At 43.1% G+C, this 121,896-nt stretch overlaps 1 protein-coding gene across 1 annotated transcript; it reads right to left on the bottom strand.

Moving 5' to 3' along the window:
- Positions 1-3,255: 3,255 nt before the first annotated feature.
- Positions 3,256-108,402, bottom strand: ADGRG2 (adhesion G protein-coupled receptor G2). The gene is made up of 33 exons (XM_019495079.2): positions 108,241-108,402; positions 88,992-89,110; positions 82,894-83,511; positions 68,060-68,113; positions 64,426-64,458; positions 57,192-57,224; positions 47,592-47,624; positions 45,863-45,907; positions 42,573-42,617; positions 42,436-42,468; positions 40,492-40,533; positions 38,615-38,686; positions 36,565-36,615; positions 33,375-33,442; positions 30,502-30,572; positions 28,482-28,521; positions 28,315-28,349; positions 27,135-27,232; positions 24,134-24,200; positions 23,141-23,643; positions 21,077-21,248; positions 20,579-20,735; positions 17,138-17,281; positions 16,785-16,907; positions 15,482-15,527; positions 15,272-15,375; positions 14,184-14,308; positions 12,326-12,594; positions 11,245-11,344; positions 9,486-9,769; positions 8,220-8,321; positions 7,371-7,523; positions 3,256-5,157 (listed from the first exon to the last, which is right to left on the bottom strand). The coding sequence occupies exons 2-33, from the start codon at positions 89,107-89,109 to the stop codon at positions 4,973-4,975; spliced, it is 4,023 nt and encodes a 1,340-aa protein (XP_019350624.1). The 5' UTR covers position 89,110; positions 108,241-108,402; the 3' UTR covers positions 3,256-4,972.
- Positions 108,403-121,896: the final 13,494 nt, after the last annotated feature.

The raw sequence follows: 121,896 nt of genomic DNA, 5'->3' as shown, positions 1-121,896 counted from the left end.
TTTGATTGGATTCACCATTTCAGTACTCTACTCTCATTTTAACAGGCATTTTTAACAGGTGTAGGTCTATTAAACCAGTGGTTTTACCTAGTATCGCCCAACGCTGCATCAATGTTAATGTGCTCAGTGCATGGAGGAAAAAGGGAAAATAACTCCAAGGGGAACTACCATTTCAAATAAGGGCATCTGAACTACACATGGACACGTGGAGCTGTGAAATCTTACAGTTTCTTCCCCTCTACATAGTGCCCTTGCTAAAACAAAAAGCAACTGTCAGCGTGGGTGGCTGTTTAAGCACACAAGGGAACTTGCAAAATGTTTGAAGGCACAACAACCACATCACTGAGGGATTAGTCTGTGGAATCTTAATAATACTGATAAGGCTTCATTTTATCATATTTTCTGACATGCTTATCATATGGACTGTGTGACTGACAGCAATTGCAGAAAAGAGAAAAATTCAGATCAGTAAATTCAACCTTTGTTCCATGAGAGCATTGCCATAGACAGTCCAGGATGGGAAACAGACAATAGCCAGAACCCTGAGGTAGAAATTTAGGTACCTATTCAGGGGATCATGTGGGGGACAGAGTCCAGCTCATTCCCAGGTATTAGAACGAACTCTGTAGTGCAGTGGTTCTCAACCTTTTGACTTAAGGCACCCCTCATTAGACTCAAGGCATACCTCTTGATTCAAGAGGTTGGCAGAATATGCCAACTCGTAGCTATCACTTGCTTTTTGAGCAAGGGAAAAGAGTAACTCTTCTGTTGCAAAGAACTCAGAAAGACCACAACAGGTCAGAATGGTTTCTTATTTGTATGGAGTAACTGGTTGGACTAACTGAAACCTGGTGGGGCCCTACTCATGATTGGGCAGTAGGCATTGAGGGTTACAGGTTGTACAGATGGGATAGAGTAGGGAGAAAGGTGGGGGGTGTTGCTCTCCATGTTAAGGAATGGTATACATCCTCTATAATCATGATGAGATCAGAGGAAGGCCAAACCGAGGTACTGTGGGTCAGGATACAAGGGGATTGGGGGAAAGGGACTTGGTAGTGGGGGTCTACTATAGACTATAGTCACAAAATGCTTAGATGCAGGAGTCGAGGTAGATGTCATCTACCTAGACTTTAAGAAGGTCTTCGATATAGTATCTCATTCTGTTCTCATAAATAAACTGACAGGCTGTGATGTTGATCATTACATAGTCAGGTGAGTGACAAATTGGGTTAGGGGGTCGCACCCCTTGATGTAGCAAAGACTTGGTCCATTGCTACACCATGCAAGGCAGCCCCATGTAGAAATGCCCTAACTAGCTCTTGAAGTAGCAAAGCTAGTTACCCTGGCCAGAGCATTCTACTTCAGACAGCTCTACAGCTTTCAGTTCTGGATGTAGCACATACAGAAACCTATGGCGTGTCTCACCACAGCACTCCTTGGAGCTGTAATGGAGCAGTATTGCGATTTTTAGAGGGAGCAGATCTGATGAGTGGGATGGTGCCAATTGGTCCCATTGTTTCCTAAACCTAATGATGACGTCTTGCATAGGTGTTTTTGAACTAGGTGTGACGCTGTGGTAGCTTAATACAGCCTGACCATCCAAGTACTTACAGGGTTTTGGAACTTTGTGCTGAACTCAATGCTGCTGTGTCTACCCGACAGGCAAGACCCACGTGACAGTGTCTTCACATGCTGTGTGCACATAAATGTCACTAGTAACTGTCATATACTTAACATAATGGAATGTTTTCACTGCAGACTCAGCTCCTGCTATGTTCCATGCTATCACACATGGACAGTTTCCAGTACCACAGCTAGATTATTTTAAAAACTAGCTTAGCTATCCCTGCATTATATGCCAGGCTGCTGTTCAGTTATGCTTTGAGACATAAGCTGGAAGGAGCATGGCATACTACTGCCCCTATTAGTTTTACATAACAAAAGAAGGGAGTTCCCTTTATTAACAACCAGACACTTTCTCTGATAAGGTCCCACCTTGGTAGGTTCAAGTACAGATCTGATGGCTTTGTTCCTACTGACCTACTACATTTATGTACAACAGCTGTTAAATGTTAACGTGTAACAGAATCGACCCATCTGAATGTTTTCATATATTGTTAAAATTACAAGGTTAAACGTGTAGTTGCAGAGTTTGTGCTCTGCTGTTTCTCAGTTCTTAATCCAGCACTATATTGGCTCAGTTGCAAGCATCTATACATTTTAAAGCATGCATCATAAGAATACCAGGACAGGACAATTAATAGCATTTTAGGAATTCCTGACTCAGGCATATGAATTCCTGACTCAAGGGGCATATTCAGCATTAGGCAAGGAGACCTGTCTTTTCATTTTTGAGCAATATAATATATCATGCAGCTGCAGTGGTACACTATAGATGCTAAATAATTTTGTGGCAGTCATCCATTTATTACTACAGAACTAACAACTCTCTTGCTTGTTTTCCACTGCAGGCCTTCTCTCCTGCTCAGGCAACTGCTGAGTTGCAGTATCTTCAGCTAGGCTTTCAAGCGGTTACCTTTCCCCTACTTTGTGCTGTGGCAGCAGAGGCAAATATTTTTACCTCCACCACATGACTTTTTTTTCCAAGAGAAAAAGTAGTTTAGCACAAAACAAGTAGGGTTATTTCTGGGCATTATAACACTAACCTGAATAAAAAGCAAGTTTTCTTTGGAATTGTGCAGACATAACTATCAAAGGGGAGAATTACTTTCATTCATTTTGGAAGAACTGCCAAGCAAGATGACCTTGGTGGACAGCTTTTCAAATCTATTCCAAGTCCTGATTACCAGAAGTTGTCAAGTAAACTACATTGTTACTGTTGGTGGAACTGGGGAGATCATCGTGGGCACCAATACACGTGCTGGACATCTGCTCCAATGTGTGTTAATTAGAAGATGGCATGATAGCATTTCCCTGCAAAGAATATTTATTTTAATCCCATTGTTTTAAGAATTGTGAGTGGATAGATAAATCTGCAATTAGAAGTTGTGAAAAAGTTCTACACCACATGCATATTACTTACTATAATTTTGTTTTATTTTTGACATTTGAAAACATAAATACTAGAAAATTAAATAAATGTATAAGAAACAGTGCAAAGGCAAGTACCCAAATGATTAAAGCATTCATGGAAACCCATCAAGGATTATTAGTGTTGCATTTTGGTATCTTCATCATTTACATGTGGCCAATATGCAGTTACAAACCTTGTGAATAAATTAAACAAACACTTCAAACAGTTGCTGCAAAAATTTATTTAGGTTAGTATCAGGGGCAGGATGACAAACAGAATGCATTTATTGCATAAAAAACACAGAAGGGCTGGACGCTTATGAGAATGGTAAGGTTCAATTGTGGCAGGGCAAACAGATCCCCAAATCTGGTGATGCCAGTGCTCAACAGCACTTACAGGATTGCTTCAGGACTGCTCACAGCGAGCTGCCTTCCAAGAATGTACAATATCTGCTGTTCCTTTAAAGAAAGCCAGAATGACCACAGGGTAATGCCATGTAGAGACAGTGTTCAGAGCCAGCTCTGAACAAGCCCACTAGGGTACTGAAGTAGTATAACTGCAATAGCATACTGCTCAGCCCAAGCTAATACATCTTGCTGAGACCTTTTTAGCGTTAGTGCAACTATCTCTGTGTGACACTATGTTGTGCTCTGTGGACATACTCAGTGATCCCTTTTAGAGGGACTACTATGGAAACTAATTGGTGGCAGTTCTTGCACTCCCTGACCAGAGGCCTCCCCAAATGCATCTATATCAGGCTGAAAGTTGAGGGAAGTTTGGCAAGATTTGGTTAATAAAACACAGATCAAAAATCAAGTAGAAATACTCATTATAGCGCAGGAATTGACCTTTTATGAAAATTAATTAATGAAACAGGCAATTGTCTTGGCTGCTCAAGAATAGGAGTTAGAATATTTTTCTTACCATTATTTTTTCTTTTAAAAAAATGACTATTCTACTTTTCTATTAAACATTGCAGCTGAAAAATGGCAGTGTATTTATCTCTGCAGCGCTCAGTAAGGGGGAAAACTTGACCCCATTGAAACCAATAGCAAAATTCCTATCAATTTCAATAAGACCAGGATTTTACTCTAGCTATACATCTAATAGCCTATTGCCTATTTTATAACATCACTCCTTGCAAAGTATTTTACTTTGAGAAGATCCCCACCCTCTGTATTCCTGCATCTCAGAAACAGGCAGCCAGTGGTTCAACTGTGACAGCATTCCTATTTATGGTTCTGTCTCATGAATGTCTTTAAGCTTTAACCACTGTAAAATATTTCACATACTGAACAAATTATCTCTAAAGATATAAGATAGGATAAAATAGGAAGTTAATTGAGCTAATTAACTTTACCAACATTATGAACTAGAACAAAGTTAAAACAAATATCAATTATTTTTCTAAACAAAAGGAATATTTCATTTTATATTCCAAGAAATAAATATTAAAAATAGCATTCAGACACTGAAAGGCAGATATTGTTCTGCTTATATACATTGTTATAAAGTTAGCAACTCTAACCTATAAAAAGGTTGAAGTAGTAATTAACATGTTGAGAGAAAACTTAAGAACTTCTTAAGTTTAGCTTGTGCTTACCTACATTTGTACAATATTACTATGTATTGTATTCATGTATATTATCTTAGTTATACTGACAAAGTCAGTCTAAAAATCAAACTTGTCTTTACATCTTTAAAAAACAAGAAAGAATTAAACGGGAAATTATGCCACTTAAAATGCAGCATCCGAAGTACCTTGTCAAAATGTAGCACTGATTTTTAAATAACTGTCCTTGTAAATCCAAGTTATGGTTGCCTTGAAGCTTCAGTACCATATATTAAATAAAATCAGTTTCTGATCTTCTCACATTATGTAAATCAGTTAAAGTTATCTGTACTTCACTCTGTAAAACAATGTGCTTTTGAAAATCATCACATTCTCTCAATAAAATGTAGGCTTCCCCTCTTTGAAGTCCTTCTGAGTGAGATACGGCTGTTTTTGTTGTCTGTTTCATCCTTCTCATAAAATGCAAGCTGTTTTCCTGAAAAGTCATGAAGACGCACATCACCATTCTGCACATTGAAAGAAACACCATTCTTCTCGCTGGGGAGATGGCCTGCAAAAATGAAAACAAGTCAAAGAGAACTCAGACTACAAAGTCCCAGGCGGTACTTAAAATTTTCAATCTGTATAGTGAGTGCATACATGTTTCACAGTTGTTGATTGTAGCTGTGTTGGTCTAAAATACATTTCACAATTCTTTTCTCCTTACCATGGTTTTTAAATAGGATTTTTTTTAATTAACTAGGGAATGCAAGTATCTAAGAACAGAATTTTGCCCAGGCTGTATAAAGGCCTTCTAGCTCAACTTACACAGTTAGCCCCTTTCTCTAATACCCCTTTCTCCTATTAGTCAAACAACAGTTGATGTACTTTAACATTGATATCTAAATCCAAAGCACAAACAAGCAAAAGTGAACCAAATGTTTTGCACCAAAATGAGCAATACTGTAATGTAACAGGACAAAGCAACTGCTTCAAAGCAGAGTTTTTGCATTTTTTTTATTTAGACTAACTTGAAATATCTAAGCAGCTCTCTGAGTAGGACCTCTTCAGTGAGAAGTCCTTTATTCTTACACTTTCCCTTCCTTGCTCTCCTCCTCCCCACATGAGAGGTTTACCTGTAAGCATCCTGTTAGTGATAGCTGGTGTTCTTTGGATATAGCCTTCACACATTAAGGGGAGAAAGAACTCCTATATGGTTTTCTAAACTGTTTTTATATTGGACATCATCACATTTCTTTCCTCTGCAACTATTATTTTCTTGAGTAAGTTATAACCAGGGATCCGGGTTTTCTGTTTGACATGGAAAAATGCAGTAAACCCCAGATTTTCTCATTTTAAGGAGAAAAACGTGGGAAATGGTGGGTTTCCCCTTGCAGGCTGGCAGTGTATCAGGCTGGGGAAAGTGGGAGGAGGGCAATCAGGCAGAGGGCACCATGTGCATGTGTGCACATACACACGCACATGGCAGCCAGGTAGCCTGGACAGCAGCTCCCCGCAGGAAGTTCTGGTGCTGGGGGGTGGATTGAGATCCCCATAGCAAGGGAAGGAGGGAGTTGAGCAGGGTGGGGGCTGCTGCCCAGCTGGGGCAGTGCACGGGGATTAGAGTGGGAAGCCTTCATCTGCCCCACACAATGGGCTCCGCTCCAGCTGTGCTGTCTGTGGAGGAGGGGGAGCCGTGCTCCACACTCCGCTCTGCCACAGCAGCCACCTCCCACATGTAGCAGTCGGAGCTTGAGCACTGCTGCAAGGAGTGGGCTGTGGACCCAGGTTCCTGGCCCCAGAGCCCTGGCAGCTAGGCGCCCCCTCAGGCAGGGCTGGGGGGGTGGGGAGTGAGGCCCAGGGGGCTGTGAATGGGAAGTGAGGCACGAGGGCAGGGCTGGGAGCCTGTGGGTGGGGAGTGAGAAGGACCAGCAGGGCTGGGGGGGCTGTGGCTTGGGAGTGAGGGGCAATGGCATGGGCAGGACACCAGCATATCAAGGCTGCTCAGTGCCACAAAGCAGTGGGGGGATGGGGGGGAGCCACACACACGCAGCTGGACTCATCTCATGGTGAGTGAAGGGAGCAAGGGGAGCTCTGATTTTCCATGATAAAAACCCCCAAATCCAACACCAAGAATTATAGGTATTTAGAATTTATTTTATTATACTGATTGAGGCACAGGTAGGCTTCCAAATTGCTTTTAAATTGTAAATATATCAATAAAACATTGTTCTCAATGGATACATACATACATATATATATAGTGGTGTTTCATTTTAATAAAGGGAAAACATGGATTTTGAGGGGTTTAATCAGAAAATTTGGATATTTTTTAATAGAGAAAACCCGGATCCCTGTTGATAACAGCTTTTACTATAGATAACCAATGATATAACAATATAATCAGCCAATGATATGACTAGATGTGGACAACTTAACATATAAAAACGTAAGTGTGTGTGTGTGTGTGTGTGTGTGTGTGTATTTAAGTTTTCCAAAACCAGTTATATCGTTGGCTGACAAGCATGGCCTGAACTGCTGTTGACCATCTAATTTAAACAATTAATTGATTTTGCATATACATCACCAATTCACATGTATTTTTATATTAATCTAAATTGGATACATTAAAGTATTTTATGTCAATAAGACTACATTAAAACATTTTGATCCTGTATTCACAAATAGCTGATTTACTATCCACTTTAAATAACCATAACAGAACATAAAGCTGTTTTAAAATAAGAGGATCCCGTTTGAGAAAGGAAATTTTGAAACACATACCATTGCCATTTGCATGTACTGAGTAATCATTATTCATTAGCAGTGTGGTAGAATTAGTGGAGTTACTGTTTGATTGCAAGGAATTTGAAGAGCTGGATACTCCCTGGTTTACAGTCTGCTTCTTCAAACCATTAGTGGCAGTTCTACTCCAGTCTATGGTAAAATAAATCATACAGAAAATATTGCAGTATATCTAGGCACAAATGCAAGAGTACAGTTAACAATACAATTTTAAGTTAAATTATTGCAAGGATCCTTTTCGTATTTCAGATAGAAAACTTCTAGGAAATGTCTTAGGAAATGTCTATATCTGTTTTTCTCCTTTGAAATACCTTAAGGTCATAAATCATACTTTTGTGACTGTAGGCTAGATTAATGGTTACCAGTAATTGCAATAAAGTATTTCACCCTCTAATTTTAAAATGTATAAAAGATGTATGTAATTATTAGAGGACAATAATGGCACAATTAAAGAACACAAAAAAAATGGAAGGCCTACTCCCTGCTCTGCTTCTACTAAAATTATTGGTAAAACTACCATTGACTTTGAGAGCAGAGGTAGATCTTAAGGTTTAATTTAAGTCACAGTCATATAAAAGGCTCTTTCCAGAGGGTTCACCGTTCCACTAATGCAGCATCTCATTAAAACTATGGATCTTATACAGCAGTGTAACAGAATTAAATTAACTGTAGTATCTGTGCATCAAGCAAACAATGCTTTAAGGGAACAATATGTTTTTGGAAATGTTGTTCTGCTATTTATTGCACAAAAATATTTACTAAGAAAAACAGAGACCTAATACTGACTCTAAGTATTTAGTGAATGGATTATATAGTATTTATATTTACCAGAATTTTCAGCCAGCCTGAATTTCCCACAACACAGATATCGTCTCCACTGTTTGCGGACATTTTCCTTTGCTACACAGTAGAATATAAAAATGAAGAAGCCTGCAAAAGCAACAAACATCAGGAGGAATATTTCAAAGATCTACATTTTTTGCTGAATCATCACTTTTTCAATTAATATATCTTTTTTCTCTTTCTTCAGATGTCAAGCTGGTTTTCAATAAACTATTTATCTTATTTGGCAGAAACATCCATAGTCTGAATACTGAATTTCAGCTAGTATCTGAAAAGTTTTTTTCAATGTAAGGTGGGAGGGGTAGGGTGATAGGCTAGTTTCTGAGAGGCCTGATTCATGAATGCCTACTGGACATGGCAACAGACAAGAAAGATCAAGGAATATCTAGTTTGTGAATCTGTCTGAGAATTAGGTACTAAGCCATACTGTGTCATCAGGACTTGGGTGTTTGCAAGAACATTCAGCATCAGAAGTTTAGGTGCCACGGGAATTTTATAGGTGGAAACTTAAGCCAACAGAGAATTAAGGCACCTCCAAACAGTGGTGATGTGTAGGGGATGCACATGCACCCCCTGAGAGCACTGGTGCGCCCCCTGACAGCCAGCATTCCCCGCTTAGGTGATGGGCAGGGGGGCAGGCAGGAGCACTGGTGTCCCCCCTGAGAGCACTGGCTGGGGAGTGGGGGTGCCAGGAGAAGCCCATGCCTCCAAAAAGAGGTAGCATTTATACAAGGGTTTTGAGGGTCTGTATTTTGCATTTAGAAACTTGGAGTGTCATTTAGGTCCTTAAATATCTTCAGAGACCTAGCCTTTAAGCCTTGCAATACATAGTGCTGAAATGTCTAATTATCTTTATAATCAGTCCTTAAGTATCTAAATCATCGTTAAACATGGTACTTGGCCTCCTCAGTCACTTATGCAATTTTGAAAATTTTATCCTCCACAACCAAATAAGTCTTTGTTTCTGTAGTACTTATGACTGAATGGATCTTCCATTCACATCCATCAATTTTCATCAGTGTGTTAACTAATCTTTAGTACTAATTAATCAGAAAGGTGGACTGTTACTTTTTAAAGTGTGTCTTTTACATACATTTGCTTTAAATGCAAAAATAGTAAACAATGTCAGCTGACAGGAAAGATGTAATTTTGGTATGTATGACTGTTAAGCACTGAAAAGGAAATACATCTTTAAAACACCAGATTCCCTATATTTTATATCAAAGGCTGTAAAATGAACGATAAACTTACCTTGCAAGGTGTTAAAGATGGCAAAGAGATACATAAATATAAGATTCACTGGCCCCCATGCAAAAAAGGCAAATCCCCAGGTAATTCCCAATAAGAATGTGAGGCCAGCAACACTCCTCAGATCTTGAATACTGGTTTTTCTTTGAGCGCCAAGTTGCTTTTTCTTTTTGATTCGACAAAGCTGGATCAGCACCACTATGAACATGCTGATGTTCAACAAGAATATCATGCAGAAGTACCCCACAACAGTAATGTAGAAGGCAATGGAACTGTTAATCCAGCAGCTAGAATATAGGAACCAGGGAGAAAAGACTGTTAGTCATTCATTACCAGCAATGGAAATCAGAAAATCATAGAAAATTAGGGTTGGAGGGGACCTCAGCAGGTCATCTAGTCCAACCCCCAACTCAGTGCAGAACCATCCTCAACCATATCATTGCAACCAATGCTTTGTCTACCCAGATCTTAAAAACCTCTATGGACAGAGATTCCATCACCTCTAGGTAGCCTGTTCCAGTGCTTTACTACCCCCCTAGGGAGAAAGCTTTTCTTCATATCTAACCTAAACTTTTCTTGCTGCAACTTGAGACCATTGTTCCTTGTCCTGTCATCTCCAACCACTGAGAACAGTTTAGGTCCATCCTCCTTCTGGCCACCCTTCAGGTACCTGAAATCTACTATTAAATCCCCTCATACTAAATAAGTCCAGTTCCCTCAGCCTCTCCTCATAAGTCATGTTCCCCACCCCTCTAAACATTTTCGTTGCCTCCAGTCAACTCTCTCCAATTTGTCCACATCCTTCCTGTATTTGGGAGGCACAAAACTGGACACAGTACTTTAGATGTGGCCTCTCCAGTGCTGAATAGAGGGGAATAATCACTTCCCTTGACCTGCTGGCAACACTCCTACTGATGCAGCCCAGTATGGTGCTAGCCTTCTTCACAACAAGAGCACACTATTAGCTCTTGTTCAGCTTTTTGTCCACTGTAACCTCCAGGTGCTTTTCTGCAAGGCTGCTGCTTAGCCAGGCAGTCCCCAGCCTGCACTAGTGCATGGGATTGTTCTTTTCTAAATGCAGGACTTCACACTTGTTCTTCATGAGACTTCTTTTGGTCCAATCCTCCAGTTTGTCTAGGTCTCTCTGAATCCTAGCCCTACTCTCCAGCGTATCTACTACTCCCCCCAGTCTAGTGTAATCTGCAAACTTCCTGGGGGTGCACTCCATCCCATCTTTCAGACTGTTGATGAATATATTAAACAAAACTGGCCCCCTGGTAAACAATGTCATTAGGCAAGACTATATTTTATTGAAAATAATTCATCATGAGATTTTCATATTCAAGAGTTCAACGTACCTACCTGGGTTTTAACAGTGGTCTTAACTATTATTTCAATTTTTAGAGATTTTACACATATGCAATTGACTAGTTTAGGCTTTCTTTCTACTTTTGGGTTGTGATTTTTAACCTCAGGTATGTTTTTTATATACATTCTTTCTCCATTTCCCCTTTTCTCTCTCCCTGTCTCCCTTATTTTCTTTACCACTCTAATTCCCTGGCTGTGTTTTGGGGTTTGGCTTTATTGTGACCCAGACAAGAACCTGACAAGCTCAAGATAGCATAACCTTAATCTATCTTGCAGAGATTTTGTTTTCCCCATAAGTACCCCTCCCAGGCTCACTCTTTTGCATACACACGTTTCCATTAGAGAAAAGCATTCCATTAATGATCACTTTTGAAATATTCCTTGCTTGACTTACAATTCATCTGGTGTGCCATTTGGAAATTTTCCATATGATCCAAGGCCATAGTTATCTGGTGTTATAGCCAATACAATGGCTACAATAACTGCTGGTACACCTAAAAGATTATGAATACCAAACACATATGAAAATAGTGAAAACAGTGTTTCATTCCAAATGAAAGTGGTATGAGGAGCTAGAGCTAATACATTGTCCTAAGAAACCTAGAGTTAGTTTTCAAAAGTTGTTATATCAGTTGACTTCAGTGCTACATTGCCAATTTTTTTTACAAATCAAAAGGAACCTGGGATTCAAAGAGAGAACTATACGATCACAGTAAACCTGAGAGCTTATTTTGTAAAATAAAATATACATACTTGCATGCACTTTCAGTTTAATCTTTCTAAACAAGACAACACATTCTATGTGACTTAATTTAATTATATTTTGTTATAACTGAAAGCAATTTAGCCACATGGATTTAACATCTTGTGCAGCATTACAGGTTTAAGATTGATTTTGCTTTCATTTAAATTTGTTTTGAACCAATGTATCTCTATTGATTTCAATGATTTCACTCATGGTATACTTTAAGGGAAAAGAGAAGTGATTCTGGCTCTAGGTTTTCATATCATTTAAGCAGTAAGGATTTTGTTGCCTTTTATTAGAGGTAGCCCAGAGGTGGAATATGAAGTCAACATTCTGTCACATTATTAATTACTTTCCCAGTAAAAATGGTGCCCTCTGCATTCAGGGTTGAATGGAAGAAAGCACATTCATAATGAAATGCTAAGCAGCTGTTAAAATTGTTTCATAGGAATAAGTATTATTCTTCTGAACTGCAATAGTACCCACAGTATACAGTACATATTCCAACAAGTTTACAGTTTGTAAAATGCTGTAACAAATTCAGCAACTGCAGGAGTAGGGAGGATTCAGCTGATAATTTACTTGACACCACGCATATAAGACTACCAGAGGGCAACAGATATCCTAAAGTTGCTTAACTGTTACTTTCAAATAGGCTTTCATTCACCTAAGTAATTTGGGAAAAGGACAATTTTATTTTAGATTCCCAAACCAGAAAAAATATACATACCCCAGCCAACAATGCAGAACTTAAGGATATATTTCCGTATGTATGTATTGAATACTTTCACGAGGGCCAAGTACATGTGGAAAGCTTCAAGACCCATCCAAGTGAAGGAAACCAAAAGAAAATAATGAAGGAACACAGCTACTGTGATGCACAGGCCTCGTACATTATATAGTGCAAGCCATGAATCAAGGAGGAAAACTAGATTCAGCAGAAGTAATGCAGCACAGAGCTGAATGAGGATTTTGGAAGGGTAGTCTCTCCGGAGTTTCCTGAAAAGCAAATAAATTAATGATATGATACCAGCTTTCATCCTTCTGTGGATAAGATTTTAGATCCCAGACTGACTCAGTTTTCCTTTGTCCTTAATGCAGACTATTACAAACTACATGTTTTTACACGTATGGTTACAAAGAATTTATGAATGAATGAATGAATAATGACCTGATATGCTTGTTACTTCCAGGTTCTAAATTTTTATACATATATTTACAGTCTCTTAACTTCCAGTTACCTTTGTTTGACATCTGTATTAATATTTTAATCCATACTTTTCTACTTTGTATGTTAAGTTTGGCATTACTGGAGAACTTACCTTGGCCATACATAAATAAATTATCTAGGATTAATGGGCTAGAATGGGTCTGAGTCTTTTCATTGGACTTATTAACAGGGGAAAATAATAACCTAACAATAGGCTTGTAGGAGAGTAGAATGATTCTCACAAATCATGCCTGGATATTCTGTCTCAAAATGTAAGGAGTAAATATCCAAGGCTAGAAACCTAATTAAATTTTCTGACAATGTATAGTGAAAACTATTAAACCGACAACTTTGAATTTAAGACAACCCTCCAATAGTTAGATTCTATACATGGGTAATTTATAAATTTGTTATACTTTTCCATGTATAGAATCTAATTATTGGAGGTTCATCTCTAATCTGTAACCCCCACTGCTGCAGCAGGGAAAGCAGTGGCAGGGAGGAATGTAGTAGGGGGGCAGGTGGTAAGCAGTGGTGGAGGCAGAGGCAGGGGCAGGTGTAGGAGGCAGAGGCTGCAGGAGGCAGGCAGCAGCTGCAGCTCTGACCCCAGCCCCAACCCTGGGTTGGGACTGGAGGAACAGCAGATGCCTTCTCCCCATCCCTCTGCCCCCGCAATCTTGTACTTGAATTCAAGATGAGGGACATTTCCCCTATGTTAAGTGAGGGGAGGGGGGGGAGGACTTTGTCTTGGATTCAAGTAAATAGGGTAACTGCACAAAAGCAATACATTTCAACAACATGGTGTTGGTTTGGATCTGTGTTTCTCTTTTTTAAAATAAGATAAAATATAAATGTCTTTGTACATTCTGCTGTTATGATGGAAGCCTACAGTAATGCTTTCCAGTTAATTATATCTTCGATTCCAGCTATCCACAGCTTCACTATAATTATTTTGTATATGAAAGTACTGTTCCTGTTCAAACCAAATCTTGACACTGTCCTCAAATGGGCCCTTTTTGTCTCATGCTAATATTGTTGAAATAGTGTCTACTGGAAAGACTCAGTGGGCACATCTACACATGCTGCTATGATGCCATTGTTACTGTGCCATCATTTAGTACTTCCTGCGCTGTGTGCGCTGCACATGGTTATTTTTAGGCACTACGTTGCCATAGCCATGCACTGTAAAGGGGGAGCACATTGCTTCGGTGATGTAGCTGCAGCGTCATGGTTTTTGCCCATGAATGCTATGTTGCCATAGGGCGTTGCTATGGTGAGGTAGCATCACATATAGACGTACCTAGTCATCCTTAGCCATGATGGTTACAAACAAACACGATCAAGTTTGTAATATAAATATAACTGAGAAGGTACTTACTCAAAGGCTACATAGGTCACAAGAGTAACAGACAGAAAAATTGCAGAAAGGCCACAACCTATGTAGCTAATAAAAGTCAGGACCAGTTCTTGTTTTGCAGATAAAGTAGTATTTCTAGACAGGTCCTAAAAAGAAAACAGAAATTATCTTTAAGCAATACTAATTCTACTGAAATATTTTTAAAACTCATTGAAACAAATCTGTTCATATTGGATTTTACAAAAACTGGGTGCATCTACATGTGCACTGTACTGCAAAGTTGACTAATTAGTTCCACAGTAAAGCATCACTGTCTACATGTGCGCCGGTATTAGCGTGCAGTAAATTAATTAACTCTGCCATAAGATAGTACTGTTGGGGATGGTACTATTTTACAGCAGAGCTATTTGCTGCAATATAACACATGTGTGGACAGTGACCAGGACAGCAGTACTGAGCCAGGGCAGAGTAGCCCCGCGCTGACAATAAGCTTGGGGAGTCATCCACATGGCTTTCCAGGTTTGGCACTCTTGTGCCTCAGCCAGCCCCACCACCACCACCCACTGCTGCCACCCAGAGCTTGGGGCTAACCCCCTGAGCCTGCTGCCAACCCAGGGTTGTTCCACCCCAGCAAAATGTGCTGCTGTCCCAGGCGCAAGTGTAGACACTACGTCCAGAAGCAATGTACTCTGGAGCAAATGCTCTGGAGTTTATCACGTTGCATTAACTGTATGTGTAGATGCAGCCACTGGATGTTAAAAAATACTAAACCTGGCAGCAAACCTGACCTCAAGGCATTGCTTTAAATATAGTATGTGATTAGTTTAATTCATCCCCACTTTCTTCCCTGCAGAGTAATGACTGCCTAAATTTCAGTAATGACTACAACTGCTTTTGATTTCAATGAAAATATTCACATCCTAGTCTAGCAAAATACTTACATGTACTCAACTTTAGGAGTGTAAGTAGTCTAACTAAAGAGAATGCAACTGCTCATATGAACTCTGCTAACTGGAAACTTATTTGCTTAAAGTTAAACACAGGATTGAGTGTTTTGCTGAAGCAGGATAAAAGTGCACTGTGTTGGAATGTAGTCTATAAATCATTACCAGCAATACTGCAAAGCTTGTAAGGTGGTTGCATGAACAGACTGTTTCATTTGGTGTCCTTTCTTTGACCATGCAGCCTTCCGATGCCCAACCTCCTTGACCACCTGTTTAAGACAACAGCAACTTATTACTGATGAAAGTATTTCTTAATATGTTAATAAAGAGTTAACACAAGTATGACACTTAGGAAAGGTATTATCAAATACTTACTATTTTTATTAAAGTCCCAAAATGCACATCTAACTGTTAAATTATCCTGTTTTGGAGGGAAAAATGAGATTTTAATAAACTACAAATTCATGAACAAGGCGGTTATGTTTATTTTAAAAATGGACACAAGAGTAAGTACAGCAATGCTACACAATTTAAGGGGAAAAAACCTTGTTTCATGTTAAAATATGCTGAGGAATATCCCCAAACCAATGCAGAAATACACAAACTCAAATTGAGCTAGATGGAAGGTAGAACTATTGCCTTCAGGTCATGTAGGTTGGTTATGCTAGTGGTAGCAAGAGGGGATTTTTCTAACTGGGTGCATCTACATGAGACATTTACTGCACAGTAGGTTAATCAGCTGTGCTGCAAATGTCTCAGCATCTACACCTCTGTCCCTATTAGGCTGGAGCAAACTAATTTACTCTGCAACAGAACAGTACTTATAAATACAAGTACTGTTGTACTGCAGAGTCTGGCAGGGTCATAAAGGTGATTCAATGCACGGGCTGCCTGCTGGATAGTTCTACACTAAAGCACCTTCATGTCCCAGCCAGCCCCTACTCAGTTTGTTGAGCTGGGGAGGAGCAACCCAAGGCTGGGAGGCTCACCCCTAGGCCCCTTGCCAGCCAGGACTACTCCAACCTGACTCAACATGCTGCGCTCCGGGCATATGTTCAAATGGCAATAAACTCTGTGGTTTATTGCTCTGGAGTTTATTGCTCCAAGGCACATGTTCAAACGGTGCGCCTGGGAGCAATAAACTCCAGAATTTATTGATTCATATTAATTGCACATGCAGAGGCACCACTGTGTACTGTTTTGTTGCCTTTATTGACTGCAGAAATTTGAGGTTTTATTATAATCTTTCCTATTTGCTCATAACCTAAGTATTATCTTACCCTCCTCTGTCCCCCTCTTTCAAATTTTACTCATGGCCTCCATGGGCTTACTTACTTAAGTAAAAGTTACTCAGGAGTATCTGTAGAATCAAATGTAGTTTAAAGAAAATGGAACTTTAGGATGAAAATACTGGCACTGCCTCAACCCCACTCTTGAAGGGAAACCACATAAAATGATGCTGACAGGATAGAAATTAGTTATGTTGGAAAAAGCACAGAGTGCTATTATTATTTTTGACTGTAGTCAGTAGTTAATGAGAAATAATATTAGTTATACAGATGATGTGAACATGAAAAGTGTCCAAAGTCTCAAAAAAGTAAAGCAAAAGGAGCAGAGTATTGAACAATTCTAGAATCAGTAAAATGTCATTTTTATACTGGCCAAATATATGCCATACCGGACAAGGCCTGGTGTTCTGTAGAGTGATAGTAACATTTGCCTTCAAGTTGTTAATTGTGAGGTTAGCCACACTGGATGATATGACCTTGCTGATTAGAGATAGATTCTCAAGTGAGGGATCCTGAGGCAACAAAAAGGTAACTGAAGTTAAAATTATTATAGGAGAACACATTGTAAATACAATAGTACATACACATATCTTCTGTTATCTAGTAAAAATTTTGAAATAATTTTTTTTCTGCAAAAAACTGCGCTAATTTACTCCAGCATTTTAAATCAGTGCTAACCACTGAGTTTAAGAACATGATGGACAATCTCCCATTTCCCATTGATAGTGTAATAGAAAGTTACCTGGAACACAGTTGTCTTTTCAAAAAAATTGAATATAATTCTAGAAGCCAGATCAGTCTCTTCAGAAGGTAAGTCCTTGATTAATGATGAAGGAAGCGTAATTGCTCCAACATTGTTTGTAGGTGCTTGAATCCCTAGAGCAATCTGAAAATTTAATACAAAAGGTACCATAACTTCTATTGTTTGGGAAAATCTAGATTGTGCTTTAGGCTTAACTCTATAGGGGCTACATATACAGTAGCATATACCAGTGCCACCCCAGGGATATCATTAGGAAGGAATCATAACTTAGTCTTAATTGTTGCCCTGCTCCCCTCTTGTTCCAGGATAGAAATACTGTATAGTAATTTACTGCAGTCCTGGAAAGAGTGCATCTTACCTAAAACCCTGAATTCAGCCAAGGGTCTGGATTCACATACAGTTCATGTGGTGATAGAGTCAGAGGATCAGAACTAGAATAATACTGCTTTGCAAACATTGTTTTTTGGAGCTACTACTTATCTCTACAGCCTTGTAGGAGTGTAGGATCTTACGTGGCTGTGTTTGAGCTAGCAACAGTATAGTACTTAAGGGGTCATTCAAAGTGGGAGGGAAAAGAAGGAAACCCATTTTAGAAGAAACAATATTGACATGGTTTGTACAAAGCCATAGCCTTTGTTCTTCAGTGAAATTTAGTGCTGTATCCTAGACAAAATGTAAGACACTTATCCCTGCCTGATGATTGTTTTCTGATAGAATAACATCATAGTCCAGAGATAGGGTCAAGCCCTTGCACTGAGGGGTTGCAGAGCCAAGATTTTGACTGGTCTGGTCTAAACCTCAAGGCTTTCTGTAAAGTGTGAATAAAAATATGTGTTCATGTTTTGAACTCCTCAAAAATTGTGAGTTTTCACAATTAGAACCCTGTTTTAAGCCCCTCTTTCATCAAAATTAATTTTTTTTAAATCTGAAAAAATTACTTCTTTTAAGTCTACACCTATTTTAATTCACTTCTTTATAGTACTGGTGACATCACCCACTTTGGCAAATAAACTAAGTATACACTAATCTTGATTTTTCAAGGTCTTACACCTGTAACATCATGCAAACAAGATTTTAAGTTTTAGCTAAACTTTAGTGGTGTATTTTAAAGTGACACAGGGCATGTATACATGTGCAATTAATGCCCAGGGCTGCTCCAACATTGCTCCACATGCTGTGAAGTGGCTGGCTGGGGCATGAGGGTGGTGCTTCAGAGTGGAGGCTGCCTGCCAGCTAGCCCCGCACTGAAGCACTCTCGTGCCCCAGCCAACTCTGTTACTCTCTACATGTACGTTTAAGAGCAGTAATTTCCTGCACCGTCAGATAGTACTTGTGTCTAACAAGACTATCTGATGGGTCAGTATATTAATCTAAACCAGTCTAATTGCCAAACTAAACCAGCCTAATCAGACTGCTGTACAGTAAAGTGCATGTGTAGACACATCCACATTTTACTTAAGTAAAAGTGATCTCCCCTGCATGGTCAGGTAACCATTGTAGCCAAGATTTTGTAGTTGTAAAACTTAAAAAGAAAAGCAATAGTTCAGAGTTTAGGAAATGTGTAAGAGACCACTCTGGAAATGAAATTTTTATATCCAGAGAACCAATACAGCCTGGCAGCAGTACTGCCAGACTCACCATGATGCCACAATAATATGCTTCAACCCTGATCACTTCTGAATATGGTAATAGTTTCCAGAATCATTGGCCACGTCCCCACAATCAGGGGCATGTGTTTGCTGTGGGGAATAAAGTGCTGGCACAAATTTATGCTGCTGCTTTTTGCCCCCATGCCTGCCCCTGCATGTGGGGTTAATGCAGGGAAAAATGCTCTGGGTGGGGTAGAGGACACTGGGGCCAACACCTGGGCTGGCTGGCCCCAGCAGCCTTACATAGGGTCCTGGGGCTCCAGAGGTGGTGATCCAAGCATGTAAAACCTGGCCAGCAGCTGGACTGTGGCTGTGGCTGGCTAGGCTCCAGTTTCAGGCAGCACACGCTGCCACCACATGTACCACATGCTTTTTACTGGAGCAGGGTTTTTTGACACTGGGATCTCCTGGTATCAAAAAAACCTGCCAGGGCTTCAAATTAGCAGTGTGGTGAATGCCTGCATGTGTGGCTCCTGCAGTTTGTGGCACTGCAGATGGGTCTGCAGAATTGCAAACTATCTGTGTGCCTGTCTGGATGCACCCATGGAGTCCATCACCTTTCTTGTTTTACTGCTATCAAGGAGGTGCCAATTAATTTCTAAAAGTCAATCTTGCCACTCTAATTTGGACTAGAAACCATTTGGTGAGACTTTCTATTTCATTAACAGCTCCCTAAGCTTCCAGCACATCATTACTTAGGACAGGGGTGGCCAACCTGCAGCATATGTGCCGCAAGTGGCATGGGCAGCCTCTGTGGCACACGACAGAGCAGGGATGAGACAGGCAGCACAGCAGCAGGCAGGCAGGGAGCACAAAGCAGAATGGCAGATGGGGCAGGGAACACAAGGAAGGAAGCAGAAAGCAGAGCAGTAAGTCAGGCAAAGGGCACAGAGCAGGGAGCAGAAAACAGAGCCGCAGAAGTGGAACATGCGGGGCTAATTTGTGACACACCTCCCAAAAAGGTTGGCCCCACTGACTTAGCAAACGTCAATTTATCCAGGACTTTCAAACCCTTCAAACCCGTTGCTTATAAGAGATGGAATTTTCTTGGACTTAGGGGCATTGGCAGGGACAGAGGTGGGAAAGAGGGGGTAAAATGTTTTGGAGTGAGACAATGTGTAATTAAAAGCTTTCCAAGCACATTCTTATCTTGGCAAGACCACCTGGCCATGAGTGACAAAAATATGAAAGCCATCAACCACAAAACATAATAGCTCTTTCCCAGCACCCACTAATGACTCACCAATACTACTTCTAAAAAAATGAGGCCGTCTGGTAAAACTCCTTGAAAACTTCACTACTCAGGGAGTGGGTAATTAAATGAATCATGGTTCTAAGATGCTAATGGGAAAATGTTTAGTCAAACCCTTCTGTGTTCTAGCTGTTCTCTTACTAACAGCTTGTTAGGGAAATAGTGGTTTCTGCTGGGACTGTAGCTTGGGCCAAACTCAACAGTACAGAATCTCTCACTCATACAGAACCATGGAAGAATGAAAGGAAAATATTTTTTTGTTAAAAAATCACTAATAAAGAACCTGTAATTATAATATAAATGCACAGCAAACATTATATTATATTTTTAAGAATATTTACATGCAATGAGCAAAATGCTATGCAACTCTTGAAAACATTCTTCCTTCCTCATGTTTGTCAGTACAGATCTAAATTTAAAACTCTTCTTGAAAAACTCTTGTTTCAAGATAACAAATTAAGTCCATCCTTCACATTCTGTCTTTAATTGCAGAAAGATTTAGATTATAGGTATTTTTACCTGAAGATCTGATGAATCTCGGACAGCAAAGGACATTTTGCTGAAGCTGCTGCTGTTGACTTTAATGACTGCCAGAGCCAAGGAAGGGGATGTAAAATTAATAGATTTTGTTGAAAAGTTCAGTTTTAAGCCAATAGTATCCACAAGTTGTATTATTCTGTTAAAAGACAAAATACATTTTATATTACAATGTCCATCTCTCTTAATTTTCAAGCAGCTTATGAAATGGCAAACTAAGTATGCTCTGAAAAACAATCAGGGGCCAATATCAGTTCTACTTATGTCAAAGAATTTAAAATTTTCACTGATTTCCAATAAGATACATCATTGCAGAACTAGTGATATCAGAATAATACCCTTTGCCTTTGATGTAAATTTTCAGTTTGCATGAGAAACTGATTTTTTGCAAACATTAAGCAAGCTATCACCTATAGCAACTATCATTTTATCATAATAATTAATACAACACATATTTATTCTGTTCAGAAAGAGACATACCTTTTAGACATTGAGGATAGTTTACACTTTGAAGAATTTAGGAGTTTACTAATATCGTTCACCATTTTTTCAGCAACTTTTGGCTCTAAATTTCCTACTGACAAAGCTTTTTCCATTTCAGATATTATGTCCTCAGGTGTGGAGGCATTAATTGTGGTATGTGTGGTATTTCCTGGGACAGAAAAAAATTGTGCATTAACTGATATATTGTGTAAACCAAAGAAAGCAAACACCAACAAGAAAAAAAAAAGCCAGTATGTGATGACTGTCATTTTGACCAAAACACCAAGCTAAACCCATGAGATGCAACAGCTTGAGCCAGAGCCAAAGCTCTGTAGTTACACTGTAACAGAGTGATGTCCTCTGCAGGTGGCACAGAGGTAGATTTGTATTACACAACAGAGGTTTCAAAATACATTATAAGTAAGGCCCCAATCCTGCAGGTCCTTATACTGTAAAAATATTACCCACATGCCTAAAAGACTGTAAAAATCAGAGCTTAAAAAGTTAGGTTTTTAAATACAGAAACATATGATCAAATGCATAATAAAACATGATTCCCAAAATAAAGACACTGCTTTTAATATGACTTAACATACACACACCAGACTTTACAATAGTAAAATACCACAAGTGTGCCATTTTTTTCTTTCAAAATCCCCAGGAGTGAAAGTGACATGATTTGTTCTTCTTCCAGGAAATTCCCTACACAGTAAATCAAATCCATAGAGCAAACAGTCATCCCTAGTTTGATCATAGCTTGGAATTCATTCTGTTCACACTGCAGCCTGGTAATTCTAAGAAAGCATCCTAAAAACTGAGAGTTGTTGTTAGCAAATCAAATATAAATCAACTATTGGGTATTTGTAATTTTCATATAATCCTCACCCCAAATCTATTCGGTCTTTATACCCACACTTTAATTTTTCTATATGTGGGATACACTTATCAGTTCTGAAAGCCATATGCCCATGACATACATTTCCAAGTTACAAGTGAATTACCACAGAAAAGATGTTATCACATTCTGTTACAATATCTGTAATGAATTACCCAGGTCATGTCTACGATGATGTATTCCAGACAGCTACTAAGTCCATGAAAGTTGTTTGACACCTGTCTGAATAGTGCCTGCATGGTTGAGGGAGAGGATGCAGATCAGGTTGGACAGAGCAAAAGGAGACTAATGGCATTTAGAATGGCCCTGATTTTTAGAGTCTTTTATGCACACCTAGGTTGGGGGTGACGGTGAGGGGGATGAGGAAGAAGAACTGTGTCTCAAAACTCTAGTGATTGTGAAGAGTAAAATGATTATAGCTAAGAAATTCCTGACTAAGCCTGAATTTCTTACCTCCCTGTTGTCCCCAAAAGGGCTAAATAGGAAGACCAGAGAACCCATAATGAGCCATGAATTTAGGGAAGCATTTTTAAGTGACTAGGGAATTCAGGCAGTCTTGAAGTGATGTTGTTACTGTGATCATCCAAAAAACACAGAAGAGGCAAGAATTGTTGTGGGTGATATCTTTTATTGGGCTGACACATGGGTGGGATAGACAGAGAGAAGCTTTCAGGTACCACAGTACCCTTCCTCCGGTCTCTGCCTGGAATTCCACAGTTCTGAGGCTCTGGTTCCATGGTCTGTGCTAAATGTACTGCAGAGTCCCACGTCTCAAGAAAGGTTTTAAAAGGGATTGGATCCTAGGAATATGCCTTGAAGGGAACAAGAACAGTGACTGGACTCAGACCAGACACTGCCGACTGAAGAGCAGGTAGGACTCTGCAGCCTGGTTTACTCACAAAAGACTTATCTATACACTGTGGTATTGGGCCAGGTGAATTTTGCAATGCCAGTCCTTGAACTATCCTAGGGTGAGTATCTTACTGTTTTATGTTTGCCTGAAGTATACAACAGTTAGCAGCTGTCTTATCTTACCTGCACAGGCCACTTACAGAACTGAGCTCGTACTTGTGAAATAAAGTTTTTAAAATAGATTTAACATACATAGTTCTAATAAAGAAAATGCCTTAGACAGAAGATGCCAGTCTCCCATTTGTCATATTTACCTGTGTTCCCATTGGTCAGGCTATCATGGCCATCAGCAGTCGGATGAGTACCAGAAGTAGTGGTGGTATTAGGTTTTGCCGAGGCAGCAATAGCAGGAACCAAAGTTGTTGATTTAGTGAAAGAAACAGGAGGAGAATATATGATGGCAGGTTTGTTGGGAGATATAGTGGTAGTATGGGTAGAGGGCATAACAGAAGGAATTCTAGTAATGGGTTTGGTGGGAGATGTGATGGTAGGTTTGGATGAAAGAGGAATTTTAGTTGTTGGATAGGTAGATGCTATAGAACTGCGAATGGTAGTGGTAAGCTTGTTGAAAGTTTTAGATGCAGGGTCAATCGCAAAAGTCATTTTAGTGGTTGGTTTTGTGGGAAGAGGAAGAGGGAAAACAGCTGTAGATTTGGAAGGAGGAGTACAGGGATGAAAGGTGACAACCGAATGTTTAGCAGAAGAAGCAGCTGGAGAAGTGGCAGGGCAAGCACACGCAGCTGGGTCTTGTACATTACTACAGAAAATAAGACAAAATTACAAGTAAGTGTATTAAGTTTAGTGTTGTTTATAGTTTAAGAAACACAAGTTAATAAAGCTCTAGTACAGGAAACTTCAGAATTACATGCACATCATTATAATATAATATTAAATTATCAGCGTAATGCATAAGTTCAGATGGCTTTGGTATTCTAGTAACAGACACTGTTCATTTTTGTCATATTTAGAGTGTACAGTCTCCAAATTCTATTTTTCAAGAGGAGTTCAACAGTAATTCAGGTACTGTAAAAGCAACACTTTCTCAGTTTACTTTGTAGATAATACTCTGACAGCCCTCTCCTGCAGGAGAAACTGAGAGAGACCTCTAAGATAAGAAATTTGTCAGATTTTTGCTCATGGAGATTTTCCCCCCACAAAATTTTGTTGGTAAAGTGTTTGCTACTGCTAAGGCAAAAGCAAAGTGGTCCTTAAATATGAAAAAGTTAGGTTTTTAAATTCATACTTACTGTTGCAATATTTGTAACTCTTCAGAAGTTGAGGGACAAGACTGCAGAGCTGAACAGCAGTACTGTTCTATGGTGACAAAGAAGCATTACCCTAATTTGTGCTGTAGGACAGAAATTTGCTCATACCTTTATGCACAATAGTTGAAAAACATGGTTTTAATTTCATAAGGCATTTCATAAGGTTTGTATGCAAGGCACTTTGAAAAATAAAACCTTGGCACAATTACACAAAACTTTAAAATAAATACCAGCACATCTTTGTTGGGTGGCCCAAGCTGTTACAGACAATGGAGATAGCTCATTTGGAGTGTTACAAACAAACTGTATGTGTAATATAAAAATTCATGTCTTGTAACTGAGAGAAAAACAGAATGAAGCACCCCTCCCCATAACTGCAATATCAGAATCAAGATTTGGCTATTTTTAGATATGTCCACTGAAGCCACTATTTCAAATATAGTAGTAGCTCATGTTCCATTAATTTGTTATACAAAACGAATCAGCATTTTTTTCTATTAAAAGGTTCCTCCCCACCAAAAAAACCCACAAAAAATCTGTCACTAAGTACATTTCAACATCTATCCAAAATAACAAACATGGCAGAGAAACAGTTCACGTACATTATATGCACAGTCAATTTTAATTAACCCTTTTATTTTAAAATAGATAAATTACTTACCAAGAACTGGAGCTTTTCAAGATGTTGTCCATCCACCCATCATCACTTGGGGCTGTCAAGGCACCCTAGCACTTGGGTTTGGAGACTTTTTGTCTTGGCAGTACTAGTAACATGCCTTGGCCCTAACTCTCCTCATTCTCTGCTCTGTGAGGATGCATACTTCCTGCTCTTCACTTTCATCTCAACCTATCAACTCTTAAATTGAATGCAAGTCCAAGAAAGGGGGAGAGAGGATTGGGGGATACAAGCATATGGACAACAAATCTCAAAAAAATTCAGCTAATAGTAAATTATTTTTCTTTCTTCTTCCAGTGATTTTCCTCTTCCATCCTCACTGTGGATGACTCCAAAGCAGTACTTAGAGCTATTCTTGGAATAACTGAATGATCACTTTGCCAAACACAGCATCTGCCCTGGAGGCTTCTGCAATTGCACAGCACTTGATATAAGTATCAATACAGGTCTAAGTGGCTATATCGCTTGCACAATGATAGAAGGCAGCTGAGGGTCCCATTACTAAAAAGTGCTGCCACAGGAAGGTCACATACAAATACCAGACCCCAGGAGGTCTCTGTGAGAGAGTTCTAGAGGACCTCCTTTAGTCTCTGGACTGTTGAAATGGATCTATGTATCAAGTGGACTGTGCCTGGAGTCAGAATCAGACACGTTTTCTATAAATGACGTGGTGAGAGCCAGGTTCAAAGTTAGGCCTGATGCAGGAAAAGAAGTTTGAAGTATCACTTCCAAAGGCAGGCTGAAGTTGTTCAGCACTACAAACAGACACAGGAGCTAAGCAGAGAGACACTGATGCTAAGTCATGCCTGGACTACAATTTTTTCACACCTATAGAAAGCCAATGGCAGGGATTTTTGGTGTCAGAATGGAAGTCAATACAGCAGCCACTAGAATAGACCTCTATTGAACAGTTCAAGGAATGCCTGGGCTGTTTATCCTTGGCTTTCTTTGGAGCAGGCTGAGGATGACCAACAGATTGGAGGATGGTGCCAAACCATTGATACCCAAGTGTGAAAGACTATAGATTTTATTGTAATATTCCTGTTTTAAATATGTTAATGTTGTAATAAAGTTTCATGCCTCAGTTTCCTTGACTACCTTGTACATTGGAAAAAAAGTGTTAATAGAGTCCCTGCTAAGTCCCAGAAATGCCTACCTGCTGGAAGAGACAAGACTAACCTCCAGCAACAAAGGAACTGAATAGACTTGTTGACACTTCAGCAGGGTAAGTGGCACATGTATACAGGAGGCATCAAGAAACACAGACTGAGATAAGCATCACAATGGATGAAGCAACCTGAAAAGCAGTGTTGGCTTCTGACCTGGAGATGATCTGAAGCATGAGAACAGCTTAGCTACTTTGGAAGTACTTGAGGGATGCATGGTTGGGCTAGCTTTAGGGAATATTCAGAGAAACTAGACAAGACTGGAAATCCCAAGCACACACTCCCTTCGGAGAACCCATGACATCAAGTTTCTATGACCTTTGGTGGTAGCCACATGAGGTCTCAGAGCTTCTTTGAGCTTCAACAGTATTCTCTTGAGGATGGGAAATAGCAATAAGCATGGCAAAAGTGAAGCAGGCTATCTCTTGGAGCTGGTGTCAGAGATGCAACCTATTAAAAGATTTAGAAGTGCCAAGGTCAAGGATGATCTTGCTAATGAACCAGCTGGAATGAGTTGCACTGAGCTGCATCTTAGTCCCAGAATCAGAGCTAAATCTGATGGATTTGCCCAGGAGATTAAATTGCAGGCTGGTCTCATCACATGATGGGCATATTTTAAAACTCACTGTTTAAGGAAAAACTATGACAGTAGTTCAGGCTTTTATTCTCTTGACCAAAAATGAGAGAGAGAAAGGCCAGAGTGATACAAGATAATGACACAAATAAAATTAAGTGTTTTTTAAACAAAAGGAAAACAGTACATTTAAAAGAAAATATAAAGAGAACAGCAACATAAATAAAAAGGATTAGAAGCTTCAAAGGAACTTCAACCATAGCTACAGGCCTCAGATTATGAATATGTCTGAAGATGATACCTGTTGAGAAGAGCCACCATTTGGCCCTGTGGCCCCCTGAGGAAGGATAGAGTTATAGCACACCCAGTGGAGAACTGCCAAGGCAAAAATTCTCTGTGCTTTATTGCTTTGGTGTATATGTACCACCAGTGATGATGTGCATGTGGACAATAAGTCAAAGGAGAGACATTTGCAAAGAGAAACATTTTCAAGTTACCTTTATGGTATTTGTTAGACTGAAGAGAGTGACTGTAATAGAACCATATTAAATATTTGAGACAACTTACCTATTTGACTTATTTCTATGCTATCTCTTAAATTTGCCATTACATTGCTTATATTCATTGTCCTAGCCACCTTTATTATGAAACTGCAGACTGGTATGCTGCAAGAAGAAGAAAAACCATTGAAAAGATCTGACTTTATATGCAATATATACAAATACTGCCAAATGTTGAATTAGTTAAAGTAGATTTGAAGCATTTTTCACAGGAGAAATTTTCAAATCTGGGGATAATGTTAATGTTAACAAACCACTATTTTCACTCTAGAAAGATAAAGACTGATAGCATGCTTGGTGATCATTTGCTTCCCATTTACTCCAAAGTGCTGTCCAAGAATTAGGTAGTTTTCTGATTCTTTTCTCCACAACCCACTCTGGTAAAGACTGAAGACAAACTGAGGGCTATCCTAAACTGTACTACACCTGTCAGTGATCCCTAAAGATGGCCTCTATCCAAAATCCCTACCTTCTCTGATATCTGCAGCAAATTTGTTAAAAGAAACAAGATGTTGTCCTCAGTGTGTGCAGCTACACGTGCAATTAGCATGACGCAATACACTCTGGTGCAGTTGGGCAATCTGAACATCTGCATGTGCACCCAAAACTTCAGCAGTTTGAGCTGAGGTGGAGCAGCCCCAGGTTGGCAGAGGGTCCAGGGGGTCAGCCCTGGGCTGTGAGTGGTGGCATTGGGCGGCAGAGGAGCATGCTGGGGCATGAGGGTGCTACAGTGTGGGGCTAGCCAGCAGACAGCCCCCCACACTGTAGCACCCTTGTGCCCCAGCCAGCCCTGGTCACAGTCTACACATGCATTTGAGTGCACATAATTACTCTGACATGAGATAGTACTTGCTCTCAACTGTACTAAGCTACATCAGAGTTAATTAATATACTGCACCTTAATATGAGCGCACATTCAGACTGTGACACTTTACTGAAGAACTCATTAATTGACTGCAATAAAGTGTACTTGTATATGCAGTGTGTATGTGTGTGTGTGTGCATGTGCGTGTGCATGTACCCATCTCTTATTTCCAATTATTTCACTTCAGGCAGGATGCGGCCCATATATGACTTCTGAACTAGTCTGAATCTGACTCATTTTGGCTGCATTCCTACTTCGTACAAATCACCATACAAGATCTTGGGGAATATAATGATTGCTTTTAAAATTTAACATGACAGACCTTTGGTTTTCTGCAGCACACTCCATAACTGAAGACTGTAAGAAAAAAAAAGATAAAATGAAATTATTCTGCCAACAGAAATTATGTTTGGCTATTATGATAACATGAGAAATAAATTGGAAATTTCACTTTCTCAAATATCTAAAACAATAAATAAAACTGCTTACCTGACTTATCTTTTGCAATGTTTTGTTGAATTCTGAAATTCTTTAAAATAAAAAGTTTACCATGAATGGTGTATAATATTTTTGTTTAACTATTTCATTTCATATCCAACAGTAAAACAAGTTAAATGATAGCAAATAAAGAATATTAAAATATCTATCATTGTTTTCAACAATGTTATTAATGTCTTCATAGCTCTAGCTCTTATTTTTTAAATGTTTACATATTTTAAAGGGAAAATAGTTTTACAGGAAGAAACATCCTTTTAAAGAAAATCACTGATATTTTGAATCAGGTTCTATAGCTCTGCTTTGCCACTTGATATATCACAGCATCGGCAGTTCACCCATCTGTCATCCCACACGAGTTTATTTTCTCATAAATTCAGTTCTTTTGAAGTTACTTAAAAGACAAAGGGTAGGGAGAGATGAAACAGTTATACCAATTTAAGGTGGGGCTGGGAAGGCAAGAGAAGAGGGATTTTCCATGCACCAAGCTGATCCACTGTGAGATTGTTTCTATCTTGCAGTAAGCAGAAGCTAAACCACAGAAATTTAGTAGCTCTTTCATTCATGGGTAAATATAACTACCACTTACTGCAGGACAGAGTGTACAGACAGCTGATACATTCTCACACATTAATTCAGTATTGTTGTTCTGTCTGTCCAAACCCAGCAGAAATACTGATGCTTTCCTAGCAAGTCTTTGTAACATAATTAGGGCTTATAAATAAAGCCATGGTACGAGACCAGAAGGGTTAAGTTGTCTATCATAAGTTTTCCACAAATGCTCACTGAAAACTAGGTAGCAATTAATGATTAATATCTTGGTAGCTCTGAAGGATTTATTAATATCTTGTTAGTTTTGCAAACTAGAAACATAACCCACCCACTTGTTCCCACTACAAATCCAGAAATAAGGCAATGTAGCTGCTGTAGGGAAGTATTAGGTATAGAGTAAAAGCTACTCTCAGGCCACTGGCGTGCATTAAAAGAATGGCAAGATCAGGATCTGAGGAAGCGCGCAGGCTCGTCTGCAAAAGGTGTTTTATAAATTCCCTTTGAGGATTAGAACTGAGAGAGTGGTTTTCTTGTGTGAAATATGCCCCCAGGTAACTGGGTATTCTTGTCTTTGATAGATTTTCAGTGTGTGTTCATTCTGGTAAGCAGCTGTTGTTTTGGTTTGGAGAAACCAAGCAACAGCGCACCAGAATAAACACACACTGAAAATCTATCGAAGACAAGAATACCCAGTTACCTGTGGGGGCACATTTCTCGCAAAACCACTCGCTCAGTTCTAATCCTCAAAGGGAATTTATAAAACACCTTTTGCAGACGAGCCTATGAACTTCACTTCATCAACCTACTGGATACAAAAAATCATGGACTAAATATAGACATTGGATTTATGACATATTATAACCTACCTAACATCTGATACCCCAGGTAACCTCACTACTATTTACTAGCTATATTATCACCATGTCTACATTCCTCTTTCCCCCACACCTGTCTCTCACCCATTGACTGCCTCAATTTGCATTTTCATTGACTGGCATTCTCACATGCATACTGGCATCTGGCTTCTATTCTATTCCATCCAAGAAGAGTGCAGAACAACTGCTTCCTCAGCCTGACAAAGGGTATTTGTATTCAAAAGCTTGCAAAGAAGATTTTTTCCAACTAATATTAGTTGGTCTAATAAAAGATACAGGATTTACCCAAAGAACCTTGTCTGCCTATGTCCTTAGACCAATACGGCTACAACCTATAACCCCAAAAACAAAATTACACATTTTCTATAAATGTCATTTCTATAAATGTCTATAAGTATTTTCAAATCACTATGAATTTTCCTAGGCTAGATAAGTATTCACGTCCCGGAAATAATTATTCACTCTGGAATAACTACAGGAATAATGAGACGTAGAGAGCCTGCTGACGACAGAACACCTCTCAAATACAAACACCATTCAATTGAAATTGAGGAGTCAATTTATATCCATAATTACACATTACTTACGTTGGGTCTTGTAGAGTATGAGTTGTAAGTGGAATTAATTTTGTAACTTGTTTGCTGCTGATATTATTAATCTGTCAGAAACACAAATATTACATTTCTAGATAAAAATATAATTCTTATATATTATTTAAAAAGCACCATGCTCAGCTTATTCAATCAAATTTTAATACCCAAAGCCCATGGCTGGCAAACTTTTCAAGCTATGTGCTGGAACAACCTGGCTCCAAGTGCTCCAAAGTCTGAATGGCTTATGTGGGGCTCCGCAGCAGGGGCAAGTTTTCCATTTTCCCCACACCGGGGCCAGGCCACTAGACACTGTACCCACCTGACTTCAGCTTCTCCCAATCCCCAGCTCCCCAGCTGTGGTTTGGGTGCAGCTTCCAGATGGCAGGGAGCTGTGCTGGAACCAGGTAGCTGGAAGCTGCATCCATTCTGCTGCTGCTTCTGCTCTGCAGCTCAGAGGTGGAGTGGGGGTATGAGGAGGGAGAAGTGGCAGAAGTGCAGCTTCCTACTGGCCGTAAACTATGCCCACACCCCAGTTGGGGGGAAGGTTAGGTGGCACAAGCAACACCAGCAAGGGCACAGCTGGAAGTTACCTGGCTGTGGCACAGTTCCTCAATATTTAGCCCCAGCATAGGCATGGCCACATGAGCAAGCATAGGCAAAATCCTTGGGCTATGCAGGCCAGATCCTGTGGGCTGGATCCAGCCTGCAGGCCCTATGTTGCCAACCTCTACCCAAAGGTTAAAACCACTGTTCAATGAGAAAACACTGAAATAGGATGATTATTGTCAGGAAAGGTTGAAGGAATTGGATTTGTTTAGCCTAGAAATAGGAAGAGTGAGGAGGGACATTATATCAGTCTTGTAATACATAAAAAGTTGTTATAAAGAGGAAAGTGATTTACTGTTCTCTATGTACACTGGGGATATAACAAGAATTAATTGGCTTAAGCTAAAACAGGTTAGATAGTGATTAGTTTAGATAGTGGTTGCAGGGAAACAATTTTAAGCATGGGAACAGGGTTCCTAAAAGATTGGAAAAGCTTCATTGGCAGATTTTAAGGACTGATTAGAGTGCTAATTCTCAGCTGGGGTCACACAGCACTTTGGGGTGCCATGGGATTCGCTTAAGGGTGTTGCACCGCTTGGCCCCTGTGTGAGGAAGTAAATCCTCTCCTGCCCTGTTTAGCACCCTGGGCCTGTCCGAGTTACCCAGTGGCACATGTGGCTGTCTCTCACTACTGCCTCCCCCTCCCCTGCCCAACTCCTATGTGGCCCATGTGCTCCTATGCTTCAGCAGTGCATTGTGCTGTAAGCAGATGGGTGGACAGAGTCACGCTTTGGAGCCTTGCTCATTCCCTCTACTCCTTCTGAGCTCCCAGGGCTGGTGAGAGAGGCCACAGGAACAGTTGCTAGCAGATGAGACCCTGAAGGATCAGTCTCAGCAGTGGGTTGCCATTGACCTCTTGGGTACAGACCGCAGTTGGGGGGTGGGAGGACAGAAAGGAGGCAAACAGTGGAAAGAACAGGGCATTGCAGGATCAGGTCCTGTATCTGTCCCCAGCTCTTACCTGCCACCAGCTAGATCAGTGGTTCTCAACTTTTTTAGCGTCAGGGCTCCCTCCATACCTTTTCTGAATTTAGATTCTAGTTCAGTGATTTTTGATTGAGGTGCCACAAGATTTGGAAAAGTTATAGAGGGGTGCTTAAGGCTAAAAAGTTTGACAAATTCTAGGCTAGAGGAATGGCCTTAGTAAATCGCTCCTGCTCCAGTGCAGGAGGATTGATTAGAGATTTCTACCTTCCCTATATACCTATGATTATTCCCAGCAGTTAAAGCATTTCTATGATTACTGCACCCAGGGGACATTTTGCTGAAAGTGGTATCTGGAATCTACACCCATGTGTACATGAAACAAGGGTCTTGTGTGCACAACACTTTAAAGAGGGTTAACTCCTTCTGCACCACTTTAATGGTGTTGGTGTTTGCACGTGTCAGCAGCTTATTGCGCAGTAATTCCAGCTGCTGTAACGAATTCGATGGCGTAATGCACCTTAAATGACTTGGGGCGCAGCAAACTAAAACTCCTCCAAGGAGTTTTAATTTGCTGCCCTACAGCTGCGGAGTGAAGCACTGGGCTCTGTGCAGCTCAGGGGCTCTGCAGGAAACCTGTGCAGGCAGCCTGGGAAGGCAGGCTCTGTCCAAGATCTTTTTTTTCCCCCCTAGAGCCTGCCTGCCTGCCTGAGCTACACGGGAGCCCGGTGCTTCCCAATGTGCCTGTGGTGCCCCCCGGGACCGCCTGAGTCGGGTGCCTGTGGGCGGGTGCCACGGAGGGAAGCATCAACCCCCACCACAGCCCAGGGACCACTCTGCCACCCTCCCCTCCCCACCACTGGACAGGCAGGTAAGTTTGTGTGTGTGCACAACATAGGGGTTAAAAGGGCCCTAAATTGAAGCAGCGTTTTTAAAAACCCACCACTTTTATAAATTTAGGGCCCCGTTCTGTCTACACAGCCTCTATAGCACTGATAAAGACGTGGCAACAACTGTGGTAAAAACTGCAAAGCAGCTTTAAAGATACTTAATGCTTGCTGAACCAATTGCACAAATTATACTGGTATAGTAGAATCCCCTCAACTGGAACATCAGCTTAAAAAGTAGACCAGCCTAAAGAAGATGCACATTTAAGACTGTCTTGCCCTATACTTCTCCATTAAATATTAATTCTTGTGTCACAAATTGCATGTAAGACAATACACAAAACATTTAAAAAGTATTATTAGGATATGATTATTTAAACAATATGGAAATAAATACATTTGTAATCATAAGATTACAACAAATTTTAAAGAAGTTCTTTTAACACTTACTATTTCAACATTTAATGAAGTATCGATTTCTTCACCGGACTGAAATTTTACCTTGCCCATGTAGAAAACTAAAACCGAAAGGCAAATAAAGTTAGTCATTAATATTTATCATGGTTACATTTCTAGAACTGTCTTGAGAACTAGACAGTCGATCTATTCAGAGCTCATGGACATGGAGCATCCAATGTTTGTTACTCATTTCTTGAAGGTATCTGTTTGTTAGAGACCCTCTTCTTTTGACGTCTCAATCTCTGAAAAAACTTCACTCATAAAAGTTATTTTCCCACTTCCCAGTACACTCTGTAGACCAGTGGTTCTCAATCTTTCTTGACTCAAGGCACCCCTTGTTGGACTTTAGACACCCTTCACTGGACTCAAGGCACTTTCCATAACTTTTATGAATTGAGTGGCATGCAATTTCAAAAACTAATTTACATATTACAGTGCTTACCACCTAGCAGAGAGGCTGGGCCATGAGGGCGAGCTATTGACCAGACAGGAACAAGCCTGAGTCTGCATTTATCTGCTTATTTCCTCACAGCAGCAGCAGCAGCAGGGGTGATGGGTGGGGTGGTAGTTTTACCCACCCTGCCCAGTCCCTAGGAGTAGACATGGGGAGGGAAATCCCCCTAACCATCGCTACTGGCATGGTCACTGTTTCCAACTGAGTCCAGCAGCAACTCTCCCAGGAAAAACTGAATGTCCCTATGTAGCCTGGGCCTGCCTCCCTCAGTTGGGACAGCAGCAGTCACTGTGATGGCGGCAACAGTCTTTGTCAGAGATCCTAGCCCTGCAGGCAGTACCTAATGGGGCAACCACAGGATTCCACTTTAATGGTTTTGTTTTTTTTTTAAATCTACCTTTGTGATCAGGTTAACTCTGGGACCTGCCTGGGAAGTGCCTGGGAAGTGCACATGTCCCTCATTGTTTTTGCAGCTAGTGGTGCAAAAGCAAATGGAGTTTGCTAGGCTCCTACTTTCTCCATCATGTGCCCTAGCACAGTGAGTCATTAGGCTTGTGCCCCGCTGTCTGACTGATGTGCATTCTTGTTTTCTCCCTGTCTTTAAGGCTAGAGACAAAAGTTACACATAAACTGGCTTAAGTGATCAAAAACCAGTTTAAACCTGTAACCGAACAGACGTTCACTGCACTTAAAATGCTTTCAAAATGGCTGAAACTGGTTTAAGATACAGCTGGTTGGATGCAGTATCAGACTTAACTGATTTAGGTCAAACTAGTTTATGGAACTTCTGTCCCAGCTCCCCTCCCGGTTCAAGTTAACTCACAGTCCCTCAGCATCCCATGATGCTTTGCAGCCTTGGGCTGTGTTGTCTTCTCCAACAAGCAGGGTTGTCTGCCCTGCCCCTCTGCTCCACAGCCAGAGCACTATCCCTCCAGGTGGCTGAGGAGGAGGTGGGGGGAAAAAAACTTGCCCCTCTGGACCAGCATCTGACCCAAAGCCAAGTGTTGTTGGTTGGAGTGGGAGGGAGGTGGAGAGGAGGACTCCCAGGCCAGGTGCTCTCAGCCTGGGGAAGGGAGGGGGAGTCTGCAGCGTGGGCTTGAGTCTGCTCCCCAAAGCCAGGAGCTAGGAGCCATGCTCCCTTCTCAGCCTCTGGGCTGGCTGGGAGGAAGGAGGAGCCTGTATCAGGGCTTGGCTCCACCCCCACAAGGCTGGGAGCAGGGATGGAGTCTCCTTGCCATGTCCCCTTCTCAGCCTCTGGGCCAGCTGAGAGGGGGCCGTGGCTCCCAGCTCTGGAGGGTGGAGCCAAACCCTGCTGCAGAGACTGAAAAGGGGACATGGCAGAAGACTCCAGCCCTGCTCCCGGATCTGGGGGGCACAGCCAAAATCCAGTACAGGTTTCTCTTAGCAAACTGGGAAGCTGAGAAGGGGGTGTGGCTCCTGGTTCTGGGCTCTGGGGGGCACAGCCAAGCCCAGGTGCAGGCTTCCCCTCCCCTGCTGCCTCAGCTAGCAGGGAGGCTGAGAAGGGGGCATGGTTAGGATATTCCAGCCCCACTCCCAGCTGGGGGGGGTGAGTAAAGCCCTCAAGTTCAGCTTCCCCTCCCCCTACTCCCGGCTGTTCTCAGCTGGAGATCTGGTGCCAGGCAGGATGGGCGGGTTCCCCCCCCCCCACCATCCTTTGCTCAGCGGGGCAATGAGGAGAGCATGTGGCTTGGGGAACCAAAGGGCTCCAGCTCTCTTGTGGAGTGCTCTAGTGCCCCCTGGCTATTAGTATGGGCCACTGCAGGGGTCTGGCAGGAGTCTGGCTGCCTTTCCTGTTTGAAAAGTGAACATTAGTTCACTTGCATATTGGTTCAATCTATGCAGTTTAAAAAAACTTGCAAAGATTGAATCAATTCAGCTCCAGGCTTTTGACTGTCTGTACTTAGTCTAAAGAGGCAGTGCAGCTGCTGAATCAACCTGCAGAGATGCATGTGCCCAGGTGATCTCAGTCACCCTGTGTGGGGTGGGCAAGAAGCAGGCTGGGTGGCTTGGTCAGCTCCCTGCTGCCCTTTTGGAATTTTCTCGCTCTTTGCACATTAGACTAGGAACAGACAGCACCAAATGGAGCAATTCAGCTATGTCACGATGTGTCACAGCACAACTGATTCCCTTCACTGGGAGAAACACTTTGCCTTTTGTCCAACCCTTAATAGTGTGGGACAAGAGGCAACATGATCTCCCTGCTTTCCTTGCTGCCTCAGACCTTTCCCTGCTGCCCCAAATACTTCCCCACCTCAGACCTGCAGCATGGAGTAATAGACATCCACCCCACATCTATTGCTACCTTTTTCGTGCCACTGAACAAACACATGACTGAATAAGTAAAAAGCCACTTCCCTTCCCTACAACAAAACAAAACTGCTCTCTCTGCCCTTGTCCTGCCACAGCTGCTTCCTGGTGTGGCCCTGCATGCACCTTCTCCTGGAGACAATTTCACCAATCTGCAGTGGTGGCAGCAGTGATGCTTGCATGATAGCACACTTGAAATGATCTTGCAACATCCTGTTGAGAACCACTGCCCTAGACTGACAAGCCAAATATAAGAATTTAAAACTTAAGATACTGTATAGGTATCTTTAGAGGTATTTTATAGGAACACTGCACCTGGCCTCAGTTTTTAAGAGAGAGAAATAAGTTGAGGTGATACATTCAAAAAGAAAAAAAAAAGAAACAAAGAAAAGCACTAACCTGAATCATTGCAGATGACTGATGAATTACACAAATGATTTGGTTCTGTTTCTGTGGGAGGGGAAAGTAATTCAGTTCATTTGAATATAATTCTGTTCAACAGGCTTGTTCAAAGTGAGATTTTTAAATGGGCATTTTTATAAAAAACTTAAAATATTTCTAAAATAGTATGCAAAATGTTTGAAAATCCATGTTTTCATCTGTTTTACACATTCCTAAGGCCCAGGCCAGTACTCAAAGGAATTAAATATATATCTGCCTAATCATTCTGTAACATTCACTACAGTGTACCTATACACATATATAACCATCTCTGTGTGGTAGGAAACATCATTCAGTGTTTAGTCTTCCATGTAAAAATAGAAAACAAGTAGCAATTATCCATATTATTACAAAGAAGTACCTGAGACCATGTGTCAGAATCCCCTGTATTTACTTGGATCTAAGACAACCCAGAATTGAAGACAACCCGCCAAGTAATTAGATTCTATATATGGAAAATGTATAACTTTGTTATAATTTTCTAGGTGTAGAGTCTAATTCGTAGAGGTTTGTTTTAAATCCATGCCCCCCTCCACTGCTACAACAAGGAAAGCAGTGGCTGGAGGGTGGGGGGAGGGGTCATGTGACCCTCCTGCCTCTGCCCTACCCCATCCACTTCTTCTCCCTGCAGCCTTCCTGCCCCACAGCCACTTGTACCACCCACTCCCAGTTTCCTACAGCCATTGCCCCTCTCCCCCACAATCCCTGCCCCTTCCCCCTTGCTCTCCACAGTCTCTGATTCTTCCCCACCACCTTAGTGTCAGATGTTGCTTGGGCTCAATCCTGTCCCAGGTCATGGCGCACAGCATGCAGACATGTGGTTCCTGGCGGGCCAATAGGCAGCATTGGTGCTGCTGACTGGCTGGGCAGAGGATGGAGTTTCCATGTGCTCTGCACCCAGGAGAAAATCCAGCCTGAGCTGGAGCCAAGCTGGGCCTTACAGGTAGGGGATCTACATGTACATTAATACACCATTGTTATGGCATATTAAGTTTAGTACCTCTAATATGAGGTACTACATAAATGTCCAATAGCTGGCACTAATGCACAGCAGCAACAATGCACAGTCTTTTCATGACTGACCAATTCTACTGTGCATTAGCACGGTTCTTGCTGTGATGCACTAATGCACAGTATAATTAGTCTACTGCACATTAAGCATCTCATGTAGATGTGCCCAGTAAGGAGGGGAGGGGAAAGAAGGCAGAGGGGGGCAGAAGATGCAGAGGGCAAGCAGAGAGAGGGGTAGGAGGCTGCTGTTGGTTCACCCCTGTGCCCCTCCTACCTTGCATGTGAATCTAAGATAAGGGTTACCTCCGCCCCCCATGTAATTAAGGGGGAAAAAACCTCATTTTAGATTTGAGTAAATGCAGTATATTAGGAAGTTAGTTTAGTATCTCAGATTCTGGCATTCAGTAAGAATATAAGAGGTTCTCCTTCTTAAACATTATCCATTTGACCATTTGTATAGCTATCATCATTAGAAGCATCTGTTTCTCTAATCCCCCTCACACATGCAAAAAAGGATACAAAAACCCTTCGTCTCCCAGATTCCAGAACTCTGCAGGTACAAGCAAACACTACAGAAATTAACCCTTTGTTTAAAGACAGTTTAGTCTTCGTTTCCCAACAATTCCTGGCTTCTCTGTTGAGGTTGTCATTTATTGCCAAACTTGATGACAGACTTATTTTTTTTACTTTTTGTGATATAGACATTTGCCCATTATGAAAAGGACTAATACCCCTAACTCATTCATTTTGAAATGGCAAAGAGACAGCAAAGGAATATAGATTGTTGCCATTTTGGCAACAATGATGATCCATTTTGGACATATTTTTGAGGAAATAAAAGGTTCTATGCGAGTCCTGTGAGACACTTTTTAAACACTGTTTGAGGCTTTAATTTATTTTATAAAAGGATTTATTCAGATGGTATCTCACACACACACACACACACACACACACACACACACAGATCAATTTTTAAATTAAAATAAGTTTGCCTTACCATTGATATTGATGGGAAGTGGTTGAACAGTATTGATAATTGTACCAATGCTTATATTTTCAGATAGTGTTCCTAAAATAAATTCAGTTTAAGAAAAAATGAATTAAAATAGTAAGACAAAAGGTGTAGCAGGCAGCTCTGCACCAGGGGCAGCTGTGACAAATGGGGCAGTGCTGGCTGCTTTGGTCCTGATGGACACAGTGTGGTCTGCTGGTGTGGTGGCAGTAGCTATTTTTGTGCCTTCCTCCACAACAAAGGCAGAACCCAGGCTGCTGTCTCTGTTGTCCCTCAGTTATTCTACTAAGACTATAAAAAACCAGCACAGAACATTTAGATAATGACACTAAGGTAAAAAGCAAGGTCTGACTCTTTTTCTGTGCACAACCTACCACGATGAAGTCCTGAAATTTATAAGTCTAATAAAATAAGTTTAGCAACTTTTCTAAAGTCTTGAACTCTCATTCTTCAAAGACTGGCCATCATGACTGATTTTCCTTTAACCCATATTCACATTGGGATTCAAACCTTATCAGCCAAAGTATTTTAAAGGCAACCCCTAACCGGTCAGACTAAAGTATTCTGAAGACTCTTTAGCTAACCCTGAAAACTATCCCTTTTAGTTGCTGAATGCTTAATGAGGGAGCTCCATAATATTAAAAAAAAACTTATAGGTATCTGAAATGGAATCATCTGAACATGTACACAGTTAGACTAATTGCCATTAGGAATGACAATAATAATAATAAAAATCCCATTACAATTTATTAATATAGTCCTCTAAAACTTACACATCATACTTTTACGCCACCACAACACAGTTCATCTGTGCTCTTGTGGAACATGTGACATCAAAGATATTACCAGAAAAAACGTTTTTGGATTAAATGTATGACCTGAGTAAGTCCATGAAATGTAGACGACTTCAATAAGCTGTCAGGTATCTAACTGCTTTCTGTTTAGACTTTCTATTGCCTGTTTTTTGTATATATAAGTACTAGACTTATTAAAGGTATGACTGAAAAACTTCACAATAACATTTCCGTAAGCAGAAGAATTAGGCACTCTCTCTACGAGCAGAAAATTAACACAATTTAAACCATGAACCATGTGTCCATAAACCAAAGTAATGGATATCATCTAAATATGTTTAATGAATACAGTGCATATTTAAAATATTGTATTCATTTTTAGCATTCTCACTAAAGTTACTTTTTAACAAAGAAGCATTATTCCTATATATTTTCTAAATAAAAAAGTATGAAGAATTACTACAAGAAAATAAGTACACTTCTGTCTTGTCTCAGAAATATGCTTAAAGTTCTGGCTAGAAATAAAGTTTTGGGTTGGGTAACAGAATAATGTGAATTTAATATTTTTTAAAACTATCTGTTATGAAGTAGCTAAACAGTCAGGGTAATAAACATTTTAAAAGACCAGGAATAGGAAAAAATTGGGCCAAATGTAGTCCTGGTTTAAGCATAACTTTTCTGCATATAATAGTATTTTTACCTAAGACAAGATCAGAACATGGCCCTCATTCTATATTTGTTATCATTAGAAAACTTTCACCTCTACTATGTATCATTTCTTTTGAAGTTGTACCTGAGAAAAAATACATGAACAGTAAAAATAATAAACATTACAAGTTAAAATATAAGCTCCATAACTCTATGCAGATTTATGAGAAATCTTAATAAAATCTTCCATAAACATTGCTGGGGTAAGTGATAAGTGCAAGTAAGTAAGAATGATATCTCATATGAAATAAAAGAGTGAAAGCAAAAACCTTTGTTTTGAATATTTAAATGTAGACTCTCCAAGTTTACAGTCATTTTACACCTGGCAGAATATTGCTCAGCAGTGATATAAATCCTTACCTGATGTTGTGGAAGAGTTCAAATCAAGGCCATTAATAGTTTCTGAAGAAAAATGGATATAAATAAATATTTATATATACATTATAATTTAAAATTCTATGAAATACTGATCATAAAATAAGCTCCCACATTTACATTCAATTTCTAGATCAAACTGTACATGTCTCTCTATCTGGGGTGCAGGGTACTAAACTCTCATCTGAAGGTAGGCACTTAATGTGATGGCAGTGCCACCCACTTGTTAGGTAATGAACTAGCAGTTAAAGCTAAGTACAGATGTTCAAAAAGCCCAAGGTGGAAGTGCTCTAAGTGTCACCCTTCACTCTAAGCACCCTAGATTAGGTTGGAAGCAGGCAGAACAGATGTTTGCCTGGGGGGGGGGGGGGCTCAGAGCCTGCCTGCACTGGCTGAGGCCAGCAGGCTGGGGGCACTCCTTCACACTTCCCAGGAGGCTGCCAGAGAATGCCAAGCCCAGTCAAGCAGCTGGCCAGACCTGATTAGCCATCCCGGTCCCTCTCCCCAGCCCTGCCTCCCTGGGAGCTGGAAACAGGGGGGGTGGGGGAACAGAGCCCCCCCAACACATAGTCCCAACCTGGACCCCCCTCCCTAAGACACGAGCCACGAGGAAACTGGGGAGCCCACACAGCAGGAGGACTCTGTCCCCCCCACCCCCCAACTCAGAGCCACATGCGGATTTTCACTGCGCCAGGAACTGGGGAGGGGAAGGAAACAGGGATCCTCCACCATATGGGCCCCTCCCAGCTTGCTGGCTTAGGTCTTTGGGAGGGCTGGGCTGGAGCACATAGTGGGGGAGGTTTACCCTGCCTGTTCCCAGTTCCCGGCACAGCAAAAAGCTACCGGGGGGAGAGGGGGTGACGAATGGAGCTCCCCTACTACATGGGCCTCACCTGTCCCACCCCGCAAACCCAAGACAACAAGCTGGGGGGCACACATAGCAGGGAGGACTCCATTCTGCCCCCACCCCCCCGCTCCCCTGCCCAGCCATGCCAGAAGAAGACAGCCTTTTTTTGTCTTTTCTCTGTGACAGTCTGGGGATGGAGCTGGGCTGGTGCAGAGCAGATGAGCACTGCCTCAGACTAGCATAATGCCCAGGGAGGGGCTCCTGGGATGCTGGGGGACTGTGACTTAACTTGAGTAGCAAGGGGATATGGTGCAGCCATCTGACAGAGTGCTCTAACCTAAAGCACTTTAGTCTGATATACTACATCCATCCAGGTCTCTCTCAGACTGGGATCCACCAGTTTTAAAGTGGTCTATGTGCAGTGAATGTCTGTTCAGTTACAGGTGTACAGCGCTTTCTGAGTGCTTATCGCATGATAAATGTAACATCTGTACCTGGCCTTAGAGTTCCAATCCTATTCCTTGGCCTGTTTAGGCTTTTTGCAGTTGGCAGTCATTGGATGTCTGGACCATAACTCAGAAACACCAACTTCTCAGTCATGATTCCTTTCTCTTGTTCGGTATCTGGCGCCATGATTCTTGCACTCTGACTGACCACTGGGTTAACTTCTTGAACAGGAAGGGTGCCCCTAACCATTTTTCCATAGTCTGATAGTGAGAAGACTCTGCTCGGAAATGGAACATGTGGGTTTGGTCTGTATTCCCTCAGTCTTCGGAAAGCCATGTCTGACTTCATAGGCAAAGACTCTAACCACTGAGCTATTTTATAAAAGTGATTTTAATTGAAAGTGACCATGGCTGCTGCACTACATGCTGAACTCTATGCTATTAGTATGTATCAGGCATATGTGGAGCACACCTAATGTAGCAGGTTTCCTCCAGAGGCTTAGACAGCTCTAGAGATAAATGTATTTCTGATATAAATCAGCACAACTTTACTGAATGCAACATAGTTCTGTCTTCTAATACCATTTCTGCCTGAAACCCTACTGCTACAGTTTTTATTTTTATAAAATTATTCACCTGAAGTATGTGTAATTTCTTCTGAAGCTGTATCTGAGAAAAAAAAAACAATTAGAGAAAAATATATAAATTACAGAATAAAAAAATCAAACTAAGCTAAATATATCTAAATATGAGAAATGTTAATCAAGTCTTGCCTGAAGCATTAATAGGGTAGGTGATAAAAGTAACAATAGATGATTCTGAAAAAAAAGAAAAGAAAAAGATAGGTGCAGCATACAATTAGCACTTCAATTTTTTTTAGGGTTTAAGGTAAGGTTTTCAAAAGTTCAACACCCACACTGTAGTATGATTTTTAAACACAAAACCTCCAGTTTAGGATCCTAAAAATAGTAAACAGATTTTCAAACTACCGTGTACACATTGAAAACAGTGGGCATAGAATATTTTTGAAAGATCTCCATTAGTGCTTGAATAGCTCTTGGTAACAGAGCTCTTTTGAACATTTTGCCCTTACTTTATTTTTTGTACTAATTAAAGATACCACTTAGGCCAGTGCAGTGCAGTGAGAAGCAATGAGCTCTCACATCAAACTTCTATTGCCAAGCAGACTTGAGCTGTGAGAGCCCCACCAGTTTAGTTCTATGAATGACTTGAGCAAAGATAAAATATACTGAATTAAGGCAAACTGTAAATAATGTGGAGATTATCATCTCTTGTGCCTTGCATTGCTCTGCTAAAAAGTGGAATGGATGCAGATAAATACAAGAAACAAAACAAAAATATGTATCTTAAGGCAAGCAGAAACAGAATAATGCAGATATTTTAAAAAGTATTCTTTTAAATCAGGGATGTATGAATTAATTGTGCAAATTCATTCATAGTTATTAAATAATTCACACATTTCTCATAGCACAACATAGAAGTAACTAGAGTGAGAGAGCAAAGTAGCTCAAATATACCCTCTGACACATCAAAAACTTTGAAGAGCCATACACAGCACTGCTTGTGAACATGCCAGAAGAGGTCAGTTCTGTTTTCTCCAGTATGTGCGCTAATTAGTCAACTGTCATTGTGGGAACTGGTATCATGAACATATTAAAAATAGTGGGTTATGGAACCATACAGAGTTGTACACCAAGACAAAAGCAACCTACTTCATGACACAAAGAAGGGGAACAACAGAACTCTTCTTTCAAAAATCATATTGTTTTGGAAATGTATTTATTTGTACAAAGCATTAAAATTCCTCAAACACCAAGACTGCAGAGACAGACTGCAATTCAATCTTTGCTACAGAATTTATTTGGTGTGATTGTTACAGATACTGAATTAATTGGATGGCAGGGAAGAATATCCATCCTCTACAGCAAGGAAGCCCTTTATTACCAAAAATCTATGCATGTTCAGTGTCCTGCCCTCAAATAAGTAAGATGACAAAAATGTTTCAATAAGTATTAAACAATAAACAACGAGCCATGGTGCATGGGCATGCATGTGTTAACTACTTTTGTCAAACACATTGTGCTATGAATAATATTGAAGTCCAACCCACATTCCTGAAAATCCTTAAAACCCCATTTGTTTCTTGGGACTTTTTTTCCTTATTGCATCTAATGTCAGAATTTGACAGATGAAGTGGGGTCTTCTGCCCCTGCCCTTTTCTTCTCCCTCCCCCACTATAAATTATGTTTATTAGAGGGCTGGTCCTCTATGAAATACCCTTCTATGATCCTGCTGTGAATTATCTGTTTGTTAGATGGTTATCTGCTTGTTAGAGGGTTGAAGGCAAGTAGAAGGCAAGTAAACTGCACCCATTATTCCAGTCCTGAGCATCAGCACTGGACTGGATCCACTGGGAATGACAGAATTTGTCTAGCGCAGGAGTGTCAAACTTCTTGGAGCTGGATCTGGACCTTAGAGCTTCCTGCAGGTCAGACAACCTGCAAGCAGCAGTAGTGGCATTAATTTCAATGTGGCTCCAGAACCCAGGGAATTAATGCTGATGTTACTCAAACCCCTTTTCCCTTGCCACTGATTGCAGTCACCAGAGCCAACTAAAAACCCTGATTTTTGGCAGCGGGTAAAAGGCAGGGGTGTGAGCAGTGTTAGCTCCCTGGGTTCTAGAGCCACACCAAAACAGCAGGGATGAAAGAGCTCTGGCATCTGCAGCAATGAGCCCTGAGGATTGAACCAAGTGCTCCAGCCCATGGGAAGCCCTAAAACCTATGTGTTTGACTCTGTGCATTACAATAGGATGCAAAGGATTTTATTCTGATGTAAACAGTAGAAGGCTCAAATATAGTAACTCATTTACACAGTACTGTTTCGTACACAACAAAGAGGACACCTATCTTACTGTGGCAGAAGGCCACTTCTATTTCTCCCCAAAAACTCTGCTCTGTGACAATTTGTTTAAGATGGGCCCTACAGAGGGTGTACACCTTACCCTATCTCTTTAGGCAACCTGAGCTGGATACATTCCTGAAGGAGTAGGGAAACCTGCTCCCTCTGCCTACGTGACTGGCATCACATACCTGGGTGAGGGGCTTGGGCTCCCTGGGGAGCTAGGAACTGCCAGTCTGCCCAGCAACTAGTGATGCATCTCAAATTGGTTGGCTCACAGCCAACAGGTGCTGGCCTCCATTGGACCAGGTAAATGAGGTCATAAGGGCTATATAAGTTAAGGACTGCCCAGGAGGAGGGGGCAGCAGCCATGAGGAAGACTCAGAGAGACAGAGAAGAGCTGAACCATCTGAAACTTGCTCTCTCTCTCAAAACTCATGATCAAGGAACTGCCTGCCTCCAGAGGGAATCTCCACCTGCCTCTGGGTGATACCTGTGAGTAAGCTACCTGAGATTTAACTAGATACATAGCTTGCAGTAACTCAGATGTGTGATCAAAGGCTACCCAGCCATGGGAGTTTGCTCTATGGGATTTCTCTGATATTGCTCTACCCTGTACCCTAGTCCAGCCCTACCCCTTGTAATCAGTAAAGTTCTCCTTTGTACCTAGCGTGGGAGACTTATTGGGAGTGGGTCTAGATTATGCCTGTGGGTCTCCTTGGTTCGGCTGACTAAGGGAGACCACTACTTGTGTTTCTGACTGAGGGAAGCATCCCAAGTTCTTGAAGGGAATCAAGTACCCTCAAGGGCTACTAGGCCTGTGTTTCCCAGGGTGCACAGAGCCAGAATCAAGCCCATCCCTGGGTTGTAGCAGTGTTACCCCCAGACTAGTGGGTGTGCTCCAGGAAGGGGGTTGGCCAGACGTGAGGTGCCCCCAGGGAGGCACTTGGAGCCTGGAAGGTGTTCGGGCGCAGTGAGGTTGGTGGCTCAATTCAGGAGCGCCCCCTACTGCCCTGCCACATGTAAACAATAGAAGGCTCAAATATAGTAACTCATTTACGCAGTACTGTTTCATACACACCAAAGAGGACACCTATCTTACAAGAACTAATATATATCATTGTACTAGAGATTTTCTTACCAGCAATGGTTGTTGCAACTGGTAAATTAGACTTTACAGCATCCACTGTAGAGAATAAAAATTGAACATAATTTGGTAGATGAAGTTAATTCTAGTCAGTTAAACATAAAATCACCCTCAACATTTTTTCCTAAGTCCATTGAGAGTTAACTGGGTATTCATCAGAACAAGGTAATCAATCCCAGCCTGTCCATGAACAAAGACCGCTTAAGCTTCAAAAGGAGAGAAAGTAGCATAATTTCTACTGCCATGCCAACAGAATCATTAGGAAATTGAAGGGAATTCAGTCTGAAATTACCCATACTCATAAAGTGGATCTCTCTTCCATAACTATTAGTCAATTTTCTTTATGAAATGTTGAAGTAACTCTGTTCACTTTTGTTGGATGGAATATGTTCCATGCAATACACTAGGCCCAAGACATAAAACAGTGCAGCTGGTAGATGTGGGTGCTATGGGGCTTTAGGAACTAAATCATTTAGGAAAGATTGTTTGTTGTAGGGAGGAGGTTGTGACTCGGTTAATTTCTGTTGCTTCCTGTGTTCAGTGTCCAGTTTCCAGCGTGTACGAAAGGCTAAAAGGGCCAGCTTCTAGAGCTAAATTAAATTTTATGCTTTATGCTGGAGGCCCTTATGCTTATAACAAGTAGCAGATGTGACCAGGGTCCCCTTAATTTCGTGGCCTCTACGACTCCACCCACATATTTGTGAGGAGTAGCAGGGAACACCCTGGAGCATGCTGAAGAGGCTCATCCCAGGTGATTTGCTTATGAGATGTGAGCTGCTTTAACCCAGACTGAAACCAATTAAATGCCCAGTATGGTCAAGAGTGAGTGAAGGTACACAGGGCTTTCTAAGTGTTTGAACAAATACATGATACCAAATATTGTAGTTTAAGAAGCCATCTTCAAAATATAAGGACACAGAATTCCAAAGCTTGCAAATTGATCATTTTGCACCATTCAAAATATAGCTTGGCTCTGGTATAAAGCCTTATCTGTGATTGTGAGGAATTTGAAGTCAGGGACAGTAGTAGCTTCTGCAGGAAAACAGTGTTTTCAGTTAGACACATAATTTCATTAAAAAAATCTGTTTTGATCACTAACTCTCTCTCAAGAGTTTATTTGTTTTCTATTTAAACTTTTTTCTTGTTTGCCTTTAAAATATGCTATAATTTATTTACATAGAGTTACTTCATATTAAATTCAAATTCATCTTTATGTCTGTGTGTTTAGATCACATTGGTAGGTCTCCAGTAGGTCTCCCTTTTCTGGGCAATTACTGAACCTATTTAAACCACGAAACCTGTGCCAATAAACCAAAGGGATGGACACAGTTTAAATATGTGTAATGACTTCTGGGCATTAAAAAACTGCTTCAGTGTTAGCCATCTCACTGAATTTGCTTTAAAAATATACAATATCTAAATATGAAAATAGTGAAAAAAATGCACAAAAATAGGCACTTTGCTGTAAGGTATAGGAGCATTGTCAACGCTCTGACTAAAAAAAGGAAAAGGAATTATTTTGTTAACTACATAATACATTTAATTTGTTTAAAAAAATTAACTGAGGAGTCACTAAGCAGCCAGTATAAACAACATTTTTAAGGATATGAAAATAATTAACTCGGGCCAAAGCAGCATTAGATACAGAACTATTTTCTCTGCTTGTACCAGGTCTGAATGTGGCCCTCATCTACATTTTAGACTTGTACGAAACAATTCTCACCTGCAGAGTCTGTAGTATCTTCTGAATTCATATCTGATTAAAAAAAAAGAAAAGAAAAAGATAATAGTAAAAAGAAAAAAAAAGAAAAATTACAAGGGAAAACATAAGCTACATAAAAAATATATCAACCATAACAAAAGAAAGGAAAAAAAATCCACCCACAAAAGAGAAACAACATTAATGCTTTCATTTCCCCCTCCCCCTCCCCCCTCCTCCTCCTCCCCCCCCCAAGAGTTTGGGGGCGTATTTTCCAACTCAAATCTCAATTCCAAGGAGAGAGAATTCCAACTTGGGAACCTAAAAGAAGTAGGCAGACTGTCATAGATGCACAGGAAGGAGGAATAGGTGCTGATTAACATTACTAGTTAATTAAGGAATACCACCCAGCAGCATTCATATAGTGTAGGTGACCATTGTTCTTCCATTGATCTTTCACATCTACTTTGGGGGAGGTCTGACAGCAGCTTTCCCACTTTCACAGCAAATCCCAGCCCATTGCCGTCACCTAATCACCATCTCCACTTGCAAGGACTAATGGGGGATCTATGGCCTTTTAGCCCTTCTTTCTCTATGGGAGCAACTTTAGGGAATCCGACCACACCTTCTCCCTCCTCCTTAGGGGCCTTCTCCATAAGTTGACCTCCAATTTCAGTATATTAGGGAACCAGCCCCCCTGCTCTGGGATAACTATCTGAACAGTCACCTGTTGTGTTGAAATCACTTGACTAGGACATGCTAACATATCTAACCTGGTCTCTGATCTGCTGTAGGCTAGCTGAAAAAACCTACCCTGCTTCAGCAGACCCAGTGGTAAAGGGAAATTTATTTCTAGCTCTAAGAAGAAGAATATGATTGGTACAATGTTTATAACAGGGCACATCCAGACATGCACTTTCATGAGCATAAGTCTATTTTAATGTGCAATAAAGCGTCACAAAAACATGCTCTTTAGCTAATGTGCATCAAAATAGATGAATGCACCTTTTTCTAGTACCTCAAAATGGAAAGCATTTTATAGTATATTTATAGTGTTCTGAGAAATGTGGAGTGGTGCTTTAATTAGCCAGCGCTTTCAACTAAAAGTGCCCAAGCATCATGTGTATCAACATCCCCCATGCTGAGAAATGGTGGCGGGGTGCTTTGAACTCAAGTTCATTGAACGAGCTTTAGTTCAAAGTGCCCTGCCACCATTTTTCAGTGTGGGGACACTAATATACATTATGCCAGATTCTGCTGGAATGTGTTTATTTCTGTGCTCCAGCAGACTTGATTAATTGAGTCTGCTCAGATGCAGTAGATTTCCAGTGAGTTGGAGCCAGCTCCCTGCACATGTATAGGAGCCCAGAGGTACTAAATTTAATGCACATTACCTAAAGCACATTAATGCATGTGTAGACGTACTCACAGATTACAAAGCTTGGTCCTAATCTTAGTCCCCTGTGGGTTAGGGGTAGCAGCTATTGGCTGGAAGTGACAGACAATTGTGACTGGAGAAAACAAGAGAAAAAATACAACCCGCAATCAGGGTAAGGAGGTGTGCTTCCCTCCACCCGTAGTGATACTTTCAGGCAACCTCTTGGTCATGGATGCCCTATACTATTGATTCTCAACCAAAGTGCTACAGCACCCAGAAGTGCCATGAGATCCTTTTAAGGGTGCCATGGGGTGTCACAGAATAAGCAGTGTCAGGTGTGCAAACACCTACATATGATTCACATCCTGAACCCAAGCATTTCAAACAGGAATCCACAGGGTCCAAAACATTCTGACCTGTTGTGGTTTTTCTGCGTTCTTTGCAACAGAAGAATTGTTCTATATATTTTTTTCTGTACTCAAAAAATGAGAGGAAATGAAGAGCTAGTATTTTCCAAGGGGTGCCTTGCCATGATTCTAAAGAAGTAGAGAACCATTGTCCTATACCCATCCCATGACAGAACATGGTGCTTTGGGGGCGGGGGGGAGGGGTTAAATGTGTTTGTTACAATAATGTTGCATGCCTCAGTTTCCCTGACTTGCTTATACATTAGGAAAGAATGGGTTAATTGTGTTTTAAGGCAGACCTGTGAGAATCTGCCTGGCTGCTTTAGAATCTAGAGAGAGAACAGCTGGGGCTGTTGACACGACAGACCACCTGCAAGTTAACTACGATTTGGTACCCAAAAGACTTTATCCGCTGTATTTCCATGCACTAATAGATGTTGTTTTGTTTAAAAGCTGCCTGCTTTTCTGCATGTGACTAACTTTGTGACTCCATCCCTCCTCAGGGGTTAACATCCCTCCCCAGGGGCTAAGTTATAAGGCAGTTCTCTGAGAGGATAACCAGCGGGTCAAGAACCAAATGCCCGGGCCTCAGGGTCCAAGGAACTGGGGCCTCACACTCTCTAGAAGCTACACCTGGGCTGTATAAAACTAGGGATTCCAAGCAAGTACTCCTTTGGTGAATCTGTGACACACCTATATCACCTTTTTCTTCCTTCCAGCAAGATAAAGAACTTCACCCTGTTTATATACACTAAGAACAATGAGAGATGACTACTGAAAATCTAAACCAACTACCTGAATAGGAGCTCTTAGTAACCAATCAACATTTTCAAAAAGTGTTCTTGATTTATATTTTGTACTCCTTGAAAACAAAGATTAATGTGTCACAGAGTAGTATGGTCAGTAGCAATAACTTTTTCCTTCATTCTTCTATTGCCAGTCAACTATGAACCATATTAGTGCTTCCATATCTATATGATGACTCTCTTGAGCAAAGATGCCACAATCCCATACAAACAATCAAACTGCAAATAAGATAAAAAAAGATTGTCCAGTGTGATATGAGCAGCTTTTTTTTGCTAAGACAAGTAAAAAAGGAGGCAAATAAATGCACATTTAACAGTATTTTCTCGCAGTGTAGGAGAGAGAGAAGCACACCACATGCCACATGACAATGGTGACAACTTTGAAGAGACAAATACAACTGGTTGTTAACATGTCAGAAGAGACGGAAGAACATACTCTGCAGAACACAGTGATGAGTTGATTACCTTCATGTTATTGGTTTCATTGATACTGGTTTGTTTTTTTTTTTAAAAAGGATTTGGTTACAATAATGTAGAGAAAGTTGCACACCACGGCACAAGAAACCTCTTTCACGACAAAAAGGGAAACAGATGATGGGAAGAATCCCCTGGGAGGCCTATCTAAGGAGGAAAGGAGTCCAGGAGACCTGGTTGTATTTTAAAGAAACATTACTGAGGGTGCAGGAATGAACCATCCTGATCTGCAGAAAAATTGGCAAATATGGCAGAAGACCAGCTTCACTTAGCAGGGAACTATTCAGTGAACTAAAACACAAAAAGGAAGCTTACAAGAAGTGGAAACTTGGATAAACAACTGGGGAGGAGTATAAGAATATTGCTCAGGCATGTAGGGATGAAATCAGGAAGGCCAAAGCACAATTAAAGTTGTAGCTAGCAAGGGACATGGAGGATAACAAGAAGGATTTCTACAAGTATATCAGCAACAAGAGGAAGATCAGGGAAAGTACAGGTCGCTTACTGAATGGGGAAGACAACCTACTGGCAGATGATGTGGAAAAGGCTGAAGTACTCAATGCCTTTTCACCTCAGTCTTCACAGGAAAGGTCAGCTCCCAGTCTACTGCACCTGGCAGCACAGTTTGGGGAGAAGATGAGCAGCCAACAGTGGTGAAAGAACAGATTAGGGACTGTTTAGAAAAGCTGGATGTGTACAAGTCCATGGGGCTGGACACATTACTCCCAGGGGTGCTGAAGGAGTTAACAGATGTGATTGCAGCACGACTGGTCATTATCTTTGAAACTCATGGAGATAGGGAGAGGTCCCTGATGATTGGAAAAGAGCAAAATATAGTGCCCATCTTTAAGAAAGGGAAGAAGGCGGATTCAGGGAGCTACACACCAGTCAGCCTCACCTCTGTCCCCAGAAAAATCACGCAGCAGGTCCTCAAAGAAACTTTTTTTAAGCACTTGGAGAAGAAGTTGGATTAGAAATAGTCAGCACAGATCCACCAAGGGCAAATCATGCCTTACCAACCTGATTGCCTTCTATGATGAGATGACTGGCTCCATGGATGCGGGGAAAGTAGTGGACATCATATACCTTGACTTTAGCAAAGCAGGTTCTTTGGGTAGATATGATATCTTTTATTAGACCACTTTTCTCTCCCTTCCCCCCTACTCGTATCTCTACCCTTCACTCATTTGCATCTTCACAGACTTCTTGTTTACTTTAGCTTCTTTCCTACCTTGGAGAACTCATAACAGTAGTGGAGTCTCCCAATGCCTGAGGAAGGGTGTTTGTGCCCAAAAGATAGCAAAGAACTTTTTTCAAACTATTTAGTTGGTCTAATAAAAGATATCACATCTACCCAAAAAACCTTGCCTGCCTATGTTCTTAGGCTAGCATGGCTACAACTAACACCCCTTGACTTTAGCAAGGGTTTTGATATGGTCTCCTACAACATTCTTTCAAGCAACCAGTGTGATGCTGCAGCTAGTAAAGCGACCAAAACGCTGGCTTGCATCCATAGATGCTTCTCAAGCAAATCCCGGGACGTCATTCTCCCCTTGTACTCGGCCTTAGTGAGGCCGCAGCTGGAGTACTGCATCCAGTTTTGGGCTCCACAATTCAAAAAGGATGTGGAGAAGCTTGAGATGGTCCAGAGAAGAGCCACGCGCATGATCAGAGGTCAGGGAAGCAGACCCTACGATGACAGGCTGAGAGCCTTGGGGCTGTTTAGCCTGGAAAAGCGCAGGCTCAGGGGTGATCTGATGGCCACCTATAAATTTATCAGGGGTGACCACCAGTATCTGTGGGAACGTTTATTCACCAGAGCGCCCCAAGGGATGACGACTAGGTCGAATGGTCATAAACTACTACAAAACCATTTCAGGCTGGACATAAGGAAGAATTTCTTTACTGTCCGAGCCCCCAAGGTCTGGAACAGCCTGCCACCAGAGGTGGTTCAAGCTCCTACACTGAACACCTTCAAGAGCAAACTGGATGCTTATCTTGCTGGGATCCTCTGAACCCAGCTGACTTCCTGCCCTTTGGGCAGGGGGCTGGACTCGATGATCTTCCAAGGTCCCTTCCAGCCCTAATGTCTATGAAATCTATGAAACCTAAGGAAGTACGAGTTGCATGAATGGACTAAATGGCGGATAAGAAGTTGGCTGGATTCTCAGGCTCAAAGGCAGGTAATCAATGGCTCAATGTCTAATTAGCAGCTAGTATCAAGTGGAGTGCCCAGTGGCTGGTTCTGGGGCAGGTTTTGTTCAATATCTTCATCAACAACCTGAAACACAGGATGGAGTGCACCCTCAACAGGTTTGCAGATGACACCACACTGGGAAAAGTAGTAGATACGCTGGAGAGTAGGGCTAGGATTCCAAGAGACCATGAGAAATTGGAGGACTGGACCAAAAGAAATATAATGAAGTTCAATAAGGACAAGTGCAAAGTCTTACACTTAGGACCGAACAATCCCACGCACCAGTACAGGATAGGGACCAACTGGCTAAACAGCAGTTCTGTGAAAAAGGACCTGGGGGTTACAGTAGAAATAAGCTGAATATGAGTCAGCAGTGCGCTTGTTGCCAAGAAGGCTAACAGCATATTTAATTGCATAATAGGAGCACTACCAGCAGAATGAGGGAAGTGATTCTTTTCAGATGACCCCAGCCTGATGCCTATCCAGCCTTCTCTTAAAGACCCCCCAAGGTAGGGGAGAGCACCACCTCCCTTGGAAGCCCATTCCAAATTTTGGCCACCCTCACCATGAAGACTTTTTCCTGATATCTAGTCTAAATCTGCTCTCTGTCAGTTTGTGACCATTGTTCCTTGTTACCCCAAGAGGCGTCCTGGTAAACAGAGAATCTCCGATCCCTTGCTGTGTCCCCCTAATGAAATTGTAGGTGGCCACAAGATCACCTCTCAGCCTTCTCTTGCAGAGGCTGAAGAGGTCCAGGTCCCTCAGTTTCTCCTCAAAGGGCTTGTCCTGTAAGCCCCTAACCATACGAGTGGCCCTCCTCTGGACCCTCTCAAGTATATCAACTTCCTTCTTGAAGTGTGGCACCCAAAACTGATTGGGGATGATATAATTGGGGATGTCCTGCTTTGAGCAAGGGGTTGGACTAGAGGTCCCTTCCAAACCTAATTTTCTATGATTCTGAGGCAGAAATTCTCTTTCAAAACTTACATTATTTTGGAAATGTATTTACTTGCATTATCCATTAAAATCTTTCAAATAGTACTGTATTCGCCTGAATCCAAGATGACTTAGAATTTAAGACAACCCCTAACAAATAGATTCTGTACATGGAAAATTTTGTTCTATTTTTCATGTATAGAATCTAATTATTGGAGGGTTTATTTACATTCCCCTACCAGTGCAGCTGGAAAAACAGTGGCAGGGAGGGAGGCAGTGGCAGGACAGCAGATTAGGGAGTGGGGGAGCACACAGCCATTATTGCTACCACGCCCAGGCCAGAGTGGAGCTAATATGGCAACTGGAAGTAGGTGGGAGTAAGGGGACAGGGGGCAGGGGCAGTGTGGGGAAGAGGGGTGGAGGAAGAGGAATGGGGGAAGCAGGCAGCAAAAGGCCAGAGGCAGCGGGGGATGCAGAACCAAGTCTGAACCAGGGTCAGAGCCAGAGCTGCAGCAGCTGCCTGTACCCTCCCTTCCCTTACTCAAATCCAAGATGAAGCCATTTTCCCCCTCCAGGCTGAATTTGAATAGATACAGTATATATCCTACTACTTTGTATTCATTTGAATAAGAGCTAGACATATCTGTCCCTTCCATAATAACAATCCTTATGGATTGTTAGGACTACTTATGGTTTCCTTTAACAATTATAAGTAATCAAAATATGGGACACTAAATGGAAAGTACTTTTTGGTCTTCACTACAGCATTTTGTTTGATGTGAATAGTTACAGATACTGAATTGACTTGGGGACAGAAAAAAAATCCATTTTCTATAATGTATTTATATAATCAAAATACAGACATTTATGGAGTTGGGCTTATTGGTGTATTTTAGAATTTGATATAGAGAAAAGATTGACATAAGTATTAACATGTTTGGCTATGTTTTTATCTAAATAAATGCAACTATATAAAAGTCAAGTCACTCTTACCAATCAATACTGGTAGGTGAGAGCATTTGCCAGAAGAGGGCAATATCTGCCCACTAGAAATATTTTATCAGAACTCCAGCTCCACGTAAGAAAGATATACAAAATCTTTACTCTAATAGCACCTGAATACCCAGACAATCCTTAGCGTTATAAAAAGAATTCAGATTGTGTTGCCCGCATTTTTTTTATGAATATTCAACCATCTGTTCCTTCAAATTCCATTACTGTTAGATACTATATTATAACTAAAAAGCAGCAATTATAAAATACAGCTAAGATGGAAAATTTCCTCACAGAAGAAACCCGCCTAGCAGATAATCTTTCCAAACAAAGTTAAGAAATTTAGAGATAAAACTTAAATATATTAGTTATTCCTACAAATAGTCAAGGGAAAAATACAACAAACAAAAATACCTATATAAACAACTATATTAGTCTGTTTTGCCTTACCTAAATATTTTAACATTCTGGCTCAACCTGAAGTCTGTTTTTTTGGAGATGAACAAAGAAAACTTTGTAATATTCTTAAATTTCCAGCAATGAAACCTTGACTATGGAGTAAATGAATAACTAAGATAATGAAGATTTTTATGGAAAAGTAGTGTACTGAGAAAATTCAGCTCTGGTTGAAAAACTGCACAGTTCTACTGAATATAAAGAGGTTTGACTTTTTTATATCAGTCTGAACTTGTATCTAATACTAGTGTGTGTTTGTATGCATGTAAAACAATTGTCTCCTGAAGTATTTTTAGTTTCTAGTGAAGCTGTAACATTGAAAAAAATAAAGTTTAAAAAATAAAAAGTTGAAACATAAGCTAAATAAATCAGAATATTAGAACTGTGATTAAACCCTTGCTTGTGGAACTACTGAGGTACTTGATTACATTTTTTTTCCCCCAGCAAATAAACAAGGAAAGCACTGCTAAAATTTTTTCTAAGAATTTTGGAGCCAGATTTTCAAGTGTTCCAATACCCACAGCTGGAAATATTGAAAAACTAAAAGGAAAAAAAAATGTAGGGGCCTAAAAAAGTGACCAACTTTTTAAAAAGATTAAGCATCCACTGACAGAGTTGAGTACTTAAAAAATCTGAACAAGTATCTGGATGGGAGTTGTTGGCAATCTCATTCTTTCGAAAAAATTAGCCTTAGTGTACTTTTATACTTAGAAATGACACAGATTAGACTGAGATAGTGTGGTCAATAATAATAAGCCTACCCACCACTCTTCTATTGCCAATAAATCTTAAATTGTGACAGCTCCCCCAGTGACTTCCTTAAGCAAAGGTGACCACTGAATCTTCAAAAACTGATGCATGACTGTCTATAATGCCTCCAAATACCCCTTTTAGCTAAAATGTGAAAAATGCACAATATACTTTCACCACACATGGAAAACAAAAGAAAATTATACAGAAATGTGAAGAGCTGTCAACAAACAGGTTTAAAATGTCTTTCCTTATAGTGGAATACAGATGGCAGTGTAGCTCAGATGTGACACCACATGATATCAAGGACAGCTTTGAAGCAGTCTATACAACTAAGTCAATGCTGTAAAGGTATTATCATCAAGGGAACAAACATTGTTTTCATCCATCAAATCTGATACCACTTATTGGGAACATCGTGATATTACTAAAAGAACTTTTGACACATTCAACCTAATAGCATTGTAAAAGATGTCATGGGCTGGAAAGAACTTTTTTTTGTATAAAAAAGATATATTCATATGCCAAGAGTCTTGAATATTTTTTTCTTCTGTGTTCACGTTAAATAGAGTCAATGAACTTGGCAGGTCAAGTTCTATGGCTTATTACATTAATATACATTTTAGTTGTCTTTAACTTCTGTTTTAATTACATTTATACCTTTGTTTAATTAAAATACATTTGTGGCAGTTTCCCATAAACTACAGATTAAACCAGTTAGTCAGATTTCTACTTGAATTATATCCAAAACAGTTCTAACTCTAGTTCTTTGTGGCTTTTAATTAAATACACAAGTGCATGACAGATCCTTTGGCACTAAAACCTAAAATTGAGAGCAACAAAGAAATCCACCCCTCAAAGCTTTCAATGAAACACATATACTCCTACTCCATCATGCACCACATCTGAAAGTCTTTAGATCACAGAGAATGTTTGCTTTGCCCTGTAGTTGTCCTTGGCTCACTCTAGAGGAGTCATGTTGCTGGAGAGATTTTCTATTGTTGTCTATTTTTCATTATTATAAATCTGTGGCTTGATTTCCCTTTCATACCAGTATAAAGCTACATTGAAGACAATAAAGTTCAAACTGATTTAAGAAAGAGGAGGGGCAATCTCAACATTTTTTATATATAAGAATTATGACAAATAAGAAAAATATTCTATATGTTTTCCAGGATATATCTAAAGAACGTGCACGTACACACGTAGGCAAAGATAAGCACATACCTGTTTGGTTTGCCTTGGATCTTAAAGTTCTGGCTGAAAGGAAAGTTAACAACATAATCTTAATTTGAGATTCAGAGAAATGATAGGTTCCTTTAGCTAACCATTTCATGTGACACTTCAAGTTGGATAGCATTTTTTGTTAGCATTTTTTCTCCTTTGGATGGTAATAGGATGTTACTGTGCACTCTTCTATAAAATACAAAGGAGTATGCAAAAAGAAATGGCTTCTACCATCAACTAGAGAGGCTTCAGTTTTTACTTATACATTGAACTGTTATTACAGATGGGTAAAATATTCTTTTAAACCGTATATCCTGTGAAATCTGAAATCAAGGCCTATCCTAAAATCAGCAAACACTTGAGCTGTGTTAACTTAATACATAGTGGGCATGGCTACAGAAGACGCTGACTGTGCAGCATGTCACAGCACAGACAGTGCTAACATGCTACTGTGCAGTATTAGTAGTGTCACCTAAAAGACATTTGCTGGGGCTACTGCACAGTAACTCCAGTTACTGCACATTTATATAGTACTTGCTAATACTGTACAAGAACTAAATGAATGTGCAGTAATGACTGCACAGTACCGTCTTGTGTAGAATGGCTCATAAGGTATTCCCAAGTTCTCTCTCATTTGTGTACTAATGAGGATCGGTTCCTATCCACAACAGATGCAAAAATGGTGAGTTCTTCTTTTACATTCATTTGATACTTGAGCCAACCGTGATAAATGAGGACCTCCATTTGTTCTCAGAACAGATGCTGTGCCATGTTTGTTTGGAGTATGTCAGAACTTGTTCAGTCTCCTTTCCAGTTCAGTATTTGGCCTCTGAGGCTCACAAACAGGTTGTCAATCACAGTTGTTTGAAGAAACTTGAGGTATTTAATTATCCAGGATTAAGTTCATAGCAGAACACAGCAGTTACATGTCAGTGACACAACTGAATCACATGGGAACCAGGGATCTGGAGGTAAAGGACTCTTCAGTAAATTTTTCCTTTAATCCTGATCCATCCATATAACCTGCCCTGCTAAATAGTTTCTACACAGTGGGGTCCTTGACCTTTTAGGGATATTAGGCACTGTGAGCATGACTGAGTTTGACCTTAGGGCCTATTTACACAAAACATACGTGGCATTTAGACACATAAGTAATAGACTTGTGTGAATAGGGAAGTATTCGATTTGGATTTGGCCAATTGGGAGGACAGTGATTTGATTCGGTAACTCGAATCACTGTCCCCATTAGATTTGGTTGATTCAGCGGTGACTCGGAGATTCGGATCAGCTGAGGAGAGGCACAGGAGAAGCCCCCCATGGCTCCTCTGCCTGGCCCCATCTCCTGCCCGGCCCCAGCCTCCCAGCACTTAAAAAAAAAAAAAAAAAAAGCCCCGCACTCACTGGATGCAGTACCAACGATCAGGGCCTCTGGGGGCTCATGGCACAGCCCCCACCATGTTACACAGGGCAGTGGGGATTGCCCCCTGCCCTGCCTGGCACCCACGCAGCAGCTGCCACATGGAGCAGGTGCCGTGCGGCTCGGCAGGGCACTGTGTGCTGTCTGGGAGGTGGGGCTGCAAGGGCTGAGTGCTGCCGGGCTCTAGCTGATAGGTGGAGCCGCCCCAGCTCCCAGACAGTGCATGGTGCCCTGACAAGCTGTGCTGCACCCGCACAATGTGACAGCTGCCATGCAGGTGCCAAGCAGAGGAGCAATTCCTACTGCCCTCCGCTGCACAGGGGGCTCTTCCACAAGCCCCCAGAGGCCCTGATTGCCACTACTACAGCCTATGAATGAGAACCATTTTTTTAATTTTTTTTTAAGTGCCAGGAGGCTGGGGCTGGGCAGCCATAGGGTCTACTCCCATGGCGCCCCCCTCTGACTGTGCCTGCCTCTGCCCCAGTGGGGGGAGCTGCAGGATAAGCCCCCATGGCTGTCCTGCCCAGCCCCATGCCCCACTCAGCCCCAGCCTCCTGGCACTTAAAAAAATAAATAAATAAAAGCCCTGCACTCACTGGCTGTAGCAACGGTTATCAGGGCCTCTGGGGGCTCATGGCAAAGCCCCCCCACGCAGCACGGGTCAGTGGGGAGCAGCAGGGATTCCCCCGCCCTGCTTGGCCCCTGCACAGCAGCTTTCACATTGCGTGGGTGTAGCGTGGCTCAGCAGGATGCTGCGCACTGTCCCGGAGCTAGGTTGGATCCAGCAGTCACCTGGAGCCTGGCACCACTCAGCCCTGGTGGCCTCACTCAGCCCCAGTGGCCCCAGCTCCCAGACAGCACGCAGCACCCTGCCGAGCCACACCACAGCCATGCCATAGGGCAGCTGCTGCATGAGTGCCAGCAGGGGGGTGATCCCCACTGCCCTGCGTTATGCGGGTGAGCTCTGCCACAAGCCCTCAGAGGCCCTGATCACAGCTGTTACAGCTGGTGAGTGTGGGGACTTTTTTTTTTTTTTTTTTTTAAGTGCTGGGAGGCTGGGGCTGGGTGGGGGATGGGGCCGGGCAGTACAGCCATGGGGGCTTGTCCTGTGGCTCCCCAGCCCACGGAGAGGCAGGTACAGCCAGAGGAGTCGCTGGAGAACCTGCAGCTGTCTGTCCATGCCTACCTCTCCCCAGCTGATCTGAATCTCTTTGAATCTTTTCTGAATCAATTCAGAGTCTTCAGATTCGATTCGGACTTTTTAATGGGTCTCCCGATTCAATTTGGATTCAGAGATTCAGCCGCTGAATTGGGCCAAATTTCTTCTGAATCGAATCAGTGACTGAAGCTTCGCGCTAATAAGTAACAAAGAACAATCTCACCCTGCCTAAGTTTGTTAGTGCCTCCATTTTGCACTTCAGCATCACTTAGGCACCAAAAACTCTGGCCTTGAAGCGTGCATGTAACCCAGGATCTCCCTTCTCCTGGGGGAGTTCTATAACAAATAGGCTACAAGGGCATGTTCTTTCTGGCTCCTTCCCAAGATCCTTTACTCATTTTACATTAGACAGTCATTCATTAAAAGAAAACCAAAACAAAACAGGCACAAAAACAGGCATAACCCAGGTGGTAGGGGCCAAAACTAGCTACTTTTTGGGGAGCTATACTGGGGCTGCCCAATGCTAGAGCTGTCCAACTGGCAGCCTGCAGGTCACATGAAACCCACGATGGGTTAAGACTCTGGAGGCCAGAGTCTCCAGGCTCCCCCCTTCCTCTGTCTTTTGCTTTATGCATTCCATGGACAGACTTAAGAAGTGGGCGGATGGTAATAGGATGGGGTTCAACGTAGATAAATGCAGGGTACTGCACCTGGGGAGAAGGAATCCACAGCATACATACAAGCTGGGGAACTCCCCCCTTGTGAGAACAGAGGTGGAAAGGGATCTTGAGGTCATTATTGACTCCAAGATGAACATGAGCTGCCAATGCCAGACTGCAGCCAGCAAAGCCAACCACACATTGTCGTGCATCCAAAGATGCATCTCAAGCCAGTCCAGAGAGGTGGTACTCCCCCTTTACATGACATTGGTCTGGCCTCAACTGGAGTACTGCGTCCAGTTCTGGCCACCACACTTTAAGAAGGATGTGGCCTGCCTTGAGAGGGTTCAGAGGAGGGCCACTCACTTGGTTGGAGGGCAAAAGGGTAGGCCCTAAGAGGAGAGGCTGAAGGACCTAAACCTGTTCAGCCTCAGCAAGCGGAGGCTGAGGGGGGATTTGGTGGCTGCCTACAAACTCGTTAGGGGAGATCAGCAGCAAATAGGAAGGGTCCTATTCCCCGCAGCAGCACCTGGGGGGATGAGGAACAATGGCCAGAAGCTGCTAGAGAATAGAGTCAGGTTAGAGATTAGGAGGCACTATTTCACTGTCAGGGTAGCTAGGATCTAGAACCAACTTCCTAGGGAAGTGGTCCTTGCTCCTACCTTGGGTAAATTAAAAAAGAGGTTGGATGAACACCTGTCTGGGTTCATGTGATCCCAGCGTGTGCTCCAACCAGTGGCAGGGGGTTAGACTAGATGATCTATTCAGATCCCTTCTGACCCTTAACTACTATGAAACTATGAAACTATGGGGAAGAGGCAGAGTAGCACAGTGCAGAGGACTGAGGGTGAACCTGAGGCCATCCATGAGTCTCCCCGGAGCTTACTAAGAACTTTTTTCCAACTACTCCAGTTAACTCACAGTCCTTCAGTATCCCAGGATACTTTGCACCCCCAACAAGCTCCCCATCAAAGGGAGGGCAGGCTAGTCTTGGCCCAAGCTGTCTGGTCCAGCTAAGCAAGAAGGCATGTTCTAGCGCCCCCTGGCCTGAGCCACTCTAGGCATGTGACTGCATTTCCGGAATTAAAAGTGAATGTCTGTTCACTTGCTTATCAGTTCAATCGATGCATCTTAGAATAACCTGCAAAGACTGAACTGATTCAGCCTCAGGCTTTTTTTGGTGTCTGTATTTAGCCAGGGTGTTCTGTCCCTGACCACTGAGAAGGTGAACAGCCCTGCTCTAGGCTATGTCAGGCTCTCTCTTACTCATTCTTCTCTTGGCCTCCTGACTCTTTTACTTTTGGCTACCCAGTAGAGCACCTACCTCTCCCAATTCTCTGTATAGATCACTTACATACCTAAACTCAGTTCAACCCCCAATCAAGGAACCTATATTTTAAACTAAAGACCAAACCGCCTTTGTTTCTACACCAGTAATTATATCAGGGATAGGCAACCCCTGGCACGCGTGTCAATTAGTGGCATGCAGAGACATTTTTCTTGGCATGCCAGGAGGTGTGCAAGAAAATTGTTTAAAAACATTTTTTTTTTAAGTTGCTGCTCTGGGCTCTGCAGAGTAGCCACAGGTCCCAGTGCCATGGCAAGCACCAGGGCAGAGTCAGGAGAACACAGGCAGGGACTCTCTGCATTCTGCTGACCCTGCTCCCTGTTCCTGGGCTGCGCCTTCCAGCGCAGCCCAGACCAAACCCTGCAGGGGAGCCATGAGTGGGTGAGGTCAGAGCCTGGGCAGGTGCTGTGGAGGCCTGGTGCACTAGAGGCTCTCAAACGGCTCAACCTGGGTGCTCCACACGGTGGCTGTTTCCAGAGCCCAGGGGGCGCCTGCAGCCAGGCCCTTGCACCGGGGATGGCTTTGCCCCGCTTGCACTATACCCAGCATACAGGGAGGCTGAGCCTAGAGCTGGGAGCCCCATGAGCCCAGAGCCCCCTGAGCTCAGCATCCCACCCTGGCCAGGCAGCATCCCCTTGCAGGCCAGGCCCCACGTTGGGTGTCACTGGGCACCCCTGTCTACTCGCCTGCCGTGGCTCAAACCTGAAGAACCCCGGGGCAACCCTCATTTCCCACCTAGCCCCTGCTCTCCTCCAGCTACTGCCTTCCCAAGGGCCCTCCCAGGCCACCCCGCCCCCAACACCTCTCCCCGTGCCTGCTTCTCCTCATGCTGCCCAGTTGCTGCCTCAAGTGCCTGGCCCTGGTGCTCAGCGCCACCCTGTGTCACCCCTGCCCAGGTGGGACAGGGTGTCTGTCTGCCCAAACTCTGACTTGGTCCAAGGCTTGCCCTCCCACTGGAAACCTCCAGCATAGTGGCCTTCTGCAGTTCCTGTCCAGGCCCTGGCCTCACCCACCTGCAGCTCCCCTCCAGGGGCCAGGGGCTGGTAGATGCTGCATTGGGCCACATGAGTGCTGCTCACTACAGCTGTTCCCAAGGCCTGGGAGGCTCCTGCAGCTGAGCCCTTGCACAAGGTGTGGGTCCACCCCACTCACACTGTGCCTGGTGCTCAAGGAAGCCAAGCGCAGAGCTGGGAGGCCCCTGAGCCCAGTGTTCTGCCCTGGCCAGGAAGCATCCCCTTGTGGGCAGGGTGGCTGCCTGAAGCCCATCCCTGCGGAATGGTGCAGGCCAGGCCAGGCCAGGCTGGGTCCCACCTTGGGTGGTGCTGGGCACCCTCGCCTGCCCACTGTGGCCCAAGTCTGTGGAGCCCCGGGGCAACCCCCACTTCCCGCCCAGCCCCCACCCTCCTCCAGCTGCCACTTTCCCAAGGGTCCAGTTAGGCCAACCTGCCCATGGCACCTCCCCCCCATGCCTGCTTCTCCCCACACTGCCCAGACTCTGCCCTGGGTGCCTGGCCCCAGCATTCGGCACCCCAGCACTGCCCCCATTCCAGCCAGGCCCTCCCTCCCAGCCCTGGGCCCAGGCTCCCCTCACTCCAGGACTGTTGAGGAGACCTGAGCGCCCCAGCCCTGGCAGCTACTGCTGGGGTGTCACTGCCTCCCTCCACTGGACACTGCACTGAACCAGTGGACCCATGCATGGCCACAGCTAGTAGTGGAAGACATGGGGAGTGAGGAACACACCCTTATTTTTCCTTTCTCCCCCCTTCTCTTTCTTTCTCTGTCTCTCATTTTCCTTTTCTTCTCTTCTCTCTTCTCTTTTTTCTCTCCTACTCTTTCTCTTTGCTTTTTCTCTTTTCTCTCTTTTTCTCTCTTCTCTTTTTCTTCTGTTTTTCTTTTTTCTTTCCCTCTTTCTCTCTCTCTCCTTTTTTTCTTTTTCTCTTTCCCTTTCTCTTACTTTTTTCTCTTTTTCTCTGTCCTTTTTTTCTATTTCTCCTCTTTTCTCTCTCCTTTCTCTTCTTTTTCTCTTGCCTTTCTTCTTTTTTTCTTTCTCTTTTCTTTCTTTACCTTTCTCTCTTTCTTTTTTCTCTCTTCTCTCCTTTTTCTCTTTTCTCTTTATCTTCTCTCCTTTTTCTCTCTCTCCTGTCTTTTCACTTTTTTGTTTCTCTTCTCTTATTCTTTTTCTCTCTCCCTCCTCATTTTCTCTTCTTTCTCCTCTCTCATATCACAACATGCTTAACAAAAAAGTATACACAAGAACAAAGGTAGTATATGAAGTTTTATTTATTGTCACCAGGTTTAGGATTTTTAGAAAACCTGGTATTTACTGTAAGAAAGCAACATTTATTATTATTAACTATATTAATATGTGGTGCATTCTGCCATATACCCGCCTCCCCAGTTTTGTTTTTCTGGCATGCCGGCACTCCAGCACCTTACAGGGTAGACATTGCAATTTTTTCAGCAGTCCAGCCAAAAAATGTTGCCTACCCCTGAAATATATGTTTATAGGGGTTGAAAAGGGAAACGTTAGATAAATTCAGCCTTTAATACTTTAAGCCCACAGAACACAGTGGAAGTCTGCTAATACCAAGTATGGGTTTTACGTTTTACGTTAATTACGTTAGTTTGCATAGATATAAAATAATTCTCACCTTCTGTGCTTGTATTTTGTAATGAAGCTGCATCTGAGAAAGAAACATATATAACAATAATGGAACAAATTAAAATTACAAAATAAAAAGTTAAAGTATTATGTAAATAAAATTAAACAGAGGAAATGTTAATAAAATCCTGCTTGCAGCATTATTGGTATAGGTGACAAAAGTAATAGGAGATTCTGCTGCAACAAATATATAAACAAACAGACACATAATATGAGTGCTTTAACTTTTTATGAGGTTTTGAGACTGGATTTTCAAGCACTCCACACTCACAAATGGGGACAGAACTACAAAAACTCATAAAAAGCCATTAACAAATGAAAAAGATGCAAATATATGCTTTGGGGTTATATGAGAAATGATGAAAAATTACATCAATACAAGCAAGAACACAGAAATTCAGAGAAAAGCTTTATAATTTTTTTTTTTTTTAATCAGGGATTTATGTAGCAACTTATTCAAAACATTCTTGCCCATCACAAAGTGTATGGTGTTCAGAGGGCAGTGCAAAACCATAAAACTGGAGGGGCTGCCAAAGGTCAGCTAGTTGTTCCACCTGATCAGAAGCAAGTTCAAGCATACCTAGACCATCACATGCAGATGTTTTTCTAACCCAGGGACACTCAACCTCTGGCCCGTGGGCAAAGTGCAACTCACGGAGCCATGGTATCTGGCCTACAGGGCTCCTAATGTGTCAGTAAATTTGGGAATGAGGGAGTGGTGGCAATTAATGCCTCCATTCTTCCCAACTACCAAATTCCCAACCCCAACTCTAAGCCCCTCATAGCTGGGTTAGGGCTGGGCCATAACCCTGCTCCCCCCATCAGTGATATTGGGGCCGGGTCACATGCTCTCCTCCTCCCACTGCTGTGTCAGGGATGGACCATGCCCCTTCCTCTCCTGCTGTGGCTGGATTGGGACTGGGCCAAACCTCTTCCTCTTCCCCTTCCCCCTTCCCCCACCTCCTCTGTGGCTGGATCAGAGCTTGTCCATACCCCTTCCCCTACATGGGATTGGATCAAGCCCCTACCACTGCTCCTCTGTAGGGTCATGTTGGAGCTGAGTCAAGCCCCCTTTCCCTCCATGAGGCTGGGCTGCCCCCCACCCCAGACCTCACAGCTCCTTCCACATGACCACATGGGGTTCACCTGTGACCCCCCGCCCCAGCACCAGATTAGGACCACCAGCCAGATCCAGTCCATGGACAGACCAGGCACTACCCATCACAGGTCACAGGTCAAAAGGTTGAGCACCACTGTTCTAAACTGCTCTTAAAAACCTCCAGTGACACAAATTCCATGGGCTTCTTAGGTAACCTGCTTAATGATCTTTTTCTATGAGGAAAAGCTGTCCATCATCTAACCTAAAACTTGCCTGCTGTAAAATTCTTACTCTGATTTCAGTGGATGTGGTTAATTATCTTTAGGACAACCTTTTACATGTTTGAAGACTTCCATTTCATCCTTCAGTCTTATGCTTTTCTAGACTAAACAAATTCTGTTCTTTGAGGTCTTGTTTTTAAACACTTTATCACCTTTGCTGCTTTCCTTTAGATTTCCTGCCATATGTTTATATCTTTCTCAAAGTATGGGATCAAAAATTGGACACAGTTCTTCAGCAGTGCCTTACCAATGCTTCTGTGTCTTACATATGACTCACCACAATTAATACAACACAAAATGTCATTTGCCTTTTCTGCCATAGCATCACGTTATACACTCAATCAGCTTAGGGTCCCTACTCTCCAAATCCTCTCTCTACTATTGCTGCCTAGCTATCAATTTTGTATTTGTTTATATGATTTTTTTTCTAAAGCTTTTATTTGAACTTTTATTTACTTAGTTATATTTTATTGAATGAAGATTACTTAATCAGTCTATTAAGATAATTCTGAATTCTGTTCCAATCCTTGAAGACATTTGTAATGACTCATATACAAATCCAATGTGCATATTTTCTCTTTAATTATCCAAGTTGTTAATGAAAATACCCTATGGTATCAGATCAAGGACAAGCCCCCATATGACTCCATTCTATATATCCTCCGTGTGATAGTGAACAAGGTGAGTTTAGTATTTCAATCAGTTGCACATCCCCTCTATCATATTTTCACTTACATCATATTTCCCTATTTTGCATGCAAGTATGTCATATGGGACTATGCTAAAAGCCTTACTAAAGATGTATCACTTCTACTGCTTCCCCTTTATCCTCTAGGTCCGTTGCTCTATCAAAGTTGGAAATTAGATTAGTGTAACTTGTAACATGGATATTTCAACCAATACTTTCTTGTAACCTTAGTAATTTTCTAAGGGCTTATACATTCATTACGTTGTACCAGTATCTTCCCAGGAATCAAGGCCAACTTTCTGACAAATGAACCCTGTACCCTCCCAGAGTGCTGCACTGATCTCTTTCCCCGGCCCCATCTGCTGCTCTGGTTTCTGCTTCTTCCTCAAATCTCCCATGTGTCACACACACAGGTTGCCCATGCCACTTGTAGCACAAATGCTGAAGATTGGCCACCCTGATCTAACTGCTCTATAATTCTTTAGTCCCTTCTTTTCCTTCTTTAAAAAGATAAGATATGACTGCCATTCTTCTATCTTTTATGTCTTCAACTATATTCCATGAGTTCTCTAAAATGAGCACTTATGGTCTGAAGATTGCTTCAATCACTTCCTTTAGTAGCCTAAGTGGATTTTTTCAGTTTAGAAAACACAATGCATTAGGTAATAATTTAACAACATTTTAAGAAATCCTACACAAATGTATGTTAACATGTTAAAAAGTGCAGATTATTCTAAAGTGTTTGCTAACATAGTATTTGTTACCAAGAAATTTGATAATTGGACTAAAACTATACTTAGTTAAAACAAACAAGGAAAGACTGCTGTCCAAGACACAAACAGCCTATTTCATATTATAAACAAGGGCAAAAGAATTAGTATTTTAAATATTCCACTATTTTGAAAATAAATATATTTGGACTACCCTCATACAATCTCTTATTTAATACTTCTTTACTTTTTGCCCATGAGATTTTAAGAGCCAGATACAGGTAATAATGATTCTATAATCAATAATAATGATTCTGTAATCAATCTTCAGTTTATTTTTATCATCAACCCAATAATTAGGAGCAACTGAAATGCAACCTAGTCTATTTGGTGGCAAAAAAGGGGCACCTGTTTAGTAACACACACACACACACACACATACATACAAACATGCATTTGTCTATATATTATACGTTATATGTGTGTATGTGTGCATGTATGAGTGATATTCTTCTATGGTTCCTTTAACATACAACTGAAGAAGCAATTCCTTTGTGTTTGAAATGCAGCACACCTTTTTCAATGAGATGGGAAAGTCTTCCACTTTTTTTTTCCAATTCCCTACAATGCTTGAGTGACCTCATTAGGGATAGCAGAATTTGCTTCATCTGATTAGAAGATGATACAAAGGATTTTAATCTTATGGAGGTGAAAAAAACACAACCCTAGACTAATTAGACCATTTACACAGCAGTTTCAAGATTTACATGAAATACCAAAGAGTAGACAATTATCTAATAAGATAGAAAAATAAATCAGTGGTTTACAGGAAGTAATTTTCTTACCAGTTATGGTTACAGGCCGTGATAGAATTGATAACCGGGAATGTACAGTGTTTGCTACAGGGGAAAAAACACATACAGAACATTAGATAAACTTGTTTGTTAATGTTGTCACTCTATTACCCATTTCATTCAACAATAACTGGAATAATTCACCAGCAGAGGGCAATACCTGCCTGTTAAAAGAACCCATGCAGAACACCTGTGATGCAAATCTCTGTTGGAATACCTACCCAGCATTTAGACCCCTAACAGACATTACACTTAAGATGTGATTAAGCTGTTAATTACATCTTAAATGGTAAAATGGCCATATATTCAGGCTATTAATTGCATGACAAAATGGGAAACCAGCCACAAAATTATTCTACAAAACAGGGGTAATATTTTTGTGGCTAGTTTCCATCATGCTTTAAATTAAACATGTGCCTGATGCTAGCTGCATGGTGGCATTTGGATGACAGCTCCCCTGTGTTGGGAGGCTGACAGTCATGTGGTGCAGCCCTTCACGGGCTGTTTTCAAGATCACGGGGAGTGACCTGGTAGGTTGACTGCTTTGCCCTGCAGCTCCCAGAGACTTCCAGACCAATGCACTTGACACTTCACAGCCATAGGGACCCTGGGGTCAGGGTCCCATGCACCGTGACCTTTAAAAACAGTGCATGCAGCCCAGTTTACATGTGGTTTTCTGACATCCCTGGAACTTTGGGACCCTGGGATCAGGGAACCTCTCCTGGATCCTGGGACCTAAAAAAAGAAACTACTGCATACAAGGTTTTCTGACATCCTGCTGAACAGTGTGGACTGGGACTTGCAATCAGACCCAGGACCCCACTAGAGTCTCAAAGCAGCTTCAGTACAGTCCTGGGGCTGTGACTGACCATGACCTAACTGTTGGTCCAGGCCCCAGGACCACAACAATTCATGCTGGGTTGTGGGCATCTGGATTTCAACTTGCTGATGCAGGGTGAGCCTGGATTCATAAACCAGGCAGGTAGTAATAGTATGATCAAGAATAATGGTATGACTGGGATTTGATCCTTAATCCCAAGACCACATGTCCATCAAAGAATGTGATAGGATTACAAGGATTAGATTCCATTGTATCATTAAATGAACATCTGTCAGGGGCCTTAAGAATATAAATGGAATTCAATCTGAGATTTGCATATGCTCCAAAAGAATTTATTTTACATGAAAATTAGATAGATTAGCATTCTGAAATGTAAATGTAAAGTAACCTCAACCTAAGTAACCTCAATTCATTGGATTTGATATGTTCTTAAATAGTAAGTGTGAAAAATGCCTAGAAGGAAAATACCTTCAGAGAATGAAGCCCTCACTGTACATTTTACCTAGTTTCCCCAGAAACCATTTGCTAATTTTATTTGAATTTATGTCCTATTTATACATACAAGGATTTTCTTTGAAACAAACAAAAACCCAACAACGCTATGGCCACCACACATATACACACACAAAATATACTAAGCACTATATCCTGCTCACTTTATATATACAACCATAGAGTAGTCTCATTTAACTTCAGTGGAGCCACTGATTAAAGTGAAATTTTAACAGGAATCACTTACTTCAAAGAGTATTTGCAACTAATCTGGCACCAGGGAGAAAGTACAAATGAATTATTTTAAAGTTTAACATGGCACAAATTTAACTGGAAACTGGAGGGGTGAAAACTGCCTTAGATGTCCAATTTGTACAAGTCAACAATTAATAGGAAGATCTGCTATTTATTTACACTAAAAGATTAATCAACAATAATAGTTCAATGTGCAAAAACACAGATATTCATTCAAAATTGTGTAGATGGTAGGTCGAGTTAAAATACCGGCTCACATAAAAAGTTCTAGAGTTGTTATACAGAAATGCCTGGGTTTTGATTTGTTTCATGTTGTTAATAGTGACTGCTTAGGCATTATGCCATCTATAAAACTCTTGTTAAAACCACATTAGGTTTTATGGAGGTTTCTTCAGGTAAAACAGTATTAAGAAATATACAGAAATAACTTAGTGGAACAGGAATGGTGGGGTTCTTGCCAAGACTGCATATTGAACTGTATAAATTCATGTACAGTAGATTGAACAGGTGGAACAAGAATTATTGGAACCAATCCAGCATGAAGTTAAGTGGGGTGGAAGTGAATGTGAAAGAGAATTATGCTCCAGTGCATGTGCAAGCTGGGTTATCTAATACAGGAAGTGGATTCCACCTTCTGCACAGGTTTGCTCAGCACAGACCCTCACATACTAAATGCTGAGCACCCCTTGCAGAGATCCTTAATTTCTACTAATGGGCACCGGAGTACTTAAGTTTCTTAAAGTATCCCACACCTTGATGTGCTTGACATCTTGCAGGAACATGCCCCATGAACTTCACTCCTCTTTTTGTTCCCTACAAGAGTTTTGCTACCATGAAAACAAGTAGGCAAAAAAGAGTATGCAGGATACGCAGGCAAATGTCCTTTTTATTTAGAAACAAAACTCACACATGCTACTTCATCATATTTTCTAGGTATGAGCACAAAACCAGGTTGTACTACACAGGGAAATAGGTGATCATGTCTGAGCATCCCAGTATGACTTGGGAATGAAATAGGCACTGGGCTCTGAGAAGATAGAGATATTTACAAAAGCAAAACTTTAGTCTCAGAGTCAAACTTTCAGATAATCATTTAGGTGCCTATGGACTTTGGCTGACAATGGGCCTAGGCCAGGGGTCTCAAACTCATCCAGCCCCATGGACCAGATGGGTGATGTGGTGCCGGTCCACAGAGTAGATTGGGCCCATGGACCCCCTCTCCTCCCCTCTCCTCCATCATACTGGATCTGGCATCTGTTCCTGGTCAGACTGTACCACACACGGCACCTACTCTGAGAATGACACCATACATGGTGCCTGTTCCAGCTGGTCCAGGACCCATACTGCACTGCGGCACTCCAACTGGGTGAAGCAGATGCTACAGGCCTCTGGCCAGCCTGGGATTGATGCTACACGTCCCCAACCAGACTGCACTATACATAGCACCTATTCCAGTCAATCCCAGATCTGTGTCACACGCATCAGCCTGTGCAGCACAGTCCGGAAGTGGCTGGAGTGGGCACTACGGACAATGAGCATCCTGGGCTGTTGCCACAGAGCTGGTCTGGTATGCACTGCGCTCCATGTGAGCCTGCTTAAACCTAGAGGCAGCATCAGGGGCTGGATAACAGGTCTCTGCAGACCAGATCTGGTCTTTGGGACATATGTTTCACGCCCCTAAGCTAAGCCTCTAAGTTCAACCTAAGGCTCACTTCAGTTGGTAAGTATTTTTTGGATCTGCCCCTTGGTACCTAGAAAGATTAAGAATATTGGCATCTCATTGTACTTCCTATTCATTGCAACTGGAGAAACTGAAACCATTTTCAGAACTCCAGAAGTCAAAATTTTTCATAACTCCACAACAAAGAGAAACCATATAAACCTCTACTGAATGAAACAGTCCACAATAGGGTGCAAACCAGAGCACCATGTCCCCTGTTTATGTGAGGGCAGCATTTAGACAGGAGTCTTCCAAGAGACACCTTAAGAACTAAGTGGGGCAGGGGTCAGCAACCTATGACCCATGGGCCAGATCCAACCAATTAAGCAATTGCATCTGGCCCATGGCACAGTAGCATAAGACAGGTGGGCAATGGGGGTACCAGTGCCATCCCTAGAGGGGATGTCCCAGGTCCCCTCTGCTTATGCACCTTCCTTCACTGCTCTGCTCCACTTTTTATATACTGTCACCTACTGCCACCTTGCTCTACCTCTCTCTCCAGCACACCCCTTTACTGCAGCTGCCACATCTCTTGCTGCTGAATTCATCATTTGCAGTAGTTGTTGGAAATGGGAATCCATAATTAGGGGCAGCAGCAGGGGCAGCTATAGTAAGGGGAGCACAAAAGTGAGAGAACATCTCTTGGCACAGAGCAGAGAGGGTTGGGACAGCAAAAGGCAACTTGCATTGGCAGCTGAGGCAGTGGGTTGGAAGTGCTATCCCACCTTCCAACCCAGCTTATTTCAGCAGTAAGGGTTGCTGGCTGCTGAAACAGGGAACACATTCTTCTTTGACTCAGAATTTGGCTAAAGTCACAGAGTGACACCAGTGGTGCTTGAGACCCTACATTTTTGAGGAGGATAAAAAGTGACAGAAAGCTGTTCTGATTCACTAATATATTTGAGGAAAACAAATCTAGATGAGATTCGCAGAGTGTGATTAAAACTTTTTGTGCTGAAATTTTCCTACTGAAAATACTATTTAATCAAAAGTGATTTTTCAGGGGCAGGGGAATATTAATTTTGACCAAAAAACTTTGCTTTTCCATTAATAAATGTAAAAATGAAAGTTTTCATTTCAAATAGACATAAAATAGTTTTGGCTTTAAGTGATATAAATGAAATGCCATTTCATTTTGAAATGTCCATTCCAGATGGCATTTTTTATTTTAGTCCAAATCGTCTCCTAAAATTATTGCAAGGAAATAGTTATCAGGACATATTGCATTAGTCACCACCCAACACACTGCAGCAGTCATGTTCCATTTCTGTATAGTGTTATGGCACTGACATGGTAGTGGATACCCCTATCATGATTGAACTGCAAAGCCCTATTCATGAACATTTTTTATAAGCTCTAACAGAGAAAGGCTGCATATCCAGTCATAGACCAGTATAAAAAATAAAAATGGATTAAGAGTTATTAAATGCCTAGATTCCAGTTTCATCTATTTTTTTTACAGCAAAAGACAAGGTACTATAACAATGAACCAACTCCCCCATTTAAAAAAATAAAAAAGAAGAAGAATCCTATCATGCAAGGCTATTGATATGGTAAAATGTAAAAGCACAACACTTAAATTCTTATGCAAACATCAATTTCTATGCACTTTTCATAGAAGTTATATGTCTCAGGCACATATACTAGGTTTACAGCAATTTCAGTTTTACATCTTAGTGCTTTCAGAAAGTTCCAAGGTCCATGCTGACTCATGCTAGAAATAGATGTTGCCAAGCAAAACAGATCAACTGTTGTGTTCTCCCAGAGTTTGAGTGTTCTCTCCTTGGCATGCCCCAAGGATTCCCACACAGGATTGGGCCCTTCAAGCCCTGAAAGTGCCTGCCTGGCTTCCCCTGCTTATTAGAGATGTGCCCCTGGGATCTCTGCAGTACATCTCCGTAAGCAGGAAACAATAGTTTCCCCCTTAGAGAGATGTGCCTCTGGGATATCTTCTAAGCAAGGAAATCTGAGCTGACCTCCCAAGGCTGGAGGAACCCAATCCTGTGCAGGAATTCCCAGGGTGCACAGGATTCAGCCCCTCAAACACCTGCCGGGGTGGCTGGAGAGTGTGGGCAGTTCAAGGCTGACCACGCTCTCCCACCACAAAGCAAATAGACATCTGCCTCAGTAAAACAGAACAAATTAATATCATCTTCGTCAAAATTTGTCTCTGCATGAATTTGTGGCATGAGAAGAGGCATGGACATCTGTTTGCTTGGCCTTTGTGCTGCTGTCAAATGTCATGGGGGTATAAATGCAACAAAAAGTGACATCTGTTTCTACGCATAGAGGTGGCATTACAGGTAAATGGTGGGTTGTCTCTGTTTGGCTCAATATATCACAGAAAAGACAGAGGGGTAACAAGGCAGCTCCATGCCCTGGGTAGCAACGACACACAGGGCGTCGCTGGTGGTGTTGCCAGGTGCAGCAGTAGCTATTTTTGTATTCCTTCCTCCCCAGTGACACCTAGCTGTCCTGGGGCTGCTGTCCTGGGTTGCTCCACCCAATTATGCAACTGAGAAAAACAGGTTCTTCTAGCACATACTTCTCTTAATTTGTGATCTGTTAGCTGCATAAACTGGCTAAACAATTCCAACAACTTTCATAGAAAAATTCTTTTTCTCTCCAACTTCATATTACATGAGAGGCAAAAGTTTCTTAGGGTGATCTCTTTTATTGGACTAATTTTGTCATTGAAATAAAATTAGACATGCTTTTGACTGCATGACATTATTCATCAGGTCGCATAGCCTTTTCAGATTTGGCTGCGAGTTCAAGGAATTATTTAAACAAGCCTTATGTGAATTTTCCTCTGATATAGGTTAGGGGATGAAGTGAATTAGATAAATTCATCTTTTCTGGCAGACTGATTTTAACAAAGCAACTCTGATGTCACAAAAGAGGGAGGCAAAGAGCAAGATGAAATTTAAGCCTGCCTACTGGATAAGCGGGTAAAAGTTACGTGAATCAGCAAACAGGAATGATGTGTTTCCTCATGTTTAGTTATTCTGTCAAAATAATGAACAACAACAAAACTAAGCTCTGCTAAACTAAGAACAAAGGCTTTTTATACGATTTTGAATTTCTAAATTCTAGGACAAACAGTGTTCAGAATGACTTTTCTTATCTCCAAGCTGAAAAGGGTGGGTTTGTCAATGTAATGAACCTCAAAGCACTTCTTTTCACCCTGTTTTGAAATACATTTGGAAAACACAGGACTTGCAATGAACTCATAATATAGCAGCTAAATTTCTATCCCCTGCTCCCAGAGTTAAGTCTCAGACTCTTACCCACAACCCTCAAGCTTTTGATAATGTTTCTAAGGATAAGCAGGCAGGGAGATATTCAAAGAGGACACAGAGGCTCAAACAACAGTTCTGATTAGGAGCAGTCAGTCAGAACTGAAGTGTTATTTCCCTGACCGATCAAGGGCAAAAGAGATAGTCACATGCCTTTGACCCACTCCGAGTTCTCCCATCAGCCCAATCAGCTGGAAGTTGCTTTGATTTCACTAGCCGAGAGACCTCCTCCCACCATAGCTCTAGTTCAGGGGTAAGTAACGTTTTTTAGCCGGAATGCCGAAAAAAACCACTATGACTACCTTGGAAGGTGCCAGAATGCCAGAAAAATAAATAAAACTTCTGATACTACCTTTGATCTTGTGTATTTGTTTTGTGCGGGTCCCCCCCACAGCAGCCCCCTAGCCCTGCTTGTGCCCCTTGCCCCCTCACCCAAAGCCCCTGCCCCCCAGCCCTGCTCATGCCCTTTGCCGCCCACCCAAAGTCCCTGCTCCCCAGCCCAGCTGGAGGGGGCCCCCAGCTGACAGGGCCATGGGGCCAGGGACCCAGGTCCGCAGCTCCCTACCCCCAACAGAAGACAGTGGCTGCTGCAGCAGGAGCAGGAGCCAGCTCCCCAACTGCTGCTGCCTGCTGTGGGCTTGGGCAGGGGGTGAGGCCAGCTCCTGGCAGCAGCATGAACTCCCGGGGGGGCGGGGGGGGGCCTTCCCCCCCCCAATGTGTGTGAGGGGCAGAGGCAGGGCAGGTGTGCACTGCGGTCTCGTGCTCCCCACTGTACTGCCCTCCCCCACCACCTTTGCAGAGCAGCGTCAGGAACCCGACGTGGCAGCACGCAGTGGAGAGGTGCACGGAAGCTGCCCGCCACTCCAAGCTCCCCACTGCTCTGGCCACACTTCTCCTGCAGGCAGGGGCAGCAGTGAGGGGCACAACCCTGCGCTGCTGCCTGTGCTGCCCCCGTGCACACAGGGGAAGTATGACCAGGACAGTGCAGTGCAGGCAGCTTTCCTGTGCGGTCCCTCTTTGCGCTGCCACTCCGGGTCGTACATACTGCACTCCCAGGCCTGCTGCCCTCCCCCAGGCCCTCTTGGGCACAGCATGTGCAACCCAGAGTGGCAGTGTACAGAGGGGATACACAGGGAAGCTGCCTGCCTACCTGGGCAGGCTGCAGCTGGGAGACTTCAAACAGCTGCTGCCTCCCCGCCCCAGCCCTGGGCTCTGGGAAGGCAGCAGGTGCCAGGACTGCATCTGTCAGGCCCAGGGCCAGGGCAGGAAGACTGGCAGTGGCATGCTGAGAAAAATGGCCTCATGTGACATGCTCAGCAAGAGTGCTGGGGTTTGCTGACCCCTGCTCTAGTTTATATTGTGAATTTGGCTGCAGTAATCCTTGGGGGGAGCGGGGGAGGGGAAGAGGTGTTGAAAAGGATGAGCAAAACAATGAGGAAACTAGGGTATAGTCTGTGGGAAGTGACATGAATTATGTTTGTGTAAAAGAAAACAAATTTTAAACTCGTGCCAGCAACTTTCATATCACTGTAAAGTAACCTAGTAGCATCTTAAAATGACACTGGTTCGGTGAGGGAGGTAGTTTGAGCGACTGTAAAACCAGGCTTAACTTTTTCTGCCCAGTCTGACTGTGGATTATCTTATTTAATTTAGTCATTTCAATTTGTAAAACATCCTATGGTCTTTGTGTCCTTGCATAACTTTAATGCACCATATAAATGATAATTCCAATATTTACAACTACAGAAATGATATCACTATGACTGTAACCTAAATGCGTAAACAGAAAATTTCTTCTAATTGTTAAACCATTACAAATGACTTGCAAATATCCGTTTAACAAGAAACAGAATTATTTTGGTATGTGCGTAATGTTCCACACAGGAAAATTAAAATGGGCTTTCAACATGTATCTATTTTTAAATGTGCATATTTTTTATCTGGTCTCTGTATTCATTGAAGCCACATGTAGTTTTATATTATCAACTGTTGCATTGCCCTGTGAGCAAATTAATAATTGTAGTATCACTCACATAAGCCCTATTAGGGTTTATAACTATAGAGGAGCCTTGTCACCACACAGAAGTAAATCTGAAGGTGTGTCTACAAGTTCATTAATGCGCCATAGCTACGGTACATTAAGTTTAGTACTTGGATAAGCAAGCACTAAATCAATGCACAGTAACTTGCACTACTGTGCAGTAGCACCAGCACACGGGTTTTTTTGGCTGCTAATACAGTTTTGCCCAGCACGCTATTGCACAAGTGTTATTAGGCTACAGTACAGTTAGTGTCTCACGTAGATGCACTGTAAAATAAATTATTTGTTGAATTCTTTTTTAAGCTTCACTATTTGGGACATTCAGGCTAGGTACAGACATTACACTTTTACTGGTATAAGTGATTGGAAACTGGTCTACACCCATAGCCAAAGATAATTTTGGCGCACACAGACTGGTTTAGAAATGGGGAACCCAGTCTAAGATTTGCCCCTCCCCGCCAAATGGCGAATGTCTGTTCTGTTCATCACTAGATACCCCTTCAGCCCCATGTTTTTTTTTAAAGCTACCCAAAGGAAATCCATAAAGCAAGTTGTTATCAATTTGTGGTACTCTGTTTCCATATGGAAAATATCATGATAGTTTGAAATACAGCAGCTTAAGAAATGTAGGTTGAAGGCTACTCTCCTGGAATTTGGTTTTTCCCTGCCTTGCTCCTTGTATGTTTATTTATACCAGTGAAAAATGCAAAAGCTACTATTTTGATTGTCTGCACCAAACTGGGAAGGGATCCAGTAATCAATTTGATTAGAGGCAAGAGTCACAGCTCTAATTCAGACAGAAGTTTCCTGTTTCTGAGCAATACTAAGCCAAATGGTGTGATTAGCCCCAGTGTCCTGGTTACAATCCAAGAGATGGTCAGAAATTCCTTGAGACTCCAATCCTATTTACAGGCATGTAAAACACATGCTTTACTCAAAACAAGTGATTGGTCCTATCAATATCTCTGAAAAACTTGCCTGCTTTAAGCTAAGTAGATGTGTAAGTATAAGTGTTTGTGGCTACTAAAATACCTGGTAGGTGCCTGAAAGGAAAACTAAACAAAATTCTTGTGAAATCCAGGAATTCTAGCAACTACAAAGATAATAAATAAAGAGCATTAAAACCAGAAGAAAGGTAAAAAGAAGAAAGAAAGGTGTGAGTTAACTAATAATATATTATTGCTAAACATGAACTTATTAAAGGAATGAGTTACTGTCCACTACATTGCAATTATATGATCATAGAATCATAGAAAATTAGGGTTGGAAGGGACCTCAGGAGGTCATCTAGTCAAACCCCTGCTCAAAGCAGGACCATCCTCAACTAGATCAAACCCAACCAAGGCTTTGTCCTAGTCGGATATTAAAAACCTCCAAGGATGGCCACTCGCTAGTCCCACCCCTTGCCACCAACACCACCGGCTGCACCTGTGAGCGGTTGCCTATTGCTGCTGCTGCTGCCAGTGGCATCTGTGGGTGGTCACTGATCGCTGGTCGGTGCTCGCCATCCCCCACTGACACCAGTGCGGCCACCTACAGGAGATCCCCACTTGCTGCCGCCACACCCCCACTGCCAACACCACCGCCGCTGCCTGCAGGCAGTTGCCATGCCCTCCCCGCCTCTGGGGGCATGCATAGTTCATGCACTCTGCATTTCTGTGAGAGGCATGGCTCTTTCCCAAGTTCTATAAAGTATCTTTATACTTGCTTTCAGATGCAAAAAGAGGTCCTTGTGGTGACTCATTGCCAAAGATATTTCAGTCTTAACAAAATGTATTATTGCACTAGGATGCTTACTAGTCAGTTAGGCTAAGTACAGACATTCAAAAAGCCTGAATCTGAATTGATTCAAGATTTGCAGGTTCATCTAACCTGCATATATTGAACTAATTTGCAAGTGAATAAACATTCACTTTTGACTCAGGAAATGCAGGCACATGCCTGCAGTGGCTCAGGCTAGAAGCCAGGGGCCACTAAAGTGAGCCCTCAGCTGCAGGGAAGCTGTGCGGGGGGGGGGGGGGGGAAGCCTGGTCAGGCTCTGGCAGGCATGAGTATGACTGGGGAGGGTTTTAAATCCCCAGCCTGGCCTGCAGGGACCCAAGCCAGGGTGTGCCTGGATGGGGAAGGGGGAAAGCAGCCTCTGCCAGGCATTTCCACTACCCGCCCCACTGCTCAAGCAGCAGGGGGTGTGGCTAGCCCCAGCGGCAGTATGAACCTAACGGAGATGGAAGGGGGTTTAATTCCCTCCTCCACCCTCTGTTCCAGTGGCATGGACCCAAGTGTGTGGCTGCATGGCTAGGGCAGAGCAACCCCCGGCAGGCATTTACCGCCCCCCAACCTCCACTCTCCCCTGGAGCAACGGAGGGTGTGGCCAGCCCCAGCAGTAGCCTCAAGGGAACAGGGGACAGACAGGGTTTAATTCCCCCCCCTCCCTGCCCTGTCCCACTGGCATGGACCCAAGCCAGGGTCTGCCTGGCTCAGGCAGAGTAGCCCGTGTCAGGGTACTCCTCCTCCTCATGGCTGCAGTGGCAGGGGCAGGGGCATGGTCAGTCACCAGCCTAGCATGGCCCCCTGAGGCAAAGGGAGCAGGGAGAGGGGAATAAATCCCCTCCCTGCCCCCTTCATCTCAGGGGGCCATGTATGCTGGTGTATGGCCATGCCCCCAACCCTGCTGCTGCAGCAGTGAAGGGGTGGGGGACCCTGACACGGTCTGCTCAGTCCTGACCAGGAAGACCCCAGCTCAGGATTGTGCCAGTGGGACAGGGAATGAGATAGGGGAATTAAACCCCCTCTCCGTCTCTGTTCACTTCACGCTGCCGCCACACCCCTGCCGCTTGAGCGCCAAGCAGGGAGAAATGCCTGCCAGGGGCTGCTGTGCTTCTGCCTGGCAGACTCCACCTAAGGTCCGTGCTGGTGGGACACGGGAAGGAGGGGGGAATAAACCTCTTCCCTGCCCCTTGACATTAGAGGGGGGCAGTGTCTGGCCATGCCCCTGCACCTGCTCTGGCTAGCAAGCAGAGGGATGGGGCAAGCCCTGCTCTAATGCAGTAGACAGCACAGCCTAGTCCAGGGCTGCAGAGCATGCTGGGAAGCTGGGGGACTCTGATTTACTTAAACCAGGAAGGGGTCTGGGACAGAAGATCCATAAACTGGTTTGACTTCAATCAGTTAAGTCTGATATTACATTCAACCTGTTTTATTTCAAACTGATTTTGAGCACTTTGAAACTGGTTTAGGTGCACTGAACTTCTGTTACAGGTTTAAACCACTTAAACTGGTTTATGTGTAACTTCTGTCCCTAGCCTTACTGTTTTTGTGTTAGGAGGGTCTTTTGGAGAGAAGTTACTTTTGGCTGAGCTGGTAACATCTATTATTAAGGATGGCTGACACTTCCCATTATGAGTCCCACAACTCACTTGCTTACAACTCTACATATACCTGGTTGGACAGGCTTTTTCTATACCAGGTATCTGCATGAGGCTGAACAATTTGGAAAATTTCTGTCTGAATAGCACAACTGGTTCTGAGAATCGGGTTAGGGAAAAGTATACTGTTAAAAAATTCTGGTGAACTTGTCTTTTAAATGCTGTGGTATCTCTCCAAGCTTTGGAGCAGGGACTTGATGTCTGGATGGGATGGCTTGTGTATAAAGAAAGTGCTTCTGCCATCCCTATGAAAAAAACACTCAGATCTTGCCAAATATAATCTTTTTAAACATCAGAGGTCATACATGCTCAGTAAAAGATTATTTGAGGTTAACAGCAAGGATTCTAAAGATTCTGTCTGCTATGAACACGTGCTCCAGTCTGGGACTGAGCATGAGTTTCCCTGAAATCACCATGGGCTGTATGGAGTAGAGGTGCAGGATCTAGTGCTGGAAATGAAAGCAAGGAGCCTGTTTCTCCAGTGCTCCTACTGCCCTCTAATACTTACTGTTGAGTCCAGGCCATGTGAAGGTGGAAGCTGCTTGAGTCAAATACACAGCAACAACAGAAAACTCAAGGGAAGGGGAGCAGATTGGGGTAAGAAGCACAGAGCCAGGGATGGCAGACTGGAGACTGAGAGAGGGGGCATCTGGGACTGAGAGCTGTGACAACCCACCCCTGCAATCAGTTAATCAGGCACTTGAGCTAAGGGACCCTCTAATGTGCCAGTTGAGTTGTTTGCACAACCCTAATTCAGCCCACAGTCGGTCTGTTTGATGGCAGTCTTTCATTACATAATTATATCCTATTTTTTCAACAGAAACCAAGGCTCATTCAGTGCTCAGAATGGACAGAGCTCATTTAGTGCACAGCCATTCAATATATTATTTTTTGCCATGCATATCTTCATTTACCATCTGTTCAGACCCTATTCTGAAGATAATGCCTGAATTCCATGCACTCTTGATATCCATATTACTTGACTGTTTCAAACACTAGAGCAGGGGTATCAAATATACGGCCTATGGACCTGATCCAGCCCACAGAGCTGCTCCATCTGGTCCAACAAGTTACTGGAGCTTGGGGGCATGGCCAGCTGTGAGCATGGCCTGGTGCAGAATCTGAGGCCTTAAGGGTCCGATGAACATGGCCTCTGGCAGCAGAAGGGAGAGAGAAGGCTGATGACACAGCTCCCAGTTGCCCTGAGGACACTTGGCCCACTGTCACTTGCATGTCCCTGCCACAGCAAGCGGCTGCTTGGCCCGTGGTCACTCACAGTACTGCTGCCACCATGGCCACTGCCAGCACTGCCCTGGCCACTGCTGTACCACTGCGGTGGCCACTGCCACCACCCAGCCCAGGGCCCAAGGTGAATTTGACACCCCTGTAGTGAATTATATGTTTTCACAATACCCTTGCCAGACAAAGAAGCATTATCATCTATACTTTACAGAGGTTGAACCAGGTATGCAAAGATTAAGTTCAAACTTTTCCACTGTTTTCTCACAACTAGAAAAACCTAGGACCTATTTTTTACAATAAATAATATTTTTAAATATGGTTTAAAGGTGCCCAAGTACCCAGAACCACAGAAGAACCCTGTGGCAGAGGAAGAGAGTTCAAATGTTTTCAAAGGTTTTCCCTGCATCATACTACTATACTAGAGTGAACAATTTTAGATCTGGAGTGCTCCAGGAATAAAATGAGCCATATCAAATTATCTTCACACTTCTTCAAGAAGATTTACTGCCTCTAGTATTCTTACACCAGTGTAGAGAATATTATACCAGGTATAAAACTATTACAATTTAGGCATTGGTTTTAAATGTTATGGAAAGAGTACTAATCTCTAGTACATTCTTTTCCTGTGGGACTGGTATTTTAAAGAAGCTGGCAGTATGATTTTTCTCAACCCTACAGGTTGTGCTGCATAATCTCATCCTGCTCCCCAGGGGTGGGAGCGAGAAAGGAGGCCAGAGAAGGGAGAGAGACCCCAGCTGCTGCTGCTGCAACTGGAGCAATAGGGGAAGCAGTGGCTAGGCAGGAGCCCATGGGACCATGAATTGACCCTTTGTGGGCCACAAGTTTGACAGCCCTGGCCTACATGACCTAGTCATGGTTTCTGATGTTCTTACCCATTTCCTCCAGTAAAAGAATGAAATATTTCCAGTATTCAAAAGATTATATTGAGGAGTGGGAAGAGATAAACATGGCCATTCTGCTAAAACAGGGATAGGCAAAATATGGCCCATGGGCCAGAACTGGCCCATGGTGGGTCTTTGTTCTGCCCACAGTGGGTACCTCCATTCCACCTGCCCTAGGCACAGTCCAGCCATGGCACGTCCTGCTGCACCTGGGCACGCAGTGGGGCTGGGGTGGCTCTGCACCTGGACTGCCTTTCCAGGCAGCCCAGGTGGCAAATGGCTCCTTCCAGCTGCCGCTGCTGCTGGCCCCAACCCTTTAGTACTGGTGGGGACCTGCGTTGCACAGCCCTGACCCCTCAAGCCCTGCGCCTGCTCCAGGCTCACCCACCCAGGATCAGCAGTGACAGCGCGAGACAGAAGCTGTTGCTCAGTGTGGGGAAAAGCAGCCCCTCCCACTACTGGCAGTTCCCTGCTACAGCTGCCCAGAGCCCTCACCAGGGAAAAGAATTCAAGATATTAAAGAAAATACCAAAGACACAAAGGTTCTCTCTCTCTGGTAATATTACTATTAGGCAAAAATAGTTAATTGTGCAGTAATGGTAACTTACCACAAGGCAAAGCGTTGCTCTCTTCTATTGTGTGATTATAGACCCAGTATTTCCTTCGCCAGCTTAGAACACTGCCATCTATGCAGTCATGTGAAAGTTTTATGTCAGCTTTATCCCACATTCTGAACATGTACAACTCGCCGACCATACCCACAGCAGAAGACGAGGCTGTCCGTGATGGCTGTGAACAGCCAAGCAGAAACTGGCCATTTCCATCAAGGGTTAGTTTATCAGGCAGTTGTTGGCTTCCTGTTTTTCTTCCATTTATAAATAGCTTCATCTCATTGTTTGTATTCTTCCATTCTATGCATACTTGTTGCAAATCCTCCGGATAAAAATTTTCTGTTAGGTCTATTTGATAGCCAAACAACCAAACTGTCAATTTGTTGCCATCTCCTGTAAGTCCCAGTTCATACTTCTTCACAGATTGAATGCTCTCAGGTGTTTCTTTAACATATACAAATGCTGTCCAAGGATCACTTGAAGTCAGTAGTTTAAGATACACGCAAATTGTGAATTCTTTCAGAGGCGGCACAGAAATCCCTGGTGATAGAGTCCAAGCTTCTTCACATGCAGTCTTAAAAACAGCTTTGTATTTCCCGAGGAATCCATCCTGGGCTAAATAAAGAAAAAATAATTTTGAATTCATTTTTTTCAAAAAGATGCTTTTAATATAGCACTTTTGTGACCAAGGAAACATACAGACATTGCCAGGACCTGATCCACAATCATGTGACACGCTTTAAGCCATGTGCCCGTAGAATGGGTCCTGCTTGTGCAGATGTTCACTGCTCCTGATGTGCGCTGGGAACATGATCTAATTAAATTGTGGAGTGGGGAGGGATGGCAAGGATCAGGGTGGGCTAGCGGGTCCACCAGGGTGTGAGGGGGGAGGGGAGATGCGAAGGTCAGGCAGCTAGAAATAGCTCAGTTAGGGTTGGGGTGTAGGAAAAGTGTAGCCCCAGGGGTGGAGAAAGCAGCTGGGCTGCGTGCCGAATATGTGCAGATGTTCAGTAGACTGGGCTAACTTGTGACCAGTCTAACTTAGTTCAGCTCCTCAGGCAGCAGGACTCACTCCCCAAGCTCCAGAGTTAATATATTCTATGTCTCCTAAAGGCTTTGAGGAGACATAGAATAACTAAGTTAGAACAACAGCTCCTGTGATATTATTTAAAGCCTAAAACTGCATGTTTTTCCAAAAGCAGCCCAGCGACAGGGTATTTAACTAGTTTTTATTTAAATCGCTAATATTAATCTTTGTCTAGCAATTGCACTTTTTAGTTGTTCTAACAAAAAAAGGTTTATTCTAATTGGTTGGTCATCTTAAACCCCTTTAATCATTAAACACCTTAGTCTGTACTTTAATATATCCTTTGCACTGAATTGGGCGGGGGGAGAGGGGGGGAGTTATTTGTTTGTTTGTTTTGCTAAATAGGAAGGTAAGCCATTTCTATATATACACATACACATCCAAACAATTATGTTATTAACATATATTTATTCCGATTCTTCACATTTATATTTGTATTACATTAGAAATAATGCATTTATTTTCTAGATTATTATTCTTACCCATGATTTGTGTGAAGTTAATTTGGCTTGAAACAGGAATTCAAAGCAGCAATTAGTTCATAAAATTACCTTAAATGTGCCAGGAACATAACAGGAAAAAAAGTAAATTATGAAAACATGTTTTGTGCTTTCTTTCAACTGACTGATTTACAAATGAAGTATTTTCTACAGTTAGAGATTTCAACTATGTGGTTTTGGTTACTATATTTCACAAGATTTTAGAATTGGTAAAGCTCATCTATTTGCATCTCATTTATTTGTGAATTGAAGGAACACAATTACGTTTCCTGCTTTTCCATTTCCCAGCAGGTTTTTCAACTTTCAGTGACTTTTTTATTCAAATGAACTAATTGAAAAAAAACGAAATAAAGAAATATTTTCTCTGTACCTGCAGAACAGACTACTGCTGTCACAAGCTGATCTAGCACTTCGTCATCCTTTGATTTTAGGCACTTAGCTAGAGACTTTCACCAGTTTAGATGGCTGTCTGTCTTTAAATCTTCAGCAGCAAACACAGGGCATGTATAAATATTCAGGGAGATTAGGGAGAGGTTAGATTGAGTTAAAAATGGCTACCCAATTTAAAGTAAGTTGGGATGAGACTAGTGGAGGAGAGACTTGGAAAGGTCTGAGGGACAAGCAGTTCCTGGGGGGGGGAGGGAAATCAAGGGGGCTAGCAGGGTCTGTGGGGGGAATCAGGGGGGCAGCCAGAGTCCACAGAGGGAATTGGAGGAAACTGGGGATCAGGGAGGCAGCAGGAGAGATCAGAGGGGCTAGCAGGGTAGGTGGAGCTTTAGGGGATTGTCAGGGCCCATGTAGCAGTTAGGGGGCTAGTGGGACCCACGGAGGGTCATGGGAGGGATGAGAAAGGATGGGGAGCTCTCTCTCCCAACCCCACAGCACTAGGGGCTATTTCTAGCCCCTCTCCCCCATCCCCAGATGAACAACTCCCACCATCCCACCTGCCTCTCCCCCCACCTCAACTTACTTCCTCAGCCCCCAGGAGCAGTGAATGCTGGTAAAACTAGCACTGGGAGCAACTAGCAGGATGGGGGGTTGGCAAGATTGGGAGGGTGCTAGCTGGTCCACAGGGCAGTGTTGTCCATCAGGGGGGCGGCAGATCCACTGCCAGGTGCATGGAAGGTAGGAAAAGCTCAGCCCAAGGGCTGGGACCAGTGGCTGGGCTTCCCCAGCCCCAGGGCTGCACTGGGAACTGTACGGTAAGATCAGCCTTGCTTGAACCAATCTAAATTAGGCTACCTCAGAGTTTCACTTAACTTAGATTGGGTCGGCTATTTTTAAACCAATCTATCTGTCCTGAACTTCTGTACAGTTCTCACTTAGATCGAGCTAACTATGAATCTAAGTGTAAGGTCCTCACCTGGGCAAACTAAGTTAGGTTGGGTAGTGATTTTTAATATCAGCTAACCTCCCTGGACATCTGTATGTATCCATAGATTATTTTTACTTATTGAATACCATTTTACTAGACTATTGTAATCTTTGCCTTTGGTACAGGTTGTCTTACCTTTAAATGTAATTCTAAATTAATTCTAAAAAAAAAAGGATTTAAATTTCAAAATCCATCTATCTATCCATCTATCTATACACACACACACACACACACACACACACACAAAATGAAGTCTATGTCTGCATGTATTATGTATATATGTTCGCTTATAACTTGAGAATGGCTGGTCCTACCTTCCAAAATCACTGAATACCACCCAAAGAAAATTATAGGTGGGTTATTTTTCACTTAACCATTTTGGGGTCTTCCAGTGACTGGGATTACTTCAGTTCTCAGATAACAAACTGGTACCACTCCATTTTGGATGCGGTGAATTCAGTTCAATTGTCATTATATTTACGCATGCCTTTTTTCCAACTCACTTGTTATTATGATATTGACACGTGCCTTTTTTCGCTCCATGTTAAATATTAAATGTTAAATATGCTGTACTATGTTCTTTAAAAATAAACAATATTTTTTACCTAAATATGTTTTACTAAGTTTTTGAAAATAAACAAACACTGCAGTTACAAAAATAACAACCAGGGCAAGGAATGGGTTCTTTTGCTATAGGCAGGTTATTTTTCACTAGACCCCTTTTGAGGCTTCCAGCAACTAGGATTACTTTACTTCTCAGATAAGAAACTGGCACGTCTCCATTTTGGATGCACTGAATTCAGTTCAATTGTCATTATTATATTGATGCGTGCCTTTTTTTCCCTCCATGTTAAATATTAAATATGTTGTACTATGTTCTTTAAAAATAAACAATATTTTTACCTATAGGCATTGTACTAAGTTCTCTAAAATAAACAAACACTGTAATTACAAAAACAACAACTTGGCAGAAGAATGGGTACTTCAGCTAGTTTCTAATAAAAAATCTGCTTTAAATATAACTTATTTTTTCTAAAGGAAGGATATTGATTTTCATCTACCCTGAAGAAGTGGCCTTCAAATCTCTCTTCAAGATGCACGTCTCCTAGAATTTTTATGAATTATAAAGATTTTTTTTATACCTACAAAATCTTGCCAGACGATCACTAGGGGACAAGATGTGATTAATGCTTAGACTGGAGAACAAGATCATGATACAGTTAGGTCATCCTTCCCACTCACTCTCCAATCTGTTTGTTGGCAACTGAGTCATCCACCACGCTTTGTGCTATTCATCATGCTCTGTGTTGCATCCTACCAGCATGCAGCAGGCATGCTTTTAGCACACCTCCCAGATAAATCACTTGAAAAGCCAAGGTGTGCAGCACACCCCCCCCCCCGCACATGGAATGCCCCCCCACTACAGGGCCCCAACTCCCCCCTGGAGGGCCACAGCCCCTATCCCCCACAGGGCCCCAGTGCCCGCCCCTCCCTGGGTCCCAGGCACCCTGGAGGGCCACAGCCCCCCCCACCCAGGGCCCATAACTTACTTTTAGCAGTAACAGCGAGAGTGGGGTGCTCTGAGCCATGGCAGCAGGACCCAGCGCAGCACGCGGGGACCATGCGCCAGGCCCAGCCAGGTCCTGCTGGCCCTGGGGATCCTTTGCCGCCCAGCTGGACCCTTGGTGGCAGGACGTGGTGCGGCATGTGGGGACTGTGTGCCGGGCCCACCCAGGTCCTGGGGACTCTCTGCCACCCGGCCGGGCTGGGCCATGGTGACAAGAACCAGTGCAGCACGCAGGGACCACACGCTGGGCCCAGATGGGTCCTGCCGCCCTCGGGGACCCTCTGCTACCCGGCGCGGTGCGTGGGGACTGCACGCCAGGTCCTGCTGGCCCTGGGGCTGCTCCTGCCGCCTGGCCCATAAATAGCTGAGTGACTTTGCTTATATTAGTAAAGCTGCGTTAGAACTGACTATGCTCCAGAATATCTATGTGTTTGCAGGATCTGGCATATAAGCATCAAAAGCAATTATCATTACTTTATGTACAAGTGTTTGTCAACCAGTAACACATCTGACTCACTACGTCCATTAAAACCAGTAGTCATAAAAAATCTTAGTTTGTTATGTACCACTATATCTTGTAATTTGTCTTAACGAACAGGATATTTCAAGAGGTTTTTTATAAAAGGTTTTACCATATTTTTCTTGAACATGTAGGAGTTTTGAAACTAAAATCTGTTTTTTTCAGGTTCTTCCTTCCTTCCCGTGAAGATAGAGGTCACACCCTTCCATACAGAGGTATTCTAGAAGTTAGAAAGAGTACAAAGAGCTCTTCTTTTCCCAGTATACCTTGACAGGGAACCTGCATGATTTGGTACCTTACATAAAATGAAACAGAGAAGAACTAGGGCTGCTGGCAAAACTGGCAGCCAAAAAGAAAGAAATTCAGGGTGAAATGAACATGGGGCTACAGAATGCACTGGAGAGAACACTGGGGGTATAGTTCCAATGCACATTTGGGAAGAGACATCTCTTCACTTGCTCCTCCAAAATTATACACATTAGCTTTCCTATAAGCATAATACTGTAGCCATACCATTACTCACCTGGATGGAGAGCACTCTTGAGCTTCTCAATGTTCACATTCATGAGGCCATAAATGAGCCATTTGTGTAAAAGTGTATATGTGATGCTTTTATTGAAAAAGTTTTAGAGCTACATTTTGAAAGAACAACTGCAACTGTCAATGCAAAAACAAGAAATCTGGAACTGTAAGAACTCCACAATAAAGGTAATTGTGAAACCAGTAACAGTTCTAGATTAACTGGAAAGTAATTTGCATTACTATATGCTGGATTTTCTCTCTTTTCTCATCCATCGCTATTATGAAATGATTTCTACCTGATTCCTTTATTTACAATAAAGAAAAAATGTAGACATGTGGCTGAATACTCAAGAGTGCTCAGGACTAACATTCTGTGCTCATACATGTCAAGGGGAATCATATTGTTGATATCAATAGCAACAGAAATAAGACAGTGGTAAGCACATGTGAAAATCCCACCTACAGAAAACATTGTTAAATGTATCAATATCAGTGTAGGATAAGTAAGGAGAAAGATATTTTACCTTTGCCTGCTGTGGTCAGCAACAAGTGAAGTAAAATGATAGCTAGAGAAATCTTGAATTTCAGTAAAAGCTCCTGGATTCTGCTGGCACAGCGGTAATTTATTCCAAAGGCAATCATTCTAGAATACACAAGGGAAAAATCATATTCTGTAACAATGACCAGAGAAAGAACAGGACTATGAATATAATAAGAGATGACACTTTCAAGCCATGGCTATAAATCTTTTCAACCCTTCTGTTTCTACCCAAACTTGCTGATGTTCTTCCTTTAGAATATCAGAAGCTGAAAGAAGCCCAACAGAAGCCACTGTTGACAGGAAGGGAAAAAGAGACTACAGTCCAATCCTGTAAAGACTTACAAATATGGTCAGAGCTATGTATGAGCATGCATCTTTGCAAGGCTGAAGGTTTAATCTGTTAACTTCTGATAAGAGGTGAAAAGCAAGGGAATTATAAGTGTTCAAATAGGTGTAAATGTTTATTAGTATACTATGAATAACTAACTATCCAGGCATTAGCTGTATCAGAGGCAGATTAATGCATGGGCCCGCAGGGGGTTCTGTTCCCAGCAGGGGTGTCCTGATGCGGGTGGTCCCATTCCTGGGGGGTCCTGATCTGGGGGTACCTGGTGAGGTGTTGAGGAGCACAAGGTGCAGCCCAACACACTCCAGGGTGCAGTGCAGTTTGGCTGCAGGGTAGGCAAAGGGCCAAGGCAGCTTAGCTGCTTGGTGCCCGGCCGGACCCACAACTTCCGCCCATGCCACCAACACCACCAGCCCAGGCCTAATCCTTGCCCTGATCCCTGCACCCGGCATGTCACCAAACAGCCACTGCAGATTGTCTCTGATGGCAGTTGAATCAGGGGTGGGGGCCTCCAATGGGGTGTGGGGGGGACCTCCAATTTTTCGTTTGCCCAGGGCCCCAATAAATCTTAATCTGCCAACGAGCTATAAACTGAAAATAAATGGGATGCTCAGTGCTTTAAAAAAAACAAACAGTAACATCTATCTACATCTGTAAAACAGAGTTTAGGAGCCAACTTCAGGTACTTGTTTTGAAACTCCTAATTGCAGCTGTAACCACAGCCATAGCTGTAGGTACTTGTAAGAAGGTACTTTTTTGCAAGGTCTATCAGGGTGTTAATAATTAAGGTTATCTGAAAGGGAAAGATCCTATACCTGGGACAGTGCCAATTACACAGAGATGCAAAGAATGAACCAAAGAGAAGCAATGAGTAGAGAAAAGATTTAGACATATCAATCTGGATGACAAAACTAGCAGATTATATCATTTTTTTGAATCACTTAAATCCAAAACATTCCAAACGAATAAGCTACTGTCCCTAATATGTTATGACCTGGAAGAAAGGGATTACTAATGGGTGACATGCAAGTCACCCATTAGTACGAATGTATGAATGTGAATGTATATGAAAGAGGGAGAGAGAAAGAGAGAGAAAGAGGTGTTAACCAGCAGAAGACAGACCACTGACAGGAAAGCTTGAGTGAGCCTAAACTGAACAAAAAGAAACAACATATTAGACTGGCAGACATAACCAACAAAGGATATAAATCTTAGCAACAATGGCAACACTAGTCCACACGCCACACACCAGTAATCTTATTATTTGGATGGACTGTGCCACCCCATCATCCGGACAGCCTGCAGGATGAAGGATATGCTACATGGGTGACATTCTTGGAATGAGACAGGAGTGAAGTGGCTGTGTGACAGAGTCTGTGCAACAAGGAAAAGGACTTATATAATATTGGGATACATGCCCTTGATCACCAGTGGAAGGCCATTGACAAAAAAGAGGCTATGTTGAAAAATAGTGCATTCAACAATTGTGTACAAATTTTCCACGAAAGTTTAATATTTCTTCAATAATATTTGACTGGGAAAGAAATAGGACGTATTACTTTCTGACTGATCTTTGCCCTTTGAAGTGTACTATCAATGGACAAGCTCCAGAGGGCTTGGAATCATGGTGTCATTCACCAGGATTTAAATAAAAGAGGCATCAATACAAAAGTTGTGGGTTCCCTGCCAGTTTTTATGTAAGTATATTCATCGAGCTTTCCTAGACCTAGAATGAATCACTCCCTAACAAAATCAAACTGTAAATGAACTATAAACTTTATAAGTAAATCTGGAGCAGGATGGCACTGCCATTGAGTTAATATTGTCACAGGCGGAGAAAGACCGGGGTGACTCCCGGGTCCACGGGGGAGCCCCAGGGCCAGGGGCAGAGGGTGGAATGGAGAGGAGAAAGAATAAAAAAGACAATTTACTCACCGCAGGATGGGAGGAAGAGCAGAGACGGCAGGAGAAGCTCGCGCGTGGTGCGGATCACGCCTTAAATTACTTACAGCTGGAGGATGACGTCACTTCTAATCACCGGCCAGCAGAGATAAAAGGGCCAGTGGTGAAAAGGAGTGGGGGGTGCATGTGGCTGCCGGGAGGGAGCCTGGCTGGTGGAGCTGGCCGGAGGCGCGGAACGCCAGAGCTGACTGCTGGCACTCATTACGGCAGATTAAAGGAACCCGGGGGTGAGCCAGCACCTGAGGCCAGCATAACAACTGCAGGAGAGCCGAGAGAGAGGGAGGTAAGAGCCCCGGCAGCGCGGAGAGGACAATGGACCGAGGAAGATCCGGAGAGAGGGCTGCGGTCCGGGGAAGATCCAGAGAGAAGGCTGCAGTCCGGGGAAGACCCAGAGAGAGGGCTGCGGTCCGGGGAAGACCTGGAGAGAGGGTCACGCTGGTGGGATACTGGGCAAGGAGCGACGGGAATCTGAGATAGGAGAGGGCCACTGAACCGAGCCACAGGCAAGTGACCCAGTCACCTAGCAGAGGGGTAAAGAGGCTACTGGCTCCATGAGGAAGCCTAATAGGGGCAGACTTATGCCCCTCGTGAGGCCCATTGAGTTTTATTTAAGTTTTGAAAGGCGTTTTGTGTTCCCCCGGATTAGAAGGGCCTAAGGTCGTGACAGCAGAGAGCTAGAGTGAGGGGTGTGCTCATTATTTGTGTATCTGGGGAATTATTCGGGCACCCACAGAAACAGCCAAGATCCGCTGGGCTGGGTAAGGGCGAGGTGCAGGGGAGGAGGAGCTTCGCAGAAGACATCTACGACGCAGGTGACTGACAAGAGTAACCGCGCTACACGAAGCCCCACCCACTGAAAGATTCAAGTCGTGGCAGGCGAGAAAGGGCGGACTGCGGCACGTGGAAAAACCTCCCAGAAGGCCACCTGCAACGGCAAGCCGAGTACCGATAAGCACGCGGAGCAAGGAAGCCCGAGGTAAGATGTATGAGGCCCAGCGGGTACAAATATCCTATGGCTCCAGACTGATGAGTTGAAAATGGTCATTCAGGCTGCAATACCAAATGCAGCTAGATGTGACTATTAACCATTGTTCACTGCTAGCTATGAAAACTGGATTGTCTTTACTGCACCAACCCAGTGGGCCCTCTAGGCTCTGAAGAAATGTGGATGGAAAGACTTTTTAAAAATCCCGCTATCTATAAATGAAAGGGTTTATCTATAGCAATATCCTGAAACAGCAAATTCAAAACAAAGACCATCAAGGGGCTATGCTATGTAGAGCCCCAGAGCTGAAGAGTGAACTGCCCTTAAACCTAGAAATACCCAAAGCGGCAACCAGACATTTCATCACAAAGCTGCAACAGTACTGAAGCAAACTGCCCGCTCTCCAAATCGAAGTTCATCTTCTTTACTCCATCATGCCTAACATCAGCCCTTACTGGTTAAGGTCCCAACCAGCAGAAATAATAGAGAGGGTGGTGTATTCTGGAGGGTGGTGTTCAAAGGCAGAGTCCAAAAAGACAAAATTGTAATTCCAACCCTGCTGTGAGTACTGCGTGGCCTTCAGCAATTCAATTAGGGCCAAATCAGTTCAGGCCTTCTAACATAGGCATTGCCAAGTTTGCCCTTTCCATCTTCATCCGAGCTGTGCCTTATTCTATCCCACATTTAAGTTTAACCTTTCATAGTTTATCAACATTTGGGTTTTGACAGTCATCAGCTTTTCTTTCTTGGGAGGGACCTGACAATTAATGGCAGACATGGGGGTAAGGTAATTACTGCCAAGAGACTGCCGTAGTACAGAGAATCCTGCAACCACCCCAGTCCAAGAATGAAACAAAGGATCTAGGGGAAGCCCTAAAACTCAAGTAGGTATCATGAATATGAACAACCATACAGACAGATTTCCAGATGGTGAAACTGTTATAATCCCAGTGACTCCAGTTAAGGATCTGTTCTTGTATTTATTGATAATTAAATTAAGGGCTCTAAGGAAAATAGTGTATGTTGTGGTCTTTGACATGCATTAACAGCTGTCACTAACATAAGACTCTGATATATTTTCCCTTTTAAATGACAAAATAAGATACAATTTGTATTAGATGGTCCAAAACATTTGGAAACCATGTCTTCTGGTAATTACAGCTTCCCAAATAGTTTCCCAACTAAAACTGGAGTTTGATAAGGAAGCCTGCTTGTGCCACCACTTTTTAATCTATTCTTGAAAGATTTAAAACACATGCAAACAGGGAATGAATTCCATAAGCCCATGATACTGAACAACACACTATCCCTGTCTTGCTTTCTGCAGATAAAGCATTTTTAATGGCAATCCCAAATATGTCTTAAAAGGTTATTGGATACTTTTTCAGCAGTATTGAAACTCAAATAGGTTAGAAATCAACACCACCAAGGCAGGAGGGAACAAATTTGATTTGTGCAGGAAACAAGATTAGAGGTGGTGCCTTCATTTAAATACCTTGTAATCTATTTTAATAACAATCTGAGCTGGAATAAGCATATTGAAAATGTAAGCACTAGAGTAAAATAAGCCTTTTGTGGAGTTCTATCTTTATAAAAAAAAGATGGGCAGAAGGGTGGTACTGGCAGGTCTATACATCTAAGGTACAATCCATTTTATTGTATGGAGCAGAGCTATGGGGTGCTGACTCTATGATCCACCCAAAAACTGAGAAGATTTCTAATTACTTTTTAAGGTAGCTTTTTTCTCTAACTAATTCTATGTTGGGTGTGGGGGCTTATATGCTCTGAAATAGGACCAGTTAATGTGAACTCCTTAGCTCAAATAAGAATTCTAAACTACTGGATAAAAATTAGATCTTTTACACCTACCCGGTACCCTAAGAAGTACATTCTAGAAGCCTCTCCTTTTCCAAATAAACCCTTATTTGGATGGTTAAATAACATCTATATTCTCCTTCAGACAAATGGCCTGAGACTCACTAACCCAGTATTTCCTCCATCTTTAAGACAAGATATGTGTTGAAGAATGCAGTACAAGATCCTACAATTCATTCTAATGAGAACTGCAGTCATCCTGGGCAGGTGGTGTCATGCTCTATATTTAGACAGAATATCTTCTTGTGGGAACAATGAGATCAATGACTTAAATCGCTCTTTGTGGTCTTGTTTGTTTGTTTTTTTAAGAAATAAGAGGAAAATGGATTTCTCTGTTGGTGAAAGTTTTTAAATACTGGGCTACTCAAGAAAAAAGAATGTATCTTCTAACAAGTCAGAGCCTGTCCTATACTCCTGAGGTGTATTGCATTACTTACACAAATAAGGGCCAAAATCAAACAGAATTCCCCTCTTGCACTTTATTGTCTACTGTTTCATTTTATCTATTTTGGCATCATCAGACAGTATGTTCTGTTTGAATTCTGTGTAAACTGGTAGAATAGACAAACCTATCATAGGCTTTTAGCAAAATGTATACATTATAACTTGCTACAAAAGCCTCACCGTAGGGCTGCTTTTACTGCCAGAGCACAGATTCTGGAGGGCCATTCTGGTGCCCCTCCTCACTTGGCACCCGGAACTAGTGCCCTACTTGTCCTACCCCTACTTGCACTGCTGACTAGTACTAGCACTTCAGGTCATTCTACAAATAGATTTGTGGACTGAGAACACACATATTGAGACCTGTGCCTCTTTGCTTGTAATAAAGGCTGTGAAGCATAATTGAATTATAAAGGTGTAACTGAAGATGTTATTCAGAGACAATATGGTTGCAGGTGCAAGGGAGAGTAAAATTTACCCTCCATAACCATTATTACTCATGACCATGAAAAAGGAAAGAACGCAGCATGACTCACAGATCCTGGGCTGAATTTGCAAAGCCGGCAGTTAGAGAAACGATATATTTTTATTTGTAAACTAAGCACATCTGATACAAATTCACTATGCATAAACTTCTAAGCACAAGTGCTGAGCAGCCCGAATGTATTAAAGTACATTACAGCTCAGCTGTAGTGACTGCAGGTCATGAACTCCGAAAGAATTTGCAGGAATATTGTTGACTGCTTAAATTGCAAAGACAATTTCATTTTACTTCGTATACCCAATTGGCAATTTTTTAGCTACGTAAGTGGCCTTTTTAGCACCTACACATAGGCTGTGATTCTATTATCCCTGCTGTGTGGACTGCAAGAATGTGTGCATAGATTTGGGGGGGGGGGGGGGGCAGGGGGGAGACACAGATTATTTGGGCCCAGGGAGTTTTAATGAGGTGCTGTGGACCAGATCAACACCCTGCACCCCCCAGCCATCGCAACAACTCACCAAAACTCCCTATGTGGGATGGGGCCATGGGCAGATGGGGAGTGGTGTTCTAGAGTGAAACAGGTGGGTAAGGCTGGGATCACAAGATGGGACCACGGGGTGGCCCCTGCCCTGTGGGGTGTGGGGGGGGAAAGAGGGTGTGTGCATGTGGGGCAGGCATGTGCGCTTGTGGGGGAGGGGCTTCCTGAGTGCTAGGCTCCAGGAGCCAGCTGGGTGGTGGTGGGAAGGAGGAGGGAGCAGGGGGTGCATGCAGCATTCCACAGTCCATGGCTGCCCCCAGGAAGAATGGGTGGAAGGCAGCTAGGAGCTGGAGCCAGAGCTCTGCACACCAGGGCAGGAGCTGCCTGGCTGAAAGCAGCACAGCAACAGCAGAAGGATGAGCCACTGCTGAAGGCAAAGAGAACCAAGCAGCACTCAGGAGGCTTCAGCCACACTGGAAGCAGCCCCAGCAAAAACTTCCCTGAGTGGGGCTCGGCCCCAAGTAGTGCGCTGCAGGGGCAGCCACAGGCCAGATCAAATCAATTGGTAAGTGCCCCTTGCAGGATGGATCCAATCAGTTGGCAGGCCAGATCCAGCCCATGGGCTGTATTTTGTCCACCCCAGCATAGACTGATCATAGGCACTAGTTACAAACTGGCTGAGATGGTATGCAGCTACATATGCACATATCTGAGCTTAAGTCTTGGAAAATGACAGAAGAAGAGAAGGACCCTCCTATGTTTCAGCTGCAAAGGTTGAATGGTTAAGGCAATCAGGAGACCAGCATTCTAGACCCTGCACCCCCTTGTCCAGAGGAGGTTTGGACCTGTATTTCTCTGACTGCCAAGAACAGTGTTCTAACTACCACGCCACAACTTTAGTCATTAGCCAGTCCCTTCTCCAGCACTCATTTTGAAGCTGGCTCCCTGGGCAGCCAAGAAAGGGAAATATGTGAGGCCATGGTGAAAAACTCAAACTGGAGGTGGTGCAAGTGAGTGCACTGGGGCTCTAACATGGGCTCTTGCTTGCAATGGAACAGAAACTTCCTCACTAGAGTCCATCCACCTGATCCAATGACTATTTAATGTAAGGTTCAGTAGCTCAGCTTCAAAAAGAGCAATGAGGAATGGACTCCTATAATAATGTTTAACCTGTAGTATGGTGGTTAGACTACTGTACTGGAAAGATAGAGAAACCTGCTGTGGACAAGGAGGGGGCTTAGAACCTGGGCCTCCTGCTTTTTAGGTAAGTTCCCTAACAATTCAGCTATTGAGACTAAAATAAAGGAGGCACCTCTCCCATTGCCGTTTTTTCCAGGACTTATGCTCAGAAAGTCTATATGCACCTGCATATCTTCCTAGCTAGTATGTAGCCTGCTGTACAGGTATGTGTAGACAGAGCATGCTTACCCATCCATACTGCGGTGATAAAAGAAGCACAAACTGTGCTTGAGGCTGTGTAGAGACACTTGGGAGGTTAGGGGAAGGTTAGATCAGGTTAAAAACAGCCACCTGATCTAACTTAGTTTGCCCAGGTGCAGACCTTATATTAGTTAGGTGGATCTAAGTGCAAGCTGTACAGAAGTTCAGGACAGTTACATAGAAAAAGCAAAATGTGTGGCCAGTGGCTGGGCTTTCCTAGCTCTGGGGCTGCACTGGGAACTGTACAGAAGTTCAGGACACTTAGATTGGTCTAAAAATGGCCAACCTGATCTAGAGTACCTCAGAGGTAGGGTTAACTTAGATCAGGTTGGCCATTTTTAGACCTAACTGTCCTGAACTTCTGTACAGTTCCCAGCACAGCCCCAAGGCTGGGAAACCTCAACCACTGGCCCCAGCCCCAGGGCTGTGCTCTTCCTATCTCCTCCCTCCCCTCCCCAGCACCAGACTACTTTCAGTGCCGCAGCTTCTCCCCACCACATCCAGTGGGATAACCCCACCCAAGTCCACCAAACCCCACATCCTGCAAGCCATGCCAGTTTTGCCAGTGCCGGTTTTACCAGTGTTCACCAGAGGAGGGAGCAAAGCAAATAAGTTGGGGTGAGGGAAGAAGCAGGATGGGGGTTGTTCATCTGGGGGTCAGGGGACTAAAAATAGCCGCTTAACCTCCCCAAATGTCTGTACACAGCCTAAATGTACAAAAAAAAATACCCCTTACATAGCTGGAAAGTTTCCAGTTAGGCATACAAAGGGGAACAGAACTCCACCCCAGTTCTTTGTCACACTTAGTGAAATGTCATATGATTATTGATATAACCTACATTGTGCTAGTTACTTGAATTACAGAATGCTTCCATCAATTATTGTCTTATTACAGTGCAATAGTGCTGTTCATTACTTTTTTCAACTCCATATGTTGACATCGCTATTCAAGCACAAGAAGAATTTTTTACAGAGATTTTTGCCTATAAGGATACTATGGAGAAAGAGGGAACTGTGTGTAGTATTTTGTATATTTGTTTGTTTTCGAGGGTTGTTTAGATAGAAAGATATATCGGGGGGGGGAAATTATTTCAGGCAGAGGGCCACTTACTGAGTTTTGGCAAGCCATCGAGGGCCGAACGATAGGCAGCCAGGGGCAGATACATATTAATTTTCTAAATTCCTGGGGGGCCCCGCGGGCCAAATAGAATAGCCTGGCGAGCCGCATCTGGCCCACAGGCTGCATTTTGCCCACCTCGCTATAGATAGATAAATATCACACATCACTCAGGTAATCTATTTGATATTAACCTACCAAAGCCCAAGGAATTAAATCAAACAAGACCACGGGAACCCACAAGAAATGAAAAAGGGGCAGGATTAAGGTTCCTTAGGAAACAGTTGGGGAATTATCCCTTGCACTAGCTCTAGCCTGGCTAGAACAGTTTACTGTTTCCAAGACTGAGCCTAGGATAAAAGAGAATCTTAAACCTCAAGGACACTAGAAAAGGAGGGAAAGGTGGAGAAAGTGGCTCAAGACTACTTGGAGGATGTGTCACTGAAAGCTGACAGACCAACTGACACAGAATCAGGAAGCCTGCTGCATTAGGACAGGCTGCTTCTCTCTGCCAGATGCAGAGTTATTTGGTCTGAAGGGATTATATTACAAGAACTAGTAAGAAACGGTTCGGTAAACATAAGATTACATCTTCTTCTTTGGCAGTCCCTCACAATTGAGGATGATTGCCTTATCTGTAGGTCTGAAGATTGGCTGATGAGGCCGATCTGGGATCCAAGAGATTCTGCTACAACTTTGGCATGCATTTCTATGCAGGATGGGTGGCTCCAGATTCTTGATTTGGTCTGCAACATGCTGTTTCTGCCTTTCTGTCTCCTTTTGTCGTCATAAGTTTATCAAAGTACTGAAAACCTTGCAGCAGACTCTTCCTCCATTTGGGATGGTTCTGGGTGACAGTCTCTCACGAGTTAATGTTGATGTTGCATTTTTTCAAAGTTGGTCTTGAGAATGTTTTTAAAACACCTTCTCTTGAGTGTATGCCTTGACTGAGCTGGGAGAGGAAGATTTGCTTCAGGAGCTGGAGTTGGACATACGGATGACTTGGCCAGCCCAATAAAGTTGATGTCAGATGGTCATTGCCTCAATGCTCTTGATATAGGAATTATAAATAATGTTTTGAGATTGGTGCTTTTGAGTTACTTAATAAATGTGCTGAATGCAGTTGGGTCTATGTTTTGAACTTGACTGCATATTCAGGGAGGAAGACCTGTAACCTACTCTAACAGCTAACTCAGTGGTTTTCAACCTTTTTTTAAACTCAAGGCACCCCTCATTAGACTCAAGGCATCCTTCAGAAAATGCTGGCTCTTAGTTTTCACTCCTTGTTTTACTACAGAAAAATATTACAACAATTCTTCTTTACAAAAAAAACTCAGAAAGACCACAACAGGTCAGAATCTTTTTAACACTAAATTCCAATTTGAAATCTCTAGGCTTATCTCCTGAATTGCTTTTACACCTAGCAAAGCTAACATTGTACACTGTACAGTACCCCTGAAGCAATTTCAAGACATCCCAGGATGCCACAGCACCCTTAAAGAGGATCACTAAGATAACTGGACTGTGTAATTTTACCTAGAGATAGGTTTAGGAAGCTAGACCTATAACCGTGGCAGTGTACTCAAGAGGGGCCAAAGGTACCTTCTAGCACTGGCAGACACATTTTCAAAAAGTTTAAGGCAAATTCAGTCTTTATGGTGAAAAAGATGAAAAAGATAAAAAAAGAATGTGTTCAATATAAACATTAATATACCACAATGTATCACCTAACTGTTAAACTAAATTTTAAAAATTACAATAAAACTTTACAATTCCTTTTGTATACATTTGTATGCAAAATGATATGAAAACCAGTTCTTTAACTTTTTTGAGCCTCTTAAATTCAATTAACTATTGGATACTGTTAAGTCAAACTTAAACCAGAACAACTTTTTACAGACAAAAACATAAGCTACTACAAATAAGGGGTTTCCACTGGGAATTCTGACATAATCTTTATGGTTATCCATTCATATCTAACCACAATGTGTCCACTGTGTGTCCACAAACTCTCCATTATTCATCCCCCTTCTCTCTCCCCCCTCCCCACCTCCAACCTGTCTCTCACCCATTGACTCCTCAATCTACATTTTCACTGACTACCTGTCTTGCATGCATACCAGACCAGCCTCTGGCTTCTTTACTTTTCATTCCATCCAGGAAGAGCACACACCAACTGCAGAAACTTCCTTAGCCTGACGAAGGGTTTTTGAACCCAAAAGCTTGCTTAATAATTGTTTTCCAACTTTTTAAGTTGATCTAATAAAAGATATCAGATTCACCTAAAGAACCTTGTCTGCTTATGTCCTTAGACCAACATGGCTACAACCTACACCCCTGTAATGTGTTCACTGTTGCACTTTAACTTATTCTGGTCCCATTAGGATTATTTCATCAACAATGGTTGGGCCCTATTGTGTATCCCTTATTTTGCCATCACCCCATTAAATGCCTTCAGTATGAATAAAACTATTTTCCCAACATTATATGATTATTAGGTGTTGGGGTTTTTTTTTTGGGGGGGGGCAGAGGGGGGGCTGGTTGTTTTATTACAGAAGTAGAATATTAACAGTTATATGGGAAAAATAGGGTGAAATCTTGGTCCCAGTGCCAGTGACTTCAGAGGGATAAGAGTTCCACTCTTGCTAATTGAACTTAAGTATGTTTCCAGTAGGTCACTCGCCTATCATTACATTTTAACACTGTCTTACACTGAGTATATATTCCTATCCTACTAGTATTTTACTGCAATTTTGGTAAGTTTTCATTGTCAACGAAGACAGTACTTTTGGAATGGTAAATCTTTTTTTCCCTGCATTCTGTGACAACAGAGAGCCTGTATTACTCCAGTCTGAGCCAAATGCTAGGAGGAAGGAAGGAGCAAGATGCATGGAAGATACTTATAGCATTGCACATGTCTAGGTCCCACTCAGCTCCTCATTGCTTTATGGGGAATAAAACTATCAGCTTCTTCCACTGGCTTCTGATATTTTCCAGATTGGCAGCAGAGGGTAGTAAAGCTGCTATATTATTTTTAAACCCTGGCTGGATGAGGTAGATGTAATGGGGAGGATTCTTATGTTGGAAAGTCTTATGTCACTGTAACTTTTGGCACATATAATATCCACTGACTTAAGAACAGAAGTAGCTGCATCCATTAAACAATATTGTCCTAATTTTTCCTGAATGTTTTTCCTGAACATAGTAAAGAATTATTTGACTGATAACAGTCTGGTGTTCATGAATACTGGGCTGTGTTTAATAAAGGCTGCAAAAACAGACATACCTCCTGTGAAATCCGTTTCACTATTTGTTAGAATATCACTTTTTACTTTAGCTACACTAATTGCACATACAATTCAGCTAGTCTTTCTAACATGTAACAAGTAAAGTTTAACTGAACTGATATCAACCATCTTAATTTAAAAATAAGAACAATGTCTTTCCTTCTTTTGTAAACTCTTTACCAAAGAGATTTAATATTTTGTTTTTAATAAAGTCATATGCTAACAGCTGTTTGCATGGAGCAGAATATAGTTACATGTATAGTGCTCAAGCTGCTGTCTCACAACCCTCTTACAACATCAGCTAAGTTGTAGATGGAAATAAATTGTAAGCAGGTGGGTGAGGGGGGCTGGAAACAACACATTTTACCTTAGCCTTTTACCTTGTAAATTTGTAATTAATTTTAATATGGCTTTAATACAAAAGTCTGCATCATGTTAAGCTTGTCTATATGGAAGTAAAAATGAGGCTGTTGCTTTGCAGTGGCAAACTATGTCTACGCTGTCACCACGTGTCCCAGACAAGCTGTTTCCAAGCCCACCCTCCTCACCTGCTCCTGCAGATGTGCTCCAAGCCCAGATATAAACCAGTGAAGACTGTTCAGGTCATTCCTCTATGGCAGCTCTCAAGACCACAGTCTCTGGAGTGCTTCAGAGCAGCCACTAGGGACAACTCCAGAGCAGCTTCAGTTATACTTCTGGGTTTGGCGCACATGAGTAGGAATGGGCAACTGGGCGGTGCTGAGGGACATCCATGGTACAGACATACCCAGAGGCCCTAACTCTTTGTTCCTGTATTCCTGCAATAAGTGCAGAAATGGGGCTGTATACTGCTTTAAGCCATTTTGGTGCCTACTTTGTTCCAAGGCCATTCTGAAAATGGTTCAGGTCCTGGTGTAAGTTAGAGCAGCCCAATGTCCATACTCTTCCCTTTCCCCTGCCTTGCATACCCCTAAGCTGAGAGATGACAGAGGAGGCATCTTACAGATCTTTCTACACCTTCCAAGAAATTCCATTACACATGGGGTATTTCCCAGCAAGAGATCTATTGCTGTTAACATTCCTCTATACTGTAGGAGCAACATAAAAGACAACATATCATTTGAGGTGAGGAGCTTACACACTAAATAAACGAATTACAGTAGAAGGACAGCAGGAAGGGATGCAAGCAATGGTAGAGTTGTTATTCCTGACATGTGTCTTGTTAGTTCCTGTGGCAAAGAATATTTTTACTGGTAGGTTCATATATATCATAGTTTCATAGTAGGTAGGGTCAGGAGGGACCTGAACAAATCATCTAGCCTGACCCCCTGCCACAGGCAGGAATGAATGCTGGGTTCACAAGACCCCAGACAGGTGATCATCCAACCTCCTCTTGATTTTGCCCAAGGTAAGGGCGAGGACCACTTCCCTGGGAAGTTGGTTCCAGATTTTGGCCACCCTAACTGTAAAATATCTCCTTCTGATCTCTAACCTAAACTTATTCTCCATCAGCTTATGACAATTGTTCCTGGTCACCCCAGGTGGTGTTAGGGAGAAAAGGGCTCTACCTATTTGCTGTTGATCCCCCGTGATATATTAGCACTTCTTTGATGAGTCATAGTGTTTATACGTGTCATGAAGGAAGCATGTCTCATGGACCAGAACAGTAAAAGCATGGCAGACCAGCTCCCAAAGGGCCTCATCTAAGTTGACAAGGAGGCAAATAGGAAAAGGATTCTAAGCATACAGGTAGGCATGTACCTGGAAATGTAGAAACAGGGACCAGGGTGGGAGTTATGAGAGATGAAAGCACAGAGATAGGCAAGGACAAAGTTTTGCAAGGCCTTCGCATTTTTCATTTATGGGGTTTGAATTTAACATGCAGTCAAGAGTAGGGCACAAAAATACTTTGAAGACGGGGCATACACTATCAAGTCAAAGATTAAAGTGGGTATTTTCCAAACTGGACAGATTGTAAAGGAGTAAGGGAAAGAAGAATGCTCAGTTCACATTTCCATTTTTCCTTCTGAAAGGTTATGCTTGAAAACTTTTTCCATCTTACTTTAAATGAAAGAAAATTAAATAGTCTTTTTTCCTCAGTTTATAGACCAGCTGTTCCCACTCTCCCCCTGCTTTCCTTTTCAGGCTCTTCTGGCTGACACAGCAGGAACAGCCAAAAAGAAGCATCTTGAAAGTGAAATTCTACTGTGGGATTTCATCCTAAACTTCATTTTTTTACTTTATGGATTCAGCATGTCTCTTGGCTCCCATTCCTAGAGTTGTTGGAAATCCCTGAGCTGGAAGGTGCCATATGTAGCAGATTATTTTATTGGTACACCAGTGGTCAGAATGTAAGAACTGAAAAGTGTTATCAGTTTATAATTTGATATAAGGAGCACAATATCAGCAATGCTTGAGGAACTACAGTAATGCTGGTGTATGTGCCCTTAAGAGGCTGGTTACACTTTGCCCCTGACCACCACAGAAAGATTTATCCAGTTGCTGTCACTCCTGGCTGTTGCAGTGCATGTGTGTGGATGTGGGTATGTGAGATGGGAGGACATATTGCTTGCCTGCTATCATTTATAAGAAAACAATTATTTTCCCCCAAAACTAACCACACCAAGGATAGAACTAATCTGGCAAAGCATGAACATGAAGCATGGTAACATAACCTCACGAATTCACTCAAATTATGCAAATAAATGGGGTACTCAGGGCATAAACAGCAGCAGAAAATCCTCGTCAAAATCTCAGACATGACAAATACATTTATTTTGAGTGTCGCTGAAATCAGTTTACATCCAGAATTAATTTGGTGCAAAAAAAATCACAGGAAGCTATTCAAACACCAGTTCTTGGAAGACAGAAATTAAAATGCGAAATTTGGCAGTATTCATAATCCAACATGCCCAGAAGTCTAATAAATCCAGGAAGAGAGCCAAAATAAATTATTCACTTAAGAGTACACATGGAAATGTTTTAATCTTAAAAATATCCAAACTATGAGTAAGAGTATTTTATTTTTTAAATTGGTGCACAAAATTATTTTTTCTAATCAATATGTACGTTATTTTTTCACTTTATTTGTTCTGTGGTATGTACTGCTGCTAAACACTAATTCCTGGTTATGTGTGACTCTTTCTGGCTAGCACATTATACATCTTTTAGAGTTGCTTCTTCAATGAATACTCTGAAGAACACTGTAAATGAGAACATGTCTAATGCTACATTTCTGGTTAGATTTTGGCAACTATGACATTACCTCATTTTAACAGCACAAAATATAAATATTAAGAACAAGTTCTAGTAATTTATTCTGAAGTTTATTAAATAAATACATTTTATTTCGACCAAACTAATTTCTAAACTGTGTTATTTATGATCTCACTTATCATATTTGGTTCCCCAGACTGCTTCTTCTTCAGGTGATTAAATGACTTCTTATATAAGAACATCTCATAAGTTTGCTTTTATAGCTTTTTTCTGCAATATCTCATATGCTAGACATTAGCAGAAAGCAAAAGATAACACATCGCTACTATTTTGACATGTTCTAGCTAGATTAAAACTAGCGTGAAGATGTATGCTTATTAGTGCTAGAATCACTCAGTTTGTTATGCAGGCATAGCCAGACAGAGCTAATATCTTAGTTTATTGAGCAGAAAAGATCACCACCACTAGTTTGAGCCAACCACAGGGGGGACAGCAAATGAACACTGAAAAGGCCGCAGGGCTGCTCACAGCCCAAAAACCTGAATTGCGTATCTAGTCACAGATCCCATCAATAACTAGAACAACTAAGGCAAATGTTAAAGCAGCCAAATATATTTGAAAAGGCTGACACATCTGGATCTTTTAAATTCAAATGAACTTAACCTACCGTGGAACTGAACAGCTTGTTTGGTTCTGATCTGATATAGATTCCACCCACACTGGATGCAGAGCTGTCATGCAGAGCTGTAAAACTGGGCTATTACTTTATGATTTCAAGCAAGTCCTGATCATGCTCATCTGGACAGGAATACTAATGAGCAAGAAAATCAGGATTTGCCCCTCTGCTACCACAAAGGCTTGATATTTAGAGCTAAAGGTCTCATATTCAGAGCTATAAAATGTCCAAATTTATGCAAGGTAATTCTTCAACTACATCCTTCAATTTTTCACTCCTCAGACAAACTTCCCACTGTTTTCAACGGGGTTCTGCCTAAAAGAACACATAGTATAGATGACATAACAAGCTAACTAGTTTTAACAATAGGAACTCAGTCTCTTCCTAATTCTTCACACAGTCAGAACTTAATTCTTTTAAAGTATTAAAATTTTAAATCCTAGAATTCAATTTGGAATGTCCAAAAGAGGAAATTGTGTTCATAGGATCCATTTGATATGTGGAGAACTATTTAAAATAGTATTAGCTCATTTAGAATCTGATTGCCGTGACAGAAGTAGCAGAAGCAACAGAAAGTCATCATAAAATCAGAAGCAAACTCAATATATGTATTATATATAATCTGTTTGCTTTCAAATATTTGACTCTCCAATCTATTTTCAGACATAAGTTACAATATGTAGGTTTTCCTGGTAATGTGAAATATTGTAATGACAACATGGTAAAGTTCAGTTATTGTTCTTTGGTTTAACTCAGTGCTCACACTTTTGATTCTGTACTGTGCAGTTTAACAATGAATTTAAAATTTTCCCTCTTTACAAAGCCAAACCTTGCTTGCTTATCTTTGCAAACAAATTCAGTGACATCATTAAAGACAAGGGTACTTGTAACTTCAAAAATGCAAGCTAAATTCTACCCACAATCTTAGGGTATAAAAGCAGAAAAGGGAACCTTAGCAGAATTGCTACATTATGGTGACAAACAAAATGACGCCATTTGGGTGTGTCTATACAGCAAGATGAAAGTGTGATTCCTGCCTGGGCAAGAATAAAGTGTAATCGAAATAACAGAGGTAACAAGGAGTTGTAAAGACATGTTGGCACAGATAACTAAATAGAGGGTCTTTGACTGGGTTGTGTGCTAGTCACTAGCCCACACACAAAGACATGCTGCCACATCTTCACTACCATTTTGACCTGTTCCAGCTAGAAAAACTAGCATGGGTATGTGCGCTTACTACTGCTAGAATCACTCAGTTCATTCACAGATGCAGCCAAATAGTGTTAACAGGTTAGTGTACAACTGTTCTGCTTAGTGTTCATCCACCCTAAACAAAAATCCTCACTTGCATAAGCCAGCAGTAAGTAGCCAATGAGAAACCTTGTGTTAGAAAAACAGAAATATTTTGTATTAAAGCAACATAGAATCACTTTTATAAAACCAGTTAGCAATCAGCCTATGAAGGATGAAAAATGTATCACTGAATATGCATAAGAACTACCACTGACTGGGTCAGACAGTAAGTCCATCTTGCCGAGTGCCCCACTATTTGCAGTCCTACCAAGTCCCGGGACCTTCTAATCAACCCCCTTCTGTCCCCAGCCAAGCTAGTGATCTATCTGACCAGGAAGAGGCTCTGCCTGCGTGGGGGATGACTCCTGGAAACTGCGTTTTCCTCTCCTTGGTCCATTCACATCCCTGGGCAGAGTTTCACTGTGCAGCATCCACTGGCTCTTCAGACACATTTGAGGGATAGTGGGTGCTTCTGGTGTGCTCCGCTCCATGCCCCCTTTGGAGCACTCATTTTAACCTCTGAGCTTCACTCCCTTCCCTGTTATCTTTTATCTTGTTCTCTGAATTCAGCTAACATGTACCCAATGGCCCCCTCTAATAAGGGGGAAGGGTCTAGCCCTTGTTCTGAGGACATTAAACCCATGTTAACCTTATGCATCAAACAGGCCTGTGTCACACAGTGGCACAGAGTGGCTGCTGAAAGCGAGAGAGAAGTGGGTATGACCAGGGTTCCTCTTTCACTTGCAGCCTCCAGCATTTAAGCTCTGGGCAGTTCTGATTCGGAGGCAGTGCCCTGGCTCCCATTCAGTGTTGCCCCATTTCTGAGCTGCTGCCAGCAAAGGGAAGGTACCACACTCCTTCTGCTCCTTGCATGCAGAAAGGGGATGCAATCCCAGCAGGAATGAGGTGCTCTGTGCTGCAATGGGTCAGCACATGGTACTTTACTCAAGGAGGCTGTGGGATCTCCATCCTTGGAGGTTTTTAAGACCCGGGTAAACAAAGCTTTGGCTGGGACAATTTAGTCCTGCTTTGAACAGGAGGGTGGACTAGACGCCGTCCTGGGGTACCTTCCAACCCTCATTTTCTAGGAGTCCATGCCTGGCCTTCGGGCAGACACCCAGCCCTGGAGTCACCACCGAGGTGCCAGGCCAGGTTTTACCCCCAAACCTCCTGGAAACCAAGTGGCTGGGGGCACACCAGCTCCCAAAACCAGAAGAGCAGCGTGCTGCACGCTCCCCTCCCAGTCAGGGTGCCTCTCGGGGTGCCACGCTCCCAGCCCCTCCCGCCAAGCCACCCTTTTGCTCCCCCTCCCCCCCCCCGTGCCTGGGGGGCAGCAAAACCCATTCATGGGGCAGGCTAAAAGCCTGTGTGATGCCCCCCAGCCACATGGGCGGGCCGGGGCAGCTGGATCCCGTGGCGCGGGGCAGGCTCCCCCTGTCCTGCAAGCGCAGCTGGGCGCCCTCTGCCCGGGCACGGCTGGCCGGCAGCGCCGCAGATGTGTCCAGAGGCTCCGGCGCCCCGGCTGCTTGCCCGCCCCACGGCCGCTCTCCCCCAGATGCGCACGGCAGAGGAGGCTGGAGGGCCAAACCCAGCCAGTCCCGTCCCCGTCCCCCCACCCGGGGGCACGGGCAACCCCTCGGCGCCGGCACTCACCTGCGGGCAGCGCAGCCCCGGCCCCGGCTGTTGTGCTCTGCCCGGCGCGGCCGGCGCAGCTGGAGGAGGCGGCGCGGGGAGGGCACAGGGGACGGGGCATTAGGCGGCCCCGCAGACTCCTCGCAGGTGGCCGCCGACTGCTTCCCCGCCCCGGCTGCAGCCACCTCCTCCCTCCCTCCCTCCCTCCTCCCGCCGGGCGGCGCCTGCCGCCTTTGCCCCGCGGCTGTTCTTGTCCCTTCAAGCAGGGAGGCCACCTCTGGTGCCCGGCGCTGGCTCACGCCGCTCTCTTGCCTTGAAAGCCTCCTCAGGGAAGCCTGGGAAGCAACTCGGCTCCCTCCCACACCCCTCACCCCTGAGGTAGGGCACCCCACCCCTGCCTAAGGTAGGATTAGGGTCCCCACCCCTCCAGGATTGCCCTGGAGTCTCCAGGAATTAGATATATATCTCCAGAAGGCTGCCGAGAGTCACCTGGGGGATAAAATAATAGGGCAGTCAGTAAAATCAATATGAAATGTTGAATCTGAGTTATACAGTCGTCCAGCGGGTTTTTTTAAAATGCAAGAGTCATGTGCATTTGCCTTTGTGACGGAAAGTCTTTGGTCAAGTCTTAGGGGCCTTTCATCTCCATGGTGGGGGTGCCAAGACAGGGGGCAGGGCTATGGCAGGGGAGGACATCCTCGGAAATGAAATGGGGCTGAGGGGCTGATGTCACAGGTGACGCATTGTCCAGGCTGGCCTCAGTTTCCTGAGGATCTGGTCCTCTCAATAAGGCACCCTAGTCCTTGGAATAGCATTGACTGGATTTCCAGCATGTCAGAGCAGGCTCCCTGCACATCCATAGGAGCCCATTAAGGCTGCTGTAATTCTGAATAACATTGTCTTTGCACGGTTTCAATGCAGATTACCTAGTCCACTTTACAAGTACTTTCTTAGTTAATTTGGGATCATTGTCCTGTCAACAAACTCTTACTCAAACACTGGCAGGTTCAGAAGTAATAATGCATCCTCCTGTTGCTCACTCTCCTAAAATCTCAGGGATGTGAATGGAGTTAAGATAAAGCACATTTTGACATGGCTACAACCAACACCCCTGAAATTTTGACAAGGAAGCATTTTATATGGCTTGGGTTTATATAGTGACTCTTCACTTGGTGACTGATAGGGTTTGTTGTGGGTGTTTTCCAGTCTGCCTGATGCAGAAAAATAAAGAAAACCTAAGACCAGAAGTTCCCTAATGGCTCATTCTCCTTGAGGTTGTTAAAAAACCCCCAAAAAACTTAGGGTCAGTAGAGCTTTGATGACACAGTTAAAATGGTTGGATAGTCAATAAATACAAATTGTATATTTATCTCTACATCCTTACATATAAACCACAGGAGACACAGCACATGATAGGATATTGCTATATGCTGAATTAATAAACAAACACAAATTTGAGATGTTCATTAACCTCAATTTTATACTGGGTTACAGTATAAACCTAATATAAATCTTATAATACATTAGTATTCATGTTAATGAAAATTCCTGGATAGAAAGTCACTGCAAATCAGCATTTTTTCTATTGCAAAGAAAGGTAAACATATTGGAAAATTTGATCCATAAATAATATTTAATTGAATTGGTAGACTGATTCTACAAAAGTATCCAAACTACACTCATATTGAATCTGTCAACATTATAAAATAAATGGCTACAGTTCATATGAAAATGAAAACTAAATGAAAAATAGACAAAAGTCATAAGGAAGCAAGACAAACTTGTTAAAACAATATTTCCATAATTTTATGGTATTACGGTGTCTTTGTATAATTCTGTAGTTAGTTGAAGGGATAAAGAGGATGGTGTCTTTAATAAGCATGACTAGTGAACAAAAAGTATGTAACATGTTGTCATAACCCAATGATTTTAAGTGCCTCCGCACAATGGAATTTTTCCCACCACATGAGAGTCTCTGTGCACAGCAAAAGTTTTCTGTTGCAATAGAAAACTCCGGTGCAAGAGAGTTCCCGCCATTCATATGCAAATTTGTGTCCCATCATTGGCCGATTCTAAATTATTCCTACGTGGCGGCTAGCGATTGGCTTGTTAGCCGCATAAAATTCTGTGCGACTTCCGCCCAAGTCGGAGAACTTTGAGCACGCTGCAGAGTGACTTAAGAGAATTCCTGACTCGTGGCAGAGCGAATCGATAGCCTGATCAACTATCGATTTTTCTCCCCGTCGCCAAACGCTATCCCTCGACGTAACCCCTTTTCCTGCATGCCTGGTTCGTTTACGGATTCGCTGGCCCGGGTTTTTGCCAGCTGGAGCAACTCGTGTAATTATTTAAGCGATCGGACCACCTGCGTCACGGCTACTAGCGGCGTAAGTAAAGCCTTTTTGCAACCAATACGTTTTGTCTGCCTCTCCATTCACCAGCCCACCCAACAGCCGAGCAATTTGTAGATCACCTCAAGTCGGCTCCGGCCGTCTGAGACGTGGCGACGAGGATGGGATTTAAGGGCACGGTGTTGGAAATGAACCTAATTGGGTGCTGCCCTTGGCGCACCGGGATCCACCGCGTGGAAAATGCAAACGATCTATGGGCGCATATCGCCTACCACCAGGCGGTAGAAGGGAATAAACGAAATATTGACGGCTACTTCTCCGTAAAAAAAGAAGAAGCGGTCATAAAAGAGTGGAGAACAAAGCTATCCCTTGGAGAGTTCGGGTGTATAATGGGGAGCGACCGGGTCTACTATCGACCCCTGGAGGAAACATCGACCATATCCCTAGCTGGGGTGAAGGCGCGGAAGGCAGAAAAGCTGACCCCCGCTCAGGAGTTTGCCCAATGCACCCGATACCTGAGGGAAAGAGGGGAACCCACCCCAACGGACTGGTTCAACTGTCCGGATTTGGTGCCTGGGTCGCGGGGTCATGAGCATCTTGTTCAGCTCCGGGAGGATCTGGAGACCAAGGGCTGTCACGCGACCAGATGGGGTTTAACCAAGTGGAAAAAGGGAAAAATGATGAATGTGTTGTTCCGTTCAGTAGCGGGTCTACTAAGGGAATATGCAAATTTGGAGGTTCAACTGCATACGGTGGGCAAGAAGTCACTGGAGCGGACGGCGAACTCCAGAGTGACGCTTATCAATAGTGCCGGCCGCATGGTGCCACTGATAGAAAATGGCGCCGAAAGAAACGCGAGCCATCCGGAGAACCCGGAAAAGAGGGGCGGAGCTTCGGAAGAACCAGTGGGAATCCGCCTAGCAACCCCACCCCCTGAGGTGACGTCGTTCCCAAGGGCCCCGCCTCCTTGCCATGGGGAGGGGGCAATGGGAGGAGGAATGTATCCAGTGCTCCCGCCTGATGAATTTAACTCTCTCTCTGCTGCAGCTCACCCGATAGCTGTAATGAAGCGTGTTGCAGATGAAGAAGGTACCACGCGTACCACTGTTACCTCTCGCACACGCACCCGACCAGAAATACAGGAACTTTGCAGGGAATCTAAAATAAAACTGGAAGAGACTTTGGCCATGTGGCTGGGGCGACTAATAGTAGAATTCGGATCTGACATCTTAGACAAGGAAGAAGCAAGTGCCCTGACCCGACAAGCGGCGTGGAGCGGAGGGCGTGCTACTGATCTGAACATGGTCACAGACAGTACACACTGGCCCATCCCACTCCCGGCGCTTGTAGTGGGACAGGTAACCCACAAATTCCACGCCTGGCATGAGGGTCGCCCGCAGAAGACCATTGCGGAACAACTTCTCTTGGCCATAATTAGAGTGTCATATCTTTCATGGAGCCCAAGAGAGAATCCAATGGGGCTAACGGCAACCCAACACAAGGAGAGATGGGCTCATCGCCACCTATTAGACCCCGGAGCAATTCCAACGCCTCTGGAAGCTATAGACGCCTGTGTAGAGGTATATGGAGGGACAAATGCTGTTATGCTCCGACTCTTTCTGAATCCGATGGCGGGTCAGCCGGTGGGAAACCTCTTGGGCCATCTCCCACAACTGCAGGCGCTCATGAAAGTGAAGGAACTTCTGATGATGTAAAAGACCGACCTTCGGCGTACCCAGTTGAAGCACCGAGACCGAGACTCCAAGAATTTAACCCCCGGTGAGAGCTATGATGATCACCTCAAAGAACATTGGAGGAAAAAACCAGGTTCAGGTTCCTTCTCAGTCATTCCGGACTCACGAAACAGCAGTTGCGTATTTTGGGGGATAAAACCCAACACCGTCTGGCTGAAGCGTTGGGATTCAAGTTCAAGGATCAGCCAAAAAATGAGTAATGGCCGTCGGCTCTGCCGGCGGCCTTCTCCAACTCCATCCTGACCCCACTGACCCTCGTCCTTACGCCGAACTTATTGTCTACGACCCTGCTGATCCAGATGACCAACAACGAGTGCTCTTCCTCCTCGATACTGGAGCTCAAGTTAATGTAATTACCTCAACGATACCCCACCAGAAAACCACCAAAACGATTAAGGTACAAGGACTTAACGCTATTGCAGTCACAACAAAAGTCAAATTCTTAGTCCAAGGTCATCAATACGCTCTAGAGGCTGTACTAGGGGGCATCAACATTCTAGGAATCCCGGGGATTAAAGCGCTTGACCTTAAAGAACAAGTGCTACAAGCGTTACCCATTATTATCCCAGAACAGGATTGGCATCAACCAACGCTTCGTAACATCTCCACCTGGCGGTATCGACCAATCCCAACCAAGGGTCCCCTAAAAAAGTCCCTTACTGACCTCCTGCGGTGACTCGAGCAACGAGGTTGTATTAAAACCGTAACTGCTAGTACCTACCTGTCACCAGGACAAGGAGTCGCGAAACCTGGAAAACCCAACGAAGCCTGGCTAGTCGTCGATAATAGGGAGGCCAACAAAAGATGTCAAGTACTTCAACAACCTAATCCTTCTACTCTGCCACAATGCATGTTCGAGATGGCTCAATTCCAGTGAAGTAAGTGCTTCGGGGTCACACTGGATTTAAAAGACATGTTCTTTTTAATTCCGATAACTGACCCTGAAGGAGTACTAAATATGTGCATTGATGGCACTATGTACAGACGGACGGTTTGCCCGCAGGGGTATCGCAACGCTCTGTCGCTGGCTACTGGTGCCATGAACAATACCCTGAAGAATTTTCATGCCTCACATTCTCTTCCCCCAGAGGAGGAATTAAGAATCTGGAGTTATGTCGATGACATTGCTATCATGGGTCGTGATAGTTCCGTCGTTATTAATATAGTTAACCAACTAGTCGCTCACCTTCAGAGTGAAGGATGGACGATCAACAAGGAAAAGTCATGCCTACATCCTGTAGATGACATCATGTTCCTCGGCACCCAATATATTGGTTCCATCCGCCACGGAATCTCACATGATGGTCCCAACATCAATCCATTAAAGACATTCCTCCCTGTCACTAAGAGACACTTTCAACAGCTTTTGGGTCACTTGAACTGGTACCGGCATTATGTTGAACCCAGTCATTTGGCGCTCCTTACTAAATTACAGCGACAGATCCGTGACAAATCCCAAAAATCCACACCTGGACGGAAGGAGATCAGCGGAACCTACTTCATCTGTTAGCCACGGTTAAAAACACACAGCTCCACGCAATTGATCTTGGCGAGCCATCAATCGTAACCCTTGGGTTCACCACAAATCACGTATGGGCTGTTGTGCACAACCCTTGCGATGAGCTAGTATACACTGCCCATAAGACGCTTCAAGCGGCACAACACCGGTATGGAGCTATAGGAAAAATCCTCCTGGCTGAACAACTAGTGGAACCATTAGCAAGGGGGCATGGGACACTACGCGCTCCCGGTGCCACATCGTTACCCTTGCTGGATGCGGAAAAAGTTGACCCGCATTTTCAGGGGGAGCCTAAAACGTGGAATACGTTGGTGCTTACCCACCATTACATCTGGCACTGCTGGAAGTTTGAAGATACGACACCCGATCCTAGCCCAGGAGATGAGGAAAAGGTCCCTACACTGTATGGAACCTCTGCCCCGGCATGGATGGCTTCAGATGGAACCTCCCGACATGGCAGAGGCTATGGGTACTATTGCAAGGCTTGTCACGATAGGGAAATATTTCAAGCCTACCCAGATGATAACTCAGCCCAAAAATGTGAATTGTTAGGATTCCTCAAGGTACTGAAGCATTGTCTGACACACCATGACGATACGCTCCCAGTTCCAAGTATCGCAATCGACTCGCAGTATATTTACAAGATTCTTACTGGTACAGCCCTTCCCACCGAAAATTTGGATGATTGGCAAGACATCTGGAAAACGTTAACTAAGTTTGCAAGGCTCCTGTTGGTTAGGCACACTAAGTCACATCGTCCGGACACTGACCCAGTGCATGAGGTCATCGATAAACTCTTAGAAGACCCACTTCGGACCAACGTAGTGTTACCCATTACCACTAACTCTGGTACTGAAGTAAGTCCATTCCTTGCGTGGCTTCATGAAAATTGGGGTCACCCGGGACCGTGAGCTTGCCATCAACGTTGGCGCCAAGCCATTATGGAGCCGGCCTCGTATGGAGTTTGGTGCGATTGGGAAAATGTAGCTCAGGCCTGTGAGATATGTGCTAAGGAGAAGTGTCATCGAACCAAACATCAGCTCGGAGCTTTCGACTCTTCGCAGTTCCAGGCAGGAAAAGTCTTGCAGGTAGATCTGCTAGGACCCCTCCTAGGGTCTAAGCCGCCAAATAAAGGATTAGTCGTCGTCGACTTGGGAACAAGACAGTTACAAGTCATTCCCTTTTGAAAAAGCAATGCCACTGCTGTTGTTTCTGCTTTAACTGCTGTATTTGCCACCTGGCAACCTCCTCATGAGATTCAGTCTGATGGGGGACCCCCTTTTAACTCTAACGCTCTAGACAAATTTGCTCATCTTCACAATGTAGCATGGCATCTCCATCTGCCGTACCACCCGCAGTCCAATGGCGTTGTAGAAAGACACATAGGCCTATACAAAGAACAACTTTGTCTCAGAGGGGGAGGGACGTTTAAAAACTGGACTAAATTCAATCATGATGTTCTCATCTCACTGAACACTGCCAAAACGTTATGGGACGAAGCTAATGTCAAAAAACCTCTACCTTGGGAACCTAAATTCCAACCGGATGAGTTAGTGTGGGTCTCAATACTGCACCCCCGCCAATCTCATCCACAAGTTCACAAAGGAACAGTTCTACAATTCAGACAGTACCCTAATACCTATACTGTCCTATTAGAGGAAAAGCCCGATCGTCCCCCTATTATCGTTCATCACAACTGGATGACTCGTCGTTCCGACGTTCACCTAGTATCTTTATAGTAAATTCAGTTACGATTCTCTTTTGTTTTGTTGTTGTTTTCTTTCTTTACAGGCCTGACCTCAACAAAGCAGTAATCTACAACTGCTCAATTGTGAGATCCATCGAGCACCCAACTGCGGTTCCTTCGAGTCAACGAAGTAACGGCTATGGAGGGGGCACCGAGGCAGCGAATGTCCACCGGGCCAAAACTCACTCTGGCGCTGCTCCTCTCTCATTTCTGCTGCAGTGTATTAGTTAGACCTGTTGTTGATCCATGCGTAACAGCAGTTTGGGGGAAGAAAGTCACATTAAAATGTATGATTGACATAAGTGAAACCATAATACAAGATTCATGGGAAAAGATATATGATAAAAGTGCACAAACTATTGTTGTGCATCATCCCGAATATCGGGTCTCTGTTCAAAAAAAATACCACGGGAGGGTGTTGTCTAGAAGTTCTTCACCCATTGATGCAACGATTAGTCTGCATAATGTGAGTCTCTCTGATGATGGAGCGTATATATGCAAAGTAACTACATTCCCATTGGGAAATACAGTCGTTAACAATTGTAACTGTACTTGTTGAGCCCACTGTAAGTTTTACCAAAGGGCCAAATTCTCTAATAGATGATGGAAAGTGGGCAGTGGCAGCCATTTGTACAGCAGCTACTGGGAAACCCGCTGCAAATATAAGTTGGGAAGCAGACTTTGGTAAAATGGAATATAATTCAATTTCCTTTCCAAATAGAACGGTAACAGTTATAAGCCGATATAAGATCATTTCCACTAAATTTGCGAGGGGAAGGCGTATAACTTGTATCATGAAACACCCAGCTTTAAACAAAGAAATAAGATACTCTCACGTACTGGACATTCAATATGCCCCTGAAGTTTCAATAACTGGTTATGACGGAAATTGGGCTTTCGGCAGAGAAATTGTTCAGCTTAAGTGCAATGTTAATTCTAATCCGCCACCTATAAAAGTCACCTGGACCAGGCTAGATGAACAGTGGCCTGCGGGTTTAGTGTCCACGAGTGATACGCTATATTTTAATGGCCCATTAATCTACGAGTACACTGGAACCTATATTTGTAGGGTGACAAATTCCATTGGTCAAAGAAGCGATCAACAAACTATCCATATATTAGATCCTTCTATTATTACTACACAGTCATCCATGGTTCCATGGTATCCTTTGACTGATAACATTGCGGGTTTGGCATCGGCCTTAACCTTAACAGCGATGCAGGAAAGCAATTGGGGTACCATTATTGGTAGTGTAATGGGTGGAGCTTTCTTTCTAATATTTGTAAGCATTTTAGTTGGAGTTATCTGTTATGGAAGAAGACGAACGTTACGTGGCCACTATGTCATTGAGGACCACACTCCGTCAACTGACATAGAGGAAGAGTCTCAAGCAGATGTTTCCCAGTCAACTGATGATTAATAATTATTGTTATAAGTTCAAGTTGTCATATTTTATAGTTTGTTAGAGACCGGTCTATAAAGTTATTTGTCAATATATATATATATATATATATATATATATATATATATATATATATATATATATTTGTTACTTAAGCGTTGCAAAACCAACGAGTCCTTAGACGAACTTTACTTGAGGCACGTTCATGTGTTTAAAATTCCAGCTGTGCCGTCGGCAAGGGGGCATGTCATAACCCAATGATTTTAAGTGCCTTGGCATGATGGAATTTTTCCCGCCACGTGAGAGTCTCTGTACACAGCAAAAGTTTTCTGTTGCAATAGAAAACTCCGGTGCAAGAGAGTTCCCACCATTCGTATGCAAATTTGTGTCCCATCATTGGCCGATTCTAAATTATTCCTACGTGGCGGCTAGCGATTGGCTTGTTAGCCACATAAAATTCTGTGCGACTTCCGCCCAAGTCGGAGAACTTTGAGCACGCTGCAGAGTGACTTAAGAGAATTCCTGACTCATGGCAGAGCAAATCGATAGCCTGATCAACTATCGATTTTTCTCCCCATCGCCAAACGCTATCCCTCAACGTAACCCCTTTTCCTGCATGCCTGGTTCGTTTACGGATTCGCTGGCCCGGGTTTCTGCTGGCTGGAGCAACTCGTGTAATTATTTAAGCGATTGGACCACCTGTGTCGCGGCTACTAGCGGCGTAAGTAAAGCCTTTTTGCAACCAATACATTTTGTCTGCCTCTCCATTCACCAGCCCACCCAACGGCCGAGCAATTTGTAGATCACCTCAAGTTGGCTCTGGCTGTCTGAGACGCATGTGATTTACTATCATCAGACAGGGCCTTCTAATTAGAAAGGGTGCTGTCAGATAGAGGCAGATGCTATCCTTACACAGAGGCAGTGAGAGTGCTATCAGCATCCAGAGACAGGGTAGGGTGGGGATTATGCTGACCACTGGAGAGTGGAAGAGGAGCAGAGTCTTAGGCTAGAAATAGACATTGCCAAATGAAGCAAATCAGCTGTCCAGCATGTCTTTCCCAATTTGAGACCCTCTATTACCCCAGACTGTTAGATTTGGTAAACTCAGGCTGTGCAGAGCCCAAACTGTTAAGACTTTAAGTTTAACACCAAGAGTCGTGGATTTTTATGAACTGTCCAGGCAACATGATATTCCAGCCAATGTTCAGAGACAGAGAAATAACTAAACACCCTGGCATAGGTTCATAGATTCATAGATTCATAGATGTTAGGGTCGGAAGGGACCTCAATAGATCATCAAGTCCGATCCCCTGCATAGGCAGGAAAGAGTGTTGGGTCTAGATGACCCCAGCTAGATGCTCATCTAACCTCCTCTTGAAGACCCCCAGGGTAGGGGACAGCACCACCTCCCTTGGGAGCCCGTTCCAGACCCTGGCCACTCGAACTGTGAAGAAGTTCTTCCTAATGTCCAATCTAAATCTGCTCTCTGCTAGCTTGTGGCCATTATTTCTTGTAACCCCCGGGGGCGCCTTGGTGAATAAAACCTCACCAATTCCCTTCTGTGCCCCCGTGATGAACTTATAGGCAGCCACAAGGTCGCCTCTCAACCTTCTCTTGCGGAGGCTGAAAAGGTCCAGGTTCTCTAGTCTCTCCTCATAGGGCTTGGTCTGCAAGCCCTTAACCATAAGAGTGGCCCTTCTCTGGACCCTCTCCAGGTTACCCGCATCCTTCTTGAAGTGCGGTGCCCAGAATTGCACGCAGTACTCCAACTGAGGTCTGACCAGCGCCAGATAGAGGGGAAGTATCACCTCTTTGGATCTATTTGTCATGCATCTGCTGATGCACGATAAAGTGCCATTAGCTTTTCTGATGGCTTCGTCACACTGCCGACTCATGTTCATCTTGGAGTCCACTAGGACTCCAAGATCCCTTTCCACTTCCGTGCCTCCAAGCAGGTCATTTCCTAGGCAGTAAGTATGCTGGACGTTTTTCCTCCCTAGGTGCAGCACTTTGCATTTCTCCTTGTTGAATTGCATTCTGTTGTTTTCTGCCCACTTGTCCAACCTATCCAGGTCTGCTTGCAGCTGTTCCCTGCCCTCCGGCCTGTCCACTTCTCCCCATAGCTTTGTGTCATCCGCAAACTTGAACAGAGTACACTTCACTCCCTCATCCAAGTCGCTGATGAAGACATTAAAGAGTATCGGTCCAAGGACCAAGCCCTGCGGGACCCCACTGCCCACACCCTTCCAGGCCGATACCGACCCATCCACCATGACTCTCTGGGTGTGACCCTCTAGCCAATTCGCCACCCACTGGACTGTGTAGTCATCCAAGTCACAGCCTCTTAACTTGTTCACCAGTATGGGGTGGGATACCGTATCGAAGGCCTTCCTGAAGTCTAAGTAAACGACATTCACCCCTACTCCTGTGTCCAGGCATTTCATAACCTGGTCATAAAGAGATTAGATTAGTCAGGCATGATCTGCCTGCTACGAACCTGTGCTGGTTTCCCCTCAGCATAATTTGTCCTGCCGGGCTCTCGCAAATGTGAGCCTTGATCATTTTTTCAAAGACTTTGCCAAGGATGGAGGTGAGACTGACTGGCCTATAGTTGCCCGGGTCCTCCTTCCTCCCCTTCTTGAAAATGGGGACCACATTGGCCCTTTTCCAGTCTTCCGGGACCTGGCCCATGCGCCACGAGCGTTCAAATATTCCCGCCAGTGGCTATGCAATGACGTCGGCCAGTGCCTTCAGTACCCTCGGATGGAGCTCATCCGGGCCTGCCGACTTAAAGGTATCCAGTTCTTCCAAGTGACTCTGCACCATCTCAGGGTCTACGCATGGTAGTCTGGCACCTTGCTGCTCCCTATGTTATGTAGTTGCAATAATACAGTTAGAGCAGCTAGTGAACAAAGAGCCAATCAGTGTAAATTCACATTACATACCACATGGCTCTTATCTGTGGAAGTCATGTTGGTGATTGTAATATCCATATAGCAATCTATGTAGCAAAACAGGATATAGTGTGCACAAGCCTGGTTAACCTCATGGTCACAAATGACAAGTATCACAGATGATGTTGTAGTTTGCACCACCCCTGTTTCATCAGTGCAGAATTGCAATGATATAACTTGTGGTCAAAGGGGCTGCATTAACTTAAATTAGCATCTGTCTTTCATCGTAGAACAGTTGACCCAGATTCTAAGTTGCAGCTGAGGATTACATTTAAATTCTTCAGATCTTGGGCCAGCTATTCATTGGCACCTTAGGTAGTCAGTTACACTGAGATAAAGGGCCATTTGCCCACATAAATTAGACCAGTCTAAGGGCTGCTAACTCATGCCAGCTGCCTACAGCCCTAAGGGACCATTACAGCTGCCAGGAATAAGTGAGGCATATCCTGGCCCTACCTCTTGCATTGCTCAGAAGGAGGGAGAATGGTGGACAAGTCATTATGCTGGCTCTGTGTCACTGTGTTGCCAGTTTAAGATAAAATAGTTGCAGCACAACCACCATCCACATCCTAGAGGTGATTATATTCCTCCTCAGTACTCTAAGATTTAAATGAGATTCAATAAAATTTCAATCCTGTCTTATTTGGAGTTATGGCTTTGTACCCTCACCATAGGTGGCAGAAGTGGGGGGCCTAACCAGGCTCAGCCCCCACAAATGCAGGACAGCAGGTAGGGCTGTAGGGTAGGGAAGCCTAGCCGCAGGCAGCTGCAGCAGGGGGGAAGGGTGTGCACACTCAAATTACCTGCCTGCTGCTGTGCTGGCTGCAGTTGTGCAGGGTAGGGTTTTTTTTCAACCTTTCTTTATGACTGCCTGGGTTTGGGGGCAGTTTGAGACCCCCACAGTGCAGAAGAGAGTGGGGTAGGGGCAGGGCGGTCCCTCCTGCACTATGGGGATGGTGAATGGGGTTCTGGCTGGGCCGAGTCGTGGGACAATCAGAGCTTGGCGTGCTCTCAGGCTCCCTGCCCCCCCCCTGCCAAATGTTTTTTCTCCCTCCGCCTATGACCCTCACTGACAAGAGAACAGTATGTGTATATATATATGTGTATGTATTTATTTAGCAACACAACACTGAGTGTGTTGTGTGGATAAGGCATGTTAATGTCAGTATACAGAAGCTAGCTGAAAGGCAGCAGCAGAACAACAACAGTGGACAGCAGCCAGGCTAAAAATTGGCTGCAGGTGGACAGTGAGGCACTATCTTAACTTCAGTCAGGGCACATTGGCAGGGTGGTATTAAACTTTAATCATTACTACCTGTTCAGGTAACAAAAGATGTTCACATGAGCTGTGAATCCAACACTTTTTCGCAAGCAATATATTTGTTTGGCTAAATATATAAAACCTTTGAAAACCAACCAGCTGATGAATTTAAGTACTGAAGTCTAATCATAAAGTTACCAATAAGAATTTCCTTTCCCTCTACTTTTGGAATAAGCTCAGTATTAGGAGAAAGACATCACAGAAGCTTGTCTGATTAAGGAAGTATTAAATCATAAAGGCTGGAATAAATAGAGAAATAGTTGTGTAATTTGCAAGCAAAACCAAAATGTCTACTTAATTTATTTTTACAATCATCTAACATGTTATTTAAAATTGGGCAGTATCCAATAACATATTCACAGATATAAACCAAACAAACTTTCTTATTTGATTAGTAGTAAGTAAATGAGGACCAGGATTAAGTAAATATCGTCACTCCCAAAGTCCATTTTGATAGTTGCCCTGAGCTGAAAAGTTGGTATATTGACTCGGACAAGGCTAAGCCACACATACAGCTCTAGGACCACATCCAGAATTGTCACTGTCACATACACGCCAAAGGCTGAGTTCCATGAGCAGCCTTATCAAGGAAATTCAGAATACACTGGGGCGGAGACACAGGCCTGAA

This window comes from Alligator mississippiensis, chromosome 1, assembly GCF_030867095.1.
Source record: "Alligator mississippiensis isolate rAllMis1 chromosome 1, rAllMis1, whole genome shotgun sequence".
NCBI lineage: Eukaryota > Metazoa > Chordata > Crocodylia > Alligatoridae > Alligator > Alligator mississippiensis.
Note: the sequence above shows the minus strand (reverse complement) of the source record. Positions and strands in the feature narration are given on the sequence as shown.

Bases quoted from the DNA above. Each gene is read 5' to 3' on its own strand.
- ADGRG2 (XM_019495079.2), bottom strand. From the start codon at position 89,109: ATGATTGCCTTTGGAATAAATTACCGCTGTGCCAGCAGAATCCAGGAG. The intron at 12,595-14,183 runs GTAAGTACCTTC...TTTGCTTTTCAG, and splicing joins GTGACCTATGTAGCCTTTGA to GAAACTCCGGAGAGACTACC. The intron at 5,158-7,370 runs GTATGTGTTTCA...TCATTTTTGCAG, and splicing joins AGTACATGCAAATGGCAATG to GCCATCTCCCCAGCGAGAAG.